The 125,871-nt window shown below is 37.7% G+C and overlaps 7 protein-coding genes, 1 non-coding gene and 1 pseudogene across 12 annotated transcripts in view; 3 read left to right on the top strand and 6 right to left on the bottom strand.

The window, feature by feature from the left end:
• Positions 1-21,741: 21,741 nt before the first annotated feature.
• LOC117723840 (olfactory receptor 5B2-like) lies at positions 21,742-42,000 on the bottom strand. Its single transcript, XM_034523434.1, has 2 exons — positions 41,952-42,000; positions 21,742-22,718 (listed from the first exon to the last, which is right to left on the bottom strand). The coding sequence occupies exons 1-2, from the start codon at positions 41,998-42,000 to the stop codon at positions 21,742-21,744; spliced, it is 1,026 nt and encodes a 341-aa protein (XP_034379325.1).
• Positions 42,001-43,000: 1,000 nt separating this feature from the next.
• LOC117722333 (olfactory receptor 5B2-like) lies at positions 43,001-49,756 on the bottom strand. Its single transcript, XM_076918135.1, has 3 exons — positions 49,546-49,756; positions 46,921-46,985; positions 43,001-46,432 (listed from the first exon to the last, which is right to left on the bottom strand). The coding sequence occupies exon 3, from the start codon at positions 46,413-46,415 to the stop codon at positions 45,438-45,440; it is 978 nt and encodes a 325-aa protein (XP_076774250.1). The 5' UTR covers positions 46,416-46,432; positions 46,921-46,985; positions 49,546-49,756; the 3' UTR covers positions 43,001-45,437.
• A 5,453-nt stretch (positions 49,757-55,209) lies between these two features.
• On the bottom strand, positions 55,210-62,853 carry LOC117721586 (olfactory receptor 5B2-like). Its single transcript, XM_034520374.2, has 3 exons — positions 62,695-62,853; positions 61,863-61,936; positions 55,210-56,265 (listed from the first exon to the last, which is right to left on the bottom strand). The coding sequence occupies exon 3, from the start codon at positions 56,245-56,247 to the stop codon at positions 55,303-55,305; it is 945 nt and encodes a 314-aa protein (XP_034376265.1). The 5' UTR covers positions 56,248-56,265; positions 61,863-61,936; positions 62,695-62,853; the 3' UTR covers positions 55,210-55,302.
• A 4,421-nt stretch (positions 62,854-67,274) lies between these two features.
• On the top strand, positions 67,275-76,588 carry LOC117720370 (olfactory receptor 5B12-like). 3 transcript variants are annotated; one of them, XM_076918125.1, is made up of 3 exons: positions 69,577-70,618; positions 70,743-70,844; positions 71,010-76,588. In XM_076918125.1, exon 3 carries the CDS (start codon positions 71,031-71,033, stop codon positions 71,973-71,975), a length of 945 nt encoding a protein of 314 aa, XP_076774240.1. In that variant the 5' UTR covers positions 69,577-70,618; positions 70,743-70,844; positions 71,010-71,030; the 3' UTR covers positions 71,976-76,588. The 3 variants fall into 3 exon arrangements, with proteins under 3 accessions (XP_076774244.1, XP_076774240.1, XP_076774236.1); XM_076918129.1 differs by lacking the exon at positions 69,577-70,618 and adding an exon at positions 67,275-67,779 and having other exon boundaries at positions 70,743-76,588; XM_076918121.1 differs by having other exon boundaries at positions 70,743-76,588.
• A 3,286-nt stretch (positions 76,589-79,874) lies between these two features.
• Positions 79,875-83,150, bottom strand: LOC117723768 (ribosome biogenesis protein NSA2 homolog; annotated as a pseudogene).
• On the top strand, positions 81,389-87,416 carry LOC117717578 (olfactory receptor 5B2-like). 3 transcript variants are annotated; one of them, XM_076918111.1, is made up of 2 exons: positions 81,389-81,495; positions 85,053-87,416. In XM_076918111.1, exon 2 carries the CDS (start codon positions 85,070-85,072, stop codon positions 85,997-85,999), a length of 930 nt encoding a protein of 309 aa, XP_076774226.1. In that variant the 5' UTR covers positions 81,389-81,495; positions 85,053-85,069; the 3' UTR covers positions 86,000-87,416. The 3 variants fall into 3 exon arrangements, with proteins under 3 accessions (XP_076774226.1, XP_076774232.1, XP_076774234.1); XM_076918117.1 differs by having other exon boundaries at positions 81,396-81,653; XM_076918119.1 differs by having other exon boundaries at positions 81,397-81,490.
• Positions 87,417-96,667: 9,251 nt separating this feature from the next.
• LOC117721107 (olfactory receptor 5B12-like) lies at positions 96,668-104,643 on the bottom strand. The gene is made up of 3 exons (XM_034519786.2): positions 104,458-104,643; positions 104,164-104,239; positions 96,668-98,874 (listed from the first exon to the last, which is right to left on the bottom strand). Exon 3 carries the CDS (start codon positions 98,853-98,855, stop codon positions 97,911-97,913), a length of 945 nt encoding a protein of 314 aa, XP_034375677.1. The 5' UTR covers positions 98,856-98,874; positions 104,164-104,239; positions 104,458-104,643; the 3' UTR covers positions 96,668-97,910.
• Positions 104,644-119,060: 14,417 nt separating this feature from the next.
• The window catches only part of LOC117720149 (olfactory receptor 5B21), a 9,618-nt gene continuing 2,807 nt past the window's right edge, over positions 119,061-125,871 (bottom strand). Inside the window, exons 2-3 of the mRNA XM_076918109.1 lie at positions 125,572-125,763; positions 119,061-122,073 (exon numbers count right to left, since the gene is read on the bottom strand). Coding sequence (XP_076774224.1) covers positions 121,080-122,030 — 951 coding nt within the window. The 5' untranslated portion in view covers positions 122,031-122,073; positions 125,572-125,763 and the 3' untranslated portion in view covers positions 119,061-121,079. The remainder of the gene's footprint in view (positions 122,074-125,571; positions 125,764-125,871) is intronic.
• On the top strand, positions 124,865-124,967 carry LOC117701975 (small nucleolar RNA U13). Its single transcript, XR_004605909.1, has one exon. It is a non-coding gene; the product is annotated as a small nucleolar RNA U13 (small nucleolar RNA).

Below are 125,871 nucleotides of genomic sequence, written 5' to 3'. Positions count from 1 at the left end.
ATGGTCCCAAGATGGAAGAAAGTAGTGTTAACAATCATGGAAAGGTTGAAGACCAATTTTTGTACAAGCTGTCATTTTTCTCTTTCTCTCTCTGTCTTTTCTTGAGACCTTCTCTGGCCTTTTTCATGCTCTCTTTAATCATCCCTGTTTTGTCTATGTAAAAGCAGCATTCTTCTTTAAGGGATGTACACAGTCTAGAGCTGCACACAGTCTTTTCTATTGTAAAAGAGAAAATTAAGTCCAATAAAGTCCTTTGCAACTTTGGGGGATCGCATCAGACAGTGAAATGAGGGATTTCTTCAGATTAGTGATTTCAGTCTATAGCTGTTTGATGTTCTTGTCAAAGGCCCATTGCAGGTCTGAGTAGTATAAATCCGAAGGCCAGCATCAAGATTAGAACTCCTAAGAGCAGACATCCCAGGTGATTAATTTTTACCTGGAAAGGAAAAGAGAAGGGAATTCTCAGGGAAATTTATCTTCCCTGGATGTCAATTGTTATTCATCTTATTTATAGTTGGGCCTGGTTTTGTGGCGGTATCTATTTAATTCATTAATCTTTTTGGCAGCCATTTAGCTGTGCCTCTGTGGTATCAAACAGGCATTATCAATCCTCGGCCCCATATAGGAATTGGGTCCCGGTCATTCCATTTAAGGGTAAAACGGTCCTTCCACATAATTGTGGCATAGTTTTTATTGGTCTCAGCGATGCCAGAGGCAATAAGCGGCAGATTTGCCATGATCTTTCAGTTTTAGAAAGTTAACAGTAAACAAGTCATGCTCCTTCCACCCTCAGAGAGTCATGAAGACACTATTTAAAAAAATATAATTTCTTTATTAATAATTTACTTTATCAAAGGACTACTATAAAACAGCCAATAATTAATCAATCTATATATCAATTAATGAGAGCTTCTTCTACTTTTTGTAAAATTACTCCTCTTTTGTCAATTAATTGTTGAGGGAAATTAGGATTTGCATTCCTCTTGAGAATATAAATTTTTTTGCTAGACCCATTATCTGGTTTTTTTTATTGGATATTGTATATATTTACCTTTCACTGTTATCTCCTCTTCCTTTCTCCCCCAAAACCCCTTATCCCATACCCCCATTTCCAATTTTTGAGGGTGTGCTCCCACTGTTCTCCCAATCCACCTCCCTGCTCTCACATTCCCCAACATTATGGATTCAATCTTTTGGGGACTGTGGCCCTCTACTTCCACTGTTGCATAACGAGGCCACACTCAGTTACCTATACAATTGGAGCCATGAGTCCCTCCCTTTCTGTTCTCAGGCTGGAGGTTTAGACCCTGGGAGCCCTGGTTGAGTATTTTGCTACTCCTTCTAAAAAAACCCAAAGCACCCGCACTTTGGTCTTCCTTTCTACTCTTGAGTTTTATGTGGTCTATGCATTGTGTCTTAGGTATTGTGAGCTTTTGGGCTAATATCCACTTATCAGTGAGTGCATGCCATGTATGTTCTTTTGTGATTGGGTTACCTCACTTAGGATAATATTCTCAAGCTCCATTCATTTGCCTAAGAATTTCATGAACTCATTGTTTCTCATAGCTGAGTAGTACTCCATTGTGTAAATATATCACATTTTCTGTATCCATTCCTCTGTTGAAGGACATCTGGGTTTTTTCCAACTTCTGGCTATTATAAATAAGGCTGCTATGAACATAGTGGAGCATGTGTCCCTGTTGTATGTTGAAACATCTTTTGGGTATATGCCCAGGAGTGGTTTAGCTGGGTCCTCGGATAATACTATGTTCAATTTTCTGAGGTACCGCCAGACTGATTTCCGTAGTGGTTGTACCAGCTTACAATCTTACCAACAATGAAGTAGTGTTCCTCTATTCCACATCCTCGCCAGCATCTGCTGTCACCTGTGTTTTCAATCTTAGCCATTCTGACTAGTGTGAGGTGGAATCTCAGTGTTGTTTTCATTTGCATTTCCCTGATGACTAGGGATGTTGAACACTTCTTTAGGTACTTCTCAACCATTCGAGATTCCTCAGTTGAGAATTCTTTGTTCAGCTCTGTACCCCATTTTTAATAGGGTTCTTTGATAGTCTAGAGTCTAATTTCTTCAGTTCTTTGTATACCTTGGATATTAGCCCTCTATAAGTTGTAGAATTGGTAAAGATCTTTTCCCACTCTGTTGGTTGCTGCTTTGTCCTATTGACAGTGTCCTTTGCTTTACAGAAGCTTTGCAGTTTTATGAGGTCCCATTTGTCAATTCTTGATCTTATAGAGCAAGCCATTGGTGTTCTGTTCAGGAATTTGTCCCCTATGCCCATGTGTTCGAGGCTTTTTCCTATTTTCTCTTCTATTAGTTTCAGTGTAACTGGTTTTATGTGTAGGTCCTTGATCCACTTGGAGTTGAGTTTTGTACAAGTAGATAAGTATGGATCAATTTGCATTCTTCTACATGTTGACCTCCAGTTGGACCAGCACCATTTGTTGAAAATGCTGTCTTTTTTCCACTGGATGGTTTTAGCTCCTTTGTCAAAGATCAAGTGACCAAAGGTGTGTGGGTTCATTTCTGCATCTTCAATTCTATTCCACTGATCTTACTGCCTGTCTCTGTTCCAATACCATGCAGTTTTTAACACTATTGCTTTGTAATATAGCTTGAAATCAGGGATGGTAATTCCCCCAGAAGTTCTTTTATGGTTGAGAGTAGTTTTTGCTATCCTGGGTTTTTTGTTATTCCAAATAAATTTTAGAATTGCTCTTTCTATCTCTGTGAAGAATTGAGTAGGAATTTTGATGGGCATTGCATTAAATCTGTAGATTGCTTTCAGCAAGATGGCCATTTTTACTATATTAATCCTGTCAATCCATGAGCATGGGAGATCTTTCCATCTTCTGAGATCTGTTTCGATTTCTTTCTTCAGGGGCTTGAAGTTTTTGTCATACAGGTCTTTTACTTGCTTGGTTAGATTCAAACCAAGGTATTTTATATTATTTGAGACTATAGTGAAGGGTGTTGCTTCCATAATTTCTTTCTCAGCCAGTTTATCTTTGGAGTAGAGGAAGGCTACTGCTTTGTTTGAATTAATTTTATACCCAGCCACTTTGCTGAAGTTGTTTATCGGGTTTAGGAGTTCTCTGGTAGAAGTTTTAGGGTCACTTAAATATACTATCATATCATCTGCAAATAGTGAAATTTTGACTTCTTCCTGTCCTATTTGTATCCCTTTGACTTCCTTTTGTTGCCTAATTGCTCTGACTAGGACTTCCAGTACTATATTGAATAGGTAGGGGGAGAATGGGCAGCCTTGTCTAGTCCCTGAATTTAGTCGAATTGCTTCAAGTTTCTCTACATTTAGTTTAATGTTGGCTACTGGTTTTCTGTATATTGTTTTCACAATGTTTAGATATGGACCTAGAATTCCTGATCTTTCCAAGACTTTTCTAATGAAGGAGTGCTGAATTTTGTCAAATGCTTTCTCAGAATCTAGTGAGATGATCATGTGGGTTGTTTTTTTTTTTTTGAGTTTATTAATATAGTGGATTACATTGATGGACTTCCGTATATTGAACCATCCCTGCATTCCTGGAATAAAGCCTACTTGATCATGATGGATAATTGTTTTAATGTGTTCTTGAATTCTGTTCACAAGAATTTTATTGAGTATTTTTGCATTGATATTCATTAGGGAGATTGGTCTGAAGTTCTCTTTCTTTGTTGGGTCTTTGTGTGGTTTAGGTATGAGCGTGATTGTAGCTTCATAGAATGAATTGGGTAGTGTTCCTTCTGTTTCTACTTTGTGGAATAGTTTGAAAAGTATTGGTATTAGGTATTCCTGGAAGGTCTGATAGAATTCTGCACTGAAACCATCTGGTCCTGAACTTTTTTGGTGGGTAGACTTTTAATGACTGCTTCTATTTCTTTCAGGGTTATGGGACTGTTTAGATGGTTTATCTGCTCCTGATTTAACATTGGTAATTGGTACTTGTCTAGAAAATTGTCCATTTCATCCAGATTATCCAATTTTGTTGAGTATAGGTCTTTGTAGTAAGATCTGATGATTTTTTGGATTTCCTTGGGTTCTGTTGTTATGTCCCCCTTTTCAGTTCTGATTTTATTAATTTGAATAGTGTCTCTCTGACCTCTGATTAGTCTGGCTAAGGATTTATCTATCTTGTTGATTTTCTCAAAGAACCAGCTCCTGGTTTTATTGATTCTTTGTATAGTCCTTTTTGTTTCTATTTGGTTGATTTCAGCCCTGAGTTTAATTATTTCCTCCTGTCTAATCCTCTTGGGTGTATTTGCTTCTTTTTGTTCTAGAGCTTTCAGGTGTATTTTCAAACTGCTAGTGTATGCCCTCTCCAGTTCCTTTTTGTAAGCACTTAGAGCTATAAGTTTTCCTCTTAGCACCACTTTCATTGTGTCCCATAGGTTTTGATATGATATATCTTCGTTTTCATTAAATTCTAAAAAAGTCTTTAATTTCTTTTTTTATTTTTTCCCTGACCACATTATCATTGAGTAGAGTATTGTTCAATTTTCATGTGAGTGTTGGCTTTCTCTTGTCTTTGTCATTATTGAAAAGCAGCCTTAGACCATGGTGATCTGATAGGATGCAGGGGATTATTTCGATATTTTATATCTGTTGAGACCTGTTTTGTAAACAATTATATGGTCTATTTTGGAGAAGGTACCATGAGGTGCTGAGAAAAAGGTATATTCTTTTGTTTTAGGGTAAAATGTTCTATAAATGTCTGTTAAGACCATTTGGTTCATAACTTCTGTTAGTTTCATTATGTCTCTGTTTAATTTCTGTTTCCTTGATCTATCCATTGCTGAGAGTGGGGTGTTGAAATCTCCCACTATTATTGTATGAGGTGCAATGTGTGCTTTGAGCTTTAGTAAGGTTTCTTTTATAAAAGTGGGTGCTCTTTTATTTGGCACATAGATGTTCAGTATTGAGAGTTCATATTGGTTGACTTTTCCTTTAACGAGTATGAAATATCCTTCCTTATCCTTTTTGATAACTTTAAGTTGAAAGTTGATTTTATTCGATATTAGAATGGCAACTCCAGCTTGTTTCTTAGGACCATTTGCTTGAAAAACTGTTTTCCAGCCTTTTACTCTAAGGTAGTGTCTGTTTTTGTTACTGCGGTGGGTTTCCTGTATGCAGCAAAATGCTGGGTCCTGTTTGCGTATCCAGCCTGTTAGCCTATGTCTTTTTATTGGGGAATTGAGTCCACTGATGTTAAGAGATATTAAGGAGAGGAGATTGTTGCTTCCTGTTATTTTTGTTAACAGTGGAGGTGTTGTTTGTGAGGTTATCTTCTCTTGAGTTTGTTGAAAGAGGCTTACTATCTTGTTCATTCTGGGGTGTAATTTCCCTCCTTGTATTGGTGCTTTCCTGCTATTATTCTTTGTAGTGCTGGGTTTGTGGAAAGATATTTTGTAAATTTGGTTTTGTCATGAAATATCTTAGTTTCTCCATCTATGGTAATTGAGAGTTTTGCTGGGTATAGTATTCTGGGCTGGCATTTATGTTCTCTTAGGGTCTGTATGACATCTGTCCAGGAACATCAAGTTTTTATAGTTTCTGGTGAGAAGTCTGGTGTAATTCTGATAGGTCTGCCTTTATATGTTACTTGGCCTTTTTCCCTTACTGCTTTTAAAATTCTTTCTTTGTTTTGTGCATTTTGTGTTTTGATTATTATGTGACAGGAGGAATTTCTTTTCTGGTCTAGTCTATTTGGTGTTCTGTAGGTTTCTTATATGATTATGGGCATCTCATTCTTTAGGTTATGAGAGTTTTCTTCTATAATTTTGTTGAAGATATTCATTGGCCCTTTAAGATGGGAATCATCACTTTCTTCTATACCTATTATCCTTAGGTTTGGTCTTCTCATTGTGTCCTGAATTTCCTGGATGTTTTGTGTTAAGAGCTTTTTGCATTTTGTGTTTTCTTTGACAGTTGTGTTAATATTTTCTATGGTATCTTCTGCACCTGAGATTCTCTCTTCTATCTCTTATATTCTATTGGTGATGCTTGTATCTATGACTCCTGATTTCTTTCCCAGTTTTTCTATATCCCTGGTAGTCTCCCTTTGTAATTTCTTGATTGTCTCTACTTCCATTTTTATGTCCTGGATGGTTTTGTTCAATTCCTTTACCTGTTTGATTATGTTCTCTTGTAATTCTTTAAGGGATTTTTGTGTTTCCTCTTTAAGCATTTTCACCTGTTTATCTGTGTTCTCCTCAATTTCTTTGAGGGTGTTATTTATGTCCTTCTTAAAGTTTTCTATCTTCTTCATTAGAAGTGATTTTAGATCTGACTCTTGCTTTCCCGGTGATATGGGTAATTCAGGACTTTCTAATGTGGGAGAACTAAGTTCTGATGAAACCAAGTGCCCTGGGTTGCTCATGCTTGTGTTCTTGCACTTGCCTTTAGCCATCTGTATCTCCTTGGTGCTACCTGAGCTGTCTCTGGCTGTAGCCTTGTTTTTCCTACTATCTTGGTTGTGTCAGAACTGTTTGGGATGGGTGTTGCTGCTGGTGTTACAGCTGAGGTCTAAGATCTGCTCCGTGCTTAGGCGGAAACAGGAAGGAACCAGTGCTCTGGTCCAGGAGTGAATTCCTGGGTCCCTGTAGGTCCTGATTACTCCCTGTTTGGGTAGAGTATTGCTGTCTCCTGACCTGAAATACTGCCCAGGTTAGAACTCCTGGGTGCCCTGCCACCTCTGGGTTTTGGAGGTTGGGTACAGGGCTGTCTCCTGGGATCTGCTCTGTGCTTGGGGCCCAAACAGGAAGGAACTGGTACTCCCTCCCAGGAGTGAATTCCTGGTTCCCAGTGAGTACCAATTACTTTCTATTTGGTGTGAGTGTTACTGCCTCCTTACCCAAGACACTGCCTGGGTTAGAGCTCCTGAGAACCCCATTTCCTCTGCGTTCTGAGAGATTGGGTGCAGAGCTATCTCCCGGGATCTGCTGAGTGATCAGGCCCAGACTGGAAGGTACCACTGTTCCAGGCCAGGAATGAATTCCTGGGTCCCTGTGTGTCCAGGTTACTCCCTGTTTGGGAAGAGTGTTGCTGAATCCTTACCTTAGATACTGCCCTGGTTAGAGCTCCTGATAGCCCTGCTTCATCTAGGTTTTGTGAGGTTGGGTACAGAGCTGCCGCTGGTGATCCCGCTCAGTGCTCGGGCCCAGACTGGAAGTCCAATCTGTCTTTTCTTAATCAGCTGTCATGTTCCTGACTAGCCTAGGCTTGGGGCCACGTGATACCAGCATGGGAGATGTCTCTGCCACAAAGCTGGGCTGAGCCCAGACCATCCTGCCATCTATGCAGTACCCAGTATGAATGAAACTCTAATGCTTAAAACTTAATCAAAGACTTTATATGTTTGGTAATGTTCAATAGCAATATGCCCATACAATTGAAGGTGTTTCCTAGTTAACTAACCTAGAATAAGTTGTTATCCAGGATTGTTCTCAGTCCATGCTTGGTTCTCTATCTTTCTCTTTCTCTCTCTCTCTCTCTCTCTCTCTCTCTCTCTCTCTCTCTCTCTCTCTCTTCCTCCTCTTCCTCCTCCTCCTCTTCCTCTCCTTACTTCTCCCACCTTAGCTCCTCCCAACTTACAGGTGTTGCCCACTTTATGAGTATTCTAAACTTTTTATTTCAAGTGTTAGTGTTTCTGCTATTAATTTTGAAAACACACATATTGCTATTTGTGTAACTAAAGGATATTGCATTTTTTTTCTTCCTTTCCCCTCCAGGATAAACCAACAGAAACATATTATGTACTCATTTAAGAACACTAACTGGTACTCTGAAGTCATTAACTTTGATATATGTATGAGGAAGCAACAAGAAAAAGATCTTTCCAGTACAGAATGAAGTGATAAGAGCATTTTTTTCTGATTGCTATTACCAGCTTGTGCACACATAAACTTAAGAGTTTGTTGGGAGATGGTATTGTGGACTATATATTCAGATGATGGTTTCTCTGCCCAGACACCTGGTTACAGTCTTGTCAATGGCATGGACAACCATTTTCAGTCTCTATGTTATGTAAAAATTGGGTTCTGTCACTTCTGACTGGTTAATAAAATAGTCAATCAGCCAAATAGATGAGCAGAAGATAATAGAGCAGGCCTTTTGGTCTCAGTCAGGGACTTCCATAAGAAGGTAGGATAGGAGCAGTAAAAGATCACATGGAGAAGGTAAAGATAGAGACTTGATGAATAGACCAGGAGAAATTACCATGAGGTCACAATGAGTGCAACCATGAGGACACACAGGGACCACAGGGAACCAGGACAAGACTCAGGTGTAGGTAAAGGACTACACCATGGAAAGTAGGCAGCCTTAGAGTGTTTGAATTGTTAAGAAGGTGTTTGTTAATAAATATACCAAGTCTCTGTGTCTTTATTTAGGAGCAAAAACAGGCTACAGTGTGCATAGAAATCATGAAGATATTTGGGTACAAAAGGAGTAAGACTGAGAACCAACAGTCTCAATTAATCTGAACCCCCAAGATCTCTCAAACACTGGATCACCAACCAGGCAACATAAACCAGCTGATATTTGGCACCCAACACATATACAGCAGAGAACTGCCTGATCTGGGTTAAGTCGGAGAAGATGCATCTAATCCTCAAGAGACTATAGACCCCAGGGAGTTTAGAGGTCTGGTGGGGTGGGAGCAAGTGGGAACATCATTGTGGAGACAGAGTGTAAGGAGGAGGTATGGGATGTGGAACAGTCAGAGAGTGGACTGGGAGGGGAATAAAATGTGGAGTGTAAAAAAATCAGTAATAATGATAACGATGATGATGATGATGGAGTAAGAAAATCCCCAGCCCCTTCCGCCCCTCCCCCTGATCTGCTCCCCTGAGTTCGGAGGCATCCTAGAGAGGCCACAGCCCACAGAGCTGAAGGTAGGAGCACCCTTCCACTGCCCTAGAGGCACAACCTGCAGTAGGGAGCCCCCAGAGCACACCTGGTACCCAGACCCCGCCCCTGCAGAATACCACTCCCCTTCCACCCCTCCCCCAGATCCAGGTGGCTAGAACAGACACCCAGCTGATCTGATCCCCTATGGAAACCTTGTCAGAAGGCATCCTAGAGAGGCCATGGCCCCACAGAGCTGCAGAGCTGCAGAAACCGCATCAAGAGGCATCCTGGAGAGGCCACTGACCTCAGAGCAGGGGACACCATATCCTGAGACATCCTAGAGGAGCCACTGAACTCAGAGAAGCAGATACCATATCCTGAAACATCCTAGAGGAGTGACTACACTCAGAGCAGCAAACACATAGCTGGTCTACTACCATGGAGACACCATATCCTGAGATATCCTAGAGGAGACACTATACCCAGAACACCTGGAGCTCAGGATCACAGAGACATCCAGATCCAAAGGAGTTCTGACACAACCAAGATAACTGGAAAAGCAGACTCCAGTCAGAATCAGTGAGTGCAGGTAGCACTAGAGCTAACCAAATGGTGAAAGGCAAGCATAAAAATGTAAGCAACAAAAACCAAAGTTACTTGGCATCACCAGAACCCAGTTCTCCCACCATAGCAAGTCCTGAACACCACATCACACCGGAAAAGCAGGATTCAGAATTAAAATCACTTCTCATGATAATGATAGAGGACTTTTAAAAGGACATAAACAACACTCTCAAAGAATTTGAAGAGAACACAAGTAAATAGGTAGAGGCCCTTAAAGAAATGCAAGAAAACACAACCAAACAGGTGAAGGAATTACACAAAACCATGCAGGATCTAAAAATAGAAGTAGAAACACTAAAGAAATCTCAAAGGGAGACTACCCTGGAGATAGAAAAAGTAGGAAAAAGATCAGGAGTCATAGATGCAAGCATCACCAACAGAATATAAAATATAAAAGAATCTCATGCACAGAACATACCATGGAAAACATTGACACAACAGTCAAAGAACATGAGAAATGCAAAAAGCTCCTAACTCAAAGCATCCAGGAAATCCAGGACACAATAAGAATACCAAATGTAAAGATAATAGGTATAGGTGAGGCTGAAGACTCCCAACTTAAAGGGCCAGAAAATATCTTCAACAAAATTATAGAAGAAAACTTCCCTAACCTAAAGAAAGAGATGTCCTTAAATATACAAGAAGCCTACAGAACCCCAAATAGTCTAGACCAAAAAAGAAATACCTCTCGTCACATAATAATCAAAACATCAAATATACAAGACAAACAGAAGATACTAAAAGCAGTAAGGGAAAAAGACAAAGTAACATATAAAGGCAGACCTATAAGAATTACACTAGACTTCTCACCAGAGACTATAAAAGCCAGAAGATCCTGGACTGATATTATATAGACCTTAAGAGAACACAAATGCCAGCTGAGACTACTATGCCCAGCAAACTCTCAATCACTATTGATGGGGAAACTAAGATATTCCATGACAAAACCAAATTTACACAATATCTTTCCACAAATCCAGCACTTCAAAGGATAATGTATGGAAAACTCCAACACAAGGAAGTAAACTACAACCTAGAAAAAGCAAGAAAGTAGTCTTCCAACAACCCCAAAAGAAGATAGCTACACAAACATAATTCCACCTCTAATAACAAAAATAACAGGAAGCAACAATCATTTTTCCTTACTATATCTTAATATCAATGGACCCAATTCTCCAATAAAAAGACATAGACTATCAGACTGGATACATAAACAGGACCCAGAATTTTGCTGCATACAGGAAATGCACCTCTGTGACAATGACAGAAACTACCTCAGAGTAAAAGAATGGAAAACAATCTTCCAAGCAAATGGTCCCAAGAAACAAGCTGGAGTAGCCATTCTAATATCAAATAAAATTGATTATCAACCAAAAATAATCAAAAAAGATAAGGATAACACTACATACTCAACAAAGGAAAAATGTACCAAGAAGAACTCTCAATTCTGAACATCTATGCCCCAAATGCAAGGGCACCCACATATATAAAAGAAATTTACTAAAGCTCAAAGCATACATTGCACCTCACACAATAATAGTGGGGGACTTTAACACCCCACTCTCAGCAATGGACAGATCATGGAAACAAAAACTAAACAGATACACAATGAAACTAACAGAAGTTATGAACCAAATGGATTTAACTGGTATCTATAGAATATTTCATCCTAAAACAAAAGAATATAACTTTTTCTCAGCACCTCATGGTACCTTCTCCAAAATAGACCATATACTTGGTCACAAAACAGGCCTCAACAGATACAAAAAGATTGAAATAATCCCTTGTACCCTATCAGACCACCATGGACTAAGGCTGGTCTCTAATAATGACAAAAACAATGGAAAGCCCACATATATGTGGAAACTGAACAATGCTCTACTCAATGATGACTTGGTCAAAGAAGAAGTAAAGAAAAAAATTAAAGACTTTTTAAAAAGGAGGACACGTCATACCAAAACTTGTAGGACTCCATCAAAGCAGTACTAAGAGGAAAACTCATAGCTCTCAGTGCTTATAAAAAACTGGAAAGAGCATATACTAACAACTTGACAGCACACCTGAAAGCATTAGAACAAAAAGAAGCAAATATACCCAAGAGGAGTATACGGCAGGAAATAATCAAACTCAGAGCTGAAATCAACCAAGTAGAAACAGAAAGAACTATACAAAATATCAACAAAACCAGGAGATGGTTCTTTGAGAAAATTAACAAGATAGATAAACCCTTAGCCAGACTAATCAAAGGGCACAGAGGCAGTATCCAAATTAATAAAATCAGAACTGAAAAGTGAGACATAACAACAGAAACTGAGGAAATGAAAAAAATCATCAGATCCTATTACAAAGGCCTATACTGAACAAAATTGGAAAATCTGGATGAAATTGACATTTTTCTAGACAGATACCAGGTACCAAGTTAAACGAGGAGCAGATAAACCATCTAAACAGTCCCATAACCCCTAAAGAAATAGAAGCAGTCATTAAAAGTCTCCCTACGAAAAAAAGTCCGGGACCAGATGGTTTTAGTGCAGAATTCTATCAGACCTTCAAAGAACACTAATACCAATTCTCTTCAAGCTATTCCATAGAATAGAAACAGAAGGAACACTACCCAATTGGTTCTATGAAGCTACCATTACACTCATACCAAAACCACAGAAAGACACAACAAAGAAAGAGAACTACAGACCAATCTCTCTTATGAATATTGATGCAAAACTACTCAATAAAATTCTCGCACACTGATTCCAAGAACACATCAAAACAATCATCCATCATGATCAAGTAGGCGTTATCCCAGGAATGCAGGGATGGTTCAATATTTGAAAATCCATCAATGTAATCCACTACATAAATAAACTCAAAGAAAAAAACCACATGGTCATCTCACTAGATGCTGAGAAAGCATTTGACAAAATTCAACATCTCTTCATGTTAAAAGTCTTGGAAAGATCAGGAATTCAAGGCCCATACCTAAACATAGTAAAAGCAATATACAGCAAGCCAGTAGCCAACATCAAATTAATTGGAGAGAAATTGAAGCAATCCCACTAAGATCAGGGACTAGACAAGGCTGCCCACTCCCACCCTACCTATTCAATATAGTACTGGAAGTCCTAGCCAGAGCAATTAGACAGCAAAAGGAAGTCAAAGAGATCCAAATAGAAAAAGAATAAGTCAAAATTTCACTATTTGCAGATGATATGATAGTATACTTAAGTGACCATAAAACATCCACCAGAGACCTCCTAAACCTGATAAACAACTTCAGCAACGTGGCTGGATATAAAATCAACTCAAACAAATCAGTAGCCTTCCTCTACTCAAAAGATAAACAGGCTGAAAAAGAAATTAGGGAAATGACACCCTTCACAATAGTCACAAATAATATAAAATATCTTGGAGTGAATCTAACCAAGCAAGTGAAAGATCTGTATGACAAGAACTTCAAGTCTCTGAAGAAAAAAATTGAAGATCTCAGAAGATGGAAAGATCTCCCATGCTCCTGGATTGGCAGGATTAACTTAGTAAAAATGGCCATCTTGGCAAAAGCAATCTACAGGTTCAATGCAATCCCCATCAAAATTCCAAATCAATTTTTCATAGAGATAAGAAAGAGCAATTTGCAAATTCACTTGGAATAACAAAAAAACCAGGATAGCGAGAACCATTCTCAACAATAAAAGAACTTCTGGGGGAATCACCATCCGTGACTTCAAACTGTACTACAGAGCAGTAGTGATAAAAACTGCATGGTATTGATACAGAGACAGGCAGGAAGATCAATGGAATAGAATTGAAGATCCAGAAATAAACATACACACCTATGGTCATTTGATCTTTGACAAAGGAGCTAAAACCATCCAGTGGAAAAAGGACAGCATTTTCAACAAATGGTGCTGAATCAACTGGAGGTCAGCATGTAGAAGAATGCAAATCAATCCATTGTTATCCACTTGTACAAAGCTCAAGTCCAAGTGGACAAAGGACCTTCACATAAAGCCAGATACACTGAAACTAATAGAAGAGAAGGTGCAGAAGACCCTCGAATACTTAGGCACAGAGGAAAAGTTTCTGAACAGCACACCAATGGCTTATGCTCTAAGATCAAGAATTGACAAATGGGACCTCATAATATTGCAAAGCTTCTGTAAGGCAAAAGACACTGTCAATAAGACAAAACAGCAACCAACTGATTGGGAAAAGATCATTTCCAATCCTAGATCTGATAGAGGGCTAATATCGAATATATACAAAGAACTCAAGAAATTAGATGCCAAACAACCAAATAACCCCATTAAAAATGAGGTACAGAGCTAAACAAAGAATTCTCAACTGAAGAAATTCAAATGGCCGAGAAGCACCTAAAGAAATGCTCAACATCCTTAGTCATCAGGGAAATGCAAATCAAAACAACCCTGAGATACCACCTCACACCAGTCAGAACAGCTAAGATAAAATATTTAAGTGGTGGCAGATGCTGGCAAAGATTTGGAGAAAGAGGAACACTCCTCCATTAGTGATGGGAATGCAAGCTGGTACAATCACTCTGGAAATCAGTCTGGCGGTTCCTCAGAAAATTGGACATAGCACTACCTGAAGACCCAGCTATACCACTCCTGGGCATATACCCAGAAGATGCTCCAACATATAACAAGGACATATGCTCCACTATGTTCATAACAGCCTTATTTATAACAGCCAGAAGCTGGAAAGAAGCCAGATGTCCTTCAACAGAGGAATGGATACAAAAAAATATGGTACATTTACACAGTGGAGTACTACTCAGCTACTAAAAAAATGAATTCAAGAAATTCTTAGGTAAATGAATGGAACTAGAAAATATCATCCTGAGTGAGGTAACCCAATCACAAAAGAACACACATGGTATTTACTCATTGATAAGTGGATGTTAGCCCAAAAGCTTGAAATAGCCAAGATTCAACTAACTGACCACATGAAGCTCATGTAGAAAGGAGACCAAGTGTGGGTGCCTGGGTCCTTCTTGGAAGGAGTGACAGAATGCTCAAGGGAGCAAATAAGGTGACAAAGTGTGGGACAGAAAGTCAAGGAGGGGCTTTCAGGAGACCACTCTACCTTGATAACAGTTTCATGTGCAGTCACCAAAGTTAGATGCCATTATGGATGTCAGGAAGTGAATGCTGACAGGAGCCTGATGTAGCTGTCTCCTCAGAGGTCTGCCAGAATCTGACATATTCAGAGATGGATGCTCGCAGCTACCCATTGATCTGATCAAGGGTTCCCAATGGAGAAGTTAGAGAGCAGACTGAAGGAGCTGAAAGGGTGGGTGGCCCCAAGAGGAGAGCAACAGTGCCAGCCAACCAGAGCTCCCCAGGTTCTAAACCACCAGCGTGGGAGCACAAAGGGAGGCACCCATGACTTCAGTTGTATACTTAGGGGAGGATGGCCTTGTTGGGCATAGATGGGAGAGGAGATTCCTGGTCCCATGAAGGCTGAACACTGAGTGGGGAGAAATTCAAGGATGGGGAGAGGGAGTGGGGGGGTAGGTGGGGGCACACCCTTGTGGAAGCAGGAGGGGGGATGGGATAGGTGGGTCCTAGGTGGTGGGGGGAATGGGGTGAGGGGATGAAATCTGAAATGTCTTAAAATAAATAAATAAATAAATAATACAAAGAAAAAAGAAAAAAAAAAGAAAATCTCCCAAGATTTTGTTCCTCTGCTTGTCAGAACAGGGCTGGCTAGATATTCAATATACCCCTCGTCCCCTTTTTTCCTTAAGCTGTATACAGTAAAAATTCTTTTTCCTATACTTTTGTTTTATACAATATAATAAGCTTGATGGTGTCTTCTTTTAATATATAATTTCATTCTTGCTGGTTATTTCGTACAGTAGGATTCATTAGTTGATGTGCTGCAAAGTCAAACAACTGCAAAATGTTTAAAAATATTGTAATTATAAAATTTCAGCATCTTAAATACCAGTAAAATGAGCACTTATTTTAGAAAAGAAATTCTCATTATAAATTAGACCAGCTGGGGAAAAATAAACCATAATCAGATTATACTATATGAAAATATATATTTTGAACTTTAAAAAGAATAATTTAAAACCAAGAGTTAAGTAGTTAAAGAATTGATGAAAAATACTGGGGCTGTTAAAAGTTAACATTACCTAAGAAATGTATACTGTATGGACAGATGGATCTGTGGTTAGAAATGAAAATTATTCTTGCAAAGTACTTGACTTAGGTTACCAATAGGCATATTAGATGATTCACAACTATCTGTAATTCCAGCCCCAGAAAATCTGAGGTCCTCTTCTGGACTCTACAGACATTTCTACACAGGAACACACACTTATATGCACAATATTTAGAAATGTAACCCTACATTTGATAGAGGGCTAGCATCCAAAATATATAAAGAACTCAAAAAGTTAACTTCCAAAAAACCAAATAACCATTTTTAATTGGGTACAGAGCTGAACAAACAATTCACAAGAGAAGAATCTTAAATGGCCTGGAAGCACTTAAAGAAATGTTCAAAGTCCTCAGTCATCACAGAAATGCAAATTAAAATGACTCTAAAATTCCACCTCTTACAAATCAGTATGGCTAAGATCAAAAACTCAAGTGACAGCACATGCTGGCTAGGATATGAAGAAAAAAACTACTTCTCCATTGTTAGTGGAATTGCAAGCTGGGACAACCATTCTGAAATTCAATCTGGAGGTTTCTTGGATAATTGCAAATAGTTTTACCTGAAGACCCAGCTATGCAACTCTAGAGTATATACCCAATAGATTCCCTATCATACCACAAGGATATGCGCTCCACTATGTCCATAGCAGCCTTAACATAACAGCAAGGAGCTAGAAAGAACCAGATATCACTCAACCAAAGAATGGAAACAGAAAATGTGTTTCATTTACACAATTGAATACTATTCAGCTTTTAAAAATGAGGACATCATGAATTTGGCAGGCAAATGGATGGAACTAGAAAATATTACCCTGAGTAAGGAAACTAAGACCCAAAAGAACATTCATGGTATGTACTCACTTATAAGTGGATATTAGCCAAAAAGTAAAGAATACCTAGAATACAACCCAGAAACTGTTTAAAAAAAAAAAAAGTGACAAGCAGAAAGGCCCAAGTGAGGATGCTTTAATCTCACTTAGAAGGGTGAAGAATATAATCACTGGAGGCAGAGGGAGAGAGGAACATGGGTGGGAGAGGGTAGAGAAGGAGAAAGGGGAACAAAATCAGGTATGGGGGTACAGGGAAGAAGTCTTGAAAGTCCATTCCAGGAGAAGGAATGGAAATAAGCAGCCCGGAGTGGGAGTGGGAGTGGAAGGTGGGGGATAACCTCTAGAAATTACTAGGGACCTGGGAGGTAAGAGACTCTCAGGACTCAATGGGGGTGACCTTAGACAAAATGCCCAACACTGGGGAGAGGGAGCTCAAGGAGTCCACCTCCAGTAATTAGACAGGTCCTCAATTTGGCAGGACTTTGTTACAAACTCATGGTCAAAATTTCTGACCCAGAATTGTTCCTGTCTAAAAGAACCGCAATGACAAAGACCAAAAGAAAGTCTGTCCAATCCAGCCCAACTTGGGATTCATCTTATAGGGGAAGAGGCACATTAAGGCCTGACACTATTACTAATGCTATGATGTACTTACAGACTGAAGTCTGGCATGGCTGTCCTCTGAGATGCCTTACCAGCAGCTGACTGACACAGAAGCAGATACTTACACCCAAACATTCAACTGAAGTTAGAGACCCATATGGTCGAATTAGGGGAAAAACTGAAGAAGCTGAAGGGTAGGGTGACCCTATAGGAAGACCAGCAGTCTCAACTTACCCAGACCTCTGGGAGATCCCAGACACTGAGCCACCAACCAGGCAGCATACACAGCAGAGGACTACCCAGTCTGGTCTTAGTGGGAGATGAATCTCCAAGTCCTTGAGAAACTTGAGGCCCCAGGGATTAGAGAGGCCTGGTGGTGGGGTAGCATCCTCTTGGGGACAGGGGAGAGAATGAATAAGGTGAGAAATTGTGGGAGAGGGGACTGGGATGGGGGAACAATGGCTGGATTGCAAATTAAATAAATTAGATTAAAATATTTTATAATGTATTAACATGAAGGAAACATGCCATTGGCAATTGGCAATGACTGTCCTAAACATAAAAGTAGAGACATAAGAAAATGTATAATAGTTTACTAAAAATTATATTATGTTTCTCTTACTGTGAAAAATGTACCAGAGCAAATAGGCTATCATTTCAGAAATTTCATTCAGTGTCTGGCCTTTGTTTCATGAGACCTTTGGACCCTTGGTGAAATCACACATTATGCCAGGGTAAACCTACTTTACCCTGAGGTAATTTTGAGGTAAAAATTGAGGAAAATTTCCTTGATGGCAACAAGGAAGCAGAGAATGATGTGGGAAAGGAGTGTGGTCCCAATATCCCCTTTTAATTCTTCACCCCCTGTAACCTAACTCCCTTCTACCTGTTTTCACCTAATAAAATTTTCACCACCTCCAAACACGGCCAACAACAGAGAATCATGGCTTCAATACATGAGCCTTGAAAGGACAGGGGCTGGAGAATGTTAGTGGGAAATATGACACAAATTTCAGCAATAACCAAAATATGAACCTTTTTACACCACTGTAGCATAACAATAAATATTTTAAATGGGAATTTCTCTAAAGACCAACATATATACAATATCTGTGGGATAATATACTTACCATTAGAAATAAAAGGACACTAAAAGCAAACCACACACATACATATTGCTTCATATTTCTTAAGTATCTATTGTTGAAAATAAACATTGACACGTATTCATGAAGGTTTAAATTAGAATGTCTTCTTACTATTTGGGGGAAGAGCAAAGCTGCTATGGAAAATGCAAAGTAGCTGACCAAAATTTATAAATTGAATTACCACAAGTGCTAGTATTTTTTTCCTGTCTCCACAAATCAAAGTCAGAATTTGGATTAGATAGATACACTCTTGGCATTGTCCACAAGCATCAAGAGATAGAATGAGCTCAATTTTCTCACTGAATAAATGTATAAAAAAATCTTCAGATTTTTAAACTGTTAATATACTTCCTGTGTTCAAAGATCAGTTTGAAAAGACTATGTAGAGAAAAAGAAAAATGAAATAGTCCAGACTGGCCTCGAACTCATGATCCTCCTGCCACTGCCTCCTTCAGCAAATCCTAATGGCATGCACCACCAAGAAACGCAGTGGTATCATCCAATTTAAGTTTGGAAATCCCTGGACCAGGAAGCTGACCATGTAAGAATCTTGGTCTGAATCTAAACGCTTGAGAACCAAAGCACTTGATGTGCAGAACAGGAGAAAGTGCCGTCTCAGGTCTGGAAGAGACAACGAGAAAGGGGACAAATTTCTGATCATGAAGATGTGGAGTTCATGAGCGTCACATCCAGATGCCACCTGACCTCACTGGATATTCCATCATGACAAGCAGTTCACAGGTGGAGGAAATCACTACAGTATTTCCCACCTGTTTTTGTGACTCAAAGGCCCAGCTTTGTTAATGAGAGATGTAAACATGAAGAAACTTTGAACACAGGAAAGATGAAGCCTATTGTCTTCAGTTCTCCACAGAACCACCCTTTTTCTCAGTCCTAGGACCTGACCTGTGACCTTCCAGAGCTGTAATGGCAAGTCTCAGTGGGAAAGGTGTGCATGGTGATGCCATCCTTATAAAGGCCAGGTTACAAAATGTCAACTGGAAAATAGTGGTCACTGAAGAAGCAACCCATTGGGTTAAATTCGGGAATTACAGGATCCTGGGAGAGCATGTCAACTGGAAAGCTAGGAGGAATCTTCATCAGATGTTTTAAGATGCTTTTCTGGACACCAGCATGTAGAGTGTTCCAGCACATAAATGGGAATGTATAACAATTATTGCCACCTTTTTTTTTTCCCTGCCAGACAGAAGTAATGACTGAGGAATCTAAGAGTTTGCTCCATTGGCATTTATATTCAGGCAAGAAGGAAGGCAGGAAGATAACTAATACGAGTATCAAGCATTGGGCTAGACTACACAAAGATGTAGTTTGCTGTGTGTGGGTTTCTGGGAGATTACTTTAGAATGACTAAAAACATCATCTCATCCAAAATACCTCAGCATAAACAGATTTGAATGATAAAAGACGCCAGACATGGCAGGTATGGGAGTGGCACTTCAGAAAGGAAAATGAAACACTAACAAAAGGCCTTAAAGTGGACTCATGAAGTTTCACACATTAAATTTGTGTGCTGCTTTGTGTATGCAAATACACTTACATATGAGTACATATGAGTCAGGCAATAGTCTGGTCAACCACAGGCTGCCTAAATGACAGTGGTTCCATAAATGTTTAGCAATTTTCTGTTACTTAATAATGATGTCATACTATCACCATGTGATAAGATCACAGTAGATGATGTTCATGTTGATCCCAGCATTATGAGACTTATTGCACGTCAGTCATTGTACATAGAAATGTGTACAAAAGAGAATAAACCGCTGCACCACCAAAAAAAGAAAAAAAAAGAAAAACGAAATAGTAAATAATCAGTATGCAGATAGTTCTGAAGTCATATAGTCCTTGTAGACTACAGTTCTGAGATTTACTCTAAATATATTCAGAATTTAGATTTGGAAACTAAAACCAAAAGTTTGTTCCATGTATGCTATTTTAAAGATATCAATGAAAATTAAATAAAAGTATAAAAATAAGACACATCACAGGATGGAGCATAGAATATCTATATCCAAACTATGAAGACAGGTTGAGTCAATGATGTGACTAAGGTGACACCATCTTGTCCTGAGTCCATTTTGTGTCTGGTAAGACACTTCTCAGTCCTCCTTCCTATTCCCTCAACAGCTACATCTGCCTTAGCAACACATTTAGGATTTAAATGACCCTGATCACAGTTCAGGTGTATTCACCATAATAATATTTAATTCAAAATTAATTTGTCATATTATATACAAAATATTTTCACCAAATAAAATGTTGCAATGTTACTTTAACTGTGTCCCTCTCGTATAGCACTAATGTAACTGTTGATATTTTGGAGTTTGCCTTTTAAAATACAGTATTCCTGAGCTTTGACATCAAGAGACTCTTAAGAATTAGTTCTTGGTCACTGGCCAAAATTAAAGGATTTTTATACTCATAACTGGCTTAATTGCTCTGCTGGTCTTTATCTTTCATTTTTGAAGACCCCAGTGAAATTACTCCATGTATACAGATCTGAGCCCCATTCCAAACCTCCATGGCTAGTAAAGAGGATGCAGGAAAGGTATCCCCTGAAAAAATTTCAAAGACTTTTGTCTTCCATGGAGTTGAGAGGGTCAGAATGGCTACTGTATTCCTAGACATTAAAATGGATGAGTCCTTTGAAACTCTTAGTGGGTAAGTCCATACACTGCAGTCAGTCTCGATAATAGGGATAAACCTCTTGAGGATCTTCTTGGGGACTAAAAAAAATAGGTCCCTTGGGGAACATTCTTATTTCTCATGAAGATTATGTCAACAAAATGAAAACAAAAATACAAATAAAGAGGTTGAAGAAATAAAATATCAGTCATAAGTACATCCATGAGTGCTTTATTAATGAATGCAAAAATTTGGAAACAAGCCATATATATTTTAACACATCAATAGAAGGAGTATAACCAATCGAACATTACCCAATACTAAAATTAAAAGAGGTATCATTTCATAGAAAGACAGGAAGAAACAAGTGAAAAAAAAGAAAAACTGAAGGAAATTTATGTTATAAACCAAATCAATTATTTAAATTATTTCTATTTAAATCTAGCTATACTTCAAATCTCCCATTCAGGTCTGTGATCTGTATGTGGTCACAACACATATGCATACACACACATACACATACACACACACACACACACACACACACACACACATACACACACACCACTTTAAAATGTGTGCCTATCTATGTATCTATATATTTAAATGTGATAGAAAAATGAAAATGAGTGAATAGATCAAATACAAATTACCAAGGTATTACAAGTAAATAACAGCAATTCTTAAAAATTTTTTGACATTTTTATTATGTTATGCACTTGCAAATATTTTGATATAAAATAGACTTTTGAAGAAAATGGGTATGTTAGGCAGGAATCCCTCTGTATTGTAGAGTTTAAATCTAATTAATGCACAAAAATGTGGAAGAGAAAAATTACTTTCAACCTGAAATCTCACTCTTACATAAAAATTTTGCCTTTTCAACCACTTTCTTGAATGCATTGTTGACTTCCTTGTTCCTTAGGCTATAGACCAAAGGGTTTAGTGTGGGAATAACCATAGTGTAGAACATAGATGCTATTTTATCTGCATCCATGAAATGATTGGAACTTGGTTGTAAGTACATGAAAATGACAGTGCTATAAAATATGGAGACTACAGTGAGGTGGGCGGCACAGGTGGACAAAGCTTTTTGGTGTCCCTGGTCAGATTTCATCTTTAAGATGGTAGTAAATATAAAGAGATAGGAAACTAAGATGATCAGAAGAGCAAAGAAGACATTGAAGGTTGACAAAAAAACAAGAATCACTTCACTGAGGTGTATATCAGAGCAAGATAGAGCAAGGACTGCTGGAACATCACAGAAAAAGTGATGGACCACATTAGACTTACAAAAAGAGAGGCTGAATATGTCTCCAACATGAAAAATAGCATTCAAGAAACCACAGATATAAGAGCCAATGCTCAAACAAATACAAACACTTGTTGTCATCCTTGTGGAATAATGCAGGGGTTTGCACACTGCTACATAGCGGTCATAGGCCATTGATGCTAAGAGGTAATTTTCTCCAGTGGCACAACCTACAAAGAAGAACATCTGTGCAGCACAGGCATTATAGGAGACCATCTTGGTGACTATAAAGAACTCAGACATGACCATGGGAGTGACAGCTGAGGAGTAACCCAAGTCTACAAGGGACAGGTTACAAAGGAAAAGGTACATAGGGGTGTGCAAATGAGAGTCCATAAGAACCAACATTATCATTCCCATGTTTCCAACCACATCAGTGAGGTAAATGAGGGTGAACATGATGAAAAGGGGAACCTGCAGGCCTGGGTCATCAGTTAGCCCCAGGAGAATGAACTCTCTCACTTTGGTACAATTCTCCAGCAACAATCTGGGAGTCAGTAGATGTCCTATGGAAATGAGAATTAAAGGAAGAGAATGATAAAAATAGATTTTAGGGCCAATAAAAAATAAGTTATTGTGTTACTCAAGGTAGAATAGATATTTAATAAATACTAATGGTGCAGAGAGTATAGAGAAAATAGAACTGGAAGAGCTTATTATTTGTATGAATGTCAAGTTACTACATGGAAATATAAGTTACTAGAGAGACTACTATGTAGGTTCCTCAAAAAATACAAAAATGTTGAAAGGGATACCTTCTGAGGATGAATCCAAAGGAAAAAGATTCTATCAGTCTATCAAATAGTTGCCTGCATATCCACTTGCATTTTACAGCACCAAAGAGATAAAATCAAGCTAAGAATTGATTCCCTGAGCAAAGGAGTAGATTTTAAACCAGATGGTCAGCCCTGAAAATACACATACAAGTAACATTGTTATACAGACTAATAGTATACATGCTATATATCAACAGTTAATGAAAAAATAGAGCATGAATTTGAAAAAGAGGAAGGATGGTATATGGGGTAGGTTTGGAGAGGAGAAAAGGAAGGGGAAATGATATAATATCAATATTAAACTAAATAACTTTTTAAGTGGTATAGATATAAGTATATTATTCAGCTATATAATGAATTAAATCCTGTTATTTTCAGAAAAATTGATAGATGAATCCATTCTAAATAAAATAAACCAGACAGACAGACAGACAGACAGACACACACACACACACACACACACACACACACACACACACACATGCGTATTTCCATGTTGAAAGCTTTTTTGAAAAGTTGATGTGGATACTGGATAGTAATTAACTAGCAGCTGAGGAGAAAGTGGAAAGGAGCTATGGTTTGTCTCAATAGAAAGTAACTAAAAGAGTCAGAATGAATAAGCTATGGTTGGGAAAAATTTGTTCACAATAAACTGTTGTATCATTTAGAAAGAATGGAAAGAAATCAGTTTATGGCTTCACACCTAATAAGGAGAAAAAAATGTTCATATGCCTTATTTGATCAACACACTCTCAACACATGTATAGAGCTCAGAGATGTATACAATTATATTATTACAATACACATAAATTTAAATAAAATGGAACATCTTAAATGTAAATCAGCATATATATGTATGATATATATATATATATATATATATATATATATATATATATCATTAGAATGTAAGTTGCTACAGATACTACTATATAGGTTCCTCAAAATATACATAAATACATCAGAAGGGAACTTGTAAGCAGGCTGAAAACTTTTTTTTTGGAAGCTGCTGCTTTTTTTACCCAAAAACTTGATTGTTCTGGAAAGTACTCCTATTGAATTTCATTCTTGAAATCCAGGATCACAGCCAAAGAATGGACAGAGCTCAGGGAAGCATATACAAGAGTTGGGAAAAAACTGAGGTCCCCAAAGCAGATAGGAACTTCACAGGAAGACCAACAGAGTCAACTAACCTGGACCCTTGAAGGCTCTCAGAGACTGAACCACCAACCAAACTGCATAGGAGCTGGACCTAGACCCCATGCACATATGTAGCAGATGTGCAGCTCGGTCTTCATGTGAGTTCCACAGCAACTGGAGAATGGTGTGTCCCTAAAGCTGTTGCCTAAAGCTGTAGCTCCCTAGCCCCCAATTGGGCTGCCTTGTCTGCCCCTAGTAGGAGAGGATGTGCCTAGCCCTGCAGAGACGTGATGTACCAGGGTGGGGCAATACCCAGGGTGACCTCTATCCTCTCAGAGGAGGAGCAGAGGAGGATGGAGGGAGGGACTGTGTAATGGGGTTACAGGGAGCTGGCCAGACAATGATTGGGACGTAAAGTGAAGAAATAAATAAAAATGGATAAAAAGAAATTCATATAGCCTAGTATAAAAATATTATTGAACTCAGTTTTGGCTTGGAATCATCATAGTGCAGTTTAGATATCAATTGTTAGAATTTCAACTGCATAATTATTGGATTATGATCAATCCACGGGTATGTTTGGGTGAAAATCATCATTGGTAAAATTATTAATTGACTTACTTATTGTGAAGTTTAAAATTAGAAAAAGCAGGTGTTCACTGACAATGATTCCTTAACGTAGGTCCACCAAGTCTTTCTAAGCTTAGCTTTAAGAAGGTATCATATTTCATTAGTCCTTGCTCTTAGATGAAGAGTTATAGGAAATTAATGGTTGCTAAAAGAAAGAGAAACAGTATTTTCTAGGAGAGAACCCCTTGACATATTATCTAACTCCAAGTGGTCAACCAATATACATATGAACAACATCAACTATGAGAAAAGCACTGAAATTTATCTCAATTCTTGTTAGTTCACTTAGCCACATCTATGTATTTTTAAGGTGTCAATTTACATGTTTATTATTTTTGTTTGTGTTGTCCACCATGGCAGACTGATAAATTCAAAACTCAATCATAATATTTCCCATCATATTTGTGTTTCTTCCCTTATGGAAGCTATACATTTTCTGAGAATTATTATCCCCATCACTAATGAAAGTTCTGATACTTATCCCCCAATATTGCTTTTTAAAAGTTTCTAACATCAAGTTCTGTGTATAGATAACTTTTTATACACTGTTATCTCTCTGCTTTTATATAAATTAATTTTTTACTAAACCATATCCACAGTTTTGTATATACCAATCATACCTTCATAAAGTGATTTTTATGAGTATTATTAAAGTGTTGGAAGATTGCTCACTCTGTAAAGTATTAGTGTTGAAAATATAAGGACCTGCATTCGATCTCCAGGCCCCATTTTAAAGAACGTAAAGAATGATAGCATACACTTACAATTTCAATGCTGGGTTGGAGACAGATCTTTGTAGCTTACTGGGAAGCCAGATCTGCCTGCTTAGGAAGTTCTGAGACAGTGAAATGAGAAACTCTGCGTCAAGGACGAATGAATGAATGAATGAATGAATGAACAAAGCAGTCAGACAGCACCTGAGAAATGACAGCCAAGGCTGGCCTCTGGTCTCTACATATGCATCCTGGCTCTCACACACACGTTGACACAAATAAAAATGTATTTTTCTAGCTGTGTATAAATCTGATAGAAATTTACCTTGCCTCTGGATGAGAAACGAATTTTAAACATAAGAGTCTGAAATCAGAACTTCAACCATGTGCTCACAACACATAATGCTCACAAGAAGTTAAAAGAGCCAAGATCTCCAAGAAAAAAAAAAATGGGAGAAAGAATATTAACCTGGGACCACAAACCTGGGTTCAAGACTTGACTTTAGAATTTATTCTTACTGTGCCTTTGAACTGGTCACTCATTTGCTATTTATTTGAAAACTAAACAAAATAAAATAATCCCTCCAACATAATTAACAGAATTATAACTGCAATAGAATTTTTCTACCTATTCTTGTGAATAAATGGATTGAAAATCTGGGTTTTACACGTCTGAAACTTTGTCATGACAAAATGTATAAATTTGGGACAGAGGCCTCTGGCTAAGAGCACTGGCTGCTCCAGAAGACCTACATTCAAATGCCAGAACCAAAGTTATGGGTTATAATCATTTTGTAACTCCAATTCCAAATGTTTCATTGCCCCCTTCTGGCCTTCTTGGACACTGCGTGCAGGTAGCACAGAAACATACATACCAGTAAAAACACCCACACAAGTGAAATAAAAAAACAATTTTTTTTTACCAAAAAAAAAAAAAAAAAAAAATGTGTGAATTATTTTGGAGAAGTTCTATTTTGGAGACATCTTACAAATGTCACTTACCTTACTCCAACCTCAGTTTTGAATCAAATATACCATAAATACAGATTTATGTCTCTGAAGACCAAATAAAAGCAGTCTGATAAAATGGTTCAGGAACCAGTTGTAACTTTAAACTCATCCAATATAATTATGATTTGAAGTGTTTTCTGTCCCTTTTCACTGACTAATGAAATCCTCAGTTTGAGAGAGGCTGTTCAGAATACTAACCAATGTGTCCGCAGCACAGACCAACTCTGCTAAAAATCTATGTCACACAGAAGATTGTACTGTGATTGTACAGGCCAATGAAGGGGACCAAGAGGGAGTTATAGAGACATGCAGACATCAGGGAAATGGGCTCCTATGACACAACCGTAGCACCTTATCTATTTACTTTTAGCAGAAGCAATTAAACTGCCTTTGGGACCAAACTTAATGGTTGCACAGGCATACAGATGCATCTGTGGTTTTTCTGTCATTTATTATTTTAACTAAAGCACAGTTTATGCAGATTAAATTGTACTCACCTAGGGACTCAGTTCTTACTTTAGAAAAAAATGTATATAATCATATACCTGGTTTTATCGTTATGCTTGCTTTTGCAAAATAATAAAAACATACTAATGACATCTTACAATATCTAGCATCCTGTATGGCTTATTTTTCCTACCCTAATGCATTTGTGTTTCACACATGAGACCTTGTTCCTTATGATTATTACATGGCATCTATTATGTGAATCTACCCAGATTATTTACTTATACATGAGTGAATGTATAATTTTTATTAATTAAAATTGGTACACATCTTTAATCCCAGCATTCAGGAGGCAGAGGCAAGAAGATCTCTGTGAATTTAAGGCTATTCTGGTCTACAAAGGCAGTTCCAAGCCAGCCAAGGCTACACACACACACACACACACACACACACACACACACACACACGAATTGTCTCAAAAATTAAAAATAAAATTATTTGGATATGGCATACATGTATACAATATATTTTGATTACTCTCAACCCCTAGCCTTTTCATCTTTCTCCCAAATCAAGTCCTACAAGTTCCTTTTCCATACTCATGTATTTTGGGTTGATTATTGACCCATAGGATTTAACCCAGACCATCTATGTAACCATGGATTTGAAGCGTCCAATGGTGCATTGTAAGTACACCAGGAATTCAACATGTGAAAACACTAATTCTCCTTCCCCAGTACCCAAGCTAGGTTTTAATATCAACTATCCTAAGAGAGTCACCAATATTTTTATGTGAGTATTCACTCTAGAATATATCACCTCTAGAAGTTCCCTTGTGAAATTTTAGGGTCACTTAGGTATGCTATCACATCATGTGCAAATGAAGTTAATTCTTCCTTTCCACATTGTATACCCTTGATGTCCTTCATTTCTATTATTGATCTACCTAAGACTACAAATATTGAATTTAATAGGTACAGAGAGAGTGGAGAGCTTTGCCTTGTTCCTGATTGTAGTGGAATTGCTTTGAGTTTCTTGCCATTTAGGATGCTGTTGGCTGTGGACTTGATCTAAACTGCCTTTTTATTTTTTGGTTTAGGTATGTCCTGTATTCCTAATCATTCCAGAACTTCATCATACAAGGAATGTTAAAAACTTTGTCAAATGCCTTTTCTACATCTAAGGAGATAAATCCTGTGAGTTTTTTCTTTCATTTCATTTATCTGGTGGATTACATTTCTTTATTTTCATGTATTGAACCACCCCTGCATATCAGGGATGAAGCTTACTGGCTTATGGTGGATGATCTTGTATATATGATCTTCAATTTGATTTGCAAGCATTTTATTGATTATTTTGGACCTAAATTTATAAGGAAATTAGTCTGTAATTTTTGGAGCAAGTAGACCATGCCACCAGACAGGAAAACTGGTAAGGTTGAAGCAGGATCAAAAACCGTAGGAAACTCATAATTGAGAATGATGGCAGGCATTGGAATCCATTCACAGCCAGTTTCTACCTGTCCTGGAACACACAGCCATGACAACCCATTGAGATGATCATGACATCCAGTCATGTAACATAAAAACCTAGAGTACTCCATGCTAATGAGGTATCTAAATAGGCACCAACTGTTTGGCCAATGAGCTTCCCTTCCTGGATATCCCTTCCTGCAAATGGTATTTTAATCTCTAGTTAACCCAGATTAAGATGTATGCATTCACATCTGCCTTGAAAATAAAGCAATTTGAATAAACAAGGACCATCTCCTTCATCAAAAATTGCTACAAGGGGATGGGAGGATTGTTGTTGGATATTTTATTTACATTTCAGATGCCAACACCTTTCCCCCATTCCCCTTCCTAGAAAACCCCTATCCCATGCCCCTTTTCCTTTTTGCTTTTATACTTTTTTTTAATGTTAATCGAAGGCTTTATAAGTTTGGTAATGCTCAATCAAAAGTGTAACCCAATACCCAACCTAGATATGTCAACTATCTTTGACTGGGGGAGACACCTGAACATCTGCCTCCATGTTCCTCCCTCTCTTTCTCTCTTTTTCTCTCTCTTATCACCTAGCTTCTCCTCTCCTTCTCCTCCTCTCCATACTCCTTCTCTTCCTCTCATCTTAGCTCTTCCTACATATCACCCTTCCTGATAAAATAAAACTTTTCAAAATACAATTAGAGGATAATTATACCAATTTGTACCAGGGAGGTACAAAATACTCCTAATACCCAGTCCATCATTTTGTTGACTAACCAGAACCTCTGTCATCTCTCCTAACTAAAACACTTAGTTCTGAATCTGGCTTTTTTCTTGGCTTTAGAATGAATGTCAGCTGAAAACCATCCACTCAAATCTTTTCTCTCAAAGTAAATAGCCAGGATTGGATATGAGACTATAAGTTCCCAACACCGTCAGAAATCCAGAATGACTGAGTTAACTGAAATTATGGGAAGCACAAAGCATAACTTCTAAAACTTAGCCAATTTATAGATACCACGGAACACCTGGACAGTACCTATACTACAAAACATTGGAGCATCTGATCTTCAGCCTTCTGGCCCAGGATCATCTGACAGACCTTAGTGATGCAGAATTATTAAGGGCTGATTACTCTGTCTAGGCAGATATAATCAGTCAACTATTCTGCAAGTGTGTCCTTTTCTGGACAGTAATTTGTCTGTAGATGGAAAGAGGCAATTCTTGCCTAGTTGTATCACTACAACTGGAGTAACTCCAAAGATGTTCAATTTTTTCTTAGAATCCAAGACAGGAAGCTGTCAGGAGCAGACAGGTCTCTAATCAAAATGAATATTAATACAGAAATGTTTGTAACATCAATTCTGTGGACTTTTGACATTTTGAAAACCAACTATCCATATAAGGTAATCTGGACTGTTGTCTGTTAACTCCTCTCAGCTATTTCTAAATAGAATATAGAAAACACCCTAGCAATAAACTCCAAGCCATGGATTTGCTATAGGCCCTTAACTCACAGGCTAGCCATCCCAAATCAGTTAAAAAAGTTAAAGAAGGACTGGGTCTAAGCCTTGTATTCCTAAATGTATTATACAGGCACAATGCCTATGAGAGTAACAATATTCATCTCACTTTTATATCAATTAGAAGCTCATACTAATGGAAACCTTAAATTTGAAATCAAAGTAAATTTTGTACCATTTAAGAAAGTATAACTTCATCTTGATAACAATTATACCAATTTCTACCACTAGGTTATGGCTATGCAATAAATCCTAGCTAATCCTCTCTGTTCCAACAGAACCACTACTTTTCCCTAGAAAGACAGCCCAATATTTACCACCTTAGTCCCCAAGCCCAGGGAATAGGGGTGCTGACTCTTCATTAACTTCTTCAAGCTGATTACAGGTGTTGAGATATTAGAAGAGGGGCAGGAGGAAGAGTAAATTGATAAGCCTCTGACGATGTGTCTTCACTGCATACAGATGGAATTCCAGGACCTCAAAGGTTTGAGCAGGTCTGCTCAGCTTGCCTGATGAGTAGATACACCAAGACTGGGTATTCTGCAATATACAATTCTCAAAACAAATTTCAGTATCAAGATAATTCTTAAGAGGGTTGACATTTTATTAAAGATGTTGGTTCTAACAACTTTTCTTTTCTTTCCTTTTTTTATTGGATATTATATTTACATTTTAAATTTTATCCCCTTACCCCATTCCCCCCACCACCCAGAAGCTCCTTATCCCATCCCCCCTCCTCCTGCTTCTACAAGGGTATGCGCCCACCTACCCCCCACTCCCACCTCTCCACCCTCAGATTCCCCCCTACTCAGTGTTCAGCCTTCATGGGACCAAAGATCTTCTCTCCCACCTATGCCCAACAAGGCCGTCCTCCCCTACATATACAGCTGGAGTCATGTGTCCCTCGCTATATGCTCCTAGGCTCATAGTTTATACCCTGAGGAGCTCTGGTTGGTAGGTATTGTTGTTCTCCTCATGGGGCCAGCAACCCTTACAGCTCCTTCAGTCTTCTCTCTAACTTCTCCATTGGGAATCCTTGATCAGATCAGTGGTTAGCTGTGAGTATCTGCCTCTAGGTATGTCAGACTCTGGAGGACCTCTAAGGAGATAGTCCTATCAGGCTTCTGTCAGCATGCACTTCCTGTCAGTCATCCATATCAGCGTCTATTTTTGGTGACTGCACATGGGATGAATACCCAGGTGAAATGGTCTTCAGACAGCCAATGGGAGGCTTTCATGGTAAAAATCTCTCCCTAAATCTCCCAGAGAAGGCCTTCTCTCTTCTAGCCCCTCAGTACTCTCAGTACTCACTTGAAACCAAACCAGATTCTGTCCATCACTGGCTCAGACATCTCCTTTCTGCTTGGCATATAGAGAAACATGGACCCATGGACTCTTAGCTGTCCCCATCAGTGTCTGGATAAAAAGAAGTTTGAGAGCCATGGCATCCATCAGAAACCTAGCTGTAACTCACCCCAGGAAACACAGGCTGGGACCCCCATACCAGATTGTATTCTGCCTTCCTGAGCTGCGCTCCTGCATCCTGAAGGCAAGGCAGACATGCAGCTCCGCAGTAATTCCCTTTCATTGTTATGTCTTCATATGGTTTGGGTACCAGGTTAATTGTGACCTCATAAAATGAATTGGGCAATGTTACCTTTATTTCCATATTGTGGAATAAGTTGAGTATTGGCATTAGCACCACTTGGTAAATCTGTTAGAATTTTGCAACAATAACATCTGGACCTGAGTTTTTTGGTTGGGAGACTTTGAATGAGTGCTTCTATTTCACTAGAGGTTATTATCTATTAATCTTGCTTATCTGATCTTAATTTAACTTTGGTAAGTGGTACCTATCAAGACAATTGACCATTTCTTTTATACAGGAGCAATTTTGGGTCAGAAGTTTCATAGGTGGGTTGATGTGCCCATACCTCCACTGAAGGTCCTGTCTGACTACTGGAGGTAGTCTCTTCAAGTTCCATATACTCACTGTTGGGCATTTTGGCTGAGGTCACCTACATTGAGTCCTGGGAGCCTCCCCCATCCAAGATCTCTGAAAGTTTCTAGATGTTCCTCACTACCACCACACCCACAGCTGCATATTTCCATTTATTCTCCTGCTCCTCTGGGCCTCTCTTTTGTCTCCACCCATTCCTGATCCTGCCTTCTTTTCCCCTCCCTCTTATATCTCCCACCCAGGTCACTTCCACCTTCTGCCTCCCATTATTATTTTGTTCTCCCTTCTAAGTGGGATTTACACATTCTCACCTGGCCCTTCCTTCTTGTTTAATTCCTTAGACTATTCATGGTATATCAGGGGTATTTTGTATTTTTGTCTACTTATCAGGGTTAACCAGGACCTGCTCAACATGGGATCCATTCCATAGGTGAGAACCAATCACTGAAAATATTATTAATGTTATTTTGTGTTTTCATATAGGAGTCTAGTATGGCTCTTCTCTGAAAGCTCTTCAGCAGATAACTGAGACAGCCAACCATTGGACTGAGGTTGAGGTCCCTTATTGAAGAGTTAGGAGAAGGAAGTGAAATGATGGCAACCACATAGAAAGACCAAGAGTGTCAACTAACATGGAAACTCCCAGAGACTAAGCCACAAATGAAAGACTATACATGGGCTGGTCTGAGGTCTCAGGCATATCTGTAGCAGAGGACTGCCATGTCTAGCCTCAGTAGGAAAGAATAAACTCTTTCCTGAAGAAAAAAAGATGCTATTGAAAAGGGATATTAGAGAAAATAGATGCTAGTGGGGTGAGTTGGGAATGGTTGTGTGGGTGGGGGAGCACCTCCTCAGAAGTAAAGGGGAAGGTGGATGGGGTGAAGAACTTTTGAAGGGAGTATCAGGAAGAGAGACAAAAAAAAGCCTCAACAGATACAAAAAGATTGAAATAATCCCATGCATTCTATCAGATCACTACAGACTAAGGCTAGACTTAAATAACAACAGAAAACCCATATACCCATAAAAACTGATCAACTCTCTACTTAATGATAACTTAATCAGGGAAGAAATAAAGAAATTAAATACTTCCTGGAATTCAATGACAATGATGACATAGCATACCCAAAATTATGGGACACAATGAAACCAGTGCTAAGAGGAAATTTTATAGCACTAAGTGCCCTCATAAAGAAATTAGAGAGATCCTACACTAGCAACTTAACAGTATACCTCAAAGCTCTAGAACAAAAAAAAGCAAACACACCCAAGAGAAGTAGAAGACAGAAAATACTCAAAATCAACCAAATAGAAACAAAAAGAATGATAAACAAAGAGTCAACAAAACCTAAAGCTATTTCTTTGAGAAAATCAACAAGATAGATAAACCCCTAAACTAACTAAAGGGTACACAGACAAATTAACAAAATCAGAAATGAAAAGCAAGACATAACAATAGAAACTGAAGAAATTAAAAAAATCCTCAGATCCTACTACAAAAGCCTATACTCAACAAAATTCGAAAATCTAGAAGAAATGGATCATTTTCTAGACATATATTTTATACAAAAGTTAAATAAAGAGGAGGTAAACTATCTAAACAGGCTCCTACCCCCTAAGGAAATAGAAGTCATTAAAAACCTCCCAACCAAAACCTGAGGAGCCAGCAGACTCAAGACCTATCACCCCCCCAAATCCTTCACCCGACCTCCCACACAAACTCCACTTCACTTCTTACCTGTGTCTTCCCCCTAGGGCACATCACCAGCTGGTCTGTTCCTCTAAAGATCCACAAACTGAAAGCCTTCCAGGAGTTCTGCTGCATGCAGGGCAAGATAACCACAGTCTGAAGGCCTCCTTGGAGAACAACTACATGCAGGGCAACAGTTTGATTGCGCCTCTAAAGATCCCACAGCCTGAAGTCTCCCAGGAGATCTACTGTAGCCTGGACAACAGATCTCTACTGTGTACAGCACTATGAAGACCACACAGACTGAAGGTTTCCCAGGAGGTCCACAGGCCTTCCAGGAGACCTGCAGCAACCTATGAATACAGGAGGCAGGCTCCAAACAGAGACAACAAGTTAAGCTAACACCAGAGATAAGCAGATGTCAAGAAGCATGCACAATACCATAAGCAACAGAAGCCAATATACATCATCAAAAACCCAATTTTTCCATCACAACAAGCTCTGGATACAACAACACACCTGAAAATCAGGATGCTGACCTAAAATACTATCTCATGAAGATAATAGAGTCCTTTAGGGATGATATAAATAACTCACTAAAATAAATACAGGAAACTACAAGGTAAACAGGTAAAAACCCTTAAAGTGGAAACAAATCCCTTAAAAATATAGAAAATGCAATCAAACAGGTGAAGGAATTGACTAAAACAGTCCTAGACCAAAAAGTGGAAGTAAAAACAATAAAAAAGCACAAATGAGCTGCTCGCCCCTCCTCCAGTCTGAGGCCTGTTGGTGAGTGCACCCCGGATACCTCCAAACACATTCTGGGGGATCCATAGAACCTATAGCCAGCGCTAGCACTCCCCTTCAGCTGCTCGCCCCTCATCCGGTCTGAGGCCTGGGCTGGACCTCTGCCCGGCCAGCTTGTGAGTGCACCCTGGATACCCCCAGACACATTCTGGGGGATCCATAGAACCCATAGCCAGTGCTAGCACTCCCCTTCAGCTGCTCGCCCCTCTTTCAGTCTGAGGCCTGGGCCAAACCTCTGCCCATCCAGCTTGTGAGTACACCCCAGAGGAAAAATCATAGCTCTAAGTGCTCACAAAAAGAAATTGGAAAGAGCATACATTAACAACTTGACAGCAAATCTGAAAGCATTAGAACAAAAAGAAGCTAGTATACCCAAGAGGAGTAGACGGCAGGAAATAATCAAACTCAGGGCTGAAATCAACCAAATCAAAACAAAAAGAACTATAAAAAATATCAACAAAACCAGGAGCTGGTTCTTTGAGAAAATCGACAAGATAGACAAACACTTAGCCAGAATAACCAAAGGGCGCAGAGACAGCATTCAAATTAATAAAATCAGAACTGAAAAGGGAGACATAACAACAGAAACAGAGGAAATTAAAAAAAAATTATCAGATCCTACTAAAAAGGCCTATATTCAACAAAATTGGAAAATCTGGAGGAAATGGACAATTTTCTAGATAGATACCAGGTACCAAAGTTAAAGGAGGAGCAGATAAACCATCTAAACAGTCCCATAACGCCTAAAGAAATAGACACAGTCATTAAAAATCTTCCCACCAAAAAATGTCCGGGGCCAGATGGTTTCAGTGCAGAATTCTTTCAGACCTTCAAGGAAGACCTAATACCAATCCTCTTCAAGCTATTCCATCGAATAGAAACAGAAGGAACACTACCCAATTCATTCTATGAAGCTACCATTACACTCATACCTAAACCACAGAAAGACCCAACAAAGAAAGAGAACTACAGACCAATCTCTCTTATGAATATTGATGCAAAAATACTCAATAAAATTCTCGAAAACCGAATCCAACAACACATCAAAACAATTATCCATCAAGATCAAGTAGGCTTTATCCCAGGAATGCAGGGATGGTTCAATATTCGGAAATCCATCAATGTAATCCACTACATAAATAAACTCAAAGAGAAAAACCACATGGTCATCTCACTAGACGCTGAGAAAGCATTTCACAAAATTCAACATCCCTTCATGTTAAAAGTCTTGGAAAGATCAGGAATTCAAGGCCCATATCTAAACATAGTAAAAGCAATATACAGCAAGCCAGTAGCCAACATCAAACTAAATGGAGAGAAACTTGAAGCAATTCCACTATGATCAGGGACTAGGCAAGGCTGCCCACTCTCACCTTACCTATTCAATATAGTACTGGAAGTCTTAGATAGAGCAATTAGACAACAAAAGGAAGTCAAAGGGATACAGATAGGAAAGGAAGAAGTCAAAATTTCACTATTTGCAGATGATATGATAGTATACTTAAGTGAACCTAAAACTTCCACCAGAGAACTCCTAAACCTGATAAACAACTTTAGCAATGTGGCTGGATATAAAATCAACTCAAACAAATCAGTAGCCTTCCTCTATTCAAAGGATAAACAGGCAGAGAAAGAAATTAGGGAAATGACACCCTTCACAATAGCCACAAATAAAATAAATTATCTTGGAGTGAATCTAACCAAGCAAGTGAAAGATCTGTATGACAAGAACTTCAAGTCTCTGAAGAAAGAAATTGAAGAAGATCTCAGAAGATGGAAAGATCTCCCATGCTCCTGGATTGGCAGGATTAACTTAGTAAAAATGGCTATCCTGCCAAAAGCAATCTACAGATTCAATGCAATACCCATCAAAATTCCAAATCAATTCTTCATAGAGATAGAAAGAGCAATTTACAAATTCATTTGGAATAACAAAAAACCTAGGATAGCAAGAAGTATTCTCAACAATAAAAGAACCTCTGGGAGAATCACCATTCCAGACCTCAAACTGTACTACAGAGCAGTAGTGATAAAAACTGCATGGTATTGGTACAGAGACAGACAGGATGATCAATGGAATAGAATTGAAGACCCAGAAATGAACTCGCACACCTATGGTCACTTGACCTTTGACAAGGGAGCTAAATTCATCCAGTGGAAAAAGGACAGCATTTTCAACAAGTGGTGCTGACTCAACTGGAGGTCAACATGTAGAAGAATGTAAATTAATCCATTCTTATCCCCTTGCACAAAGCTCAACTCCAAGTGGATAAAGGACCTTCACATAAAGCCAGATACACTGAAACCATTAGAAGAGAAGTTGGGGAAGACCCTCTAATACCTAGGCACAGGGGGAAAGTTCCTGAACAGAACACCAATGGCTTATGCTCTAAGATCAAGAATCAACAAATGGGACCTCATCAAATTGCAAAGCTTCTGTAAGGCAAAGGACACTGTCAATAAGACAAAACAGCAACGAACAGATTGGGAATAGATCATTACCAATCCTACATCCGATAGGGGGCTAATATCGAATATTTACAAAGAACTCAAGAAATTAGACGCCAAATAACAAAATAACCCCATTAAAAATGGGGTACAGAGCTAAACAAAGAATTCTCAACTGAGGAAACTTGAATGGCCAAGAAGCACCTTAAGAAATGCTCAACATCCTTAGTCATCAGGGAAATGCAAATCAAAACAACACTGAGATACCACCTCACACCAGTCAGAATGGCTAAGATCAAAAACTCAGGTGATAGTAGATGCTGGCGAGGATGTGAAGAAAGAGGAACACTCCTGCATTGTTGGTGGGGTTGCAAGCTGGTACAACCACTTTGGAAGTCAGTCTGGCGGTTCCTCAGAAAATTGGACATAGCACTACCTGAGGACCCAGCTATACCACTCCTGGGCATATACCCAGAAAATGCCCCAACAAATAACAAAGACATATGCTCCACTATGTTCATAGCAGCCTTATTTATAATAGCCAGAAGCTGGAAAGAACCCAGATGCCCTTCAATAGAGGAATGGATACAAAAAATGTGGTACATTTACACAATGGAATATTACTCAGCTATTAAAAATAATGAATTTGAGAAATTCTTAGGTAAATGGATGGAACTAGAAAATATCATCCTGAGTGAGGTAACCCAATCACAAAAGAACACACATGGTATTTACTCACTGATAAGTGGAGATTAGCCCAAAAATCTGAAACAACAAAGATTTAACTACCAGACGACATGAAGCTCATGAAGAAGAAAGAACAAGTGAGGATGCCTAGGTCTTTCTTAGAAAGAGTAACTAAATACCCAAGGGAGCAAATATGGAGACAAAGTGTGGGACAGAATCTGAAGGGGGGTTGTAGGGAGACCATTCCATCTGGGTATTCATTCCATGGGCAGTCACCAAAAATAGATGCTGATAGGGATGTCAAGATGGGAAAGCTGACAGCAGCCTGATAAGGCTGTCTCCCTGAAGGTCCCCCAGAGTCGGACATACCCAGAGACAGATACCCACAGCTATCCATTAATCTGATCAAAGGTTCCCAATGGAGGAGTTAGAGAGTAAACTGAAGGAACCTTAAGGGCTGGTGGCCCCGTGAGGAGAGCAACAATACCAACCAGCCAGAGCTCCCCAGGGTCTAAACCACTAGCATAGGAGCACATATGGAGAGACACATGACTCCAGCTGTATATGTAGGGGAGGATGGCCTTGTTGGGCATAGGTGGGAGACAAGGTCATTGGTACCCTGAAGGCTGAGCACTGAGGGGGAGAATCTGAGGGTGGGGAGAGGGGCTGGGGGTAGGTGGGTAAACACCTTCATAGAAGCAGGAGGAGGGGGGATGAGATAAGGGGTTCCTGGGTGGTGGGGGAAATATGGTAAGGGGATAAAATTTGAAATGTAAATATTATATCCAATAAAAGAAGGAAAAATAGAAAAGCGGTTAGAATGAACATTCTTAATAAAATGTCAGCCCTCTTAAAAAAAAACTATCTTGATACTAAAATTTGTTTTGAGAATTGTATATTGCAGAATGATCAGCCTTGGTGTATCTACTCAACAAGCAAGCTGGGCAGACCTGCTCAAACCTCTGAGGTCCGGGAATTCCATCTGGAGGCAGCGAAGACACAGCATCAGAGGATTGTCAATTTGCTCTCCCCCAACTCCTCTTCTAATATCTCAATGCCCATAATCAGCTTGAAGAAGCTAATGATGAGTCAGCGCCCCTATTCCCTGGGCTTGGGGACTAAGGTGGTAAATGTTGGGCTGTCTCTCTAGGGAAAAGTAATGGTTTTGTCGGAATAGAGAGGATTAGCTAGAGTTTATTGCATAGCCATAACCTATTAGTAGAAATCTGTATAATTAATATCAAGATGAAGATATAAATTCTTAAATGGCACCAATTTACTTTGTTTACAAATTTTAAGCTTTTCATTGGCATGAGCTTCTTAGTGATATAAGAGTGAGATGAATATTGTTACTCTCATAGGCATTGTACCAGTATAACACATTTAGGAATACAAAGCTTAGACCCAGTCCTTCTTTAACTATTTTTAACTGATTTGAGATGGTCAGCCTGTGAATTAAGGGACTATAGCAAATTCATGACTTGGAGTTTATGATAAGGGTGTTCTCTATGTTTTATTTAGAAATAGCTGAGTGGAGGCAACAGTCCAGATTACCTTACATGGATAGCTTACATGGATGGTTTTCAAAACATCAGAAATCCTTAGAATTGACATGACAAACATTTCAGTATTAATGTTCATTTTCATTAGAGACCTGTCTGCTCTGGACAGCTTCCTATATTGAATTCTAAGAAGAAATTGAGCATCCTTGGAGTTACTCCAGTTGTGGTGAGACAGCCACTAGGCAAGAATTGCCACTTTCCTTCTACAGACAAATTACTGTCCAGAAAAGGACACACTTGCAGAATAGTCGACTGATTATATCTGCCTAGACAGAGTAATCAGCCCTTAATAATTCTGCAGCACTAAGGTCTGTCAGATGATCCTGGGCCAGAAGGCAGAAGAACAGATGCTTCAACATTTTGAAGTAGAGCGAGTGTCCAGGTGGTCAGAGGTCTCTATAAATTGGCTAAGTTTTAGAAACTATGATTTGTGCTTCCCACAATTATAGTTAACTCAGTCATTCTGGATTTCTGATGGGGTTGAAAACATATAGCTATTGACCTTAAGAGAAAAGATTTGAGTGGATGGTCGTCAGCTGACATTCATCCTAAAGCCAGGTTCAGAACTAAATGTTTTAGTTAGAATAGATGACAGAGGAGCTGGTTAGTCAACAAAAGGATGGACTAGGTATTAGGACTATCCTGTACCTCACTGGTACAAATTGGCATAATTATCCTCTAATTGTATTTTGAGAGAAAAGTTTCATTTTAACAGGAAGGTTGATGTGTAGGAGGAGCTAAGGTAGGAGGAGTACTGAGAGAAAGAAAAGGAGTAAGAAGAGGAGAAGAAGAAGGAGAGGAGAAGCTAGGTGATGAAAGAGAGAAAGAGGGGGGAGACAGGGAGGCAGATATTCATGTATCTCCACCAGTCAAAGATAGTCGTTATATCTAGGTTGGTCAGTGGGTTACACCTCTGATTGAACAATTCCAAACTTATAAAGCCTATGATTAACATTATTTTTTTAAAAATGTATAAATGCAAAAAGGAAAAGGGGGCATGGGATAGGGGTTTCCTAAGGGGGGTGGGGGAAATGGGGATAGGGGATGCCATCTGAAGTGTAAATAAAATATCTAAAAAAAAAAAAAAAAAAGCACAAATGGAGGCAAACCTTGAAATGGAAAACCTACAGACGAGATAAGGGACTACAGATACAAACATCACCAACAGAATAAAAAAAAATTGAAGAGGGAATCTGTTGAAGCCCAAGCTCGAGTCCCTGTTCGGGCGCCAAAATAATGTTGGGGTTTACACTAGCCCCACTTTGGGGTGGCCAAAATAAATGTTGCAGCCCAGGCAAAATATTGAAGCCCGGGCCGACCCACGTTTGGGTACCGTCTGTTGGAGTCCACACTAGCCCCACGTTGGGGCGGCCAAATAATGTTGGGGTCCATACTAGCCCCACGTTCAGGTGGCCAAAAACTTCTCAACACAGGCAAAATGTTGAGGCCCGGGCCGACCCACGTTTGGGCGGATTATTGGAGTGTGCTCAGCTGTTGTAGGCTATTGTAATCCAAATCTCATGTCAGGGTATATGGCTCAAGATGGCTGCAAAGCTGATAGCCGCTTTCTGCTAAAAGTCGGCCCCCAACAGGAATCACAGGTGTAGAAGACACCTTAGAAGATATTGATACAATGGTCAAAGAAAATTCAAAACAGAAAAAACTCCTAACCCAAAATATCCATGAAATCAAGGACACAATGAAAATACCAAACCTAAGAATGATAGGAATAGAAGAGAATGAAAATTCTCAATTCAAATTACCTGAAAACATCAAAAAAAATCATAGAAGAAAAGGTCCTCAACATAAAAAAAGAGAGAGAGAGAGATGGCCATAAGTGTACAAGAAACCTATAGATCACCAAATAGATTGGACCATAAAAGAAAATCCTCCCATCACATAATAATCAAAACACCAAAAGCACAGAAAAAGAAAGATATTAAAAAACTGTAAGGGAAAAAGGCCAGGTAACATATAAAGGCAGATCTATCAGAATTATACCAGACTTCTCAACAGAGACTCTAAAAGCCAGAAGATCTTGGGTAAATGTCATACAGACCCTAAGAGAACAAAAGTGCCAGCCCAGGCTACTATACCCATCAAAGCTCTCAATCAACATAGATGGTGAAATCATAATATTCTAAGACAAAACCAAATTTAAACAATACTTATCCACCAATCTAGCCATATGCAGGATTCTAGAGTAAAACTGCAACACAAGGAGGACATATAACCAAAGAAAAAAACAAGATATTAATCATCTCATAACAAAGCCAAAAGGAGAGAATCATGTGCATATAATGTCTCATACAACAACAAATATAACAGGAACTAACAATCATCTGTTGTCAGCTCCTTGTCAGCAGGTCCAGGTGAGAGGAGAGATGTTCCAGTCTCACTGGGTCTCTCCAGGGCTGAGAGGGATGGTGTCTATGGCCCAAAAAAAACACACCAAGCTAGGAGTCTTGTCGAAGCAGGAACTCAAGTTTATTTCATCAGCGTCTCTATTATATAAATTTGGAGCATAGAGAGGGGGATTTTTGGTGGGGAGGTAGGGAAGGTTGACAGAGGGTATGAGGTGACTGACAGGGTCAATGTCAAGCTTTATATCAGCAATGGTGGGGCAGAGACAGGGCCAAACAGTTCTTGCTGAGTCACCCTGATACTGAGATAGGTCTCAAAACTTGATCCAGGTTTGGGCTCTCCCAGAAGGCCACAGAAACTTGAGCCAGGCTCAGGTTTGTCCACAAGGTCCAAATCAGGGCCAAAATGGGACCCAACTTCTCCCCTGTTTGTTTTTGTAATAGGCAGGTTACATTTCTTCTGTCTTAGGTTGTCACTCCATTTGGGGATCTTACCTGTCTCTGGATACCATGTGTCACTCTGGCTCAAGGGGGCATGCTCCATGACCTGTCTTAGGTTGTCTCAGTGCATCTGAAATCTTACCCATCATTGGTCAGGTAGAGAGCTGAAGAGGGATGGGTGCTTATAGGCAGAAGGATATCTAGATCCTGGCTTAGAATAGACAAGTCTTTGATAATGGACTTCAACTGGGTAAAGCCAGACTACTTCTATCCTCTGATAGATAAATTGAGTGAACTTATTGAGCACACATGGCCTGACAATCAAGATAAGGAGAAGGAGAAGAAAGGAACCAAGGAGGGGTAGGAAATAGGGTAATAGACTATGGAATCCAGACCACAACGGGTTGTCTTGGTCTTTGCCTCCTTTCTAGGTCTTCCTGAAGCTTCTTTGTCTTGTTTTGGATGATCTTGTCTCTATTATCATAGAAGCAGCATTTTTTCTGTAAGAAGAGACACATACCCCCCTTCTTGGCTGTTAAAAGGTCTAGTCCTCGTCTATTTTGAAGGACCACCTCAGCTAGTGAGTCAAGCTGTTTTTGAAGACCAAACAGAGTACTGGAGACAAGATTAATATCACTAACCAATTGTTGAGAGAGTTTTTGATAGAGGTTGGTGTCCACTCCAATTTCAGCTAATCCTGTGGCTATACCAGCTGTGACTCCCAATCCAACTAGGAAGGGCATCATCTGGATTGTCCTTTTGGTCCTCCTCCAGATAAGATCAAATGAGGGGATGAGTAAGGGCCCATCTTCCAGGATGATGCCTATGTCACGAGAGAGAATTGATAGGGCACATAGCCCAGTCCATTAGGGGTGGGGGCAGGTAGTTAAACACCAACCCTCCTGCACAAAGGAATACCATCCCTGGGAGAGTGTAGATCACACTGTTAGATGGTAATGAGATATTGGCCCCACATAGGGAGGGATGAACCAACTGAACATCTGCCCTGCAATTATTTGGAAACGGGGAGGCCCAGAGGCAGACTCCCTGAGTAAGAATGGGGAACAGCTGAACCAGCATGGGAGGCATCAAAGAGCAATTGGAAGCAAGGAAGAAGGTATTTGATTTATTTATAAAAGTGTTTATAGAAAAAAAGCAAGCAGCAGGGGTCACAAATTTGTATGCAGAGCCAACAGTCTTGGGCAAGAGGTGAAACAGATTGATGAAGAAGTGAAAATGGCATCTGAAGTACCTCCTTAGTTTGGGAGTCAAGATACAATTCCCCCTGACTTTCAGAGAGGGCAATAGGGTAGTAATTAATCTCTGGGTACTGTGCTTGATTGAGCTGTTCAATCCTTTTTTTCAACTTCAATATCTCTGACTCAATCTTGAACCACCACATCAGTATAATCAATGGGCAGGGCATAGTTCCAATAGATGTTTTGTCCAGTGATAACCATAGCATTGGGGAGGGACCATATTACCTCCTTTTAAGGAGGGCAGGGCCAAAAATAAATAATAATAATAATAATGATGATGATGATGATGAGGAGGAGGAGGAGGAGGAGGAGGACAGGGCCTTGCTATGCCATTGTGGACTGTCATCCAGTAGGTTTTATTATCCATTTTATGACTGCACTGTTGGGCCTGACCATAGCAAACTATGGTCATGGTAGGATAAAAGGCAGTACAGGTACATGGCCCCAGCCTATCATTTACTGTAGAAATGATTTCAGGTTTTACAATACATACTCACTTTTACTAGCTGTACTTACTGGTCAGGCCTCAGTAAAAGATATGTACTTAGTCCTACTGTAGTTTGATGTCCCAGAGCAGGCAGTACTCAAGGTGGACTTCCCATTCTCTGAGGAGTAGAGAAATGGGTAATTGATGGAGGTATTTAGGAGAGTGGGAATGGGAGAAGAGGAGAGAAGGGGTGTTGCTACTGGAATGTAAAGTGAATAAATAAATTAATGAATGAAAAAGTTCTAGGAGATTAAAAAAAATCAAAGTAGTAGTTAAGTTATTTTTAAATAAGTTTGGAAGTTTAGATTCAGGTTGCATCAGTCAGACCACTTGTTACTCCCAAACTCTACTCTGTTTTTCTCTTCCAGAATACATATATTAAAGATAACTACTTTGTAATTCAGCAAGACATTCAATACCAATGGCAATTTTGCATCTAGTCATGGCTATAAGACTAAATTCTTAACAGGTTTTGCTCAATAGTGTTGTGTATAGCCAGTACCTAAATTACTAAAGAAGATAATATCCATCTCTTTTTATTTTCTTTCCAAAGAAAAATATAGAAATAAAAAGAAAGACTTTCAGTACTTCAAGAAATGACAGAAGCAGACAGTAGAAGTGGACATGTACCCTAGCATAACATCTAAAATCATAGTAATATAGACAGTATGTCTTTACACTTCCACACGAGCTCCTACTATTTGAAAAACAATATTTATGTATGTCTGCATATTTTGTTTCCTTTTAGATATTTCTATTATTTGTTGGTTTCCATAAGATATGTTTGAAAATAACCAACCTTTTACCCAATTCCACTCATAACCACCGACCTATACTATCCCAACTTTGGATTTTACTTTTTCTTCCTCCTGTCACATATGGTCCACTGTGTGCCTCTACCAAGATAGTCCTGCAAGTAGACCCTGTGCTGTTTTGTAGTTTAACTGCCCAGGGTCACATCATTAAAGAAAACTGACTTTCCTTCTTCCAGAAGTTTTTACCTCCTAGTCCATATGTGCTCAAACTTTGCCTGGCTTAAGATTGTGCTGATCTTTTGCATGCTATCAAAATGAGAGTATGTACATATGTGTAAGTGCCATTTGGTGTCCAGAAAACACTGTTTTCTTCATTTTACCTACCACCTAGGCCTCTTATAATCTCCTCTTTTTCACAAAGATCCTTGAGCCCTGGGGAGAAGATTCTGTACATTCCAATTAAGACTAAAAATTCCACAGCCCCTTATTCTCCACATGTTAGCCATATTTTGTATTCTTTAGCAGACTAGCATTATTGTTCCATATTAACTCTGATATAAGGAAACTCTAGTCAACCAAAAATAACAAATTCATTCTCACCCCCTTTCTCAAAAGTTAATATCTCCTTGTTATATTTAAATGTTGGTGAGGTTTAATTGCCATCTTCTGGTTTAGAGTGGTTGAGGAAATTAGTATATTTTAGTTAAAATTTGAAGGAGCCTGTAATTTACAAAATGTTCAGTGAGAATATTGCCTGAAGATTTCAAGTAAGTCAACTGGATCATGCTCTAAACTATAAGAGACCATGAGAATATGAACAAAAATTACCTAGAAAATAGCCAGTATCATTAACAAAAAGAAAATGAGACTATCTTGTAACATTTAGTTTAACTGGAGTCATGTAAGTTATAAAACACAATGAGTGACCCATGATGCAAACACAAAGAAATGTCCCTGACCAGAAAAGTGTGTACAATAGTAAACCATTGCCTGGAGCCATTAAATATGGGACAATTTTTGCTACATAATAGATAAATGATTAATTATATAAACTGTATAAATCTCTAATTAGAAATAGGTGTTGCGCAGACTTCAATTTCTCAGTGGCTTTCTTGAAGGCATTATGAACCTCTTTATTCCTTAAGCTATAGACAACTGGGTTCAACATCGGAATTACTATGGTATAGAAAACAGATGCCATTTGATCATTGTCCATGGAATGACTAGAACTGGGCTGTAGATACATGAAGATTATAGTTCCATAAAATATGGTGACAGCAGTGAGGTGGGATGCACAAGTAGAGAAGGCCTTCTTCCGTCCTTCTGCTGAACGCATCCTCAGAATAGCAATGAATATAAATGCATAGGAGTTCAAGATAATTATCAGAGAAAACAAGACATTGAAGGATGTTATGATAAAGAGCACAATCTCATTTGTATATATATCAGAGCAGGAAAGATTTAAAATTGGAGGGATATCACAAAAAAAGTGATGAATCACATTGGAATGGCAGAAGGAGAGATCAAAGATAAACCCAATGTAGATAGAAGATTCAGCTAAACTGAACACATAACAGCCAATCACCATGTAAGCACACATACTAGCTGTCATAGTTGTGGTGTAATGTAAGGGCTTGCACACTGCAGCATGCCTGTCAAAAGCCATGACAGCAAGTAGGAAGCAGTCAACACTGGCAAAAGTCACAAAGAAGAACATTTGAGTAACACATCCTCCATAGGAGATAACTTTATCCCCTGTGAGAAGCCCAGCCATCACATTTGGAGTCACAGAGGAGGAGTAAACACAGTCTGCCAAAGAGAGCTGACTGAGGAAAATATACATGGGGGTGTGGAGGCAGGAGTCCAGCCAGATCAACACCATCATGCCCAGGTTCCCAATCAGTGTGATAAGATAGATGAGACTGAACATTATGAACAGAGGGACTTGCAGCTCTGGGTTGTCAGTTAATCCCAAGAGTATGAATTCATTCATTCTACTGCTGTTGGCCATATACATTTTGATATTGTATTTACCTGTCAAAAGTAAGAAAGAACATGAACAATTTGCTGAAGTATGTCTTTCCCAGAGTGCATGAGCCCCTGGGTTCAATCCTCAGTAACCCTCACAAGTAAACACATGATAAAACAGAGAAAAATAATGTAAAGAGTTTGAGGTTTAAATTGCTCAGAATACTTCTTAACGTATAGTTAACAAACAATGAACAACAATAATAACATACTAAATATATATGATGCTTTTAATAACAGAAATAATGTGTACACATGTTATTGGAAAAAAGAAAATGAGAAAAAGAAAAAATATTTGAACTCTATTACTCAAGCAGTCAATGTAGGCAATCAATCTTCTAACTATAGTTCAAAAAAATTAAGCAAAATAAAACTTTCACAAATATTGAATAATAAACAGAGAATTGTGTTTCAAAAGTAATAAGAAGCAGAAATTTTGAAATGCCATCTTGTGCTATAACATAACCTGTTGAAGTTCAGGTTTGATCACTTACCTTAGTTGGGTACATAATCTGATTATAAAATAACCTCCTTAGTGTATTAAACCCATGGGAAATATCTGTTGAAAATATAATAAAGTTTCATCAGCAAGAATATAATACCAGCATAATTCAGTTTTTGGTCTCTTACTCTCTTGTTCCACATAAAATCCATAAGCATACAGTTAGGGTACTCTTTAACATGTACCCTCAAAGCATTCTCAGTCACTAGCTCCAGGAGAGCCTCTATCAATTGGGTCACATTTGAAAAGAACTGAGACTTCATATTAGTTCCTGGGAATGTTGGGGAAAAAATCTCATCTGATATGCAAATATGGGAGCTTAAAGATGGTGGGGATGAAGGGTAAATATTAAAGTTTTGCCTTTTTTAAATATAGAGAAAATTCATGCAGAGACTACATCTTTTTCAGTTATTCATTATTTCTTTCTTCTCTGAAATTTTCACGTGTGTTTGTAAGTCATTCCTGTTATTCTGTCCTACTGCCATTTCTTACCTTCTTTTGACAGGAACCAATCATTCCTCCTCTCTATTTGTTCCTTTCCCAGATTCATAACTTAATTTTGTTTGTGACATATCCAGTTTATCCAGGGCTATCTGAGTGACCGTTGGATTAGATATATGCATTGCAATTTAGTGAGATTACAAGGGGTATAAAACTGAAGGCAATAACTGTTCTTTTTTTTAATCTATCAGCAAGAGTTAACCACTGAGGGTTAAGGCCCCATATACCCTTCTTCCATACATAACTGGTTATCAATGTGTCTGTTTTTAACCCTAAGGATAACAATAGCATCAATCTTCTTTGTGCCAGACACTGTTGTCCTAAGTTTTATAGATTCATACTCCACAAATTCTATATTTGAGTATAAGAACCTAAACAATATATTTTGATATTATAAGGTTATTTCTCTGTGCCTTGCCTTACTGTACTTAAAATAGAGCTGAACATATAAAAGAGTGTCATTCTATCTAGCAAGCAAAAAACAGGAATATTGTGAAGTCACTCCTACCTGGGTGACAGAGTGAGACCAAGGCTTGCTTGAGTAACTCAGCAAGATGCTATCTAAAACTAAAAGTAATAAAAACAGTGGTTGGGAGCAGCACAGGGTGATAAAGAGTTTCTCTGCCATGAACAACACCCTGGGTTTACTTCCCAGAATCACAAAAACAATAATTAGAGACTTGTGACTATAAATATGAAGAGATGGGGGGTGTGAAATAAATGAAGGTACAGAATGATTCAAGAATTCTTTGCATGGAAACTAATCCAAGGTAGCAAAATGTGCCTGAGCATTAGGTTATAAACTACATCTTGGAATTCGGTTTTTGGCTTAATAACTTTACTTAATTACTTTTTTTATTTAATAACTTCTAAATTCTCCAAAAAAAATTTCCTCTGAAAAACATGAAGATATAAGATGCCACATAGCTATTGTAAAAATATACACCCATACACTTGAGTATCTGTAGGATATACAATCAAAACCCAGAAAAGCCTTGGTTGATTTTTCTTCCTGTTCTTGTGCCTATCATGCAGCATACACACCACATAAGCAGTCTATTATTTATTAGGAAAAAATACTGAAGAAATATTCATAATTCTGTACAACAGCTATTTGAAGAGCAATCCCACTAAGAATTTAAGCATCTCTAATGATGCCTGATCAGAGATGCCACATAAAATATCCGAACAGAAAAGACTTCTCATACATTTTTGTTGCTATTTTCATAAGAATTTATTCTTATAATTTATATTTTAAATTAAGTTCAATACAGATAGTCTGAGTAGCTTTCTTTAAGAATTGCCTTGAACCATTTTTATGTCTAAAAACATTTTAATTATACTATGCTTACTCTTTTTGAAACATAGCCAAGAATAATAACCAACATAATAACATTTAAACATAATTGAAATATATTTATTGTTATACTTATGTTATTAATATGCACTGTTCTCTCCATGAATTTTTCTTACATGAGTCTTTGAGAATAAAGCTATTGCAGGTTGTTAAAACATAATATTTTCAAATCAAAAGACATAATCCACTAATGCATATGGACAGTAAATAATGGATTAAACCAGCAATTTTTTAAATGATGTTAAATGACCCTGGTATTATTAGTAATGGTTTCTAACACAAATAACTGGTATTATATTACACTGCTCTGCTTAAAGTTTTCAAATACTACCTTACTTAAGACAAAAGAATCATAAAATGGATTTCAAATGTAAAAAATGCAGGAGTATATGGTAGTTTCATGTATTTTATGAATATATCCATGATAGTGTGTGTGTATATGTAGACATAGATTGAATAGATAGATGATAGATAGATAGATAGATAGATAGATAGATAGATAGATAGATAATACATAGATGATAGATAGATAGATAGATAGATAGATAGATAGATGTGTTTCCCTGTCACAATATAAATTGTACTTCTAGCTATAAATTCCATATTCACAGACCACTTGATCATGAGGCTAAAAAAGCTCATGTAGGGTTTTGCAAGAATGTTGCTTTAGAAATGCATGCTAAGTAGTTTTACAGACAGTTAAGTACTTGATTATGGATAGACTTCATTTGTGTGTTCATCATGTCAAAATTCACTTACTGAGCATGCTCCATGTTCTCAACATTGTCTTAAAAATAGATTTGAAAGAGAATGATATCATCTTCTATTTGGAAGTAGAGGAAACAGTTGTATTTTTAGGCTCCTTGTGAAAAGTATGAACTCAGAAGGATATTACATGCCAGAAGGCTAAACTCTGATCATTCCATAGGAAAATAGTTACCATTGCAACTTTATACAAAAGTTCTTCTGTTTCTACAGTCTGAACAAAGCAAAACTTAAAGCTAGAAACCTACCTTTTTTAAGGAAGGTGGCACTGTGTCACTTGGGATTCAAATTGGAAGTACCTCTCAAAGAAAGATCCTTTTGAAGAAGTTATGCCCTAATGACTAGTTTAAAAAATTCTCCAGAGATAGGCAGATACAAGGAAAAGGTGATTATTATGTGATGGTTACAGAATAGACTCTAACATGGCACACAGAGCTGCTGTGAGAAAAAATAGACAGAAGACTGACAGCACTCTGTAAAGCAGCAGGTAACCCCAGTAGGAAGAAGCACATCATTGTGAACTTGAATATGAATTTTAATTGGATATTTGTTTGAGCTGGATGTTGCTTCAGACTCATTAATATCCAACTGTGAGATAAAAGTTTACAAAATAGCAATGTATATTTTTAAGAAATGAACACCAAAAGGCCCTTGGCACACAGATTGTTTCTTCTAAAATTATGTCATACATATTCATGTTGGATGCCAAACACCTATCTTATATATGCATAAAATTTGCAGAGAAATGGGTACCTAAAAGGACATCCACAGGCCTTCATTCTATTTACCTAGAGAAGTAGTAATTACATTTTCTATAGAGACCTACCCACATCAGCTTGTTGAGGAATAATAGACGTGTGTGTGTGTGTGTGTGTGTGTGTGTGTGTGTGTGTGTGTGTCTGTGTGTGTGTGTCTGTGTGTCCATCCATTCATTTGTCTGTTTGTGTCTGTATGTGTCTCTGTGTATGTCCGTCTGTGCCTGTGTTTTATTGTGTAGCTAAGCCATACAATAAAATATTTCCCCTTTAGAGAGAGGGGGAACATTCATAAGATTTGGGAAGCTATCAAAACTTACAATTGTATGAGAGTTTACAAGTCACAAAGTTTAGAAAGTTACAAAATTCATGATTCTTGAACCATACATTATATAAATATCTAGTTATAAGCAGAAGAGAAATTTGTGGCTGTCTGCAAATTATATTCAGATTTTGTGTTTTCATTGATCTAGAGCAGAATTTTAGTCATGCAGCTGCCTTTGAATATCCCATGATTTGAGGCTATAAGCAACCTCTCATCCTGCTCCTATTAGAGCCTGCAATATACTCACTTCTTCACCAGGATAAATTTTGGGGGGCATCAGTTTTTGGTCTGTTTCTGGTGCTCTGTCTTGAGTGAAAAGATATTAATTCATGTCTCTCAAAGACAAGTCATGAATAATGATTAAACTTTTATTCAGTTAAATATTATTTTTATGATTATTTTAGCAATATGTTGCTGATTTCAGAAAATTAATTTGAAAATAAGAATCCTTATACACTGCTGATGGCAATAAAAAATCAATGTGTCCACTATAGAACTCAATATAGAAATTAATTAAAAGACATTCAAATATCTTGAAGTAACTCTAACAAAACATGAGAAAGATCTGTATGACAAGAACTTCAAGTTTCTCAAGAAAAAAATTGAAGAAGACCTCAGAAAATGGAGAGATCTTCCATGCTCATGGATTAAAATAGTAAAAAAAAAAAATCGCTATCCTATAAAAAGCAATGTACAGATTCAATGAAATCCCCATCAAAATTTCAACCCAATCTTTCAGAGACATCAAAAGAGCAATTCTCAACTTCATATGAAAAAAACATAGAATAGCAAAAACTATTCTTAACAATGAAAGAACTTCTAAGGGAATTACCATCCCTGACCTCAAGCTGTATTACAGAACAATGGCCAGCAGAATGAATAGAAATATGCAACCTCAGGAGGAAAGAGGTTGGGGGACCCTCTCTGGAAACCTGGAAAGTAAGAGATTCTCAGGACTCAGAGGGAGGGACCTTAGATGAAATACCCAACATTGAGGAGAGGGAACTTGTAGAGTCTACCTCCAGTAGAAAGACAGAGCAACAAGTGGAGGGATGGAGTTGCCATCTCACAATCAAAAACTCTGACCCAGAATAGTCCCTGTCTAAAAGACCCACAGGGACAAAAAGTGGAGAAGAGACTAAGACAAAGGACATCCAGTGTCTAGCCCAAACTGGGATCCAAGTCAAAGGCAGGATCCAAGGCCTGACACTATTACTGATACTATGGTATGCTTACAGACAGGAGCCTAACATGGCTGCCCTCCTAGAGGCACAACAAGAAGCTAACTGAGACAGATGCAAATAGTTGTACCCAACCAATGGATTGTTTGGGACACCTGTGGTTGAATGATAAAAAAACTGGAAAAAGTTAAGGTGGAGGGCAAGCCTATAGGAAGACCAGCAGTCTCAATTAACCTGGACCCTTGAGATAGCTCAGACACTGAGCCATCAACCAAGCAGCATACATTAGCTAGTATGAGGCCCCCAAAACATATACAGCAGAGGACTGCCTTGTCTAGCCTCTGTGAGTGAAGAAGCACCTAAGAAGTCTAGCCTCTGCGAGTGAAGAAGCACCAAGAGACTTGAGGCATGAGGAAGAGAGGTGGGATGTTGTGGTGTTGAAGACATCCTCTTGGAGATGGGGGTGGGGGAAGAATGGTATGAGGAATTGTTGGAGGGCAGACCAGAAGGAGGGTATAATGACTGGACTGTAAGAAAAGAGATTAATGATAGCCTTTTTTGAAAAGAGACATTGAAAGTAAAACTACCTTAGGATCTTGATACACTACTCTTAGTTTTATAGAGTATCCCCCAAAACAAATTCACTTTGATATAAAGATACATTCATAGTCATGTTTATTGATAATCTGTTCAAAAGAGCTGAGTAATATAATTAGCTGAAGTATCTATCAACAAATTAATAAACTATGATAAATAAATAATGATAGATGATACATAGATGATAGATAAAATTATGTACTATTCAACTTTAAAGCAAGGGTAATTCATATCACTTCAAAATTTTAAAACTATCAGTCATGAAACTGAAAGCAACCATTCTCATCAACACATATCTCTCATATGTGATATTTAGAGGTAAAAATACATGAGAATAAAAGAAGGTCATTATATATGAGTAAGGGGTAAAGAAGCTAATAATGAATAACAGTGGAAGTATATACGACCAAAATAGAGTGAAGACATAAACTGAAATGTTGTGTATATACTTTTGTAGATACTAATTATTATTGCTAAAAAAAAAGATTTCCTAATATACATTACCAATTTGTTTCTTCTACATTTCTTTGGTTGATTTAAATATTATTTATCATAGTAAGTATTCCTATGACATTTTTGTTCATGAATTAATTTTTCTATAGCTGTGTCTACTTTTATTACATTATCTAGTTCCCTTGATCTACCCCACACCCCACATACCCTTTCTATGAAGTAAATCTAGCACTCTCAGCTTTTTTATTCTTGCTTTTATACTATATAAAAGAAGGCATGTGATAACCATCTTTCTGAAACTGCATTATTTCTCTCAACCTGATTATTTATAGTGCCCAGCTTTCTCCTTACAGTGTTATAATTTCTTATTTTGGGCTGCATCGAAATTTACTGTGCCTACTACCATGTTTTCTTTACACATACCCCTGTTGTAGGACACATAGACTGAGACTAGAGATTGGCTTCTGAGAATAGAGGGTCAAAAAATGAGTGTGCAAGTGTCACTTATATATGCTCAGAATCATATTAAAAGCAATCTCCAGGCCTGGCAGTGGTGGCACACGCCTTTAATCCCAGCACTTGGGAGGCAGAGGCAGGTGGATTTCTGAGTTCAAACTCAGCCTGCTCTACAGAGTGAGTTCCAGGACAGCCAAGGGTATACAGAGAAATTCTGTCTCAAAAAAAAAAAAAAAAACAATCTCCATATTTCATGGGCTTATGCATATAACTTCCAATAAAGGAAACACAAAAGAAATTTTATGTTCAAAAGAAAGAGAGATGGGGTTTTGTGAAGTATATTTCTTTTGTATAAATATGTCTGTGTTTTAATAGAACCTTCATTCCAAAGTGAGAATGTCTCAACACAGAGAATAGTGCATTTCACATTGCTGCACTATGTACTGATGTTTGAGAAGTAGATTGTTTTGGGCCACTATTTGTTTTCTAATTTTAGCATTTTAGATCAGCCAAATTATTCTAATGTTGCCAGACTATACCACCTTATGAATATAAACTTTCTGCTTCTCCTTTTTCCAAGAGTTGGTCACTTTTTCTTCAGATATGAATTACAAGTAAGGTATAAGACTTGCAGTAACCCATAGAGATGATATTTTTGAAGGACAATTTTTAGGCTTAGGCTTGAAGAAGTCTTTTACTCTACTTTCAGAATTTTGAAATACTCTCCCGATTGTGTCTGCCAACAAGCTGGCCCAGACACCATAGAATAAGGTAGAGATAAAGAAAACATACCCAGAAAATACTAATGTCCACCACAAATAAAATAGTGAAACTACCTTAGCTTTTCAAGTTCAGTAGACCTCATATAATATAAAGAACCTCATGAGTGAATATAAATATAAATAGAAGAATGTCAGTGTTCATATGATAACATAAATACTCAAATATTGTCTTAAGCCATTAAATCTTAAGGAACCTTGTTACACAACAATAGATTACTGATTAACCATACAGATTTTAAATCTCCGGAAACAAAGTTAAGTGCTGACAAGCCTTTCATCCCTGTACTTAGGAAGCAGAGGCTAGTGGATCTCTGTGAGTTCAAGGGCAGCCTGCTCTACATCATGAGTTCCAAGTCAACCATGGCTACATAGTAAGATCTTGTTTCCAAAAACCAAGGTCATCAAAGCTAAAAGAAAAAAAAGTGATAAGGGCACTGAAAAGTTACCCTTGCACACAAAGCAACTAGTTTTGCTATTTTTCACTGTCCTGTTAATCTTGTTGAGCCATCTGAAGTATAGTCTGCATTACTTTAAAGACTTTCTTTTGGTTTTTTATATGTATTGATGTGCATTTCTATCTTTTAAAACAGGGATATATCGCAGCTGGTGAAGAACATGTCTAACATGCAGAAAGCCCTGTGCCCTATACCCCACCAGAGGAAACAGAACATAAAGCCACACCTTTGTGCTTTTGATGGCTCACACCTATTATCAATACTTAAGATAGACAGAGGTAAGAGGATCAGAGAATTTCAGCGTCAATATTTACAATATGGTGAGTTTGAGACTAGTGTGAATTACAGGAGACTATGTCTAAAATAGATGGGGGAAAACATAGGAAGAGATGGCTAAGTGTCAGCAGGAAAGCATGTTTAAAGGGGATCATTGAAGTGTCTTTCCTTCTGACAGAGATGGAAGAAAGCAGGAAGTTACATATACACTGTCAGATTTGCAATAATTCAGCTTAGTAACTTTGCATTATTAGCAAGTTCCAAATGACTACCACCAAGGGGCAGTAAAACCTTTGGTATTAAGTAAAAATAATTAAGTCATTAAGAAAAGGATGTGATACTTTAGCAAAAAAAAAAAAATAGAAGAAACCAAAATAATACTTAGATGAAAGGTTTAATATTTTATCAACATGTTTTTCAAAATCATGGTTCAGCTGTTTTCAATAAAATACATAATCTTTTTTAAAGAAATTAGGAGCTCAACAAAGTGTTCATTTTCTCAACAACTTTCTTGAAAGCATTATGAACTTCTTTATTCCTTAAGCTATAGACAACTGGATTCAACATGGGAACTACTATGGTATAGAAAACAGATGCCATTTGGTCATTGTCCATGGAATGACTAGAACTGGGCTGTAGGTACATGAAGATAACTGTTCCATAGAATATGGTGACAGCAGTGAGGTGGGATGCACAAGTAGAGAAGGCCTTCTTCTGTCCTTCTGCTGAACGCATCCTCAGAATAGCAATGAATATGAATGCATAGGAGGTCAGGATAACTATCAGAGCAAAGAAGACATTGAATGAAGCTAAGATAAAGAGCACAATCTCATTCACATAGATATCAGAACAAGAAAGAGCCAAGATTGGAGGTATATCACAGAAAAAGTGATGGACCACATTAGCACAGCAGGGGAGGGAGAAGGTGAATCCAGTATGTATAGCAGACTCAAACAAACCCCAGGCATAACAGGCAATCACCATGCGAGCACACACACTAGCTGTCATAGTTGTGGTATAATGTAAGGGCTTGCACACTGCAGCATGCCTATCAAAAGCCATGACAGCAAGTAGGAAGCAGTCAACACTGGCAAAAGCCACAAAGAAGAACATTTGAGCAACACATCCTCCATAGGAGATAACTTTATCCCCTGTGAGAAGCCCAGCCATCACTTTTGGAGTCACAGAGGAGGAGTAAACACAGTCTGCCAGAGAGAGCTGACTGAGGAAAATATACATGGGAGTGTGGAGGCGGGAGTCCAGCCAGATCAACACCATCATGCCCAGGTTCCCAATCAGAGTGATGAGATAGATGAGACTGAACGTTATGAACAGAGGGACTTGCAGCTCTGGGTTGTTAGTCAATCCCAAAAGTATAAATGTAGTAACCTTAGTGTTATTCTCCAAGTATGACATTTTGAAATTGTGTTTCACCTATAAAAATAAATAAATAAAGCAAAGTAAATATGTTGTTGCTGTACAAGTATTGATGCAAGATCACTCATGTCAATCAAATGACATTATCTGTATAATTTTACTACCACCACAACATTTCCAATACCATTAGACTCTCATAATCCTTTCATTTTTTTATACTGTAATTTCTGGAACTTTCTGTGAGTTGTCTATTAGTTTTCACCATCACTCAGATATTCAATATAACCACTCAGGTATCTTCAAAATATCAACCACATATTCTCACTTAGGATGAAATTTTGTTTCAACAATAAACTCTTCCTGTCTTATTGCCTGAGAACAGTGGTCCATCACTGTCTTTTGTATGTATCATTATGAGAAATGAGATACTCATTCATACAGCTGGAATACATTGTATATCTAAGGAAATGTATTCATCCTTTAACTCTTCACAGATAACAGTCCTCTTTAAAAGACATGCCAAAAAAGTGTATAACACTTATTTATCACTTAAACAAATTGAGCAAACTACACCTGCTACATCCCTTGAGGAAAGCAGTACAGAATAAAACAAAAGGCTTATTTTTACTTATCCCTTTCAACAAAATAAGAAACTGAAGAATTGAGTTAATTAATTGAAAACAAACATTGTATTTTTGTACTTTTGCTGCATTGCATGATTCTTGTGGATATTTTTAAAGGTGATCTAAGACCATACAAGCATTCTGAGAGATAGCATGCGGTAATTATACAGAATATAGTCTGTGGCACTGACCTGTCTGCACTTTGTTCCTGATGCATCCACTTACACATCATGTAACTTTGGCTAAATAGCAACCTTTCTGTACCTCAGTTTAAAATATGAATAAAAATTGTCCATCAAAACTATGCTTGGGGAATGAAAAAAGGTTGATATGTTTAAATCACTAAGGATTCTGCCTCACAGCTAAGACACATTAAATTGTAAGTATAAGATTACTAAACAAATATTTTTATTAATTGAGTAGTAATAATACATAGAGTATCTTGAAGGAAAAAAACAAGCTATCAAAAGAAACTCAACACAAATATTTTAATCATATTTTTAGAGAAACCTTATATGGGTAATTTTTACTTAATTTCAAACTTATTTAAGTATATATATGATTTTAATGAATATAAACAATATGACATTTTACAATGAGATGCTAATTATGCACTGTCCTTTTACTGTATGATAATACTTTGAAAGTTATAAAATTTTACTCAACAGTATAATCACATCATGAAAAGGCCTTCAACTTTATATAATTCTCTTCTTTTAGCTTCCTTAGAATAGTCTATCTATGCCAACTGGTACCACCTCAATTTTCAAAATATACTTTGTATACCTGGCCAAATGAAATAACTCCAAAAATGACGGAATACTATGATTATTCCATTTGGGCTCTTTCACTTCTTTCCACATACAAGCTATGAGTACATTCTGTAATCTTATATCCAAAATACCCTCAAAATTCACTTCCAAGTCACCACCTTTAGGGGAGCCACACCAACCTACACTTACATTTACAGCACAACTGGAAAGAAAGTATCACAATTTAGTCAGTAGGAAAGTTACAACACAGAAACATTAGGATATACAAATATGGACATCTAGAAACAGTGGGTATAAGGACTACATTGAAAACATTATGATTTTGCCTATTCAAATGCAGAGACATGCATATGGAGACTGCCTTTTTCTCTAAAGATAAAACCAGCAACATTCTCCTCTGTGCCCAATACTGTATTGTCTTCAATATAGTATAGTATATTGAAGTACTTCAATATACTAATATATTATACTATATAATATATTATACTGTATACTATACTATTATATACTAGTATAGTAGACTTCAGAATAGTCTTTTTAATAAGCCTGTAATATAAGTTATTTTGTTTTAAATTTTGTTTCTCTATTATTCAATGCACCTAGAATATATATACAAACATATATGATGATAATTATTAGACAGAACATGGCATAATTCTATAAATATAAATTAGCATGACATTGTAAAACCAGCCTGACTATTAGAACCAGTAATTTGTAGTTAAAGTTTTACATTTTCACAAAAATAGTGTGAACATGATTTATAAGTTGTTTTCAAATAGAAAAAAAAATAGCTGCTTTGTAGTTATTGGGAAATCTTTAGTATACTTATATGTTTGAGTATCTGATAAAAACTTAGAGAAGCCTTGGTTAAATTTTGTTTCTGCCTCTAAGTCTACCATGGCACTTAGAACCTACATTACATCAGGAAGTTTTTGGTGTATGAATCAACTTATGAAGAAAAGCTCAACAAAAACAGAACTTAAAGAACAATCCCTAATAAAAAAAATCTAGCAATATCACGAATAATACGTGTTCTGAGATACTACAGAGGTGAAGACTCTTAGAGGAACAAAATAATTCATATTCATTTTATTGGTATTTTAATGGAACTACATTTTATTAATATAATTTCATTCAATATATCTCAATTTACATTCAATATAATATAATATTCTTTAAAATGTTAAAGAGTAAGAGATATTGAGATAACAAATCATATTTGCTGTAAATTAATAAAACTTTCATGAAACATTATTTAAATATTGACAGACAATAGTATATACATGTGTTATAAATGGTTGCATTCTTTAAATCTTTGGCATTAAAGCCCTCTATAACTGTATTATAGATGGGACTTTGGAAATTAAATTTACCAGTTTATTACAGCAAAATATGTTACTTATAGAAAACCATGATCTAATAACATATGATGAATAGTGGATCAAAGTATAACTTTATTGAAAATTTAAGTTCAATATCACTATTACTAAAAACAACTTTTTTTATTAGATATTTTATTTACACTTCAGATGGCATCCCCTTTCCCCATTCCTCCCCACCCCCCTTAGGAAACCCCTATCCCAAGCCCCCTTTTCCTTTTTGCATTTATACATTTTTTAAAAATAATGTTAATCATAGGCTTTATAAGTTTGGAAATGTTCAATCAGAGGTGTAACCCACTGACCAACCTAGATATAACAACTATCTTTGACTAGTGGAGATACTTGAACCTCTGCCTCCCTGTCTCCCCCCTCTTTCTCTCTTTCTTCACCTAACTTCTCCTCTCTTTCTTCTTCTCCTTTTCTTACTCCTTTTCTTCCTCTCAGTACTCCTCCTACCTTAGCTCCTCCTACACATCACCTTTCCTGTTAAAATGAAACTTTTCTCTCAAAATACAATTAGAACATAATTATGCCAATTTGTACCAGTGAGGTACAGGATAGTCCTAATACCCAGTCCATCCTTTTGTTCTATGTATTTGCATACATAATTAATTCAAAGTAAAGCATAAATTAACCATTAATTTCAAATGAAGAAGTAAAGCTCCATGACTTATTTTTTTTTTTTTTTGGTTTGTTTGATTGCTTTGCCATGAATATAAAGTGGTGTGTGTGTGTGTGTGTGTGTGTGTGTGTGTGTGTCCATGTTAGATCATAATATAAAAATTGTATGTCTTGGTCTGTGGGTAAACCAGTCAGGGGTTCCACATCCAGGAAGAACCAGGGAACCAGACCAAGTGGGCAAGGAGTCGGCGAGTGACAAACATACACACACACAAGAGAGTGCTGAATCTGAGTGTAATTCATAAGTGCAAGCATCAAACTCTTAAACAGAAAAAAAGGAAGTTAAGCATTATGCAATAGCCAAAATTGGCCAATTTCACATGGCCAATTTCAACATCAAACAGAAAATAACTTTTCATAAGACCCATCTGGATTCAGATGGTGATTTCACAAAGATGATATCAGTATTGTCTGAGGTTAGTATATTCTTAGATGTTGGTGTCTGTAACCCATTGCCTAACAAACTAACATCCAGCCTTTGAATTGTGTCTCTTAATGCTTTTTTATTATAGCCTTAAAAGAAGGTATCAGGGTGATTATGCCCTAGTGACTCTCTCCAGCCAAATCAAAGTCTGACAAAGAACTCTGGCTCCATTAACCTCTACACATCTATTGCCTTGTCCATCATACACTCCTGCAAATAACAATGAAACAGCTGTTGTACTATACACCTGTAATAGATATTCCTAATGAACTTTGTCCTTTCTAATTGTCTTCCTTTTAGCTGTTTCATTAAAACCTTTTTCTTTTCTAAACTCTCCAGCATTATTTCCTATTGCTCTTATGTAGCCAAACATGAAGTGTTCAATCTGATAGACCCTTCAATCATACCCTTTTCTCCAAACTGAATATTTCCAAAAAAGATTAGTAATACAAGAGATGTGTCACAGAAACACCCCCTCCCAAGTAATAGCAAAAACAAATCTGGGACACATCCTTTTCATGGGCTGCTATGGCTCTCCAGGAGATAGGCTCCCTTTGAAGCACTCACCTCAGGAGTCAGCATCCAAGATTTACTCTTGTCACACAGACTTCACTGGAGGTGCAGTGGCAGTCTTGGTATGCATTCTTTATTACAAAATGTTAATACCTTTTAAGTAAGAGCCTATAAAGAAGTGGTTCTCAACCTGTGGGTAGTGACTTCAGTACTGGCTGATTATTAGATATTTACATTTCCATTCATAACAGCAGCAAAGTTACAGTTATAAAGTAGCAGCAAAATAATTTTATGGTTAGGGTCACCACAACATGAGGAATTGTACTAAAAAGTAGGCTGCTTGAGGACAAGCGCTATTAAGTGTCTTCACAAAGTTAAGCATAACATTTTACACATGTAGAAAATTATATTAATTTTTGCTGTGATAAAACACCATGATCAAAAACAACTTATAAGAGGAAGATTTTATTTGAGCATATGGTTCAAGGAATGCAACAGGCACACATGTTGGCTGGAGCAGAAAGCTGAGCGATTGAATCCTCAACTACAAGCATGAAGCAGAGAGAAAAAACTAGAAATAGGAAAATGCCATATACTTTCAAAACCTGCCCTTGATGGAATACTTCCTCTAGCAAGTCAGCCTGTACTAAACATCCTCTGTGTAGCAGCACCAATTGGGAACCAAGTGTTCAAACTCCTCGACCTATGTGGGACATTGCTCATTCAAATCACCAAGACCACAAAATGTTCAATAAATAGCATTTTCCATTTACTGGTTTGCTCATTGTCTGCCAGCATTACTGAATGCCTTCTCTGTCCTTTTTTCCCTTTCATCATAATTAAGTCTACAAGTATCAGGTTTCACTGTGACACTTCTTTGGTTACATATTTTGTTCACATTCACCCATCTATTCCTATTTCATGTTTTCCCCATTCCTACTAATCTCTCTTTTACCTTTATGTCCTTTTCCTTTCATCTTCTATAGTTATAATATAAAACATGTGATACACATTTTCTTTACAGAAATACTATCTAAATCCCAGAATTTCAAATGACTACAATAATAGTATCTCTTATTGTTTAAATATTGTGATTTTTCCTAGATTTTAACTAAGTGGCGTGAACTCACAGCATAATAGAAAGCTGGTAATATATTGAATTTGTGGTAAATGATTACTCTTGGATCATTACAGAGCTTGCCATATATTTCCACATTCTAAATAAAACACAGACAGGATTGAACTAGGAATTTACCTTCACTTCAAAGAAGATGAAACAGTATCACTTGAGATGCAATTGCAAATCCCATCCAATGAAGGAAAAGGATCCTGCTGAAGAAGTTATTCTTAGTTACCAGTCACAAAAACTGAAGTTCAATAGCAACAGATGGTTAAATAGAAGTTATAAAATGTTCAACCTATCACACAGTCCTGCTATTAGAGCAAGTAGAAGAAAGTCTGAACACTCTGTAAAGCTATGAACAACTTAAGAGAAGGTCATCATTCTAGATACTGACCTCACTCTTAGCTGAGGCATATAATTTTTTAATGCTATAGGCCTATAGTAATATGCAAGTGTGTGTTTAAAAAACCATTTAGCATGGAGCTAAAGAGATGGATCATGAGTTAAGAACATGTTTGGCTCTTTCAGAGTACCTAAGTTTGAGTCCAAATACCTGCCTCAAGAGCCTCCCAACCATCTATAGCTCTAACTCCACTCAATCTGAACCCCCTAGCCTTTGCAGGTGTATATGCTCACATATGCACTCATGAACACAATTAAAGAGTAGCAAAAATGAATCTTTTCAAAAAAAAAAAAAAAAAAAAAAACTGAGAACCACAGCAACCTTTTACCTTAAAACCAATAAATGACCATCAAAAGTCCTTAACTACTCCACTGAAAACTGGGTCAAATTTTGAGATTTTTTGAGATTTTGAGACATTTTGAGACATTTTGAGATTCTAGAATGTCACGCACTGCTATCTGACCAACAGAAAGACGCAATACAACGGAGTCCTTCCCAAAGCAGTTTACTCAGGTTCTCAACAAGATTCTGACAAGCGGCCCAAGCCTTCCCCGTGTCCACCTTAAATCACTGTAGCCAGCCAATGCACTCCGGCCACGTGGCGTCTCTACAGTGACCTACGTCAGATCGGCCCATATCACCACGCAACAACCTCATGCCAAATTAGGACCTGTTTACAACTTGGCGTTCAGGCAGCCAGCGCCATCTTAGGGCAAGGTCAACTGGCGTCTCACACTAGAAAACAATGCAAAGGATCCAGGAAATTTATACAGACATAACATCCTTCAGAGATTACATGCCCAGGAGGACAGACAAATCTCTCATGCAGGTTGCCTAGAGGATCAGCAATTAAACTGTCTGTGGAGACCTATCTCAACTTCATAGAAATAAAAATGATGTGTTAGTATTATCTGTGGTTATTTTTTACTTTCTACATGGAATACTTTTTCTTTTTTTTTTTTTAGTTGAAAGCCTTTCATTTTCAAGGTTTTTTTTCCTTTACCTGCATGCTGTTAATGCCAGATGTTAAAAAGTAACCCTTAAAGCCTCATGGAAAGAATCTGAATTAATTCAGCCACTGTGGAAACCAGTACTGAAGATTCCTCAAAAGAATAAAAATGAAACTATAATATAATCTACATATATGGAGATATGCACTTCTGGGAAGATATGCAAACCACCAAAGTCAACTTACTATAGAGACACTTGTACACCCATGATTACTATAGCACCTCTCACAGTGGTCATTATGAAATCAGCCCACATGGCTATCAGCAGGTGAATGGTAAAGAAAATATCTCTTTTTAACCATAAAGAATGAAATTATGTTTTCTGCAGAAAAGTAGATGGAAGCAGACATCATCATTGTAAGTGAATAAAATAAGTTAACTGTCACAAGATCAAATATTTCATGTTTTCTTTCTCATGTGGAACTAAGAGGAAGTGAAAGTAAAAGGACTGCTACAGTATACTATAATAGGAAATGGAGTAAAAAAATAAAGTAACCACACACTTTCAAATAAAATTGTATGCCTTATAATAATTGAGCTCATTTGGTTGCACAATTAGTATACAGTAATAAAAATCATACATATTTAATATTTATAATTAATAGTTATTATTCTAAGCACTAATGCACATAAAATACACACATTTATGAATTTTATATTGATATTCCCTCTCATACATATATTATGCTTCAATACAATTGATTCCCATGTACCATCTCCTGTCTTGTCTTCTCCTTTAACCTCTCTCCCCACTTCCTTACTCTTCCTAGTTGTCAGTTTACTTACTACTTTCAGGTTGATTTATTATTCTCTTTTTACAGCCCCAACCTTGTTCTGCTCCTGGTCCACCCTCTGACTGTTTAACATCCCATACCTCCTCCCCAGTCTCCAAGAGGATGGCCCCACCCAAACCCACACCAACCAAACCTCCCCATGCCCTGTGACCTCAAGTTTCTTGACAGGTGCATCTTTTCTGACTGAATCCAGATCCATCATTCCTCTGCTGTATATGTGTTGGAAGCCTCATATCAGCTGGCGTCTGCTGCCTAGTTGGTGGCTCAATGTCTGAGAGAGCTCATGGGTGCAGGTTAGCTGAGACTGCTGGTCTTCCTATGGAGTTGCCCTCCTCCTCAGCTTCTTCCAGCTTTTCTCTAATTCAAACACAGGGGTCACCAGCTTCTGTGCACTGGTTGGTTATAAATATCTGCATCTGACTTTCAGCTGCTTGTTGGGCCTTTCAGAGGGAAGTCATGATAGGACCCTGTTTTTAAGCACACTGTAGCCTCAGTAATAGTGTCAGGCCTTGGGGGCTCCCTTTGAGCTGGATCCCAATTTGTGCCTGTCACTGGACCTCCTTTTCCTCAGGCTCTTCTCCATTTCTGTCTCTGCAGTTCTTTCAGACAGGAACAATTCTGGGTCAGAGTTTTTGACTGTGGGATGGCAACCCCATCCCTCCACTGACTTTTTAATATATCTTTTATTTACTCTTCTGGCATGACAGAAAATGGGATATTTGTCTTTCTGAGAATAACTTATTTCACTTTCACATGAGTTATAGTTCTGAAAATAAGATTTCTTTCTTTATGGCCAAAAAAAAATATATATGTCTGCTGTATTTCCTTTATCCATTCATTTGTTGATGGATAACTTTACTGATTGTACATTGTGGACATTATGAATAGCTCTTAAATGAATGTGTATTCAGATATATTATACATGTACTGAAATATGTTACTAAAATTATATACACATTTAATGATGGTCTCCATAGGACCAGAAAACAGAAAATTTCATATGGAATTATAAAAGACCATGACTATCCAAAGCTATTCTGGGTAAAAAAGATCAAACGAAAGCTTCAGATCCAATCAGAAAGAGATTTACTATCTGCATAACAGCCCTCCACTTTTGCAACAGTGAGTACATTTTTCCTGGCAGGTCTATACTGTAGCATACAGGATTCTGGGTAAGAGTGCTGTCCTCCTTTCTCCGTTAGCAGCCTGAATAAGACCTTCCAGCCCTGGGAAGAGAAGCCCTCGGATGGAGAGCTTTCTGATCAGCTTGAGACTAAGTTCTCGATACTCTGAAACTATAGTGTGTGGTGTTCTCATCAATATTGTCTTACTATCTTGTTATGGTGTCAGCAAAAATTAATGGCAATAGCCTTGTTGAACAGGCATAGGAGGAGTTGAAAGGGAAAGTTAAAGGTGGATATGACCCAGAAACACTGTATATATTTATGAAATTTATCAAAAATACAAAAACTAATAAACAAATCAATACTGGAATCATAACATGCCTGATTTCCAGATACGTTGCAGAACCACTGTAACAAAAACATCATGGTATTGGCATAAAAGCAGATCCATGGATCAAGAGAGTAGAATGGAGGATGCTGAAGTAACATAGAATATGGTTGAGGAATGCATCGAGGTTGACTTCTGGTCTTTACACACAAGGGACCCACACACACTGGCATACATATATACATATATACATTTATACAAACATATACAAATGAATGAAATTACAGATTATAATGTCATATGACATGCTAGGGACCAAGAACTAGCTGGGTCATTCTGTTGGTTTTAAATTCCAAATGTGTCTTCTTTTATGTTGTATGATAAATTTCTTACCCATGTGACATTTGCTACATTTATTTTTTTATTAAAAAATAGATGTTTTCTCACCTAATATATACTGATTACAGTTCCTCCTTCCTGCACTCCTCCCAGTTTCTCCCCACCTCTTTGCTAATCCAGATCCATCTCCTTTCTCTTCCTGATTAGAAAATAATCAGGCTTCTAATGGATAATAATAAAATATAACATAGTAAAATAAAGCAAAACCTAACATATAACAATTGAACAAAACACCAAACAGAAAGAAAAGTGCCAAAATAAGCCTGGGGAAAGCACAGAAATTGATCATTTCTTGCTCTCAGCCTTTAATAGTATCCATGGCTAGTAGAGTCACCCTAAATACCCCAAATATTTTTTAAGCCACTAAGTTAATAAATCATATCTCATTGCTTTCTAATATAAAGAATAGCTCAAATAACATTTTAACTGTCTCTTGGACCTCTTTATGTCTTATCTAAATGGGAGGATAAAATAATTTACCAATAAATAGGATTGTGTTATAATTATGGAAAGGACAAGGAGGTTGAGTGTTGAGATGCACACTGATTTTAGTTTGTTGATGAATGTCCTGCAGCTGAAGGACACAGTAACACCATTCTTCACTGAGAAGCAAGCTCTGATTGATAACCACTTGTAAATGAATATTTAGTTTCCTCCATGGAGCCCTTCTGAGAAATGTATTGTTCTGAAGACTACCTTCCCAGAGGTAGATGGTAAATAGAAAATGAACTCAATTGCATTGTTCACAGTTCATTGTCACATGTTATATCCTGGTTTTCCTTTTTTTAAAAAAAATTACTTTAAATTATCTTATTACATTCTATTTTTTATTTTAATTTAATTTATGTATTTTTTCATCTTTCTTTTACCCTACAGGCTTCTGGAGTATACATTAAGAATTCCAGTTTAGTGTTTTTCTGGACATTCTGTGTGTGAATGAGTATGTCTCTGTTTTGTGCTTCTTATAATGTTTGTTTTGTACTTAATATAACCACTGTATCTGAGCATTACAAATGCAAGGATCATTTCTTAATTTGTTAAGTAAGTCTCACTAACTTGTTAGTACATCACAACATTGTAGTTTAAACTCAGGAGAGATAATAAAACTTATTGACCACACTGACATTACTTCTCGAAAATTAAATAATACCAATTAAGGGAAGCATACATGTACTATGTACATACAAAATACAAATTCCTATCCCTTAACTTGAATGTCAAATTGAAATCCTATAATTCTTTCATTACCAACAGATTTGTTGCAGTAATTATTAAAAACAATCTTGTGATATCCATCAATAAGCAGAGTTTGAATCCCATAGAAACATTAATTACCTACTCCCCAGTTGTGTGAGATAAAGGTTTGTTAAAGTCCTCTTGAGATGTTTTTCCTGTGAGGGTTCCATGAATAGAGATCTCTGTCCTGGTTGCCACTCCTTGATATGTGTTATCTCCACTGGCCTCTCACTAAAGGGAGTAGCTCAGAACAAGTGCCTCTTTTACATTTGTTTTTCTTATTGATCTGACTATTAACAGTTGCCTAGAAGCAATAATTAATTTCTCCCCAAATGGCATGTTATTAAAAGCATGTTTCCTGAGGGAAAATAACAGTGGTATTATTCATTTGGATAAAAGAGTAAACACACCTTACCACAGATGAGAAATGGTGAAAGTATTTTTGTCACACCAGGCATCCTTCACAGCAGATGTTCTTGGGATTACCTTTCTAATATTTATTTTTATGGATGAGCATATTATGAAATTTAAAGAGCTCAGATCATTTATCTAGGAAGGAAAACCAGGAAATGTACGACTAGAGCTTGTGATTGAGGGTTCCAAGCCAGTTGTGTTATTTTCTTTCATTTGGACATCTTTAACTTAGCCAAACACTAAGTAAGAGTCTCCAAACATATTTTCTTACTTTCTAGGACTAAATTATGAATTTTGTAGGAAGGTGCCATGTTTGCATGCTGCATTACTCAAGAAAGAAGGTAAGCCTCTGGGTCAGACCCAAAACCCTCATGAACTTGTGGAAAGCACTAACCAGAAGAAAATGAGCTCAGACATTTTCCCATTGGTTCACCTAGAGTTTACATGGTAGTATTTTATATATTACTATATTTGTATCAGAGATAATCAGAGGCTGTACACATAAATCCAGTGGTGATACTGTAAAAAAATTATATGTATTTATCATATGATATAAGAGAGTTATTAGAGCATGGGTCTCTGCTTTGCTGAAAATTGATTTTTTTATTTAAAACTACTGTAATCTTGGTTGCATATTTTACTGAAAATATAATATATTTTATATTAACTAATCCCAGAGTTTATGAGAAGATCAAATGGGATATAATTGTAAAATGTTATTGCAATTAAGAAAATCTTTGTAATATTTTTATAGGAGGAATGATTAATGAATGAGAACATATCAAACTTAAGAACAAGTTGTAAAATGCTCAGAGATAGTTGTAAAATTATATCAGATATAGCTACAATATTTAAAAGGTCTCAACTGAAGCTCTACTTCTAGGCATAAAGACTCAGCTGGCATTAGAAACATGATTTATTAACCATTACACAGACAGAAGAATTCTAAATCACTACTATAAGAAAATAAATCATCATGCTCTTCATGGCAAATAAAAATAAGAATAAAGCTCAATATCTATTGGTCTCAATGCTTCAGTCCAAAAATTCTCAACATTAGGTAATGTGTTGTGTCCATTACTGGGACCAAGAAATCAGAAAAAGGCTCATACCCAAGGCAGACACAGTGCTTATTAAGAGAATGAAGAAATGGACAGCACCTAGGATTTTATACAGCTTATTCATTTTTATTTTTTAAAAGGTTAACCAAAGGTTATATATAGATCAGGCCACTCCAAACATTTGAAGATCCAGCTGTTTTTATACAACTAACACTCAGAAAGACAGATAATTTGTTCTGAGTTGCATTTAAAGCATTCCCATGAGTTGCATATATTTCCTTGAATTCTTTCATTATATATCACATTCTCTTTATAAAAATCAAATAATACTAAAAAGATGTTGTTTCTCACAGAATATGCAATAAAACTTATTGAATAGAATGATTAGATGTATGAAACATCTCATTACAGTAGTTACATGTTGTGAGCCATCATGTGAGTGCTGGGAACTGAACCTACATCCTCTACAAGAGCAGACAGTGGTTTTAACCCCAAATAAATTCTGCAGTACCATCATCAAATTTCTAAAATAGTTAAATAAAAGACCTTTACAAGAAAAAGCAAATTCAAACCTTAGTTATAAATGTTCTTGATTTATAAATAAGTAGAAATTCCAAAACAGGCATGACTTAAGCAGGCTTCTGTATTTTCTTATGCAATTTCCATTAATGATAATGGGCATTAAAAATTTCACATTTACGAGGATTAAAAATTACATCTGCATATGACAGAAAATATATTCATCTTTCTAGGTGTGAGTTATTTCACTAGGGATAGTTGTTTCCAACTGCACCCACTTACATATAAATGTTATAATATCTTTTATTTTGTGTTTTATCTTATCCAAGGTTTCTTCTGTTGTAAGAATAGAAAGATAATGATACAAAGTAAAGGCTCTCCTATATTTTAAGTATTATAAAAATAAAAACATGTATTAGATGCATATATTACCTGCATTTTATCATCCACCATATACTTTTATAATCTAAGGTGCAGATATGCAAGTTTATATACATGATGACTAAAACATAAAAGAATTCTTGTGTTTTACAAAAACAGGTTATCTATTCACCTACAAAAAGAGAAATCTTGCATGAAAAATGAGAAGAAACTATCTGAAGGATAGAAGGGTAGGAGAGTATATTAAGAAGACAAATGTCATAGATTTTGTCAGCAAGTTTTAATTTTACTTCATCTGGAAGCTCCATCTTGTACATTTACCACTTCTAAATAAATATAGACAAAGCACTTTATTGGATCACAATGTATAATATATGTTATATAGTATAGTTCAAGTTTGGATTATAACTTCAGGCAAGAAAAAGTTTATGGGAAAACTTGTATTCATATATCTACTAAACAAATTCATGGACATTGTGTAAAGTATAGCTGGCATTTACATCCAAATGTTTCTGACCTGAAGATGAACTAGGGTCAGGAATCCAGGATACCTGGATGTGAGAGTAAAATGGGTTTACTGTAAAAACAAAATTTTTATTGAGTATATTCCATAATTCCTGGTATATAAGTTAAGGTTTTTGGTCTGTGGTAAAAGGCATGTCTTATGTATCTTACTCTACCATGAGACTAATTAAAGTTAAATTCACTGTCTTAAATATCCTTCCTTACTATAAAGTATTCTTTTTATATAACTTGACATATGTGGAATAAAGTAAAATTAAGTAAATTTTGCAATATTTCTGAAAGAATTAATGATATGAATGTTTATATGCTACCAAAATACTTCTGTTGAAATCCTAACCTGTATATTGATGACATTTCAATGCAAGTCACTAGGAGATGAACATGGAGTAGATAGAGTGAAAGAAGACCTCATGTGGCTAGAGTTGGCTTCTATAAGAAACAAACATCCAAGAGATAAGACCTTCTACCACAGAATAAGCAGAAGGCATGTAAAAACTAGGAAGTAGTACCTTATTACATACCACTGCTCCTGAACCTACACAACACGAAGAAATAAATTGGTGGTGTTTAGATTCTGTCTACAGTAAAAAGAACTAACCTAAAATTTTCAAAGCCCACAGTTTCATTAAGCACACACCCAAACGAAGATGAAAACTGAACAAAACAAAACAAAAACTCAAAAAATGAATGATAGGTATGTACTTCTGGCTATTGTATATTAACTCTAAAAAAATTAAGACATTAAATAATTCAATTTAGTGAAAAAATAATTTTTTTCTTGCTTTGAAAATTCAAATACAAACTTTGTGCTTTTCTAGGGAGCAATTAATCTGGCAGACTTATTGAAGACTTTTTCTCAAGCCTCAATTCAGTCATATGTGAAGTTACCAGAATGAGATAACTCATCTCTTCTAAACATGGTATGATCTACATCTAATTTAAATTAGAATTTTGCTGCCACAGCCTGTTTGGATCAGAATGCTGGGAGGGAACATTGGTACTCTGAGGAAGGCAGAGAGAGGACAGACAGAAAGGACCAGCAGCATCCTCTCCATTCTCATTCTCATCTCCTTTCTCTTTGCTAGAGGGCAGCCACATAATTCCCAATGGAGAACAATACTGAGGTGACTGAGTTCATTCTCACAGGGTTAACAGATAACCCAGAGCTCCAGATACCATTGTTCATTGTCTTCCTTCTCATCTATCTCAGCACTGTGCTTGGAAACCTGGGAATGGTAGGGTTGATTCTACTGGACTCACACCTCCACACTCCCATGTACCTTTTCCTTAGTCACCTATCTCTGGTGGACTTTGGTTATTCTTCAGCTGTCACTCCCAAAGTAATGGCAGGTCTCCTCTCAATAGACAAAATCATAACTCACAGTGCTTGTGGCACCCAATTCTTCTTCTTTGTGGGCTTTATAACCACAGAAAGCTTCCTCTTGGCTGCCATGGCTTATGATCGCTATGCAGCAGTGTGTAAGCCCCTGCATTATGCCACCACCATAACCACAAACACATGTGCTTGTCTTACCATAGGCTCTTATGTCTGTGGCTTCCTGAATTCCTCTATCCACACTGGGAACATTTTTAGGCTCTCCTTCTGCAAGTTCAATGTGATAGACCACTTTTTCTGTGATGCTCCACCTCTCCTGGCCATCTCATGCTCAAACACCTCTGTCAGTGAAACGGTGATTTTCTTTGTTGTGGGTTTTAATGCACTTTTCTCTATTGTGGTAATCACAATCTCCTACCTGTTTATATTCATCACTATTCTGAGGATGTGTTCATCTGAAGGACGCCAGAAGGCCTTTTCTACATGTGCATCTCACCTCACTGCAGTCTCCATCTTCTATGGTACCGTCATCTTCATGTATTTACAGCCCAGCTCCAGTCACACCATGGGCACTGACAAGATGGCATCTGTATTCTACACCATGATCATTCCCATGCTGAACCCTTTGGTCTACAGCCTAAGGAACAAAGAGGTTAAGAGTGCATTCAAAAAAGCTGTAGGGAATGCAAAATCTGCCACAACATTTATATTTTAGTTTTATAACAAATCTACCGTAAGATAGTTTCATTTGCTTTCTAACTGTATGCAAACTATTGACTCTCTAATCCATAGAGTTGTAATTATTAAAACAATTTTTCAGCTACTTAATAAGAGCACTAGAACCAATGGATTATAAGTAATCACTCATCAAGGCAGAATGCTAGATTTTTAAAAAATGTTTTAAATAGATACAGTCACATCCACTATCTCATGTTCATATCCAATTATGTGTGTATATGTGCACTGCACATGCATCCCTCTTGAATGAGAAACCAATGGGGGAAAACCATTACCTGCTATAATGACCAAGGTTAGTATCAAGAACATACAAAACTTTAAAAATAATAAAAACAGCCAGGCAGTGGTGGGGAACACCTTTAATCCCAGCACTTGAGAGGCTGAGGCAGGTGGATATGTGAGTTTGAGGCCAACCTGGTCTACAGAGTGAATTACAGGACAGCCAAGGCTACACAAAGAAACTTTATCTCAAAAATGAAAAGAAAAAAAAATAGTAAACATCAAAAAACTAAATCACCGAACTTAAAACCATGGCATAGAACTAAACAGAATTATCAAAGGAAGCAATAAAATTTGCGATGAAATACTCTTCAAATGTTCAGATTCTTAGCCAAGAGGAAAATTCAGATTAATACTATTTTGAGTTTTCATCTTACTCCTTCCTGTCAGAAAGTCTAAGACCAAAAATAAAAGCAAAAGATAAGAAATGCTGACATCCACGTAAGAAAAAATGATCACTTTTACACCATTCGTGGAGATGTAAACTGATGTGGTCACTATCGAACTCAGTGTGAAAGTCTCTACAGATCTACCACATGAACCAGCTATACTTGTCCTGATATATTCCCAGAGGATTCTGTATTCTACAGATATACTTGCTCATTTTTATGTCTCCTCTTTAAGGGCTTCTACATATTTACCTGTGTTCTCCTGTACTTCATTAAGGGACTTATTTATGTCCTTCTTAAAGTCCTCTATCATCATCATGAGAAGTGATTCTAATTCTATATCCTGTTTTTCCAGGATATAGATAGATCATTTAAGCAGAAACTAAACAGAGACACATGAAATTAACAGAAGTTATGATCCAAATGAATTTAACAGATATCTATAAAAACATTTCATCCTAAAACAAAAGAATATATTTTTTCTCAGCTCCTCATGGTACCTTCTCCAAAATAGATCATATAATTGGTCACAAAACAGGCCTCAACAGATACAAAAAGATTGAAATAATCCCTTACACCCTATCAGACCACCATGGACTAAAGTTGGTCTTTAATAATAACAAAAACAATGGAAAGCCCACATACACATGGAAACTGAACAATGCTCTATTCAATGATGAAGTAAAAAAAGTAAAGAAATTAAAGACATTTTATAATTTAATGAAAATAAGGACACATCATACCAAAACTTGTGAGACTCTATAAAAGTAGTGCTAAGAGGAAAACTCATGGCTCTAAGTGCTTACAAAAAGAAACTGGAGAGAACATACACTACCAACATGACAGCACACCTGAAAGCTCTCAAACAAAAAGAACCAAATATATCCAAGACGAGTACAGAGCAGGAAATAATCAAACTCAGAGCTGAAATCAACCAAGTAGAAACAGAAAGAACTATACAAAATATCAACAAAACCGGGAGCTGGTTCTTTGAGAAAATCAACAAGATAGGTAAATGCTTAGCCAGACTAACCAGAGGGCACAGAGACAGTATCCAAATTAATGTAATCAGAACTGAAAAGGGAGACATAACAACAGAAACTGAGGAAATTCAAAAAATTATCAGATCCTACAACAAAGGCCTATACTCAACAAAACTAGAAAATCTGAATGAAATGGACAATTTTTTAGACAGATACCAGGTACCAAAGTTAAATCAGGAGCAGATAAACCATGTGAACAGTCCCATAAGACCCTAAAGAAATAGCAGCAGTCATTAAAGGTCTCCCCACCAAAAAAGCCCAGTACTAGATGGTTTCAGTGCAGTATTCTATCAGACCTTCAAGGAAGACCTACTAACAATTCTCTTCAAACTATTCCACAAAATATAAACAGAAGGAACACTACACAATTCATTTGATGAAGCCACAATCACACTCATACCTAAACAACACAAAGACCCAAAAAAGAAAGAGAACTTCAGACCAATCTTCCTTATGAATATTGATGCAAAAATACTCAATAAAATTCTCGCAAACCGAATCCAACAACACATCAAAACAATCATTCATCATGATCAAGTAGGCTTTATCCCAGAAATGCAGGGATGGTTCAATATTCAGAAATCCATCAATGTAATCCACTATATAAACAAACTCAAAGGAAAAAAACCACATGATCATCTTACTAGATGCTGAGAAAGCATTTGAAAAAATGCAACATCCCTTCATGGTAAAAGTTTTGGAAATATCAGGAATTCAAGGTCCATACCTAAACATAGTAAAAACAATATACAACAAACCAGTAGCCAACATCAAACTTAATGAAGAGAAACTTGAAGCAATCCCACTAAGATCAGGGACTAGATAAGGTTGCCCACTCTCTCCCTACCTATTCAATATAGTACTGGAAGTCCTAGCTAGGGCAATTAGACAACAAAAAGATGTCATAGGAATACAAATAGAAAAAGAAGTCAAAATATCACTATTTGCAGATGATATGAGAGTATACTTAAGTGACCCCAAAACTTCACACCAGTGAACTCTTAAACCTGATAAACAACTTCAGCAAAGTGGCTGGTTATAAAATCAACTCAAACAAATGAGTAGCCTTCCTCTACTTGAAAGATAAATAGGCTTAGAAAGAAATTATGGAAATGACACCCTTCAAAATAGCCACAAATAATATAAAATATCTTGGAGTGAATCTAACCAAGCAAGTGAAAGATCTGTATGACAGGAACTTCAAGTCTCTGAAGAAAGAAATTGAAGAAGATCTCAGAAGATGGAAAGATCTCCCACAGTCATTGATTGGCAGGATTAATTTAGTAAAAATGGCCATCTCACCAAAAGCAATCTACAGATTCAATGCAATCCCCATTAAAATCCAACTCAATTCTTCACAGACTTAGAAAAAGAAATTCTCAAATTCATTTGGAATAACAAAAAAACCCAGGATAGTGAGAACTATTCTCAACAATAAAAGAACTTCTGGAGGAATCACCATCCCTGACCTCAAGCTGTACTACAGAGAAATAGTGATAAAAACTGCATAGTATCGGTACAGAGACAGACAGAAAGATCAATGGAATAGAATTGAAGACCCAGAACTGAACCCACACACCTATGGTCACTTGATCTTTGACAAAGGTGCTAAAACTGTCCAGTGGAAAAAGAATAGAATTTTCAACAAATGGTGCTGGTTCAACTGGAGGACTACCTGTAGAAGAATGCAAATCAATCAATTCTTATCTCCTTGTACAAAGCTCAAGTTCAAATGGATAAAGGACCTTCACTTAAAACCAGATACACTGAAACTAATAGAAGAGAAGGTGAGGGAGAACCTTGAATACTTGGGAACAGGGGGAAAGTTCCTGAACAGAACACCTAGATCTTATGCTCTAAAATCAAGAATTGACTATGGGAGCTCATAAAATTGCAGAGTTTCTGTAAGGCAAAGGACATTGCCAAGAGGACAAAAGGGCAACCAACAGATTGGGAAAAGATCTTTACCAATTCCACATCCAGTTGGACATAGCCTTACCTGAGGACCCAGCTATACCACTTCTGGTCATATACCCAGAAGATGCTCCAACATATAACAAGGACATATGCTCCACTATGTTCGCAGCAACATTATTTATAATAGCCAGAAGCTGAAAAGAACCCAGATGTCCTTCAACAAAAAATTAATACAGAAAATGTCATACATTTACACAATGGAATATTACTCAGCTATTAAAAACAATGAATTCGAGAAATTCTTAGGTAAGTGGATGGAACTAGAAAATATCATCCTGAGTGAGGTAACCTAATCACAAACGAACACACATGGTATGCATTCACTGATAAATGAGCCCAGAAGCTCACAATACCCAAGATACAACTCACAGACCACATGAAGCTCATGAAGAAGGAAGACCAAGTATGGGTGCTTCAGTCCTTCTTAGAAGGAGTAACAAAATACTCAAGAAAGCAAATATGTAAACAAAGTGTGGGACAGAAACTGAAGGAGGGGTCATCTGGAGACCATCCCACCTGGGTATCTATTCCATGTGCAGTCACCAAAGGTAAACGCTGACATGGATGTCAGGAAGTGCATGCTGACAGGAGCCTGATATAAATGTCTCCTTAGAGGTCTGCCAAAGTCTGACATATTCAGAGGTGGATACTCACAGCTAACCATTGAACTGATCAGGGGATTCCCAATGGGGGGGTTAGAAAGAAGGAGCTGAAAAAGCTGAAAGAGTTTGAGGCCCCATGAGGAGAGCAACAATACCAACCAACCAGAGCTCCCAGGGTCTAAACCACCAGCCTGGGAGAACATAGGGAGGGACCCATGGCTCCAGCTGTATATGTAGGGGAGGATGTTCTTGTCGGGCATAGGTGGAAAAGGAGATACTGGTTCTATGAAGGCTGGATGCTGAGTGTAGGGGAATTCGAGGGTGGGGAGGTGAGGGGGGGGAAGGGGGGTTAGGTAGTGGCACATCCTCACAGAAGCAGGAGGAGGTGGGATGGGATAGGAGGTTCCTGGGTGGAGGAGGGGAATGGGGTAAGGGGATAACACCTGAAATATAATAAAATATCCAATAAAAAATTTTTAATATATATATTCATATATTTTTAAAAGTTTGAATGTGGTTTCTCTGTAACAAGGGGACAATCCCTCTCCCAGATATCATAGGCTAACAATTACTCTTGGTTATACTTTGTAACTTAGAACTAAGACCCTATTACTAAAAACATACTATAGTAAAATCATATGACATAGAAAAATCAATCTGGTATCAACTTAGAAGTTTCATCTCTACTCACTAGCTTTCACAGTGCTGGAAGATGATATTTACACTACTGGAGTAGAAAAGTATTCAAAAATCATGCCAATTTGTTATTACAAGCTACTGGAAAGACAGATCCATTGGTGCAATGGTGATATGACTTGTGTAAAAGTAATTAATCTCCTTATTTATGGATTTAAAGCTCATTTAAATAGGCATAACTTGTGCCTAGTACCATTAACTGGGCCAAAGAAACATAGGTGGCTAGGTGATAAGCCTTAGGTGAAACCCCAATTCTACTATTCTGCTAAATTGACATATACTATTAATCTTTCCACTAAGTTCTTATTTTATAACCATAAATAGGTACATCCTTTAACTCTCATCAGAACTTATTTTTCGGGTGATAATGGTTAATTCAAACATAACTGATCAACATGCAGGAATAGGAGATTGTAGAACACTTAGCTCTGAGTGGGACATCTATTGTCATCTATTATCATAGTCATATCTCTAAACCCCAAGGTTTCCCATAGAGAGATGCAGTGGAAGTCTATAGTAAAGTAGTATTTACTCTGATGATTACAAGACTGGTATACATATAAACTCAGAGCAGTGTGACTGCATACACAAGATCAAGGCAGCTGGAAACCCAGCATGGATGAAAGATGTGATCATAAAATTCTACTCCTAGCTGAGTAGCTTTTGGCAAGATGACTGCTCAGGGAGGAACAGTGAGTTTTCTTCAGGAATGTGGACCTTGAAAGACTTGCCATGTTCATTAAACAATCCTATGCTCAAACTCATAATGGCCAGCAGTAATCAGATTCAGTTAATTTAAGAGGGGGGGGCTCATAAAATCTAAAGAAAAAAAAAGAGTAGGAGGACACAGTAAGAATTGGTGATGAGGAAATCAGGGTTAGATCAAATAATATTCTGCATTGTGAAATTCTCAATAAAAAAGTTTAAGATTTTTAAGTAAATCTCTTTATAGAGGTACTTGTTTTATAACATGAACCCCCATATTGGTGCACCATTATATAAAACCAATATGTTTAATTGATCATTTTAATAGAGAAAATGTATGAATATGAGCATAATTAGTTATATTTTTAATTTTCAATTTTATTGTAAGAGTTACTAATTCAAATGTGATTGTAGTTGAAAGACCAGAATGTTATACATATTAACATATGTATAAAAAATAAAGTATTTTTTATTCTTTAATCTTTTTTACAGTCTAGTTGTTATTATCCTTCCAGTCTGTTCTCTGATTGTTCTACATCCTATACCCCCTCCCGCACTTTCCATCTCCAAGAGGATGTCCCAACACCCCTATTCTCACCACACCAGACCTCCCTACTCCTTGGGGCCTCAAGTGTCCTGAAAGTTAGGTGCATAATTCTCTCACTAAGTAAAGACCTAGCAGTCCTGAGCTGTATATGTGTTGGGATCTCATATCAGCTGGTGTATTCTGCCTGGTTGGTGTCTCAGTGTCAGAGCAATCTCAGGGGTCTATGTTAGTTGAGGCTGCTGGTCTTCCTTTGGGGTCTCCCTCCTCCTCAGGCTCTTCCAGCTCTTCCCTAATTCAACCACAGGGTTTCTGGATTCTGTCCATTGGTTAGGTGTAAATATCTGCATATGACTCTGTCAGGTGCCCCAAGGACAACCATCCTAGGCTCCTGTTTATATGCACATCATAGTATCAGTAATAGTGTCAGGCCTTGGAGACTCCCCTTGAACTGGATCAATCTGGGGCTGTCACTGGACTTCTTTTCCCTTAGGCTCTTCTCCATTTTTGACACTTAAGTAATATACATTCAAATATAACATTTAATTATTATTATCAAACACCAAGAATTTTATTGTTATCAATAACAATGTTATACGTTAATAAATAAACAAATGTTCTAAAATTTTGAGTCACATGTTTAAAATTTAGATTTTGTATATTCTGTTTTTCTCTGATTTGGAATGTTTTAGGCAGCTATTTAATCCTTTTTAACTGAAAAGCAGTTTTATCGTACAATGTATTTTGATTATTTTTTTCTTTCCCAAGCTTCTCCAATGCCCTACTCATCTCCCCACTAACCAATCTTCATTCATTCATTCTCAAAAAAAAAAAGATAAAATATGTCAAAAATACACAAAACGTCCTCACACAGGAAGTGATAAAAGAGTTCACTTTGTGTTGACCATCTCCTCCTGAGCTCAGGGCCTATTCTGGAATACAGTTGATATACTCAGTGAGACTCCATCAGAGAAAACTAAGTTTTTCTTTGCTGGTGAGTATCAATCACACATAACTTCTTCATTATGAGTGGGACCCTGTGTCCACATTTCCCTTTCAGTTTTGGAGATGAGACTCCATCTGGCTTGAACCTGTGCAAACCTTGTATGCGCTGCCAGTCACTGTGAGTTCATTGTGCATCAGTCCTGTTGTGTATGGAAGACCCTGTTTCTCTGGGGTCAACCATCACCTCTGGCTCTTTCAATCTTTCTGCCTCCTCTTCCTCATAGATCTCTGAGATCTGTGGCAAAGGTTTAATGAAGACATTTCATTCAGGACTGAGTGCTCCAAAATTCCTTACCAGTTGTGGGTCACTGTGCAAGTATCATTTTTTAAGTAGATACTGGGGATCCCAACTCAGATCCTAATACTTGTGAAGCAAGCACTTTATTTTGCTTATCATCTCTCAAGTCCCTAGAAATTTAATTAATTTCAAACCTTAACTAAACTTAGTAGGGTTTTTTAATTGTAAAATCGAGAAGTGTTTTATTTTCCTTTACAACTTAATAAATACTTCTTGATGACTGCATATCGGGTAAGGTGGCTTGGTAGTTCAGAAAGTTCAAAGCAATGGTGTTTTCCTGACACTGTGTAGTCTTCAGTAGTGAGTGGAATGACTTGTATGAAGTTACTGTCAAACAAGCAAGACCGCATTTATCCACCCATCATTTTCAGGATTGTTGGTAATTTGGGCATACTTTCCCCAAATAACCTTGTTTTTATTTTTTATTTTTTGTCACAAGGCCCAACTCACTCACATTCACTTCAATAACTGCACCTTTGATGATCACACCCAGGGTTGTAAATAATGTGGATGGTGGATTCTTTTTTACACCTAGTATAGGCAGGCAAAAAGTAGCTTTCAGCTCAGGGTGTGTGACATGGGCTTTTTTGAAACATAGACCCATTGGCCTAATGAACCTTTCATATTTAGGTGGTTTTCTTATAAAACCATCACCAACAAAGCAGACTTTAGTAACCATTCTCTTCCATGCCTTCTGTTTTCTTTTTCCTGTTTGAATAATTTTCAATACTTCTGTTTCTCCTTAAGCACGAACTTTGGGTAGAGGGACCTCTCATTTTCCCGACTTTTCTTTTTGTTTCTGCTTAATCATGATGGAAAGTACTTTTGCTCCCAACTGCCCCTCTCTGCCCAGCAGATAGGCAGGGACTTCTCTTTATGGAGTCTTCTTGTCATTCTTTTGCCTGGTGTTTCTCTTTTCATGCACCTTAATAGTCTTTTTCATTTGTATTTTCTCAGCATGGTGCTTGTTTATGGTAGAGCTTAGCCTTCAGGCAAATCATTTTTTTTTCTTTTTGCCTTCTTTGAACATTCATGGGCCTCCCAACCTTCTTTCTTTCTCTTTTTCTCATGGTAGTCCAAATAATATCCATATTATTTGTGGTGCAATTCAATATATTCATTTTGTGGCTTGATGACAGCCGTGGAGCAGCCATCTGCGATCCCCCGAATTCCAAAATCCTTTAAACGTCTGGGTGTCACTGGCCTATGAGCCTACTTCACTCAGCCTTAGTTGGGTTTTTAATATGTTATTAGCCTACTTAGTTATAGATATTAGCTTAAATGTGTGTCTAATCAAGGTTTATTTTTTAAAATGTTTGATTTCTGCTTAAGCTTTATCTATATTAGGAAACCTAATATGGCAATTGATATTAACTTACAATTACATAGAAGCAGTAGCTTATTGAACAGAAAAAGATTATAAATATAAAAGTATTATATATGTTATATATACTTATTTTATATTTTTGTTATATATATAAAGAGCTAGAGATAAGATTTTTTAAGTCTTCACCACGAAGAGATGATAAATATTTCAGGAGACAAAGGTGCTTAGCATGACCTTTAACCTTAAACATGTGTGTACAAAAATGCCTCATGACACCACACTACAGTGATGTGCAAAATTAATGATTTTTAACATTTGCCAGTGAAAATAAATAAATTCACAAATCTATTATTTATAAATCACAAATGTATAAAAAGTTTAAACCAGCGTGATCCCTAAAGACCAATAATAGTTTCTTCCCTAGGAAGGCATGATGAAGAACTTCAGGTATTCTCACAGGAAACCTCTCCAGAGATCTCCAAGTCTACAAATCTCTGCCCCAAAACACCAGCCTAACTCTACAGCATCTCATTGAAGAAAGGATACACTGTGCCCATTGAACATCTTTCAATCCTTTGAATAGCAGTCACTCTTGCCTCGGGATTCACTTTTAGCCTGCAAATATAAGTAAGGTAAAGAGCCAAAGATGAAAATCACATTTAATGACCTTCAAATGATAACCTTTCCAAGAGATATGTTACAGGCCACTGCAATTTATCATTTACATACAGAACGTGGGAATTGGGTGAGAGATGTGATTTACTATGTTACGCTTACAAATACGAAAGAAGTAAGTAACTGTTACAAGGCCATAGAAAAATGAATGACAAATTTAGAACTTGGTTTATGTAAAGATGATTTTACTTATTTTTTCTGCCTCACTAGGTTGGAATTTTTGACATTTAGCTGAAAGTGCTCCTCAGAAAGTACCTATCCAACAATCCATATATGGTTTCATGATTTTGTACTGAATACTGTATGGTGAATGTTCTTTCTTTTATAAAAATCTGATAAGTATCTATATTGCATAAACACTAAAGTAAGAAGTTTAACACAGAAATAGATGGCTGTATGGATCTGCTATGAATTCCTTGAAAAGAAAAGAGTGTTTTCAAACCTGCTCTGGGTGGATTATCCAGATGATCCAACAAATGTGAGTCTGAAGTATCTGGAAATGTCTCAATATTCACTACAGAGACTTGATATTTATTCACAAGAATGATTTTTCCCCAAAAAATATAAACAAAGAATAAGATAGATGACACTTTGATTAGTAAGTGGTGACCTTATCATGATCTGTATATATTTTCATCTCAGTGGAAATTACAAAATACAAACAAATATGTAAAGGAGGGAAATGATCCATCTTGAAATATGAAAATATTCCTAAAATTCTTGAACCTGAAATCCAATGCTTTTTGCCTCTACATCACTCTGATTATTAAGAAATGTATTCAATTCCTGAATCTAGAGATTTTTCCCTCTCAAGCAGTTTGTGCAATTTTAGAGCATCACATTTCTCAAATAGTCAACTTTATTGTTGATAAAGTATGACACTTATCTTACATACTATAACACTCTCACACATGCCATCCACATATTAATCCCTTATAATATACACTAAGCCTTATCTCCTTAAGCCACTAAGATAATACTTTAAGATTGGGCTGCCTTGTCCAGCCTTGATGTGTGGGTATAAGCCTACTCTTATTGTAACTTGTTATGTCAAGTTCAGTTTATATCCATATGAAGCCTGATTTTTTCTGAAGGAAAACACAGAAACAATGGATCTGTGGTAGAGGTGGGGTGTAGCATGTAACTGGTAGGAGTGGTCAGATGTATTGTAAGAAAGAAAATTAAGTAAAAATATAAAATGCTATTATTTCATCAAAAATCCATTCTAATAAAGTACTTTCCAACATGGAAATTATCACCAAAATAAATCTGTGCAGTTACAAGCTGCCCATAACCTGAGAACAATCAAAGCCTGGTCTCTGTGACTTAGTTTTGCCAGGAAAGGAATATGAGAAAAGATGAGATTTAATAAAAATGGGCTCTTTTATCCTAACTAAACTATTGTTTCTAAGAAAAAATATTTTTAAAATGACCTGACTATTGAGTTTTCCTTTTGTAGCAAGAGACATCAGCTCTAGAAAGAAGCAAAAGTTTAGGAAACACTGACAGCTAAAATGGAACCCAGGAACATGGTTTACATTCTCCATTAAAACAAAGCTAGAGCCAGGCTTACTTCTGGGACATTGATATTAATCTTCAATAGAGGTCTCATTTCTATAAAAGTCCACAGCAAGTTATGTATTGACTTTTGTGTTATATAAAATAAATCATAAGGAAAATGATATTCCAAGTCTGGCTACTTTTTTCTTTTTAATGATTATTTTATTTTTTTTAGATTAAAATATAATTATATAGATTTCTCCTCATCTTTTTTCTCTCTACATTCTTCCACATTCCCTCCTTGCTCTTTGTCAAATTTGTGGCCTCATTTTTCAACCACAAACATGATATGGAAAAGATGTAATGATCATTCTTGTACTTTGTAAAGAAAGAGAGCTGTTACTAAAATTGAGAAGCACTAATTCAAGATATACAATTAAGCTTAGCTTTATGTTTAATTTGAAAAAATATTTTGACTTGATATTGTAAAAAAAAAAGGCTAAAATAAATGCAATAGTTTAATTTAAAAAAATAGAAGAAAATTACCTGAAATTGCTGCAGGGTATAGGAACAACAGTTATGGGTAAGACATAAGAATAGTCTAAGAAGCACATGGGAACCCAGATCATCTCAGTGACCCAGTACAGAATAGAAAAAAATAAGGGAGAAAAGCTTCTATAATTCTTGAGGCAAAATTCTTGAATAAGGCATAACCTACATTGATCAAATTTAAAGACCATCACCTCATATTGACAATAAGAGTATAGCTATTACTTAATAAACTATAGTTAACAGTCACAATTGCCTTTGATTTATGTTTATTTCTCCCAATAGTATTCTGAAAGTGTCTATCACTTATGTCTTCAAGTTGAATGAAATAAGATCTTTATGGAAGTTATGCTAGGACCAATAAATCTTAGGAGATAAACAATAGATTTTATAGGCATCTATCTCCCCCAGGAACCTCTGCTCTTTGTCTACTAAATCTGATGGCATAACATTGTTCAGAACTGACACTACAGGTGGAATACCCTCTCCCCCAAGCTATCCACAACATCAGTGTCATATATATATATAATATATATATATATGTTATATATATATATAATGTTATATATATATATTTATATATGTTATATATATGACATGTGTTATATATGTGTTATATGTTAAATATGTGACACTTACCTTACATACTATAACACACATGCCATCCACATATATATATATATATTGAGAGAGAGAGACAGGCAGAGAGAGAGAGAGAGAGAGAGAGAGAGAGAGAGAGAGAGAGAGAGAGGACAGTGTTGATATTAAAGAAGGTATGATCTCATGTTCTAGATTTCATGGTTTCCTTTCTTTTCCCACCAAAATGAAGAAATATGTAGCAGAAGATATTAAATTACTGCCTAATCAACTACTTTATAGTTAACTGTGAAACCCCAAATTTTTGGTGTTTGAACCAAAAGAGTGAGTTCAGTCAAATTCAATTTCACCTAAGAAAATGTAGAGATAAAACCTCAAAAGCATAGGGCCAGAACTTAGCACGGTCTATAACACATTAGTGATAGAAAAAAAAGAAGTGACATATTTAAAAAGTCAGTAGTACTTCTTGGCAGGTGAGAGGAAAGGAAGTGTTAGGTATTGCTGAAATAATAATGGAGCATGGATTCATGGACAATTCATATTCATACAATTCATATTAATCATAACAATTTATTAAATTATTTACATCACAATTAACAAATACATGAAATTTTGAATTCCATTAAGAGCCCTTCAATATGACATATGTGTAATTGATTCACTGAAGTTAATTCTAAAGCCCACGCTAGTTTCCTACAATGTAGAAATAAAAGTTGGCATAGCTAGTAAAGTGGGAAGAATCTGGGAGGAATTGAGAGAAGGAATATAATCAAAATATATTTTATGAAAAAAATTTTTAAAGAATATGGTTCATTTTTAAGTTCCATGAAATTTTCAAGTTATATTTTTCTTTTTTATTATTATGGAGAATATAATAATTATAAGATGACAATAATGAAGAACAGGACAGAAGTGACAGAGTTCATTCTTCTGGGACTCACCAATGACCCATGCCTGCAGCTTCCCCTGTTTATCACCTTCCTTCTCATCTACATCATCACCCTGATGGGAAATCTAGGGATGATCCTGCTGATTGTCCTGGACTCTCGGCTCCACACCCCCATGTACATCTTCCTTGGTAATCTTTCTCTGGTGGATTTGTGTTACTCCTCAGCTGTCACCCCCACAGTCATGACTGGGCTCCTAATAGGAGACAAGGTCATTTCCTACAATGACTGTGCTGCTCAGATGTTCTTTTTTGGAGCCTTTGCTACTGTGGAGAATTATCTGTTGGCCTCGATGGCCTATGATCGCTATGCAGCAGTGTGTAAGCCCCTACACTATGCCACCATCATGACTACAAGTGTGTATACATGGCTTATCACTGGCTCTTATGTCATCAGTTTTATGAATGCCTCCATCCATATTGCAGACATATTCACTCTCTCCTTCTGCAAGTCCAATGTGATCCATCATTTTTTCTGTGATATTCCTGCAATCATGGCTCTCACTTGTTTTGATAATCAAGTTAGGGAACTTGTTCTTCTTTACATTGAGAGTTTAAATGTGTTTTTTGCTCTAATAGTTATCTGGACATCTTACATGTTAATTTTTGTCACCATTTTAAAGATGCATTCAGCTTCAGGACATCGCAAGGCTATATCTACCTGTGCCTCTCACTTCACTGCAGTGTCCATTTTCTATGGAACTGTCATTTTCATGTATTTACAGCCCAGCTCCAGTCATTCCATGGACACAGACAAATTTACATCTGTATTCTACACCATGGTCATTCCCATGCTGAACCCTCTAGTCTACAGCCTGAGAAACAAGGAGGTCAAGAATGCACTTAAAAAGTTGATACAACATTATTAAGGATTAAGAATGTATTCATTTGTTAAAAGCAAAACAAATAATAGGATTTTGATTTAACTTTGTATGGTGCACTTTGTAGCTTCATTCTTCTCAGATCTCCTCCTTGTACTGAATTCAAGTTGATATCTGTAACAAATTCAAATAGATGAAATTATATCCTTACTTCTTCTCCAAAACTCTTGGAAAATATTTTACACAAAATTGTAAACTTGGATGATATACAATAGTTTAGGGTTTTCAAAATCCCATTAAGACTACTGATCTATCACTTAACTACATGTATTTTTACTACATGCCAATGGAAATACACATAAAGCAATTTTAAAATAAATGCCATGAACAGAGAAGTGCATGGAGGTATTCCATGATATGCACATGAGTATGGTAAATTTTATAGAATTGTGTATGTAGTGTGGCTATCTGCATTGCTTAATTTTATGGATTCATCTTACTATATTAGTGGTATGCCTGTGATCCTATTTCCAAGAATTCAAGGGTCTAGAATTAGAAACATTTAAATTAGAAACTAAGACAGTCTATCATCTATGTGGGTGAATGTGCTCCCACTACTTAGACCTCAAAGAAATACAAACCTCCTCTCTGTCTCTCTTGTCCTTAATCCTTTCCTCTCTCCCTCCCTTCCTTCCTTTCTCTTCCTTTATGTCCCTCACTCCCTCTTCTCTATCCTTTCCCCTCCTCCCCCTTTGCCCTGAGCATTCATCTCTTCTCACTCTCAGACATCAGAATTGATGATCTGGTTTTGACTCTTTTTTTAACAGTACCTTCACTAGTTTAATCAAATTTTAGTATCAGTGAGAGGGCAGAAAAACAGCCAGGTTACCTTAAAATCTATTCTGAGAAGAGTGTAGATTTTCTATAACCGGTTTCCTGACTCTAGACTTTGTTCTTCAAGTCTAAGTCTATTGCATTAATCACCAGCTTCTCTCCATCTCAAGCTTAAAGGCAGGATATCATGGTACTTTCCAACCTCCATATCACATGAACCAATGCCCACAATAAATGCCTTCTATTTGTCCATGTATATTACTTCCTATTGATGTTGTTTCTCAGGAGAACTCTAAACGCAATTAAAGCATTTGGTAAATGTGGTGTTTTAATGAGAAATGTCTCCTGTATGCTCACCTATTTGAACACTTGGTCACCTGATGGTGGTGCTGCTTGAGGAGTTTTAGATAGTAGAGCCTTGCTGAGGGAGGGGGGGTATAAGCTTTTGATTGCTTATAGCCTTGCCCCCATTTCCAGGTTTCCTTCTCCCTAATGTTTATGGTTGAATATGTGATCTCTCAGCCTCCAGCTCATTCCACAATGCCTGCCTCTTGCTGCTAAGCCTCCTGTCATGATGGACTCCTATCCCTCTGAAACTGTAATCCCAAATAAACTTTTTCTGCTATAAGTTGATTTTGGTGATCTGTGTTTTGTCACATTCTCTACATTGTCACTGGTTCTCACTCTCCTCACTTTTAAAGTTATTTTCATGTAATTAGCAGGTAGTTCATTTAAAACTCCCCATAGTCCTAATAGGAAGCAACAGACCATTAAATGGTAAGGAATGTATCCAGTATAAGTAATATGTCATGATTTATAAGAAAACAATAAATATAAAATTATTTAAAGGATTTGTATCCAGTTACCTTTTGCCATTTATTTATTCACTTTACATTCTGATGGCTGCCCTCTTCCTCCCAGTCACCCCCTCACATAGTCCCTCCCTCACTCCCCTTCCTATTCTGCTCTGAGACTGTTGAAGTCCCCCCTGAGAAATTACAACACAAGCACAAATAGCACAATTAGCTGAAGCAATTCTAAAAGTTGTTTATAATATATTGACATAAAACACAGTATGCATGCTTTCAACATTTTGTCAATTTAAAACATTATTTGATTTTATTTACAATGACCCTTTTATTTCTTCTGTAATCTGAAAATTAGTTTTTATTCACTGTACATCCCGATTACAACCTCCTCCCTGCCCTCTTCCTAGTACCACCCTTACAAATACCTCCCTCCATTAGCCCCTCCCCTTCTCAGAGAAAAGGAGCTCCCCTTAGATATCACACCACACTGTGAAGTCAAGTTCAAGCAGAATTAGGCATATCCTCTCCCACTGAGGCCTAAACAGGCAGTTCAGGTAGAAGGAAGGGGATCCAATGGGAGGGATCAGAGAAAAAGACAGCTCCAGCTCCACTTGTTAGGTGACCCACCAGAAGACCAAGCTGCACTTTTGTTACAAATGTATAGGAGATTTAGTTCCAGCTCCTGCATCCTCCCTGGTTGGAGGCCCCAGGCTCTGTGAGACCCAAGGTCCCAGGTTAGTGTGCTGATCTCACTGGCAGCTGGTGTATAGAAAAAATAAAATAGATCCATATTTGTCACCTTGCACAAAGGTCAAATTCAAGTAGATCAAGGACCTCAACATAAAACAAGATACACACAATTTAATAGAAGAGAAAGTAGTAAAGAGCCTCAAACTCATGGACATGGAGGGGAAACTTCCTAAACAGAACTCCAGTGGCTCAGGCCATCAAGAATTAATAAATGGCCTTACTCCACTTCCTCCCACCACCCAGAAACCTCCTATCCCATCCCCCCTCCTCATGCTTCTATGAGGCTGTGCCCGCACCTACCCCCCCCCCGCTCCCACTACCCCCTCCCCACCTTCACAATCCCCCCCCCCTACTCTGTGTTCATTTTTCATGGAGCCAAGAATATCCTCTCCCACCTATGCCTGACAAGGCCATCCTCCCCTACATATACCGCTGGAGTCATGGGTCCCTCCCTATGTGCTCCCAGGCTGGTGGTTTAGACCCTAGGGGTCTCTGGTTCTTAGGTATTGTTGCTTTCCTCCTGGGGTCACAAATCATTTCTGCTCCTTCAGTCTTCTCTCTAAATTCTCCATTGGGAAACCCTTGATCATATCAGTGGTTAACTGTGAGCATCGTCTTCTGAATGTGTTAGTCTTTGGCAGACCTCTAAGTAGACAGCTATATCATGTTCTTGACAGCATGCACTTCCAGCCATCCACATCAGTGTCTAGCTTAGGTGACTGTACATGGGGTGGATACCCAGGTGGAATGGTCTCCTGATGGCCCCTCCTTCGGTTTCTGTCCCATGTTTTGTTTACATATTTGCTCCCTTGAGTATTTTTGTTACTCATTCTAAGTAGAGCTGAGGCATCCCCTCTTGGTCTTCCTTCTTCATGAGCTTCATGTGGTCTGTGGGTTGAGAAGATGATGGAGAGGAGAAGCTAGGCAATGAGAGAGAGAAAGAGAGAGAAAGAGGGGGGGGCATGAAGGCAGATGTTCATGTGTCTCCTCCAGTCAAAGATAGTTTATATATCTAGGTTGGGTATTGGGTTACACTTCTGATTGAGCATTACAAGACTTATAAAGCCTTTGATTAACATTTTTAAAAAATTGTATAAAAGCAAAAAGGAAAACGGGGCATGGGATAGGGGTTTTCTAGGGAGGGGAAATGGGGAGGATGGCATCTGAAATGTAAATAAAATATCCAATAAAAAAGAATTAATAAATGGGACCTCATATAAATGAAAAGCTTCTGTAAGGAAAAAGACATAGTCAATAGGACAAATCAGCAACTTACAAATTGGGAAAAATTCTTCACTAACCCCACATCCCATAAAGAGCTAATATTTAAAATATATAAAGAACTCAAGAAGCTAACCTCTAAAAACTAAACAACTCAATCAAAAACCGGGTATAGAACTAAACAGAGTTCACAACAGTGGAATCTTGAATGGCTGAGAAGCACATAAAGAAATGTTCAGTCCTTAGTGATCAGGGAAATGTAAATCAAAATGACCCTGAGATCCTACCTTACTACAAAAACTCAGGTGACAACACATGTTGGTGAGAATGTGGAGAAAGAGAGCACTCCTTCATTTCTGGTGGAATTGCAAACTGGTACAACCACCCTGGAATTCAATCTAGAGGTTCCTCAGAAAATTGGAAATAGAGCTACCTGAAAACTCAACTATACCACTCCTGGGTATATACCCAAAAGATGTTCCAACAGGCCACAGGGGCATGTGCTCCACTGTGTTCATAGTGGCCTTATTTGTGATAGCCAAAAGCTGGAAAAAAACCAGATGTCCCACAACGAAAGAATGGATACAGAAAATGTAATTCATTTGCACAATGGAATACTATTCAGCTATTAAGAGCAAGGACATCATTAGTTTTGCAGGCAAATGGATGGAATGTGATCAGGTATTGGGGTGGGGAGTAGGGGAAGGAACAGGAGTAAAGCCCTGAGGGCAAACAGAATGAATGGAAACATGCAGCTTCAGGATAGGAGAGGTACAGGGACACTCTAGAATATACAAGAGACCTTGGAGGTAAGAGAATCCCAGTACTCCATAGGAGGGACCTTAGATGAAATTCCCAACAATGGAGAGAAAGAATTTGTAGACTGCACCTCCAGCAGAAAGACAGGGTTGGGAGGGATGGGGCTTCCATCCCACAGTAAAAACTCTAACCCAGAATTCTTCCTGTCTAAAAGAATTGCAGGGACAAAAATTGAGAAGAGACTGAGGGTAAGGAGGTCCAGTGACTAGAACAAACTGGGACCTAGCTCAATGGAAGGCTCCAAGGCCTGACACTATTACTGATGCTATGGTGTACTTAGAGACAGGAGTCTGACAAGGCTGCCCTCCAAGAGGCCCAACAAGTAGATAACTAAGACAGATGCAGATACTTATACCCAACCAATGGACTGAAGTGAGAACCCCTGTCGTTGACTTAGGAAAAGGCTGGAAGAATCTGAGGAGGAGGGCAACCCTATAAGAAAGACCAGCAGTTTCAACTTACCTGGACATGTGAGATCTCTCAGACACTGTCACCAACCAGTCAGCATACACCAGCTAATATGAGGCCCCCAACACATATACAGCACAGGACTGCCTGGTCTGGCCTCAGTGAGAGAAGAACCTAAGCCTAGAGAGACTTGAGTCCCCAGGGAGTGGGGAGGTCTGGTGGGATGAGAGTGCAGAGGAAGAGACATCCTCTTGGAGACAAGGGAGGAGGTATGGGATGAGGAGTGGTTGGCAGGTGAACCAGGAGGGAAGTAGCAGCTGGACTATAAAGGAAGATTTAATAATAAAATAATAATATGCAAAAAATCAATGAAAGTATTCTTAATGATATTTTGCTTTACCCATAGATTGGTGCTTTGTTCAGTTGTCATCAGGGAAGCTTCCTCTGGCAGCAGATAAGAGCAGGCACAGAGTGTCGGGGGCCGACTTTTAGCAGAAAGCGGCTATCAGCTTTGCAGCCCTCTTGAGCCATATACCCTGACATGAGACTTGGATTACAATAGCCTACAACAGCTGAACACACTCTGATAATCTTGGTTTAGATACCTTGGGTGTGTGAGATTAAAGGTGTGTGATTTAAGAGTGACCTAGAGATCAGATTTAGAGACAAGACCTAAGGGCACGATTATAGGTGTGACCAAAAGGCATGGCTTAGAAGTGAGACATATAAAAAGCAGAACAGAACTGAGAATCAGACACAGCAGAGAGAAGACAGAGGAGACACTTTTAGGAGACACTTCAGAGAGTACAACTTGGAGTACAACTTAGAGTAGGAATTAGGCATTAGGTAGCAGGCACTTGGATGAGAACTTGGAAGAAGTAACTTGGAACTTGGAGGCACTAGGGACTAGGAACTTAGGACTTGGGACTTGGAAAGAAGAAGAGAGACTGAAGAATAAACAGGATTGAAACACACTCTGTCTGGTCTCCATTCTTCGAGTCTGCCCTCACCCTCTCTCTTGCTGAACCCGACCTGCGGACCGGAGCGGCAGCTTGGGCCAGGATACAGTGACCGCCCAAACGCAGCCCGGGCCTCAATATTTTGCTCAGGCCGAGACATTTTTTGGCTGCCCAAAGTGGGCCAGCTTAGTTCTCAACAACAGAGACTCACAGCCAGACATTGTGCTTAGAGAATTTAAATTGGAGGTCTCCATCAGGTCCCTCCCCTAGGAAACTGGGGAACCATGTAAAAGAGAGGAAAGAAAGATTTTAGGAGTCATATTGAGAGAAGAAAACAAAAATAATCTAATCCACTGGATCAAGTAAGCAGGGCACATATGAGCTCACAGAGACTCAAGTGGCAAGCATGGAACTTGTATCAGTCTGCACCAGATACTTTGCATATCAATGATAGCTTGGTGTGTTTTGGGACTCCTAACAGTGGGAGTGGGAATGGGTGTATCTCTGACTCTTTGCTTGCTCTTAGGACTCTTCCTTCTATTAGGATGTCTTGTCCAGCCTCAATATGGGGACTTTTGTCTTGTATCTTGGTTTGTTCTGTTTGATAATTGTCTTTTGGAAGCCTGCTCTTTTCTCAAAAAAAAAAAGTGGTGGGGAGGTAGATCAGGGGGACAGGAGAGGGAACAGGTAGCTGGCGAAGTATACTGAGAAGAAACTATAGTCAGGATATATTGTATGAATAATAAAAATATAAAAATAAATACAGCTTTTTTAAAAAGATAAAGTTTCAAGGTTGTTTTGATTTGCATTTTCCTGATGACTATAGTTGTTGATCATTTCATTGAGTATTTATTGGCCACTTGACTTTCCTCTTGAGAATTTTCTGTTTAGATCTATATTCATTTTTAATTAGGTTATTTGTTTTATTTATATCTAATTTTGAATTCTTTATATATTTTTGTATATTGGCCTTCTATCATATGTGTAGTTGGTGAAGACCTCTTCCAATACTGTAAGCTGTCCCTTTGTGTGATTGACGGTGTCCTTTACCTTACAGAAGTTTTTCTGTTTCATGACAACCCATTTCTTAAGTTTTTATCTTAGTTCCTGTGCTAATGGTGTTCTGCCAAGGAATTCAAGGCTTTATCACTGTCTCTTCTATCAGGAGCAATGTATCTGTCTTTATGCTGAGAACTTTGATCCATTTGGAATTGATTTTTGTGAAGGGTGATAAGTATGGACCTATTTACATGAGTTCTATATGCAGCCCTGCAGTTTGACCAGCAGTTAGCTTATGGCTCTCACTAGCTAAGACTGCAAGTATTATGTTGAATAAATATGGAAAGAGTGAACAGCTTTTTTGTTCCTGACTTTAGTGAAATTGCTTTGAATTTCTCTTCATTTAATTTGATATTGACTATGGGCTTACTCTAAACTGCCTTTATTGTTTGAGGTATGTCCCTTTTACCCCAAATATCTCCAGTACTTTTATCATTGAAAGAGTTTGGGAATTTTGTAGAAAGGTTTTCCAACATCTAGTGGGATGATCATGCTTTTTTATTTTCTTTCAGTTTGTTTATATGATGGATTATTACATGGACAGGGCCATCCCTGCATCTCTGAGGTGAACCTACTACATCATGTTTTGATCATCTTTCCCTATCCTAATTAGTTTTGGTCCAAGTCAATTTTGCCAGATATTAAAATGACTATACCGGTTTGTTTTCAGGTCAATTTATTTACATATCTTTTTCTACTCTTTTACCATGAGGTAATGACTATTCTTGGTGTTAATGTGTGTTTCTTGGATGCAGCAGAAGGATGAACCTTGTTTTCATGCCATTCTGTTAGTATGTGTCTTTTTACTGGGGAATTGAGAACATTAATGTTGAGAATAACCAAGAAGGATTGTTTTGGTGATGGTGAGGTGTGTATTCATGTATGTGTGTCCCCCTTTTCATTTGTTAGTCTGGGGTTATTTCTTTAGTTTTTGGGGTGTGATTAAACTCTTTGGGTTACAGTTTTCCTTCTAGTGCCTTATATAGGGCTTAATTTGTTGTCTAAAGTTAATTCTATCATAGAATGTCTTATTTTCTCAGACTATTGTGATTTAAAGTTTTGCTATAAATAGTCTGGGCTGATATCTATGATATCTTAAAGTCTGTAGAACCTCTGTCCTGATACTTCTGGATTTTAGAGTCTCCATTTAGAAGTTAGATGTTTTCCTAAAGGGTCTACCTTAATATAGTATTTGATGTTTTTCCTTGCAGTTTTTTAACATTCTTTCCTTGTTCTACACATTCAGTGCTCTGATTATTATGTGTCAAGGAAATTATTTTGGTCCAGACTATTTTGTGTTCTATATGCTTCTTGTACCTTAATAGACATCTCTTTCTTTAGGCTAGGGAAATTTTCTTCTATGGTGTTGTTGAAAATATTCTCTGTACCTTTGACCTGGGGTATTATTATATCCTTCCTTTATTCCTATTATTTGTAGTTTTGGTCTTTTCATGATGTCTCAAATTTTCTGAATATTTTGGGTCAGAAATTTTTGGGGTGTGTGTGTGTGTGTGTGTTTGTGTGTGTGTGTGTGTGTGTGTGTGTGTGTGTGTGTGTGTGTGTGTGTTTTGCTGGTAGTGGTGGTGGTGGTGCTGCTGGTAGTGGTTTGGTTTGATTTGGTTTGGTTTTGAATTAGCATTTTGTTTGACCAACATATTCGTTTCTTCTATCATGTCCTAAATGCCTGAGATTCTTTCTTCCATCTCTTATATTATATGGTGAGGATTGTCTCTAACATTCCTATTTGAGCTCATAAAGTTTTCATTTCCAGATTTCTGTCAGTTTGTGTTTTCTTTGTTAGTTCTATTTCTACTTTCAGGTCTTGAACATTTCATTTATTTCCTCCCACTATTTTTTGTGTTTTCTCACAGATTTCTTTAAGGGATTTATTTATTTCCTCTTTAAGGACCTCTACTGCAGTCATAAAGCTATTTTAAGGTCCTTACTTGAGCTTCAGCTACATTGCACTTCTCAGGGCCCACTATAGTAAGATTGCTGAACTCTAGTGGAGACATATTGTCTTAGCTATTATTCATTGTGTTTTTATGTTGGCATCTAGGCATCTGAGTTTGAGAAGACAGTAATTTTAGGTGCTGATATCTGATCTTGTCTTTGTTGGGTGTGTTTTGTTCCTTGGTTTCTTTTGCCCTCACTGGTTCCTAGAAGGGATTTGTTCCTGGTAGGGTTCTTGTGGGTGCATGGCAGATCTTCTAGGATCTTTCCAAGTGTAGCCACAAGAGGTTCTGAATAAAATGTGTTACTAGATATTGGTCTCTGACACTTAACCAGAATCGACTAGGGAATAGACTAAGCATGAGGGTTTAGAGGGTCCACTGGAGGTACAAAGGAAGGGTCTTATACCAAGATCTGTTCTGTCTACTGGGAATGGAGGCAGAGAATAAGAAGATACCATAATGGATAGTTGCTACAGAACTAGGCATGAGACTGGGGAATACGATCTGGAGGAGAGGAGGAAGAGTGAAAATCTGTAGCTTGCTTATCTGCTTTGCTGTTAGGCTTGGCTAGTAGGTTTCCAGAGAATGTCTGCTGAAGTTTGGGAGTAGAATAACAGAATAAGCAGGGAGAACGGCTATAGGAAAAAAGCTGTGTGATCTGCTGGAGATGAGGGTAAAAGGCCATAGCAGGTGGTATGCTTCAAATTTGGAGGTGACACTGGGAGTTTGGATTTGGAGAAGAGAAGGGGCTGATGAAGATCTGCAGTTAGCCTACCTAATTTCTTGGCCAGAAAGTATAGTGAGTACACACACACACACACACACACACACACACTGCTTTTTCTACCAGACATGGATGATACTCGCCAGATGAAAAGACTATCCCATTCTGCAAAAAAACTTCATGACACAATGAACATAGTGGCCAGTTCATGAATTAGCACTGTCCTAGGCACTCGAGGTATCAAAATTCATTCAATATTAGATTAGTACAAATCTATTTCTGATTTTCAAGATGAAGACATTTGTTTACTTTTTTATCTTACTGCCTAGCAAACAAAGTTTTGATCAGTGTTGCAGTGGTTATTGAGGCAGTAGGGTTGAAGATGTGCTTTTACTCCCATGGTAATATGTTCCAGTGGCTTAGTTAATTGTGTCTGACCTGGGAACAGGGGTTGTAAGACTATGTATAAAAATGAGTTTTACTGTGGTAATCCTGGTACAAATTTTAAGGCTAAGACTTGGCCTTAATTCTTTCTCTTTCCTGAGCAGTGTCTCACATGTCGTTGTTTTTTTTTTGAGAACCAGTCATGGTGTATCTTTGTGTTTAATTTTTAAGCAGTCATAAAAGTCTTTTGTCTGAAATTTATTCATATTGATATATTTATCGGGAGCTGATTCTAACATGGTCAGATTCAATCATCCTCTTACTGTATATGGCTAAACCTTTAAAACCTAGGTCTGTAGGTACTTTGAAAGGTACCAGAGTAGACACATATATCTCAAGTAACGGTTAGCTTACATTCATTCTAAAGCCAAGAAAAAAAGCCAGGTCCAGAACTAAGTGTTTTAGTTAGGAGAGATGACAGAGGTTCTGGTTAGTCAACAAAATGATGGACTGGGTATTAGGACTATCTTGTACCTCACTGGTACAAATTGGCATAATTATGCTCTAATTGTATTTTGAGAGAAAGTTTTATTTTAACAGGAAGGGTGATATGTAGGAGGAGGTAAGGTGAGAGGGGTACTGAGAGGAAGAGAAGGAGTAAGGAGAGGAGGAGAGGAAGGAGAGGAGAAGCTAGGTGATGAGAGAAAGAAAGAGAGAGAAAGAGAGGGGGTATATGGAGGCAGTTGTTCACGTGTCTCCACCAGTCAAAGATAGTTGATATATCTAGGCTGGGTATTAGTTTACACTTCTGATTGAGCATTACCAAACTTATAAAGCCTTTGATTAACATTTTTAAAAAAGTGTAGAAAAGCAAAAAGAAAAAGGGGGCATGGGATAGGAGTTTCCAGGGGGGATGGGGAAAGGGGATGGCATCTGAAATGTAAATAAAATATCCAATAAAAAAGTAATAAAAAAGAATCAATAAATTTCCAGAGAAATGCCTATTCATACAACAGCTCCCTATAAGAGCCCTATTTAGAGTTTATGGTTTTATTTTACTAAACACAGTTAACTGAGTGAGGGAAAAATTCTATATTTAGAGCACATATTCACAGAGCTGCAACTATTAAACATTGCACCTTTCTAAGATATAAATATAAGTTGGAACAAATAACAGTCTAGCCAAATTCTTTTCTTTTTAACATAAAAATTGTTCTTTAATCAGAACTGAAGGACACCAATCATCTATGTCATCTTCCCCCACCCCAGTGCATGTTGGAAACTATGGGCACATGGTGCTGCATGCTTGGTGATTTTTTAAGGCAAAAAAGGAAACTTTTGAGAAAGATTTCATCTGTAGGTCTGTTTTTCTGTAGTCCCAAAGTGGTAGATAGCAGTGGGGAGGGGGGTGATATAGTAATACCCTTATCAAAATTATACAGGATTCTGTCGGCCCACAGTTGTTATCAGTCATGTTAATATGCCTGCTGGAAGTTTCTCAGACCACCTGAAGGCTTTTAAGTCATTAACCTTTCATTTCAGACCTTGAAGATAGATCTTTTAGAAAATATATTGTTAGAATGGATTAAAAAAAAAGAGCTAACATGTGTGGAACAAAGGAGTATTGAGAAAAGACAAAACATTTAGTCCCAGTTAGAAGAAAATGAACCTGGGGAAACCAAGAAGAAATAGCAGGCATTAAGATACTTCATAAGAGTTGTCATGGCCATGGTTATTTTTAACAGCAATGAAACCCTAATGAAGACAGGAGGAAAAAATGTCCAGGGCACAGAAAAAGATATTAAAATGTTCAAATGTGGACATCAAGTCTAGTTCAATGCAAACAAACTTGCTTACCATGTGCCAGGCATTGGATTCAATCCCCAATACTACAAGAATAAAAGAAGATAAAATAGTAGAATCTTACATGGGTTTAAAAACATTTAAGAGAGACTGCCCCTAAGAAAATCTATTTGTTAAACTGAGAAAAGACTAATTTGAGGTAGATAAAACTGCATTTGTGCAAGTTCAATATAATTAAAGTGTGAATGCTGTAGGAAATTTTGCTTTCTCCACAGCCTTTTTGAATGCACTCTTGACCTCTTTGTTCCTCAGGCTGTAGACCAAAGGATTCAACATGGGGATGATCATGGTATAGAATACAGATGCCACCTTGTCATTTCCCATGGTGTGGCTAGAAGTAGGCTGCAAGTACATGAAGATGCCTGACCCATAAAAGATGGATACTGCAGTAAGGTGAGAAGCACATGTGGAAAAGGCCTTCTGGCGTCCTTCAGATGAATGCATCCTCAGAATGGTAATGAATATAAACAGGTATGAGATCGTGATGACCACAATAGAGAAGATATCATTGAAACCTACCACAAATAAAATCACCATCTCACTGACAAATGTATCTGAGCATGAAAGGGCCAGGAGAGGTGGAGCATCACAGAAAAAGTGGTCTATCACATTAAACTTGCAGAAGGAGAGCCTGAAAATGTTTCCAGTGTGAATAGAGGAATTCAGGAAGCCACAGACATAGGAGCCTATGGTCAGACAAGCACATGTGTTTGTGGTTATGGTGGTGGTATAATGCAGGGGCTTACACACTGCTGCATAGCGATCATAAGCCATGGCTGCCAAGAGGAAGCTTTCTGTAGTTATAAAGCTTACAAAGAAGAAGAATTGGGTGCCACAAGCACTGTGAGTTATGATTTTGTCTATTGAGAGGAGATCTGCCATTACTTTGGGAGTGATAGCTGAAGAATAACCAAAGTCCACCAGAGATAGGTGACTAAGGAAAAGGTACATGGGAGTGTGGAGGTGTGAGTCCAGTAGAATCAACCCTACCATTCCCAGGTTCCCAAGCACAGTGCTGAGATAGATGAGAAGGAAGACAATGAACAATGGTATCTGGAGCTCTGAGTTATCTGTTAACCCTGTGAGAATGAACTCAGTCACCTCAGTATTGTTCTCCATTGGGAATTATGTGGCTGCCCTGTAACAAAGAGAAAAAAGATAAGAATAAGAATGGAGAGGAAGCTTCTGGTTCTTCCTGTCTGTCCTCTCTGTGCCTTCCTTCAGAGTACCAATGTTCCTTTCCATCATTCTGATCCAAGCAGAAAAATTCAAGTTTAAATTAAAAATAGATTCTACTATGTTTAGAAGAAGTGATTTATCTCAATCTAGTAACTCTACCTATGGCTGAATTGAGGCCAAAAAAAAGGTTAACATGAAGTTCTTAGATAAATTACTCACTGGAAAATTTCAAAATCCTTTCTAATTTTGAAAACAAAGGTATCCCTTATTTTATACCACACTAGCCTAATGTCTTTATTTCTTCTGTGTGTTGTAAAAGAAAAATACCATAAATTTGAAAGAATATAAGTATCACAAGCTTATCAAGTACTCTCTTGACAGCTAAAAAAATATAAGATCAAGACATTGGCAATCTATTGTCTGCCAATGACATGTTTTATTTTCTCTCTTCACAAGCTAAAAGAGACAACTATTTCTCTGGCCTTTCTTTCCTTAAACATTACTCTCATATGTAAGAGCTCTTTCCTCATGTATTGACCATATCTAAGACTACACATCATGACTCTCACTTTGGAAATAACAAATCCAACATAAAAAATTGGTGACAAAAACAATCAGGCCATAACACTATGTAAAAATGAGATAGAACAAATTAAATTCACTTCTAGTTTTTTTCATTTGTTTCATTGTGTCACATGATAACTTAAGATGGTTAAATACATTATTTACCAAAAATAATCTCATGGTGTTATTTAGTCCATGAGACATACAGTTTATCACAACCAAAAAACACAGGAGAAAATCAAATACAAGGAGTAAAGACATCTATAAAAAAATGACACTTGACTTTTAATACATTGAGGATTTTGCTTTTACACATCGATGACTTTAATCTGGAGGAAAGTTATCCAGAGTAGAGTGACCAAGACTCCTTTGTTCCTTAAATGTCACTCACTTGAATAAATAATGTAAATGAAAATTTTCCAGTTTTTTGAAAAAATATTGGGAATTATCTCAAAAACTTTTACCAATATTTTTATTACATATAAAATCAAGTTTTAAACAAATATCACAGTGAGAGAAAAATAACTTACTTTAATCATTGTAAAAACAAATAGGGATAATAGGAGGATATGTCTTATTTCTAGAAGGAATCGAATTACATGAGGAGGTACTTTAACTCAGGAGAGACAAATTAGGCAGCTAAAATAACAGTGTAAAAACTGTAAGAAATCACATTATTATTTATTTACTTAATATTATCTATAATACATATAATCTGTGTGTATACATATACATACATAATTTAAATAAAATTATTCCACATAGGCTGATAATCTCTTTTCCAGGAGCCATAGACTATGTAACAAAAACAAAAATAAAATACCAAGCACGTAGTTGACAGCTCTCTAATTGGACTTGCAACCCACTCAACAGTAGGGAAATCATGTCTACTGATGAAAACCTAGCTAAAAATTACCTGGAGACACTAAGATCATGAATCTTAGAAGAGTATCTACTACTGTCACTTTACTAAATGAACTAATTCCTAACTGCATCCTTTTACCCACAGATAAATATGGTCTCACCCCTCACCAAAGAAACTTCTCTTTGCAACATAAGAAGACTATTATAGAAAACCACAACTATTTAAAATGTAGAGAACAACTGATCATGAAGTTCCCAGGCCCTATGGTTACAGTAACTCCTACACTTATGGCTTAGGGACCAACATGGAAAGGGGAAGGTAGAAAGGATGTAAAAGTCAGAGGACTAGGAAATCTGTGAGATTGTGTCTCCCAAAAGTGACAGAAAAACTTCATCAAAGACACCTCGACAATATGCTAAACAAGAAGCGTAACAACAACAGACATGCTAACATGGAAGGGGGAAGTCTCACAGGTCTCAACCACTAGATGAAAACTATAGTCAGATAAGAAATGCTGATAGTGGGAGAAATAGTTCTCCCCAGAGATGAGCCCCCTAATTGGTATCTCAATACAAAGGAGTCAGCCCTGAAACCACATACATACATTCAAGTAATACTAAATGGACTGAGCAGGTAATATTTATATATTTATGGAGGGGTGTGTGCGTGTGTGTGTGTGTGTGTAAGAATACCAAGAAAAAGTGAGAGGAAGCAAGGTGTTTTAAAACAGGAGGAACCAGAAAAAGAAAGGGTAAGAGGGAGAAATGATATAATTGTATTTTAATTTTTTTTAATTTAAGAATGTAAACAGAATCAAAACAGAAAAGAAGAAAAGAATAATAATTACAAAGTTTCTTTGCTTTTTAGAGAAACATTAAAAGTTGTTTATGTCCCCAGATGAAGATTCGAACAGCATAGGGTGGGTAGAGAGGCATCAAAACTCGTACTATGTCAGGAAGTCAGAGCAGAGATGTGATAAATCTTGTTGAGTCAGATGTAAGACCCATGGAAGAGATGACCATCACCAGCTTCTAGAGCAGTGGTTCTCAACCTTCCCAGTGCTGCAACCCTTTAATACAGTTCCTTATGTGTGGTAACCCCCAAATTGTGACCTATTCATAAATGTAATTCTGCTACTGTTATGAATTATAATATAAATATCTTCCACATTTGTCATATGATTATTAATATAATTATAGTATAAACATAAATAAAATGTAATATAAAATTTTAAAAAGTTTTTTTGCACTATACTGCTCTCTTGTCATTATTGGTTACAATGAGAGAAAGTTTTCTTTTGGTTTTGTTTAATTTGGTTTTGATTTTTTTGACTGGCCTTGAGTTTGCACCAATCCCAATGAGTCTGACTCCATAATACAGGGATTCCAGCATGTTTCACCATGTATGGTTTGGAAACTGTCTAATGGATTGAAGCATTTCAGAAAAAACTAGCATCCTTACAAAATGTTATTTCTTCTCATACTAATGCATTCTTCAAAGAATAACACAAGGTATAAAGGTCTTAAAGTCTCCCCTAGTCCTTCATCTCCCAACATTATTATGTTGGTAGAATTCTACTACCTTGTTAATGCAAACTGTTTGGTTTCATCTTAATTTATTATTTTACATACACAGAAGATAAAGTTGATCATGACTATTTGTATAAGTCATTTATATAATATTTACTATGTTTCTATCGCCAATCTAGAAACTACTACATTATCATCAAAACATATGAGTCAAGTAAATTATTTTTTATTGGATATTTTATTTACATTTCAGATGCCATCCCCTTTCCCCATTTCCGCTCCCTAGAAAACCCCTATCCCATGCTCTCTTTCCCCCCCCTTTTTTTTTTGAAATGTTAACAAAGGCTTTATAAGTTTGGTAATGCTCAATCAGAAGTGTAATCCAATACCCAACCTAGATATATCAACTATCTTTGACTGGTGGAGATACGTGAACATCTGCCTCCATGCCCCATGCTCTCTTTCTCTCTCCTTCTCTCTCTCATCACCTAGCTTCTCCTCTCCTTCTTCTCTTCTTACTTCTTCTCTTCCTCTCGATACTCCTTCCCCCTTATTTCCTCCTACATATCACCCTTCCTGTTAAAATAAAACTTTTCTCTCAAAATAAAATTAGAGCATAATTATACCTATTTGTACCAGTGAGGTATAAGATAATCCTAATACCCAGTCCATCATTTTGTTGACTAACCAGAACCTCTGTCATCTCTCCTAACTAAAACACTTAGTTTTGAACCTGGCTTATTTCTTGGCTTTAGAGTGAATGTCAGCTGAAACCATCCACTCAGATCTTTTCTCTCAAAGTAAATACCCAGGATTGGCTATGAGACTATAGGTTTTCAACCCTGTCAGAAATCCAGGATGACTGAGTTAACTGAAATTATGGGAAGCACTAAGCATAGCTTCTAAAACTTAGCCAATTTATAGAGACCGCTGAACACCTGGACAGTCCCTATACTACAGAACGTTGGAGCAAGAGTCAAGTAAATTATTAGTCCCAATCCAGAGATATGGAAACTAAAATGCACTCGTATTGAATCACATGTGAAGGCTAAAGAAAACAACAAGCAAAGCCTAAAACCAACCTCTTTCCAAAGTAAATCCTGGCTCTCTGTCATGAAGAAATAGTATTTTAAACTTTTTAAATCTAACTTAAAATGAGTATGAGAAAGTAACTCAGTTGACTAGCTCATTTGTCTGAGTGTTAAATTTATTGTCCAGAGTCAGTATGGATATCTTAGAAGTCAGTGGGAATCAAATCTGAATGTCAGCTTGTGTGTCTTTATAAAAATAATCCACATTTATGAATTTCCATTTAGAGACAAGAACTGAATCTACAAACCTTAATATAACTTTAAAACCCATGAACTGAATGAATATAACTTTAAAACCCATGAAATGAATATTAAAAGGAACAGTGCTTTTGGTAACACACAAAGTGCTGGGTGCTGCTGACTCCTCTACTCTCTCCAAAGACACTAAGCTGTTCCCTGTGGTTCCCCCAGGTTGTGGGCTCATTTCCAGGCCTACATTACTGTACAGATACATGCCACATATCTCTTGACCTTCAGAGATTTCATGGGCTGTACTATCTACAGCAGTGAATATTATTTGCTATTTTTATTAACATTCCCAAGCAGAAATCATTGTTTTATTTCAGAACTACATGATTGTAGTTGACCTCGTATACAAGTACAACCATGATGAGGTCATAAACTATAACACCCACTTGTGAAGAGCCTCTACCAGAAGAATGGGAGCTTAAGATCACGAGTTTATATTATTATAGTCATTGTGGCTTGTATAAAATTATACCTATTTTATTGCACTATGAACTATAAAACTGCTTCTAAGCCTGATGTATTTCCTATGTGGCAACTTCTATCCATTCTGGGTTTTTTTTTTTAATGAAAATGTGATCTCAGATTACAATGACACTCTATATTGTTACCCATTCCATCAATTCAACAATTAATCCAGGTAGTTAATGTTAATATATTTTCTGATCAAAACTAAGATAAAGACTTAATTAACTTGATCACAACCATACAAGCCAATGTTTTAAAGATAAGAATCTAAGTCTTTTGTTCTCTTCTGTACCTCATATAAAACATATCTGTTCTAATGAAACTTCAATGTTATTTAAACACATTAATTCTAGCCATATGAAACAAATTATTAAAACTGAAAATATAAAAATCAAATAACTTAAAAGGCAAAGATTAGCCTTTCAGCTGCAACAATTTACACCTCTAGAATTTGGTGAAGATAGTAGATTGATCTAGAGACTTACCTTCATTCCTAAATAATACAACATTCAAATCCAGCACCTTTGCACAAGATCAGGTCTCCAGTCAAAAACTCAGTCCCTGGAAGAAAGATAACATCTTGTTGGAAAAGTCTTCCTTAGCATATTGTCAAAAGACTAAAAGCTCACTGTAAGCTGGCAAACTATATTGAACAAAAGGCTACTAGTGTCCTTGGAAGGAACAAATATATCTTCTTTGATGATAATCATTTCATCACCTACAGCATAAACAATATCCAATATGAAGACTTTACTATAAAAAGATAGAGGAATACTTACAATCCTTTTACTTGAGTTGGAGTCGTGACCTCAATAAATGTGATCATTACAGGTTTTACTCCATGGCCAATGTTGTGGGATATAAATAATGTATCATCTCGAAGGAAGATCATTGTTGCTATTAAGTGATTACTAACATTTAGATGAATAAATGAATGGTCATGGTGACTCTAATCCTCTGGCTGCTTCCTCTGCATGAAGACAACAGTAGCTAGGTCATGATTTAAAAGGTTGAACATAAACCAGGAGGTAATTAGATAGTTATGGAGCCCTGAGGGAGAAAAGTATCCCATGTGGATTACAAACACTTTATCTCATCTGAATAGTGATCAGGTGACTGCAGCATCTGTGGGGATCTATCTTCACTTCTGTGGAAGAACATGTGAATATTTGATTTACATATGGTGATTTCCTTTGAAAATGCACAAACCAAGCCTCAGGATAACTTTCAGGGCCATGACTCACCATGACCATTAAAACACAGAGTTATAGAGTATATTACTAAATAGAGTGGGTTCCAAAAATTCACCTTCTCTGAGTGGCCTGTGTAGCCACCTGAGCCCATAGTAGTATCTGTAAGTGTGTTGCTACTAAGAGCCATATCTGAGTCTGTGGCCCTACTTTGTCCAGAATTTGTGTTGTGTCTTTGGCCTGTGTTGCCACCAAAGGTCATGTGAATGTTTGTGGTCTATATTGAAGACTCAAGCCATGTTGATGTCCATGGGTCGTGCTGTTGCCAGGTACCATATTGATCTGAGTGGTCTGCACTGCCATCTGAGGCGATGTTTTTGGCCTTGACCTGTGCTGCCAATGAGGGCTGTGACTGACATTTGTGGCCTGTGCAGTGGCAAAGGTCCAGGTTAATGTCCATGGTCTGTATTGCCAAAGGAGACCATGCTGAGATCAGTAGCACACGCTGACACAAGAGACCATGTGAGTGTCTGTGGTCCACAATATCACCAGAAACCATGTGTAAATCCGTGATCCAAGCTCCTGATAACTGTAAAGGTAAAGGAAACTACTTTTCTCACAGTTCAGGCTCACTGTTCAGAAAGTGATATAGAGGCTTCTGTGACAAACCCTACCACTATCACATCCCCAAAAGAGTAACAGCCTAGACAAAAGTCATATAAGAGAAGCCTTAAAAATTACAATGAGGATGTTTAAGTGCAGCTCTCCAGTAATTGGTGGGTTCTGACATTGGTGGGTACTTGCAAGGAAGAACTCAGTTTTCTTTAATGGAATGGCCATTGGGAGTTTGACCGTGCTAGATGTGTGTGTGTGTGTGTGTGTGTGTGTGTGTGTGTGTGTGTGTGTGTGTGTGTATACAATTAGACTTGTTTCTATTTCTTCTTCATCTTCCTCATCCTCTTCCTCTTCTTCTTCCTCTCCCTTCAAAGTGGGTTGCAGATCTGAAAGGACTAGAAAGTAAGGGTGCATGGGGTTCAAGATATGAAATTCCCAAATAATTAATAAAAATATTACCAAAAAAATAGAAATTCATCTTTTCACATTTCTTAAATGTTTGAACCATTGAGGATAAATATCAGCTTATTTCAGTGGGACTACATCCATAATGTCAAAAGCAACCAGCCCAGACCCACATAAAGCAAATACCAGTTTTACTCAAACTGCTTAAGTGTGATATAAAAAGCAGACACTAAAACAGCAAATACAGTATGAAACACACAAATACAACTGATTTAGAATAAGTGCATGTATAGGAAAATGATAGTGAAGAAATCAGTCTTGTTCTAAACTGATTCCCTCTGAAATTTCACTAAGGAAATATATTCTAGCAAAGCATAAAAGTGGTCCCCCAAAAGCATATGAAAGATCATACCAAGCAAAAGGAAAAATGATAGATAAGTGATAAAGCATCTTAAATTTAAGAGATGCAACCTATGATGGTTTGAATAGCTTTTCTAAAACTCATGTTCAAATTTAAATGCTATTGAAGCAATATTGCGATACTAGCTCTTTAATGTTGTCACTGTCTTAAACAATAATATAAAAATAGCTTACTTATTCTTTGAGCTGCTATTCAAGCTCTGTCTGTGTGAGATGTTGTCCATAATTTGGCAACCCAACAAGAAGGATCTAACCAGTTCAGTCTTTCAGCATTGAACTCTCACACGTATAAAATTATACAAAATAATGTCCATAGAGAGCTTAATATAAATGTCTCCCTTAGATCTGAACAATTGCCCATCACTTGTTCTAAGCATCTTGTGCAATCATGAATCTCTGTCTTCACCACCATTCACTGCAAAACATATCACCCATACTTAAGGTTGGGAAACACAATGATAAAGGAAAATCCTTAACCTTAGTGCAGTTGTCTTCATGTTAGAGGGAGTATCCCAAGGAAAAGTGTCACTTTAACTACTGATTTTTCTTTACACCTAAATGTTAGTACTCACTTAATAGCTCACCTAATAGCAACAATAATCTTATCCCAAACTAACAAACTATTTATATACCTACACAATGACCATGGGGTAAAACCTATAACCAATTTCATGGGTTGATGTCATAATTTTTATTTTTATTGGTTATTTTATTTATTTACATTTCAAATGTTGTCCTCATTTTCAGTCTCCCCTCTGTAACCCTCCCATCCAATTTCCCATCCCCTTTGCCTCCATGAGTGTGCTCCTCCACCCACCCATCCACAATCAAACAGGTGAAGAATTTGAACAAAGTGCTCTAAGACCTAAAAATAGAAGTAGAAACAATAAAGATAACAAAAAGGAGGAAATCATGGAAATGGAACACATGGAAAGAGGTCAGGCAGTAAAAGTGCAAGCATCAAAAACAGAATACAAGAGATAGAAGAGAGAATCTCAGGCATACAGGATACCTTAAAAGATATTGACACACAAAGGTCAAAAAATGAAAACAGAAAAAACTCCTAGCACAAAACATCCATAAAATCAAAGACTCAATGAAAAGATCAAACCTAAGAATAATAGGAATAGAAAAAAGTGAAGATTCCTAGTTCAAAGGACCCCAAAACATCTTCAACAATAATGTAGAAGAAAACTTCCCCAACCTTAAAAAAAGGAAGGGATGGCCATAAATGTACAAGAAGTCTATAGAACACCAAATAGATTGGACCAAAAAAGAAAACCCTCTCATTGCATAATAATAAAAACATAAAATGCACAGGACAAAGAGAATATTAAAATCAGTAAGGGAAAAAGGCCAAGGGATAAAGGCAGACCTATTAGAATTACACCAGACTTCTCAACAGAGACTCTAAGAGCTGGAAGAGCCTAGACAGAGGTCATACAGATACTAAGAGAACACAAATGTCAACCCAGGCTACAATACCTGGCAAAACTCTCAATCAGCACAGAGAAACCAAAATATTCCATGATAAAACCAAATTCAAACAATACTTATCTACCAATCCAGCCATACACAGGATTTTAGAGGAAAACTGCAACACAAAGATACCTACACCAAAGGAAAAACAAGACATTAGTCATCTCACAACACAATCAAAAGGAGAGAATCAGATACAAATAAAGCCACCTAAAACAGCAGATATAACAGGAACTAACAATCATCTGTCTTTCATATCTCCCAATATCAACAGATTTAAGTCCCCAATAAAAAGGCATAACTATCAGACTGGATACTCAAGCAGAATCTAGCATTTTGCTGCATACAAAAATATACCTCAATGACAAGACAGACACTACCTCAAAGTAAAAGGCTAAAAAAAGTCTTCCAGGCATATTGTCCCAAGAAACAAGTGGGAGTTGCTGTCCTAATATCCAATAAAATAGACTTTCAACCAAAATTTATCAAGCATGATGGAAATCTACATATTGATCAAAAAAGTAGTCCACCAAGAGAAAGTCTCAATTCTCAACATCTATGCTCCAAATTCAAGGGCACCCATATTCATAACAGAAACATTACTAAAGCTCAAAAAACACATTGAACCCCACACAATAGTACTGGACCCCAATCTCACAAATGTATAGGTCACTAAAACAGAAACTAAAAAAAGACACAGTGAAACTAATAGGAAGTATGAAACAAACGGATCTAACAGACATATACAGAACATATCACCCTAAACAAATACACCTTCTTCTCAGAACTCCATGGTACCTTTTCTAAAAATGATCACAAAACGAAAATGAAGGCACCACATACCCAAACTTATAGGACACAATGAAAGAAGTGCTAAAAGGAAAATTTATAGCACTAAGTACCCTCATAAAGAAATTGGAGAGATTCTACACAAACAACTGCACACCTTAAAGCCCTAGAACAAAAAGAAGCAAACACACCCAAGAGGAATAGAAGGTAGGAAATAATCAAACTCAGGGCAGAAATTAATCAAGTAGAAACCAAGAAATGATACAAAGAATCAACCAAACCAAAAGCTGATTCTTTGAGAAATTTAACTTATGAGTACTGATGCAAAAATATCCAATAAAATTCTAGCAAACCAAATACAGAACACATCAAAACCATCATTCACCATGACCAAGTAGGCTTCATTCCAGGGATGCAAGGGTGGATCAATATATAAAAATCCATTCATATAATCCACTATATAAACAAATTCAAAGAAAAAAATCACATAATCATCTCATTAAATGTTGAAAAGTGTTCGACAAAATACAACACCCCTTCAGCACATGTTGGTAAGAATGTGGAGAAAGAGGGACACGCCTCTGTTGCAGGAAGTATTAAAAACAAGTACCACATTCCCACACTATGCCTAGCACTGGCAGGCTACATAGCACCACTCAACTCACTATGTTCCCTCTGGAGGGTCACTACCATGCCAGCCCTGTGCTTCAAAACCCCCACTGCCTTTGTGGTGTACCTCAGGCAAACCGAGGATTTGTTGTCATATCTTTCTTTCTTGAACTCAGTCAAGTTGTTGTAAGAATAAAAACACCACACAAACTTAGTTCAGAAACAATGGTAACTCAGTGTCTAGTCACAACAAATAGAATGCTAATCTTGTAAGCCATATTAAATCTAAATTCTCCAGTGGTGATACACCATAAGCCTGGAGACACTAGTAGCTACATCTTGCCCTATCGCTATCCCATCCAAAAAGGACCCTCTCTTCCTCCTGCTTACTCTCTTCCCCATCCAATCTGGAAGTCCTGCCTACTCGCCCCGTGATTGGCTCCTTTATTCATTAGGGGATGTTTCACAAGAAGTCACCTGAATATGTGACTCGTTCCGCATTTGCAGCCCCTTCCAGGAGAGCAGAATTAGTATCAAAATACAAGCAACCCCAGGGCTATCCACAACACTCCTCCATTGCTAGTGGGATTTCAAACTGGTACAACCACTCTGGAAATCAATCTGGAGGTTCCTCAGATAATTGGAAGGAAGTAGATCTACCAGAGGATCCACTATACCACTCCTGGGCATATACCCAAAGATGCTCCACCGTGCCATAAAGGCATGTGCTCCACTCTGTTCATAGCACCCTTATTTGTGATAGACTAAAGCTGGAAGCAACCCAGACAACCCAAAATGGAAGAATGGATACAGAAAATGTGGTTCACTTACACAATGGAATATTATTCCTCAAGAATGAAAACATATGCAGCCACCAAACCCAGACACTATTGCTGATGCCAAGAAGTGCTTGATGATAGGAGCCTGATATAGCTGTCTTCTGAGAGACTTTGCCAGACCCTGACCAATACAAATGCAGATGCTTGCAGCCAACCATCAGACTGAGGTCTCCACTGGAGGAGTCAGGGAAAGGACTGAAGAGGTTTGCAACCACATAGGAAGAACAACAATATCAACCAAACAGACCCCCCACAGCTCTCAAGGACTAAACCACCAACCAAATAGTACACATGGAGGGACTCACGGCTCCAACTGCATATGTAACAGAGGATGGCCTTTTCTGGCAACCGTGGAAGGGGAGGCCCTTGGTCCTGTGAAGGCTTGATGCCCCAGAATACAGAAATGCTAGGGTGGGGAAACAGAAGTGGTTGGGTGGGTAGAGGAGCACTCTTAAAGAAGCAGGGGGGATGGGTAGGGAATGAGGGGTTTTGAAGGGGAAATCGGGAATGTGGATAACATTTAAAATGTAAATAAATAAAATAACAATTTTTTAAAAAGAACAAGGACATCATTAGTTTTGCGGGCAAATGGATAGAACTGGAAAATAGCATCCTGAGTGAGGTATCTCAGACCCAAAAGGACATGCATAGTATGTACTCACTAATGAGTGGATATTAACCCAAGTAAGCACAGAACACCCAGAATACAATCTATAGAACTCAAAATGGTTAACAAGCCATAGGGCCCAAGTGAGGATGCTTCAATCCTACTAGAGAGGGATAAGAAAACAGAGGGCAGAAGAAGGGGTGGAAATTGTTGGAAAATGGGAGGGGCAGGGGAAAAGGAAAGAGAGAACATGATAAGACATGGGGAGAGACCAGGAGTGAAGCCCCAGGGTGGCCAGCAAAATGAATAGAAATATACAACCTCATAAGGTGGGAGGTGAGAGGAACCTCTAGAATGCACCAGAGACCCTGGAGGTGAGAGAATCTCAAGACTCAAAAAGTGGGGCCTTAGATGAAATGCCCAACAATGGGGAGAGAAAATTGTAGAATCCACCTCCAGTAAAAAGACAGGGCTTCAAGTGAGGGATGGGTTTGCTATCCCAGTCAAAACTTCTGATTCAGAATTGTCCTTATCTAAAAGAACTGCAGGGACAAAAATAGAGAAGAGACTGAGGGAAAGGAGGTCCTGTGAGTGGCCTAAATTGAGATCCAGCTCAAGGGGAGGCTCCAATGCTTGATACTATCACTGATGTTATGATGTACTTACAGGGCCCCAACAAGCAGTTGACTGAAATGGAAGTGGATACTTATACCCAACCAATGACTAGAAGTGGGAGGCCCCTGTGGTTGAATTAGGAAAAGCTGGAAAAAGCTAAGGAAGAGGGCAACCCCAAAGGAAGACCAGCAGTCTCAACTAACCCAAACCCCTGAGATCTCTCAGACACTGAGCTACCAATCAGGCAGCATACACCAGCTGGTCCAAGGTCCTGACACAAGCAGCAAAGGACTACCTGTCTGACTTCAATGAGAGCAGAAACACCTAATCCTTGAGAGACTTGAGGCCCCAGAGAATAGGGATGCCTGGCAGGGTGTAAGGGGCCTGTGAGGGAGTGGGGACATCCTCTTGGAGAAGCAGGGAGGAGGAATGGGATGAGGAAATCTCAGAGGGAAGAACAGGAGAGGAATAACAGTGGACTGTAAAAAATGACTAAAGATAATAATAACAGAAAGAAAAAGGAAGAAAGGAGGGAGCAGGGAGAAAGGAAGGAAGGAAGGAAGGAAGGAAGGAAGGAAGAAAGAAAGAAAGAAAGAAAGAAAGAAAGAAAGAAAGAAAGAAAGAAGTGTAGGTAAGAATAAGGCCTAGACAGATGGCTCAGTGGTCAAGAGCATTAATTGCTCTTCCAGAGGTCCTGAGTTCAATTCCCAGCAACTACATGGTAGTCCACAACCATTTATAATAGGATCTGATGCCCTCTTCTAGTGTGTCTAAAGATATTGATAGTGAACTTTCATATATTAAATAAATAAATAAATAAGTATGAGATGGGTGGGTGGCCCCGTCCTTCAAGTGGGGATCATGCCTATCTACTTGAGGTGATCTCTACAGGTTCTATCTCCCCTTTGTTGGGTATTTTGGCTAATGTCATCCCTGCTGTGTCCTGAGAGCCTCTTGCTTCCCTGGCATGTGGGACTTTCTAGTAGCTACTGCCAGTTCCCTACCCCACCCCCACTGCTACATATTTCTATTTGCTTTCCTGACCCTCTGTACTTCTCTCCTTTCTCTTTCCACACTTGTTCCTGCTCCCTCTTTTTTCTCCTCCTCCTCTCTCCATCCCAGGTCCCTCCTTCCATCTACCTCCTATGATTATTTTGTTCTCTCTTCTAAGTAGAATTGAAGCATCCACACTTTGGTCTTCCTTCTTCTTAAGCTTTATATGATTTGTGGGTTGTATCCTGGATATTCTGAGATTTGGAGGCTAATATCAACTGATCAGTGAGTACATAACATGTGTGTTCTTTTGTGCCTGGGTTACTTCATTCAGGATGGTATTTTATAGTTCCATCTATTTGCCTGCAAATTTCATTTTAAAAAATTTAAAAGCTGAGTAATACTCCATTCTGTAAATGTACCACTTTTTGTATCCATTCTTCTGTTGTGGGACATCTGGGTTGTTTTCAACTTCTGGCTATTATAAATAAGGCTGCTATGAACATAGTGGAGCATGTCTCCTTTTGGGTATATGCCCAGGAGTGGTATAGCTGAGTCTTCAGGTACAACTAATTCCAATTTTCTGAGGTACTGACAAATTGTCTTCCTACCAAGTGTAAAATCTTTATTTTGAAAGCTTTGCTTCTCCTCTCCTTCTTTGTATAAAAGCAAAAAGGAAAGGGGGGCATGGGATAGGGGTTTTCTAGGGAGGGGAATTGGGGAAAGGGGATGGCATCTGAAATGTAAATAAAATATCCAATAAAAAAAGAAAGTTTTGCTTACTGAATCCTTTGAAAGACTAACAGTTCATTAGGAACTGGCAAAAGACCCTGAAGACAACAAATGTATGTTTTTTTCTACATCCTCCTCCAAGGTATAGCCTGGTGAGTCTTTCTGAAATAAGAACCTTGGGTTTTAACCTGGAAGCTTGTAAAGCTAATGGGGTCTCACTTCTGCTCTGCCACAGGGCTCAGGCAACTCAGGGAGACATGACACATGTGTCAGGCTATGGGAAAGCTGAGGAACACCACTCAGTGTATGAGGAAATGCAGTCTGAGGTTCTGGGAATAGCCAGAGATGGCTTTGGGGGGTCCCTGGGCTTGCTGGGAGGACAGAGCCATATGTTTCTCAGGCTCATGGGCATCCAGGTGCCACTGGGAGCCACAGAAGAGCTAAGAAAAAAAGTAGGGGCTGGATCTAGCCCAGGGCTGAGGGGGAAAAGATGGGAGCTCTGGCTGGATTCATGGGGATGAGTCCTTGGCTTGTCTGTGGGTGGCTGGCTTGGCTTGGTGGTCATGGCTGGGAGCACAGAGAGGCCTTGTTTGGGAGATTAGATGGCAGCTCTATAAGCAAAGGTCTTCTCTATGCCCCACCCCTTGGTGGATCCTGATGAGAAGAGGCAGTCCGTGGTTTTGAGGCATTTATTGTCATGGTGGAAAGTGGATGAGTAAAACCATACCCCATTTCTCAGGGCAAGCCTGAGGTTAAATATCTTTTTCAGAGAGGAATGTCTGGGAAGGAGATTTTATTGGCTAAGTCCTTCAGGTCTTTAGGTACCTCATTAAAATGGAGATCTGTCTTGAGATGACCACAGGTCATCATATCCTCTACCTGTGGAGTGGCTTGGGGTATTGCCCTTATGTGACTGATGGCCACAAATCTATGAAGGACTATAGCTATGCGACAGGAGCCAGGTGCCCAGGAGCTGGACAAAATGCTTTCTATCCCTTCAGGGTCTCCAGGGTTTCTAGCCTTTGCTCAACCAGGAACCAGGCTGCCTTTCATGGTCCTACAGAAGCTAAATGGTGGGGACTTTCAGGATTTATCTATAAATATGCACTTGTTTCTAGACTCTCAATATAAGTTAATGGGAACAAGCCCTACTTGCCTGTAGAAATGATAAACTGAGAAATTAAAGGTTTATTCACTCTGATTTGAATGTTCTAAATCTACTTAGTATATCCTATGCAATTCCATTTCCTCACCTGGGTTTAAGTGTTAGGTGCAGAATTCCTCATACAGCTATGTTAGTATTATGATTAACAACAGTCCTGGAGTTAGAAAGAGGGTAATAATTCTGAAAATACTTTCCCATCCATTAGTCTATGTGGTTCTCACAGTAGATATGATGATGGTGCTACCTCTGCTTTGACAAATAGGAAGCTGTCTCGGAGGTCAATGGTTGGTACCAGTTTTATAGAGAAGCCATATCTCTTATTAAGAATCCCAAGCTCTGTCAGTATTATCTACTCAGACTCTGGACCAACTCCCACGTTCTCCAAGGAGCCTTTGCTGTGCACAAGTTTCTTTCTCTTCCCTAAAGCATTTTGCTAATTTGACAGTGTTATAGATGCTCTAACTGGAGATTTGTCCAGACATATATATCTTGCCCCAGCATACTGTTTAGTTGTTCCTAAAGGGAAAAAGGTGTTGTATATCATCAGATTCCTTCAGAGACCTCACACTATGTATTCCCTCTAGTTTATGCCAGTAAACACTGGCTGGTACTTGTCATGTCTGCAGGCTGCTAGATTCAAACAATAAACTCCAGATGTCATGACTGATAATAAATGTGTCCTAGTTCATTCACATTTGGTGGAGTTCAGGGAATATTCTTGTTGACAAGGATACTGAACATTGAGTCATTTCCTCAAAAATATATTACATCAGTCAAATTTAATGTGAAAGGCTTTGCATCACTGATGTTAGGGTTACCTCATAACATTTGAAATGTATGTGTTCTGAAAAGCACCTTTAATTTTTCAGGAGCCCCAAATTCTACCTTATAATAAACAAATGTAAGTTTAAAAAATTCTAAAAGTATTGATACATAAATGTGTACATAAAATATAAACCCAGCAGAATCAATCTATAATTGCTTCTTACTGAGTTTAAGTTAGACTATGGAGTTTTGGTTTTTCCTTTGTAAAGCAGGCGGTTGTTTTAGATAATTTTATAGATTTTTTAAATTTCTTCACAGTGCCTAAATAGGTCATATTCTGTAACCAGGAAAGACCTCAAGTGGAAGAACTGGGATTCAAACCCAGCCATAAAACCTTCTCTACAGTTTGTCCTACCTGCAGAGTGATCTGGGACTGTAACCGATCAGAATCATCATCAAAGATACCAGAGAGACTTCAAATAGCAACTGGTGAAAGAAGATAAAGTGCCACAGCCAAACACTGGATAGTGTTCTGGCAGTGCTATGGAAGAGGAAGAATAATCAGAAGAATCAGAGGGGTCAGGAGCACCACAGAATCAACTGACTGGGACTCATGGTGTTTTGCTGAGATCAGGAAGTCTGCCCTAGGTCCATTGGATATACATTGTGGCTAAGTGGCATTTTGTTCTTGTGGGAATTCTAACAGTGAGAACAGGGGCTGTCCCCGACTCTTTTGCTTACTTATGGGACCCTTTTTCTCCTACTGCTTGCCTTATCCAGACTAGATGTGATGGTACATGCCTGGTCTTACTGTCTGTTATGCCATGTTTGTTTGAAAGCCCTGGGAGACCTGTTCTTTTCTGAGGAGAAGCAGAGAGATGTAGAGATTATATGACATCCTTGAGATCACACAGTTAATAAAGATAAAGATTTTGGGTAGCATGGACAGGCATAGCACTCCCAAGATGAATCCTATTCTAGTGCTACCCCGAAGACACCCAGAAGCTCCAGGAACCACTACAACGAGCAAGTAAGTGGTGGAAAGATGTAGGAGAAAATGAAGCTGAAGTGTGTGTGTGTACAGTGAAGACAGGCAGAACTGAAGACTTGAGGGATGTGAAGAAGAGGCTGATGTGAATACACTGAGATGACACCTAAGGGCATGGTGAAGTCCTGCCCCATGCTGCAGCCAAGGGTCATGTCTGGGTCTGTGTGGCCCCGATGCAGCAGTGGTCTGTGTTGATGTTCATGGCCCATGTTACTACCAAAGGCCATGTAGACATCCCTGTTCTGGAATGCCTCCTGGAGCCATGCTGATGTCTGAGGTCTGTGCAGAGCTTTTCTAGCCCCTCACTGGCTGAAGCACTTGGAAGAACAGGACCTGCACCTCACCTAAGCAACACAGTAGAGCTGGCCAACTTCTGCTGGCCTCAAGGACATGAGGGAAGATGAGCTGTCAAGCTGTCCAACTCAACTACCACCCAGGCCCAAATCCAGAGTTTTCAGTTGGTTCACCCCAACATCTATCCCATCTATGGACCGCTGGAGCATGTGAAGGGACAGGTCCTCGAGAATTAAAGCTGCAAGATCGCCCTGACACAGAGCCACAAGAAAATATCAGAAAGAAGCCCCAGTGAAGATCCAGTAGTAATTGTACAGCAGAAGCCAGAGGCCTTGACCACAGAAATGAACATTTGCAAGAAAAGCTGTTTGAGTAAAAGGGTATACTGTGAGACACACTGTGACACACCACAGGTTTCATAAGATATGTCTGTCAGTCTGTCTCTCTGTCTGTTTGCTTGCTTTCTTTGGGGGCAGGTTGCAAGGGTAGAAGGTGGATATGAAGGGACAGTAAGACAAGTGTGATTTAGGGGTACAATGTAAAATTCACAAATATTGAAGAAAAAATTAATAACATAAAATAAAGTCCAGAGATGAGTTGGAAAGGTACTTACATTTGAGGCTATTTTTAGTCCCTCTCCCTGTATTTAGTCATTCAAGACAAGATCATAGGTATCATAAAGATTATATGTATCACACTTCTGAGGAAGTAGACCTTTAAACAAAAAGAATACATATTTCCACCCAGCTCCTGACAATAGAACTGGGATTCTTGTAAACACTTGAATACAAACTCCATTTGTTTGAGGTGAGTTTGACAGAAAATAACAGTATAGAGGCTTTTTGACCTTTAAGTATGGAAAGACCCACACTTTTCTGCCTTTACAGATGGTTAGTGCCATAAATAAATACACATAGAAACTCAGTCTATGATGTTCTATAATAGTTGTAGAATTTACATTTTGAACTTAAAAATTCAGAGCTCTAAATGTCATAGGGATGAGGAAAAGTCTTGCTACAAGTGTGAATAGAAAGAGCTTAAGAGGAAAAAAAGAGGGGAGAATAAGAAAAGAAAGTGGAAACAGAGGACAGAGTGGGGATGAAAAGTAAAGACTGGAATGCATTAAATGCTTGAACAGTTTCCTCCCAGACTCATCTCCAAATCCATCATTCTTCAGTTCCATAGGCTGCTGAGAAGGAGTCTATTGTGCAGTGGATCCTGGGCATTAAAGGCTGTTTGTCCCTGTGAAAGATGGATGTGCCTCCTTGCTGAAGGACAGAAATGCTAGAGGACAGACAAGGTCTCTGTGGTTTCTCCAGACCTCCAATGCAGAAGCTCCTGATGTTTCCATGTGGTAGTAGCCATGTAACAGGAAAATTTGTTTTCCTATATTTTGACCTCCTATTCAAAAACTCCTTCTTTGCTTCTTTCTTCACAAACTTGTGAAGTATCCTTCTTAGATAGGGACTTCCCTGTGTACAACCAGAAAACTAAATTTTGAGCTCTACATAAATGATTTCTTTGGTTTATGTTTGAAGTAAGAATTGATGTATTTCACTTGAAGAGGTTTTTGAGATTTTTCTTTCATTTTTTTTATTTGACATCACTGTATTTAATTGGCTTGTAGATTATTCATTTTTAATACACTGATGTTATAATGACATCGGGTCTATTTTCAACTACTATTATTTTGTTCTTTACATTTCTCCTTTATTTTTTTCATCTATCAAAATAATTTTATTTTTCTCATTTATTTTTGTATGCTTGTCAAATTCCAAGGGAAAAAAACTTAAATTTTATCATAATAATATTAAATCTGAAAATAATATATTGAATTCTCATCTTCATTACATTAGAATATATATCAATTACAATAATGAGTTTTATTATAAAATTGATTCCTTTAAATTATAAAGATAATGTTACTACTTTAAATTTAGGACTTTTAAATGTATCTTTTCTTTTTTTTTTATTGGATATTTTATTTACATTTCAGATGCCATCTCCTTTCCCCAATTCCCCTCCCTAGAAAACCCCTATCCCATGCCCCCTTTTCCTTTTTGCTTTTATACAATTTTTTAAATGTTAATCAACGGCTTTATAAGTTTGGTAATGCTCAATCAGAAGTGTAACCTAATACCCAACCTAGATATATAAACTATCTTTGACTGGTGGAAACACGTGAACATCTGCCTCCATGTCCCCCCCCCCCATCACCTAGCTTCTCCTCTCCTTCTTCTCTTCCTCTCCTTACTCCTTCTCTTCCTCTCACCTTAGCTCCTCCTACACATCACCCTTCCTGCTAAAATAAAACTTTTCTCTCAAAAATACAATTAGAACATAATTATACCAATTTGTACCAGTGAGGTACAAGATAGTCCTAATACCCAGTCCATCAGTTTGTTGACTAACCAGAACCTCTAGGCAAAAATTGCCTCTTTCCATCTACAGACAAATTACTGTCCAGAAAAGTAATTATTCCTTACAGAATAGTCGGCTGATTATATCTGCCTAGACAGAGTAATCAGCCCTTAATAATTCTGTAGCACTAAGGTCTGTCAGATGATCCTGGGCCAGAAAGCTGAAGATCAGATGCTCCAACATTTTGTAGTATAGAGACTGTCCAGGTGTTCAGCGGTATCTATAAATTGGCTACATTTTAGAAGCTATGCTTTGTGCTTCCCATAATTTCAGTTAACTCAGTCATTCTGGATTTCTGATGGGGTTGAAAACATAGAGTCTCATAGCCAATCCTGGCTATTTACTTTGAGAGAAAAGATTTGAGTGGATGGTTTTCAGCTGACATTCATTCTAAAGCCAAGAAAAAAGCCAGGTTCAGAACTAAGTGTTTTCTCCTTTATTTTTTTCTACATTTTTACTTTATGAGAACGTCATACAGGTGTGCTTCACCTCCATCACTGTCACCATGTTCTCTCCCGATTCAACTCCTCCCACATCCTTCCCTCCCAAATTCATGATGCCCTCTTCAATTTTATTGTTACACATGTATGTCTTGTGGATTGGTAGGGTCATTATGTTTATCTTGCTCAAAGAGCTATATTGTTAAGAGTTCATAGGTACATTTTCCCTGTCATGTCTAGGGCACATTGTCTAACAACCCAAATTATGGGCCTCTGGTTCTTGTTAAAAGCAAAATCTCTTTGGATTTTCAAATCTTGGACTATACAGTGAATTATATCAATTGTATCTATAAATACCATCAAGCTGTTGGTATGTTAGGAGCAAAAGTTAATTACTACTTCCTTCTCATACAGATACATTTGCTTACATCATTTAGTGCATGAAACAAGGTACGAAGATGGGGTTTGCACTGTGCATCTTTGAGTCACTCTTATCTTAAAAAAATAAACTTCCAGGCAGATTTTTTTTTATTCTTACAGCATCTAATTGAAAAATACCAGAATGCTACAGAAATCCAGAGATGAGGGGGGTTATTGGAAAAAATAAAAGCATAGGTCTAGAAAGCTATTATTTGTATTTATATTAAATTTACCAAAATTTATAGTTCTGAGAAATGCAATAATTCAATTTATAAAATAAACATCTCTTTTTCCTGGCCCTTGAAATAATTACCCATTTTCTCCAAATCTTCTGCATATGTTGGTAAAAATATTGGGCAGAAACCAAAAGAACGGAATGCAGAACATCCTTTCCAAAGAAAAGTGTGTTTACTCAGGTTAGAATTTAGGTAGTTTCTCTATTGTAGCTGTTCCATTATTCCATGTGTCTTATTATTTACTACCAAAGGTATCTCAGCACTTCAGTAAAAGCAGATGGAGAATACAGAGGCATGCAACTAGGAAGCAAAAATAGGAAAGTGAGAGGAGACAGAGAGCAGGTAATAAGATTTGATCCTAAATCATCTGACTCTTAGTCCAAACCTTACCACTCTCTGAAACATCATTCAAAACTATAAAGGATAGATACTTAGTGGGTATTAGAAAGTTAAATGTTAATCAAACAATGTTTAATAAATAGACAGAAATGCTAATTTCCCTGTTTTGATCATTGTGTAGATTTAATTTCTTGTCATATAATCCATAACTATGTATAATGAAAAGAATAATTAACAAAAGGAACCTTAGTTTTCTAAACCATGGACCAAAAAAAATTTAGAAAACATAACACTGTGCATTCTAGCTGACTAACAAATTAAAATGACATGGCTGGGAGTTGACTCAGTAGGTAAAGTGTTTTCCACACAAGTGTGAAGCCATGAGTTCAGATTCCCAGTGCCCACATAAAAGATAGGTAAGGCAGTATATGCCTGTGACACAGGAACTTAGGAAATAGAGATGGCCAGATCCTGAGCTTGCTAGCCTATTTGATGAGTTGTGTGTTTAATGAGAGATACTGCCTCAAAAAAAGTTTGGAAAACAATACTCAAAGTTGACCTCTGACTTCCACATGCATATGCACAGGCCACAGACACATATGTACACATACATGCTAAAATACACACTGAAATTACAAATAAATAAAATTGAAGGTGTGATTCTTCTACTAAATTTAATAGTAAATTTTTCTTGCAGATAAAAACAAGGTAGTGGAAATTTGCCACATTTACCTGTGTGCTTTGATCTGCTCTAAACTACTTCATTAATACACTTCTGTATAAAAGCTATAAATGTCCCAGATTATATCTGATCAACATAAAGTCATCATCTTCCAGAAGGAAACATTTCCAAGTGTTGCTTTTTATCTCTTTTCCTATGAATTTAAATAACCACTATTCTTGGAGAAGGTGAAACTGAAATTCTTCAGACTTCAACAGTTGCAATTGTCCAGGAGGCAATCTATTCCTTACTGCCCAGTCTACTTCCTACTCACTCTAAAAGACTTAGGGTAAAATTTGTTGAGTATTTTCCAGAGGGCACTTTTCACTTCTCTGTTCCTTAGGCTATAGATCAAGGGGTTCAACATGGGAATCACCACAGTGTAAAACACAGATGCTATTTTGTCTGTGTCCATGGACTGACCAGAACTTGGCTGCAAGTACATGAAGATAATCGTGCCATAAAAGATGGACACAGCAGTGAGGTGGGAAGCACAAGTGGAGAAGGCCTTCTTTCGTCCCTCAGAAGACTTCATGTTTTGAATAGCAATGTATATGAAGAGGTAAGAGATGATAATTACTAAGAGAGTGAAAAAGACATTGAATCCCACAACAAAAAACACAACCAACTTACTGATGTGTGTGCTGGAGCAAGCAAGAGCCAGAAGTGGGGGTATATCACAGAAAAAATGATTGATCTTATTAGAACCACAGAAAGACAGTTTAAAGGTATCTGCGGCATGGATTGAGGCATTGACGAATCCACAGATGTAAGAGCCAATGGTCAGGATGGTACACACACCCGTTGTCATAGTGGTGGTGTAATGAAGAGGCCGACACACTGCTGCATGGCGGTCATAAGCCATGGAGGCCAGGAGATAGCACTCAACAGTGGCAAACCCCACAAAGAAAAAAAATTGAGCTGCACACCCATTATAGGAGATGACCTTGTTCCCTGTCTGAAGTGCAGCCACCATCTTGGGAGCTACAGCTGATGAGTATCCCAGATCTACAAAGGACAGGTTACTGAGGAAGAAGTACATGGGAGTGTGGAGGTGGGAGTCTGAAAAGATGATGACCATCATCCCTCCATTTCCAATCAGAGTGGCAAGGTAGATGAATAAAAATATCAGAAGGAGAGGAACCTGAAGATCGGGGTCATCTGTCAAGCCCAGCAGGATGAATTCTGTCACTTCTGTGATGTTCTCCATTGAAGTCAGCTTGAATTTTGCCCAATGATTAAAGAGAATGAAGCTATGAAACAGGAAGATATAAAGATATAAAATAAGACACACACACAAAATACACCATGTAAGACACATGTTCTACCCTCTGATTTTATTACAGTGTTTAATCCTTTGAGATGAATGCAATATGACTATTTGACAGATCAGAAAGATAATAACTTGGCAATATTAAATGAGACTCTTTAATAAAAGTCAATGTCAAATTTATCTCTTTGTAGTTTCTGAGTTCAAACTGGATGTGCATGCACATTATTATTATGTGCATGCGGTTTTATCTGGCAAAATCATTTTTGAGTCATTACTCAACTTTTAACTATCAGAAAATGAAAACTTTGAGGTAAAAAATGTGACTCCATTCTTCCTTCTCTACCTCATTCTGTCTTAATAATATGGCCTCAATAGAAACTTCATGAAAATTTTATGTACACATATGACCATAGAAATCAATAGAGCACACTATTCACTGTATCTTCCTCCAAAATATCTACCTGAATTTTATACATTTATTCTTAAATCAATACTTTGGTTCTGATTCTACTAAAAGAGAAATGTAAACACCAACCCAGCCACAGTCCCTTTGATCTACAATGGTGACCTGCCTGCAAAATATGCTTTGACAATGGCAACACAAATCTTGTGGGGTAGCCAACCAATGTCTGATTTGACTTAAGATCCACTCTATGGGTTGGAAGCCCAACCCTGACACTAACTGGGAGATCAAGAACCAGAGGCTAGATAGCAGAGAAGCCTAAGGTAAAACCAAATACTGTTGGTCTTTTTTTAAATGTAGTACAGAAACAAAGTGTGGAGCATAGACTGAAAGAAAGAGACTGCCACACATGGAGATCTATCCCATATATAGTCACCAAACCCAGACGTTATTGTAGATACCAAGAAGTACATGCTGACAGGAACCTGATATAGCTGTCTCCTGAAAGGTTCTGCCACAACCTGACAAATACAGAGATAGATGCTCACAGTCAACCATTGGACTAAGCACAGGGTCCCTAATGGAGGAGTTAGATAAAGGGCTGAAGGAGTTGAAGGGGTTTGCAACCCCATAGGAAGAACAATATCAACCAGCCAGACTGCCCCAGAGGTCACAGAGACTAAACCACCAACCAAAGAGTACACATGGAGCAACTCATGGCTCCAGCTGCATATTTAGCAGAGCATGGCCTTGTCAGACATAAATGGGAGAAGAGACCCTTAGTCATGTGAAGACTCGATGCCCCAGTGTAGGGGAATGCCAGGGCAAGGAGGTGGGAGTGGGTAGGTGGGTGAGGGAACACCCTCATAGAAGCCAGGGGAGTGAAAATGAAATAGGGAGGCTTGGAGTGGGGGGGGGGGGGACACCAGGAAAGAAGATAATATTTGAAATGTAAATAAAGAAAATATCTAATAAAAAATTTAAAATGTAGTGATAAAGTAATTCTTAGTAGTATTCTGCTATACTCACATATCAGTGCCTTATTCAGTCATCATCAGAAAATGTCTCCAGTAAATGAGAACAAATAAAGAGATAAATATCCAGGCATTATGCAGACAGAGAGGGAAAGATAGAAGAAGGGAGACAGACAGACAAACAGACCTTGGAACACTTCACTGTAAATAGAATGTCTCCATCAAATTCCTTCTCTCAATGTGTTCAAGTAATTATTTAAAATTCAGCCGCTGGTCAAGCCCACTATCTTAAGCTGAAGTGGCTCTGCCTAGCTCAGCCACCATGTTCCGTGGTCAGAGGCCATGTGCGCACAGTAGCTAAACAGCCAGCCAGAAACACCAGCCCTGCCACCCATGAGACACCAGTGTGAAAGATGGCTCTGCCAATCTTCAACACTGTCTCTGCAAGGCCGGGCATTGCCAAGACCATCTTGCCAAACACATGGGCTCAGTACAAACAAGACTCTAATGCTTAAATTATCCAAAGGCTTATATATTTGGTAATGAGCAATAAGAAGATGCCCACTCAATCAGAGGTGTAACACAATACCCAACCTAGATATACCAACTACCTTTGGCTGCGAGAGACACATGAACATCTGCCTCCATGTTTCTCTCTCTCTCTCTCTCTCTCTCTCTCTCTCTCTCTCTCTCTCCTCTCTTTCTCTCTCAGCTCCTTTTCCTTCTCCTCTTCCTCTCTTTACTCCTCCTCTTCCTCTCCTTACTCCTCCCACTTTAGCTCCTCCTACAACAGAGCTCAGGAAGAAGAGAAGCAAAAAATGTGTAAGAGTCAGAGATGATGGGGGACACCAGGAGAACAAGGCCTTCTAAATCAATGAGCAGAGCTCATATGAACTCACAGAAACTAAAGCCACAAGCACAGGCCTGCACAGGTTTGCACCAGGTGCTCTGTGAATACATTATGCCTTCCAATTTAGTGTTTTTATTGGACATCTGAGTGTGTGAAAAAGTGGATCTCTGATTCGTGTGCCATCTCTTAGGCTCTTTTCCTTCTGTTGGTTTGCTTTGTCCAACTTCAGAGTGATGGTCTTTTTTACCTTGTTATATTTTATTTTTGTTATTTTGTTATCTCTTAGTAACTTCTTTCTTTTCTAATTAGAGGCAGAAAAGAAATGCATCTGGATAGGAGGGAAAGTAGAGAGAAACTGGTAGAAACAGTGGATGGGGAAACTGTAATCAGGATATATTATATGAGAAAGGAACCCACTTTCAAGAAAATGGGGAAAACAATTGTCTATAAATTAAAACATGCAGAGAACTTTTCCATCTTTAGGTTGTTTCTTGTGGCAGTATGTTTTATACTCTCTTTTTTCTCACTAAAATTGAATTTCTGGGTCCCTTTTTGGTTCATATGTGTGATTGCTAGGCATTCATATCATCCATGACATATGTCTCCCACAAACCTTGTTATAGCATCGGTACATTATCTATATTAAATAAAAAATGGTATTACTTCATGAATGCTAAAAATCTATCACTATAAAAAATGATAATACTAACTAAGAACTCCAAAGTCATATAAAGGTAGTATTAGAAATGAAATTAAAACATTGATCAATTTTACTCTAAATCCAGAGATTTTAGACATAGTTTCTAATATTATGATAAATATATTCCTGAATCATAGACCAAGTAAGGAGAGGTTATAGTAGTTAGGTCATGTATGTTTTAAATATATAAATGATTATTTCATCATTACATTAATGTAAGTATATATACTTACAAATATATGTGAATTTACAATTGTGTGTAGAAGTCATTGTATTGGTACTATTACAGTTAAGTCCCTTTTGTACCCTCAAATCACTTATGTCTTGATTATCATACATTTAGCTCGATAGCCACACAGCATTTCAACTGGATTTAGGACCCTGGAAACAGTGGTGGTATTAATTCCTTGTTGGCTCACTTAGCCTACCATGGTCCCTTGCAGATAAAAGTAAATATTTGGTGAATTGAATAGAACACCAATGCCAAGGTAGTAAAATAAATTTCATACTATTTAAATTAACAACAAACAGGTTATTTTTCTCTTGCTTACCTTAGTCCATATTTCCTGACAAAATGTTAGCTGATAAATACACAGAAGAAAAAAAAATGTGTCTGGAGACGATCATGGCTGGAGAAAGGCTTATGTCCCACTTTGCACCATGTTCTCCCTCCAGTTAATTATCCTCTTCAAGAAGCACCTGCATCATAGACTTGGTCTGTCCCTGCTTACACCATAAGTAAGCTAAGAAGAGAAAAGAGAAGATATACAGAAAGAGAAAAGGGAAAGAGAGAACTGGGAATTAGAAGAACATGTCCTTTTTATTTGTATCAGTTTGCCTTTAATCACTAC

This window comes from Arvicanthis niloticus, chromosome 1 (assembly GCF_011762505.2).
Source record: "Arvicanthis niloticus isolate mArvNil1 chromosome 1, mArvNil1.pat.X, whole genome shotgun sequence".
NCBI lineage: Eukaryota > Metazoa > Chordata > Mammalia > Rodentia > Muridae > Arvicanthis > Arvicanthis niloticus.
Note: the sequence above shows the minus strand (reverse complement) of the source record. Positions and strands in the feature narration are given on the sequence as shown.

Coding starts and splice junctions, on each gene's coding strand:
- LOC117720370 (XM_076918129.1), top strand. CDS start 71,031: ATGGAGAACAATACTGAGGTGACTGAGTTCATTCTCACAGGGTTAACA.
- LOC117717578 (XM_076918111.1), top strand. CDS start 85,070: ATGACAATAATGAAGAACAGGACAGAAGTGACAGAGTTCATTCTTCTG.
- LOC117721107 (XM_034519786.2), bottom strand. CDS start 98,855: ATGGAGAACAATACTGAGGTGACTGAGTTCATTCTCACAGGGTTAACA.
- LOC117722333 (XM_076918135.1), bottom strand. CDS start 46,415: ATGTATATGGCCAACAGCAGTAGAATGAATGAATTCATACTCTTGGGA.
- LOC117721586 (XM_034520374.2), bottom strand. CDS start 56,247: ATGTCATACTTGGAGAATAACACTAAGGTTACTACATTTATACTTTTG.
- LOC117723840 (XM_034523434.1), bottom strand. CDS start 42,000: ATGGAGCATGCCCCCTTGAGCCAGAGTGACACATGGTATCCAGAGACA. Junction 22,719..41,951: donor CACATGGTATCCAGAGACAG/GTAAGATCCCCA, acceptor TCATTTCCATAG/GACATCTACTGACTCCCAGA.